Genomic DNA, 144,179 nt, shown 5'->3' with positions numbered 1-144,179 from the left:
GCTGTTGGTGACACTGGTGGCACAATTCGCCATTCATCCCTGTGTGATGGGCCTGGTGCTTCAGTAACGCCTTTTTCTATCATTTGGCGCTTTCTCGCCATCTGAAGAATTAACGCTGTCCGCCGTTTCATGATTCATGAAGAACTACAAATAACAATAAAATTAAACAACTGCATGAAGAAGTCTGGACAATAGTCAATTGGATAAAGCAAAAAAGCTTTGAAATCAGTAAAGTCTTTAAAATAATGCAGAAAACAACACACTTATTTTGAAGTATTTTGATCTGGTTTTCTCCAAAATGAGGGAAACACCAAAACATCAACCAATACTCCAGTCTTTTTTTAAAACAACTACAGTTAGCGGATTCTTACATTGAAGAAACACCGGCATATCAGCTCAAGTGACAGTTTTATTTTGAGTGAGAGATAAGTAGTTAGTCTCCCACTCGATGTAACACCGGCACATCAGCCGAAATGCCGATTTTATTTTCATAATACATAGTGAAACATAGAAGTAAAATGGTATTAAGGGTACTTATGCCGAATCAACTTACAGAGACATAGATGTTTCTCCTCCAAGCACTTCTTCAGAACTGACGCAATGGCGGCTGTGTCGTTGTTTACTAGGAGAAGCGCGCCAAAATACCAACTATGCACAACGATACTAGCGATTGCTGCGTGATATTTTGAAACTAGAGATATGCCGACATTACCACAAGAAAGAGTAAAAAAAAATGAATTTTTTGATGTAATAAAAAAAAAATCGATTTTTGCAGATATGCCACTGTTCATTTCAAGCAGCGATATGTGAAGTCATCGTCCATGTGTTGTTATATGTGTGTGTGTGCAAAATAAATAAGAAAGGACAAGAAAGCATCTTTCCTTGGCTTAAATACACACAACCAGCTCTACAACAATCCTCTTTGGGGATATCATCGCACCAACACCAGGGGTGTTGCAATAATGGATTTCCTACTGGCTAATAACCTTTTTATCAACAATTCGTCAGATGCCCCACCTACCTTCACGAGAAATACAGATGTGGGTTGGCCCGATTTGACATTCTGTTCGCAGGAAATGATCACAAAGGTAGCCTCTTGGGAAGTTCTCGAAGAACCATCGTTTAGTGATCACCAATTTATTCAGACAACAATAAGAACAATAATTACTAGCCACATCTTCAATAGGTTTAAAACCCTCCATGGAAACCATAATAAATTCCAGAAGCAGTTTCAGTTTCATGTCGAAAAACTAATTAACATAATCAAGAACTGCAATACCCGACAAGAACTAAATGAATTTACCTCCTTCTTCAAGCAACAATAATTCAAGCCTGCAATAAATCATTTAAAATAAAGAAACAGCCATTGACCGAAAACCCAACTTGGTGGACAGACAAATTAGAAATAGAAAAGAAAAGAATTAAGGCATTGAGGCGAAGGGCCCAAAGATCAAGTTCGGAGGAAAGATCAGAAAAATATTTGCAGTGGAAGACAGAAGCCAAAAAATATATGAAGAAAGTCAAGAGAGCCAAAAACGATGGTTGGAAAGATCTTTGCACTGAGGCTGCAAATCCATATGGGAAACATTTCAAAGCTGCCTTTAGGAAAACAATTCATCCATCTCAACTAACAGTCTTGAACAATATCAGTCCAGAAGGAGGACACCAAAAAATAGCTCAGGATATATTAGAACAAATTTTTCCATTCCCAAATTCAACCCCATCTTTAACACATGAAATCACCACCACCCCTAATGACTGCCCTTTCACTAAAAAAGAAATAGCACAGGTCATTGATAATCTCCCTCATGGTAAAGCACCAGGATATGACGGTATCGATAATCTAATTCTGAAAACAATAAACAAAAATTTTCCAACCCTCTTCAAAGAATATTTTAATAAATGTCTTTCACTAGAAAAATTCCCGGATCCATTTAAAATAAGCAATATCATCCTATTTCAAAAAACTGGAAGAGACTCTAAACTAGCCACGTCATACAGACCAATAGCTCTCTTACCTACTATAGGAAAAGTTCTAGAAAAATTACTCACACAACGTCTTATTTATTTTCTAGAATCAAATAAACTCATCAACAATAACCAGTTTGGATTCCGCGAAGGAAAATCTATAGATGCTGCTCTTAAAAAGCTTGTAGAAAAAATTTATGATGGAAAAAGGGAAAAAGACAATATTCTGGTACTTTCAGTGGACATCAAAGGGGCATTTGATAATATCCAACACCATTCAATAGTTAAATATCTAGATAAACTCCAATGTCCCCAAAATTTAAGAAACATCTTTGAAAACTTGCTACATGCCAGAAAAATAATCCTCAACACGCAAGAAGGTTGGGCCATAAGAGAACAGAAGCAAGGCTGCCCCCAAGGATCGTGCAGTGGTCCAGCTCTGTGGAACTTGGTGGCGAACGATCTGCTTAGTAAAATCTGGCCTGCCCATACAACTATCCAAGCATTCGCCGATGATTTTGTTCTGGTCATTAAAGCCAAAACAAAAGAAAATCTAAGACAAATACTCAAGAATACTCAATAGCACAATTCGTATCCTGGGCTGACATAAACAATCTAGAAGTGTCCACGGAGAAATCCAACTTTATTCTGTTTAGTAAATGGGTAGCAGGACCCAGAATCTATTGGCAGGGAGAAAGAATAAAGCAGACACACGCCATTAAATACCTAGGTGTCCATATTGATGATAAATTGAATTGGAATACCCACCTCAAGCATTTAGCATTGAAAGCGCAACAACAACAATTCAATTTTCTCAAAATAGCTGGCAAATCCTGGGGAATAACACTTCGACACAGAAAAATTTTATACAAGACATTGAAAGGATGCTTGCACACGGAGCAGGAGTTTGGTGCCTCCACCCAACGGTTAGATTAGCAAGAAAGCTCTCTTCCATCCAAAGAGGCTTTCTGCTAGCAATTACGGGAGCATACAAGACCACGCCTACCGCAGCACTTCAGGTTATCCTTGGCTTGCCACCACTTCATCTGCAGCTTCAGATGATGGAAAGAATGACTGAACTGTATAGACTTCGTGGAATCGTACATGATATGCCACACATCAGCTCATACGAATATGAACACAGAGCTACGGGATGGACGTCACATCCTTCTAAACATCTCCAAGCACATCAAATTTCGTTGGAGGATGGTGGATCTCAGAATTTAGTACTCGGGATCTATACCGATGGATCAAAGACCTCAGCTGGAGTTGGGGCTGCATTTTGTGTTGTGCAGGATGCAGTGGCTATACACCAGTGGTCAACCAGCCTATTGAAGGAAAACACGGTCTTCCAAGCTGAATTACTAGCACTCAATAGAGCAGTCAAATACGCAACCTCTCTTCCTACATCAGATCCCATCACAATTTACGTCGACAATAAAGCAAGTATACAAGCCTCAAGTTCACCAAAATCTAATAGCCAATTAGCAAGAGATACATTCACCCTTCTTCTTGCAAATCCTCACATTAAAATTTCATGGATTAAGGCACCTGTAGGCTATAAAGGGAATGAAGCGGCGGATAAACTAGCCAAAACAGCGGCTAATGCTAATCAAGATCGGAATGTAATGAAGCTTCCAAGATGTCATCTGAAGAACATCCTCCAAACCGATATGATGACAAGATGGCAAAAGGAATGGGAAGAAGGCGAAACAGGCCGCTCCACATTCAACATAATACCGAAAGTTTCTCTCTACGCGACCAACTGGAACAGAGCGGATGTCCTTTTCTTCACTGGACACGGCCCATTCCCGACATACCTACACAGATTCCACCTGTCCAACTCTCCTTATTGTAGCTGTGGGGAGATAGGATCCCCAATTCACTATGCCACCGAATGCCTACTGACTCTCTCATGGCACATGAGGAAGCCAGAAACAAGTCTCGAGGAAGAATGGTACAGGAGAGTTACATCGAATACCCTTTCACGCGGCAAGGTCCACTCCATAGTAAACCATATTCATAAATACCAAGACCTCTTCAAGACAACACAATAGCTGAGACCAAAATGCCACTTATCAAAATCAGCCGAAATTATAACTTCAAAAGTCCCTCAAAAGTGCAATTCTGACGAAGGAAATCAAAACCACAGGACTCAGAAGGACGTTACAGATTTCTGACTTTTCAGAGATAATTTATATGCTTATACATATCATATAGATGTTCTTAATGTAATTTATCAGTTTTTTTCAGTTAGTAATCTCGTTTCCCTGTAAATTGAACCTATAGTGACCATTTGTTTAAGTATCCTTGTCCCCTCTATTCGGTTATTACGTCACCAAAAAATTAAATACAGCCGTGTAGGATTTGACACCGTTGGGATTCTCTCTGGAGAACCCTGGATGGTCTGTCGTCTCTTTCTTTCTACCAACATTTTCTTTCTTTATTTATTTTTTATTTATTTTTTTTTCCTTTCATCTTATGCTCATCCAGCTGGTTAGATAACTTAGTGTTATAAGTACCGGGGGCACAGGATGGCGTTATGTTATGTAAATGACTTGCGATTTGTGGGAGTTATTCCTGATAAAAAAAAACTGACTTTCTTGCTACATATTTTGCATCTACGAAAAAAAATGTGAAAAACTGCTTAACATTCTTAAAGTCCTCTCAAAAATATCTAGGGGTAATACTCTCCCACCTAGATGACGGGTGTATTACATACGGATGTGCTCACCCGACTATTTTACGTAAATTGGACTTTGTATACTATTCGGTGTTCTGCGAATTTCTTTTGGAGCTTTCCGAACATCACCTGTACAAAGCCTTTATATCATCTGCCACCAACTGCCATTAAATTTGAGGCGTAAAAGGCTATTTCAGGATACAGTCTGTTACTAACCATCCATTACAACGTTCGACTACTCCCATTGGTCTTCGTAGATTATATAACGCTCACCTCAGTAACATTCTCCCCTTTTCCAAGAGAATCAAAACTATTATTTCTGTTGCAGGTCTTGATCATTTGAAAGTACAACAAAATCTTTTCCTATTTCGTCCTTGGGATATTCTTAGTTTTACGTTCATCAATCCTTTCACTACTTTTGATAAACAATCAATCACGTAAGTCGTTTTCCAAAGACTTTTTTCCTTTCATCGATATCACTTTTCGTGATATAATCCAGTGTATACTGATGGATCTAAATCCGAGGCTCATGTCTGTTGCAGTATTATATTTGGAAAAAATGTTTTCAATTATCGTGAAAACATCATACTCGATCTTGACTTCTGAACTCATTGCAATTATCTGTGTTCTAAAGTTAGGTGCAGTTTCTCAACTTCGGCAATTTTGCATACATAGATAGCATAACTGCTTTGGAAACTCTCTCTCATGCTGACAATCGGATGCATCCAGTGGCAGTGGATATTTTATCTTACCGGCATGAATTTCAAAACAATGGTTTTAAAATTATATTTTTCTGGGTTCCTAGTCATGTAGGGATTCGAGGAAATGAACAAGCTGACTGCGCAGCAAAAGCAGCTTGTACAGTTTTACCATATCATATTCCATTATGTTCATTATCTTTGGCAACAGGCATGGGATTTCGAAACCCGAACAAACTTCATTCTATCTATCCTTCCATTAATGTATAGCTTGCTGCCTCCACACGAATAGCTGAAATAAAATTAACTCGACTACATATAGACCACATTCGTTCCCCTCACAAACATCTTTTTAAGAGAATTGAAAAACCGCGAAATTGAAACTACCGATTCTGTTTCTGGAGAATATGAAATTGATCTTTTAATTGGCACAGATCTTTTAGAAAGTCTTTTGACTGGATAAATTGTAGAATTAGATTGTGGTTTAACTGCGTTTCATACCAAACTAGGTTCACTGATTTGTCTCAATACCTTACCTGTTGATGCAATTGTAAAGAAATACACCAGATCTGGAAGATGTATTAAAACACCCGAAATATTAGATCTCTTAAATTCTGTGAGTTATAGGTTTGAGTGTCTCATCGACCCTCAAAGGGGGAGAATGTTGCGCAAGCAATCAAGCAACAATCCGAAAAGGAACTGCAGTAAACTGAGTACTGAATGATGTATATAGTTCGGCAGAGTGGCTGTATCATGATGACTTGTAAATAACTGTAACGTTTGCTGTGTTGTGGTGTCTTTTGTGTTTATGTTTTGTGCTTATGTCAAATAAAGCAAGTATTTTAAATGATATGTCTACTGGAACTGATTCAAAGTGCTAGAGCTGCTAAGAATCTTTACATAACAGATGGAATAGAAATTTTTACAGATGGCTCGAAAAATGATAATAAAGTAGGAGCGGCAACAGTTGTTTATTACTATGGGAAAGAGACCAAAAAAACTTCTGAAATTATCGAACCATTCCACAAGTTTCCAAGTAGAAGTGTAAGCTCTAAAGATGGCCATTGAATATTGTGAAAGGATGGAGGACGGATAGAAATGTTCAATTTTTTCAGATTCTCTGTCAGTCCTACAAGCCATACAATCATCTCACAATTGTAATAAGAAAACGTGGACAGTAAAAGAAAAGATAAAAAGTGTAAAAACTAACAAGCGGATAGGGTTGAATTGGGTTAAGGCTCATATTGGGATATATGGTAATGAAAAGGCGGATCAATATGCAAAGTTGGCGGCACAGAAGGAGTGTTGATATGATTGCCCCCAAATCAAATGGTGTCTTGAAATGGGAATTAAGAGAAGAAATAAGGCTGCAATGATTTGAAAGATGGTATATGTCCAAAAACGGAAGAGTAACTTTCGATTTTATTCCTAATCCAGAAATAAAAATAAAAAGATACCATTCACTGATAATTCAATTGATATTAGGTCATGGGGGATTTCCTGCTTTCCAAAGATTTGGAAGAATGCAGAAAAATAAATGCATCTGTGGAGGAATCGGTACTGTTTACCATTATTTAAACCACTGTTTACCATTATTTATAGAAGTCTCAGAACTAGGAAAGAATCTAAGAGTTGAAAATAATGACTTAAGCTCAGTATTAATGGTACCAGAAAATTTTAAAATACTGAAAGGCATGATATTGAAAATTGATAGTTTTTTGCCAAAAGTTTAAAGATTAAAAGTGTTTGCCTTTCTTCTGTTGTAGGACGCACATTTAGAAGAATACAGAGAATTTTGAGAAGGTTTTCTCAAAGTGTTGACCTGCTGCTCGTAAAACAGGATGACAAAGGTAGGGTAAGATGAGGAGGAAGGTTAGAGATTGACCACCTGTGGCTTAGTGCCAACCGCCTCGAAAAAGGATGCCAGTAATACGAATGGCTTATGTAAAAGACAACAGTCAAACACAACAAATCCTGTCGATACTGTCTCGTTCAGTGGTGACGGGGTGGTCGGCTGTACACAAGAAGTACACCAGCCAAAGTCTTTATTCCGGTTAACAACTGAGATGGCCTCTGGTCGCCAAGCGCCAATTCTTGTAAGAGTGTACGAATTTTCGACGCCTCGCTCTTTTAATGTAATTCAATCAAAGGTTTTTTAAAGTAGTATATTTATCATTATCTGGGGGTTTTAAGATTATGTTCTTTGGTTTTCAAAATTCTGGATATTTTTAACGAACTGACTTCTCGAGATTTTATTCTGTTGGGTACCATCTCATGTAGGAATTCTGGGCAATGAAGAGGCAGACAAGGCTGCTAAATTGGCAAGTATTCCAGCGGTCACATCTATTCCTGTAAGCGACTTAAATAAGCACACTAAAAGGCTTCTTTATTCCAAATTGCAAGCTCAGTGGGACCTTGAAACTAACAATAAACTACATGCTATTAAACCTTATGTACAACCGTGGTCTTCATTACCTAATCGGAAAGCAGACACAGTATTAACCCATTTACGTATTAGTCATACGAGATTCACCCATCTCCACTTGTTGCTAGGTGAACAACCACCTCTATGTTCCCAGTGTCTGTTAATGTCTGTTAAACATATATTGTCAGAATGTCCAAATTTCAATGCTCAACGTTTGCTCTTCTTTCAAAATACGAATACTCCATTACATTTCTTACTTGGTAAGACACCACATGTTCAAATTTTTGCATTTTTGAAATCAATAGGTTTTTATCCACATATTTAAGTTTTCTTCATCTTTCTCAAGTTTTCATTTTTTTGTTGTTGTTGTTTTGTTTTTATAGCTGAAATTTTATAATTTAATCCTGAAAAATACAGTTTGGCGCAGCATAGCCAACATCGTGGCTCTTGTGCCAAAAAAATCAAAAAAAAAAAAAAAAAAAATCAAGATTATGTTACTAACTGAATTTAAAATATCAGGATCAATTGCAGATATAACATAATTAAAATTAGTATCATCAACAGTAACTCCGGGAAAGGCAAATAACTGACTCTTCTCTGTATTGGACACACTCACAAGCATCTAATTCTAGGCGAAAAAGCAGCAACGCATCCCACTTGTCAACTGGATTTTACAGTATATCACATTTTGGTCGAGTGCCCTGCTTTTAATTCTCATCATATTCGTTTCTTCCATTCACTGTCTTTAACTTTCGCAGACTTGGTGGGTGAGAATTACCACCCGAATATTTTTAACTTTTTAAAAGCTGTTCAGTTCTACATTCACATAGATTCATTTGATTGTTATATTTTTAATATATTTCATCATTCTTCTCGCATTCTCCTGTTTTTGAATTATTTTTTTATGAATTGAAATTTCAGAACTTTCTCTCTTTTTGGCATTATTATATTTTATGCGTTTTTATCTTGTGCTGTTTGCTTTTACTTTTTTTAAAATCATATGTTCTTATAATCCTACCATTTGCTTGGTGCAGCATGGCCATATATGGCCCTTGCGCCAATAAACATAACGCAATCAAACAAACCGGCTAAGGCAAATTGTGCCTCGAGCTGTACAAACCACAATGCAGAATTAGCCTTCCAAAAAGGCGGTAAGTTGGTGTCAACACGAGAAATTGTGACATCATTAATAACGGAATCTTGATTATCTTCAAACATGTTTGAACTAAGTGGCATCAATCAAAATTACTGTAACTCATGAACTATTTACTAAATCAGTTATATTTTAAAAATTTAAAAATCAAAATGTCGCCAAAATTTTTGCGAAATTTGAAAAATTGACAAATAATAATTCAAGTGTCAAATTTTTAGTATTGTGTCTGTGGGGAAATTTCAGTTTTGGCTTGAATCGAAAGTAAATATTGGCTCTATAGGGCGAGTTTTGAAGGTTCTATAGGACTAATGTCAAAAACTAAATAAGAAAACTCTAAAAAATGTCATAATTCTTTCTAATTTTTTTTTTAAAAGGCAACTTACATACTGTTTTTATTTGATGTAGAGACTAATGAAAAATTCTTGTTATAGTATTTTCCAGCCTTTTACTTGAATTACTTTAATGGAGAGTGTTCTTATTACAGTCTATGAGGATTTTGATGGATTTTTACTTGCTAATAACTTTTGAAACAATGGACGGATTTTCAAAATCTTTTCACCGTCGTAAGCAAGGAAAAAAAAATCTTTTAAAAAAATGTATAATTTTTGAAGATGGAGTAAAGTTTTACAGGATTTTCAAAGCTTTGGACAAGAGCGATAGAAATCATTGTTTAATGTTAAACAAGCGGGTTTGACATCTTGAAGAAATTTCTGATGACTACATTTAAATTTACATCAAAAAAAGAAACGATATCCATTCAATTCCAACCAATATGTTGGTGTCCATAATATTCAATTCAATAACTGGTGTAAAAATAGTAACATTTTTATTTAAAGAAAACATTTAGTTTTTTGCTAATTAATGGAATACATATATCAAGAAAGAAATACAGTTGGCTCGTGCATCGCATGATAAAACCTCTGGCATGAGCACGCAGCTTAAACTGCGACTCATCTTGATGAAAGCAGGATCATCACACTGGTATACACTCAAGGTGGGTTTACACTAGGTAAATAAGACAACGTATGCGCAGGAAGGAACCGATTTATGTTTGCCACAATTTCATAAGATTCAGGCATTAAATTGCCGTTTTGGTGTCTCTGATTTTTTTTTTCATTGCGTATCGTATTTGTTGTTGTTGTTTTGTGAGGTTTTTAGGCGCAAGAGCCACATTTGGCTAAGCTGCGCCATGCAGATGGTAAAATATAATATCAGGGGTAAAATACAAGTTCAGATAATAAATATTATGTACTATAAACTCATAATTTGAAACTTATGAAGTGTGACAGTGCATCAATAAAATTTCAGAATTTAAAAAGCATCCATAAAAAAAACCCCAAAGAATATGGAATCATATCAATGTTGATCACGGTGGGCACGATGACTAAATAAAACAGGTATCAGTTACACTAAATAAAAGTATAAAATTTAATAGCTTGTGGTGACGCTTTATAAGCCAGATAACAGCTACGAGACATGAGAAATTTCTTTTGTCTAGTGGTCTTGTTACTCGGCTACGAACCCAAAGGTTGCGAGTTCGATCCTCGCTTATCGCCAGTAGCAACATTGGTGACCCGATGACGTGATACGCAAAAAACCTTCATACAACTGTTGTAGCGCCCTCTACCGGAAATAAATAAAAATCAAAGCTGATAAATAATCAGCCAATAAAAAAAAATGAAGCTGATAAACAATCGGCCAATAAATAAAAATGAAGCTGATAAATAATCAGCCAATAAGAAAAAAAAATGCAGCTGATAAATAATCAGCCAATAAATAAATAAAGCTGATAAATAATCAGCTAAAAAAATGGATAAGACGCTACAGCCAATATATCACCACTAATAACAGCAGAAACAGGGCAAAAATCGTTCGTCTCACCTCCGACGAACTGAAGGGGGAGTAATGTGGTGACGCTTTATAAGCCAGATAACAGCTACGAGACATGAGAAATTTCTTTTGTCTAGTGGTCTTGTTACTCGGCTACGAACCCAAAGGTTGCGAGTTCGATCCTCGCTTATCGCCAGTAGCAACAAGCTTTTAAAAATTTAAAGATATTTGGGTGGTGTTTTTCACCCACCAAGTCCTTAAGAGTCAATGAAGTTGAAGGAAAAAAGCGAGTACGATGGGAGTTAAAATCAGGGCACTCAATTAAAAGATGTTTTACAGTAAAATCCACACGACATTTGGGGCACTTCGGTGCAGCTTCACCAAACAGAAGATGTTTGTGCGTGAAGCGCGTATGTCCTATACGGAGGCGAGTCAATTTGACGTCAACCTCACGTATAGGAAGAGCAGTCGACAGTCCAATAGTAGGCTTGATTGAATGCAGTTTATTTTCGATTCGCTGATTCCACGCTAATTGCCAAGTAGAAAATATATATTTTAGCAAGGACTTCTTAATATCACAATAAGGGATCTCCAGAGACAAAAAGTCTGTTGCTAATTTTGCCTCTGAATCTGCCATTTCATTTCCAAAGAGACCAACATGACTCGGCACCCAACAAAAAATATCTGAAACCCATCATTTTGTAGGGCACGCAAAGTTAATAAATTTTTAATTGCAATAGGATGCATCCGATTATGATAGTGTGAAAGTGTTTCCAGAGAACTCATGCTATCGGTGTAAATGGCAAATTGCCGCTGAGTTGATAGTGAAATTTTTTGGAGGGCCAACAGAATAGCCACCAATTCGGCAGTAAAAACTGAACAGAAATTGTGAATACGGTGGCTCAATGTATCAGATGGTAGTATAATTTCACAACCAACATGGTCGTCTGATTTCGAGCCATCCGTAAAGATTGGGGCAAAAGAAGAATACTGATAGCGATGGTGTAGAAACAGCTGTTGCAAGACAGTCGGTGCAGTTGAAGATTTATCGAATCCGGAGAAGGGATTCAAAAAAGAAAAATGCGGTTTATCCCAAGGTGGGAAGCAAAATAAATCGGGTGATTTAACAGCAATATTATCAAGGTCCGAGTCATGTAGCAAATTTTGATTCTTTCATTAAATGGAAGGATATGAAATGGACGAGCATCATACAACCGGCGAAAACCAACTGGCAATGTGATTTTAAGCACAGGATGCTCTGGCACAGGCAAATTTCGAAAGTAATACAAAGCGGACTATTTATTACGCCTTAAATTAAGGGGGAGTTGGTGACAAATAACATACAAACTCTCAACTGGAGAAGTACGAAATGCACCTAAACAGATTCGTAAAGCAGAGTGGTGAACAGTATCTAGTCTTTGTAAAACGGAAGCACGGGCAGATCCATACACCATACAACCATAATCCATACGTGAAAGAATGACCGCTTGATAAATACGGAGAAGGGAGGTTCGATCGGCGCCCCAAGATGTTCGGGAGAGTACCTTCAAAATATTCAAGGCCTTCTCGCACTTCTTTCGCAGGTTAAGAACATGCGGAAGGAATGTTAGTTTGCGATCAAAAACCACACCCAAAAACCGTATTTCATTTACTACTGGAATAGGCGTATTGTGTATTTGGATAATAGGATCCAAATGCATGATTCTCTTCCGGCAAAAGTGCACGCATCTACTCTTCTCAGGAGAAATGTTATGCCCGTTATTATGGCACCAATCTACCACTTTATTAACAGCATTTTGCAACTGTCGTTCAATGACACTCATGCTGCTACCCTGACAGGAGATCTGCAGGTCATCAACATAGAGGCTACCATGAACTGATGATGGCAAATGATTCAAAATTTGGCTCATATGAACGACAAAAAGAGTGACACTGAGGACACTTCCTTGAGGGACACCCTCAGCTTGTATAAAATGATTTGAGTAAAAATTACCGACACGAACACGAAAAGTACGAAGTGATAAAAAGTTTTGTACAAATATGGGTAAATTTCCTCTAATACCAAATTTAAAAAGGGTTGATAGTATACCATAGCGCCATGCACGGTCATAGGCCTTCTCGATGTCAAAGAAAATGGAGACAAAGTGGTTCCTTCTAACAAATGTGTTGCGTATCTGGGTTTCCAATAAAACGAGGTTATCAAAAGCTCATCTACCTCTTCGGAAACCACTTTGCAACGGGGGGATGCATCCTTGTTTCTCCAGTTCATACACAAGGCGAGCATTGACCATGCGCTCCAAGATCTTACAATGACAGTTTGTTAAAGCAATCGGCCTGTAATTCAGAGGGTTGGACGAATCTTTGTCGGGTTTTAATATTGGAATCACAATAGCTTCACGCCATTGTGTAGGATACGTTTGCTCAGTCCATATTCTGTTAAAAAGTAGTAACAGATTGGAAAGGGAAGTTGTACTCAAATGGCGGAGCATGTTATACGTGATTCCGTCTGGTCCAGGGCTGGTATCATGGGTTTTAGATAATGCCATTTCCAATTCATACATCTGAAACTCACAATTATAAGGGAATGTATTTCGGTCATTAAAACGTAAAGGCAACCGTTCCGCGCGCTTCTTAACTGCCAAAAAAGCAGGATTGTAGGAATCGATTACGGATACTTGTGCGAACGCTTGACCGAGAACATTGGCCATATCTAATGGGGCAGAATGCACCATATTTCCTTCTTTTAAAATAGGAATGGATGTTTCAGTGTAAATCCCATTAGCAGCCTTTACCTTCTTCCACAAAGTTTTACTAGAGGTGTTGGAGGTAACAGAAGAAACAAAGGATATCCAGGATTCTCTCTGGCTATACCGGCGAATGCGGCGTGCTAGCGCTTTGGCACTTTTAAAAGTGATAAGGTTCTCAGTTGTTGGGTACCTTCGAAAGATGTTCCATAATTTTTTCTGCTGTTTGTGACTGTCACGGCAAGCTTCATTCCACCACGGTCTGCGAAATTTTTTTAAACGTGGTGAACTTTTTGGAATAGTGGTATTTGCGGCGTTTATTATTATATCAACAACATGTTGTATTGCTTCTGATACGTCTGATGTACTGACCATAGCTTGAGTGATATCTGCCAATTGCATGAATGCAGCCCAGTCTGCTCGTTGGAAAAGGTAACGTTGGGGGCATGCAGTCGTATTACCTCCATCAGCATACGAGACGACAACTGGGAAATGGTCACTATTGTATAAATACTTTTCAACAGAAAAGTTCATCAATGGCAACAGCTCAGGAGAGCATATGGCTAGATCAAGACTATGGAATGTACGTGTGGGTCCATGGAAATAAGTATTCTCTTCACTATTGAGCAAGCAGAGACAGTTGTTAAAAATGAACTGCTCAATCTGCCGTCCACGAGAATTTGTGTTATCCGAACCCCACAACGTACCATGGCCGTTGAAATCTCCTAGTAGAATAAAAGGCGAAGGAAGCTGGTCCACTAAGTTGTCAAGATCTTGTTGTCGTATGATATCATTAGGTGGTAAATATATAGAACAGACTGTGACCAAAGATCGTACATGTACCTGTACAGCCACAGCCTGAAGAGAAGTATGCAAATTTAGAGGTGTGCTCGGATACAGATTGGATGTGAAGATACAGACACCTCCAGAACAGTTAGCTCCAGTGTCTGCATCTTTCCGAACACAATTGTTACCACGTAATTTAATGGCAATATTGGGTCTCAAGAAAGTTTCTTGGACACCAATACAAACAGGATGAAACTTGTTAATGATGGTCTTGATATCAAACAGTTTGGGCCGAATGCCGCGACAATTCCAGGAGACGAAGGTACCCATTAAGAGAAAGGTTTTGAAGGGGAAAGAAAATGCGCATTTGTTGGAGTTTCCAAATCTTCGCAACTCATCCCGAGATCATTTTCATCCTCAGAAGGATGCAACTTTATATCGGAGCTATTGGGCATGCCACCAAAGATGGACGATAAGTCCTTATGGACAATACCCTGCGTCGCCAGCCCCAGAGCGACAGAATTTTTTGACTTTGCTGCTTTTAGCTTCAATGGGAGATCTTTTTGAGAAAGACCTCGTTTCGCTAATCTTAATGTGAGCGACGATGTTTTTGATTTTCGCTTAGGTTTCTCTCTAGTTTCCTTGGGAGGATCAGGGTTACTGCTGATGGAGTTTTCAGTGTCTGAATGAGAGATTTTAATATCTTTTGTTTTTGTAGTTTGTTTAATACAATTTGCACATGAACAATTAGCACAAAACGTTTTTTTAACTACGGAAGCATAAGTAATACCAGTAGTAGGAGTCTGAGCTTGAACTCTACGCCTGGCTTCAGGATAAGTTAGGTTTTCGTTAATTTTTATTGTTGCGATTTGTTTTTCCAGCTGCCAACGCGGACAGGATCTAGAGTAAGACGCATGATTATCACCGCAGTTCACGCACTTTTCAGGTGCGACACACTGCTGGCTATCGTGGCCTTTTTTTGCGCAGCGCGCGCAAGTGTCGGTTCCACGGCAATGTAATCTTGAGTGGCCAAAGCGTTGGCACTTGAAACATCTGAGTGGATTCGGGATGTAGGGTTTAACAGGCAACTTGATATAGCCGGCATAGACATGTTCAGGCAATTTAGGTGATTTGAATGTCAGAATGTGGTGCTTTGTTTCAATTATCTCACCATCCCTCTTGATGGTAATGCGTTTTACATTTATTACTCCCTGAGGTTTCATCTCCTCTGTGATTAATTCGACAGGAAGATTGAAAATTTCACCACAGGTAATTACACCTTTGGATGTATTTAGTGACTGGTGTGGAGTGACACTAACTCGAATTGTTGCTAATGCTTTCAGTTTTTGTATGTTCTGGGCTTGTTTTCGAGTGTTGACTTCTACTAACAAGTCACCAGACCTCATCTTTTTTATTGAATTCACTTCACCAACAGTAGTTGTGATTGCCTTTTGGACTAAAAATGGAGACACTGTCTGAAAAGTTTCATTCTTATCTGATAATCGCTTTACTATGAAATATCTATCAAAAAGTTGTTCAAAATGAGAATTGATATGCACATTATGACGCCCACTGAAGGGACCACGTTCGGAGGAGCCCATACGATATTACAAAAGATTCGGGTCCGACGGCACCGCCCATCACGGAGCCCAACAAGGGAAGGCAGCCACTGGCTCTGGACATTTCCAACCTCGGTACTTACCCTAGTGCTAATCGGTACCTATACGCTGGGAGCTACCCCTGGGGACAGTGACCACCCTTAACGCCAAGCCCAAGGAGTAGCCCCTTCGCTTGATCCCTAGCAGACTAGCCACTCAGGTGACTAGGTACCAGCCGATTGATACACCGGGGACCACAGTGCACCACCCGTCTTTCAAATGGGTCGCCACGCACGGCAAACACGTGGGGTTTTGGCTGTCCATGAGAAGCAAAAAGCAAACAGAGCGGCGACTGCTTCTCATGGAGAGCTCCCTCGCTTGCCGTCGAGGGAAAGAAGAAATACAGCAAAAAGCAGAAGGCGTAGAGGAGTGCGAACAGAAAGGGAGTAAAGATCCCTGGGTACCTCGGGATTGGGACACTCGTACTCACCTATAGTAGGTGAGCCCCTGAGGGGCAAGGAGGAGCCAGAATGATGGAATTTTGATTTTTTTTTGAAGTAAGAGCCATTCTTGGCTAAACTGCACCATGTATGTAGCTAAAATCTAATAACATAAAATGTTGAATTTGGCTTTACTTTTGTGAAATGGTAAACAAAAATCTATCTACAGTCGCTACAAGCCAAACTCGGACACCACAGGAAAAAATCTTGCTCTGCCAAAATATTTTAGCTAAAATGAATTAGAAAAAAAAAAAAAAAAAAAGATTTTTTGACAGTGAATGTATTGTACAACTGAAAACAAAGTCAAATAGCGCCAATTCATAAATTATAATTAAAAATTTAGTCATAAAATTATAATTTGTGAAAAAGAGTCCGTAAGCCAAACTCGGACATCTCACAATTAAGCATAAAATAATTGCAACTTATTGGGTAAAAATTACTTCCACTTTTACGATTAGTGTTATAATTCTTCAGGGGAACTTTCCAATTGTGTTATTTTCATTTATTGTGGAATTAAATATTTATTTAATTAAAATATCAGGGCAAAGAGGCCAAACGAGCCTTCAGTTAAGAAAATTGGTTATTAAGCATGCTGAAAATGGAAAGTAAGTGCCAGAAATATCAGAGATTGCCCACATAAGTCATTCAAAGTTTAATGACATCATAAAATTCTTTAAAACCAATAATCAGGTAGAAAATATGCCTAAACCAGCCCATAATAAGATTTTCAAAGAAGCAGATGATCGATATTTAATCAGAAAAGTAAAAGCAAATCCGTTAATTAATGCACCGTACCCATCTATTATTGCTAAAAAGGAATTATGAAAAAAATTTAGCCCATGAACAATATAAAAATGTGCACCATAAGGCTAGCATTAAACATAATAAAAGTTTTGTCAACTACGGCTTGGGGAGCAGATCGACCATCCATGCTTAAAATATACAAAGCTCTCGTTCTATCCAAGCTCGATTATGGTTGTGTTATTTACGGGTCAGCCAGAAAAACAGTTTTACAGAAATTAGACCCTGTTCACCATAATGCTCTGAGACTATGTTCAGGAGCCTTTAGGACCTCTCCAGTTCAGAGCCTATATGTTGATTGCTTTGAGACTTCCCTTGCATTTAGGCGAGAAATACTATCTCTGCACTATTATTTTAGAACTGAATCAAATACACAACATCCTTTCCATAATTTTAAACTCCGGCCATTCTTAACTCGAATACAAGAAGCACGAAAATTTTTTATACCTGTATATTTTACTAGAATTCATAATATTCTCAAGGACCTAAATCTACTTAACCTGCAGGCAACACCGCAAGTGGACAACATTTTTCCTCCATGGGCAATTCCTAATATAGAATACTTAAATCCATTTGAAGGGTTTACCAAATCTGACACTACAGATTCTATTTATAGAAAATTTTTTAATGAACATAGGCATCACTATAATGATTATATTGCAATATACACAGATGGATCAAAAACATATGATAGTGTCTCAATTGCTGTGGTTTTCCAAAACGCAGTCTTCTCGTTTAAAATCAATCCTTCTTGTTCAGTTTTCACAGCGGAGATAACTGCTGTTCTATTTGCCCTAGAAAAAATATCCGACTGTCTGCAAGATAAATATATAATTTACACAGATTCATTAAGTGTTTTACAGTCTCTAAAATCCTCTCATCCTCATTCTAAAAATCATCCTTTGGTCTTAAAAATTTTAAACCTATTTAATAGACTTTCCTCTCGTGGATTTACTATTTTATTATGTTGGGTGCCTTCTCATGTAGGTATTGGGGGCAACGAGAAGGCGGACAGTGCCGCCAAATCGGCTACTTCTACAGCAAATATTAGTATCCCTGTGAGTGATTTAAAAAAACACATAACTTTGCTCTATCTCTCAAAATGGCAGACTCAATGGGATCTGTTAACAGAAAACAAACTTCATAGTGTTAAACCTCGTGTTGAACATTGGCCATGTCTTCCAAATAGAAAAGCAGACACTATCTTAACCCGTTTGCGGATAGGTCATACCAGATTCACCCATCGCCATCTACTTTTTGGAGAAGCGGCACCAATGTGCTCTCAATGCAATTGCATCATGTCTGTTTACCATATTCTCAGTGAATGTCCAAATTTTAGTACTCAACGTTTATATTATTTTAACAACTCCACACTTTCACATTTGCTTGATAGAATACCACATGCTAATCTTTTTGCTTTTTTGAAATCAGTAGGTTTTTACCCCCATATTTAAGTAATCTTCATCTTTTTCATTCTTTTACATTGCTTTTTAAAGTTGAAATTATATTTTTAATCCTAAAATAAATACAGTTTGGCGCAGCTTAGTCAATACCATGGCTCTTGTGCCAATAAAATCCAAAAAATCCAAATCCAAATCTGGTGGAGTCTGTATCTTCACTTCAAATCTTTATCCGAGCACACCTCTTACTTTACATACATCTCTACAGGCTGTGGCAGTTCAAGTTCACACACGAGCATTAGTCACGGTCTGTAGTTTATATTTACCGCCTCATGATGTCGTTAGTCAACAACAACTTGATAACCTAGTGGACCAGCTTCCTAAACCATTTATTATTCTAGGCGATTTCAACGGACATAGTACTTTATGGGGATCGGAAGATACAAATTCTCGTGGACGACAGATAGAGCAATTTATTTCAAATAACTGTCTCTGCCTCCTAAATAATGACGAGAAGACTTATTTCCATCAACCCACGCGCAGCTTCCATAGTATTGATTTGGCTATATGTTCTCCTGAGCTCATGCCACTGCTGACTTTCGCAGTAAGTGAGGATCTTTACAATAGTGATCATTTCCCTATTATAGTCTCCCACGCTGATAGCGGCGGTGCGACATTATGTCCTCCGCGTTTTCTATTCCAGCGGGCAGACTGGGATTCTTTCAAGCATTTGGCAGAAATCACAGAGAATATGGTTAATACTTACGACATCACGGAAGCAGTGCAACATGTCGTTGGCAATGTAATAAGCGCCGCAAATGCCACCATTCCAAAGAGTTCCCCACAAGTAAGAAAATTCCGCAGACCGTGGTGGAATGAAGCCTGCCGCGATAGTTATAAAAATCAGAAAAAACGCTGGAACATATTTAGAAGATACCCTACGACAGAAAATCTTGTCGCTTTTAAAAAAGCCAAAGCCTTAGCTCGACGAATTCGGCGTCATAGTCAAAGAGAATCTTGGATCAAGTTCGTATCCTCGATCACATCCTCAACTCCCACTAAACTTTTGTGGAAAAAGATAAAAGCTGCAAATGGCATTTATAGCGAATCTTCCATTCCCGTTTTAAAAACAGGAAATATGTTGTATTCTGCCCCATTAGACGTAGCTAATATTCTAGGCCAAGCATTCGCACAAGTTTCCGCAGCTGATTCTTATAGTCCTGAGTTTTTGGCAATTAAGAATCCCGCGGAACGGTTGCCTTTGCATTTTAATGATAGTCATACCTTTTCATACAATTGTGAATTTAGGATGTTCGAACTGGAAAGGGCTCTATCTCAAGCCCACGATACAAGCCCCGGACCAGATGGAGTAACTTATAGCATGCTTCGCCATTTAAATGCGACTTCTCTATCTAATTTGTTACTATTGTTTAACAGGATTTGGACTGAGCAGAAGTACCCTAAACAATGGAGCGAAGCTACTGTAATTCCAATCCTAAAGCCTGGGAAAGACCCATCAAGCCCTTTACACTACAGACCAATTGCTCTTACCAACTGTCTTTGTAAGACTTTTGAACGCATGGTTAATGCTCGTCTAATCTACGAATTGGAGAAACAAGGCTGCATCTCCCAGTTGCAGAGTGGTTTCCGCAAAGGAAGATCGACTTTTGATAATCTGATTTTGCTGGAAACCCAAATTCGCAATGCATTTGTTAGGAGAAACCACCTTGTGTCCATATTCTTTGATATTGAGGGGGCTTATGACCGTGCGTGGCGCTTTGGCATACTTTCTACACTTTTTAAAATTGGGTTTAGAGGAAACATGCCCATATTTTTACAGAACTTTTTATCATATAGAATTTTTCGAGTTCGTGTTGGTAATTTTTATTCAAATCATTTTATACAAGCTGAGGGTGTTCCTCAGGGAAGTGTCCTCAGTGTCACCCTCTTTATTGTTCATCTCAGTCTAATTTTAAATCATTTGCCCTCATTCGTACACGCCAGTCTGTATGTTGATGATTTACAGATCTCATGTCAGGGTAGTAACATGAATATAATAGAACAGCAATTGCAAAATGCAGTTAATAAGGTGGTAACTTGGTGCAATAAAAATGGTCACACTATCTCTCCTGAAAAGAGTCGATGTGTTCACTTTTGTAGGAAAAGAAATATGCACTTAGATCCGGTTATAAAGATAAGAGGCACACCAATTCCAGTCGTGACTGAAGTACGGTTTTTGGGAGTGATCTTCGATCGCAAGCTCACTTTCCTTCCATATGTCTTAGACTTGCGGAAGAGGTGTGAGAAAAATTTGAACATTTTAAAAGTGCTTTCTAAAACATCTTGGGGTGCCGATCGAACCTGCCTGCTCCGTATCTACCAAGCGATCATTCTCTCACGCATGGATTATGGCTGTATGGTGTATGGGTCTGCCCGTCCTTCTGTTTTGAGACATCTTGATACTGTTCACCACTCTGCTCTCAGGATCTGCTCTGGTGCTTTCCGCACCTCTCCAGTTGAGAGCTTATATGTAATTTGTCACCAGTTGCCACTTTGTTTGCGGCGTCAAAAATTATCTACTTTGTTTTATTTTCGGTCACTATCTGTCCCAAACCATCCCATTCATTGCATGGGTTCTCCTGAAAACCTTCAAAGAATTTATAATGCCCGACCTTATCATATTCTACCTTTTTGTCGGAGAGTCAAAAATGCCTTGCATGACTCAGATCTTAATAACATAGCCATTAAATCTCTTGATCTTTATTCTTTTCCACCTTGGGATATTCCAAATTTGTCTTTTCTGAACCCTTTTTTTGGCTTTGATAAATTTTCAACTAGTTCTGTTATTTTTCAACAGATTTTCCATGACCACCGCTGTCAGTATTCTTCTTTTACCCCAGTGTTTACAGATGGCTCAAAATCAGATGGACATGTTGGTTGTGCCATTATAACTCCATCTGATACACTCAGCTACCGTCTTAACCACGTTTGTTCTGTTTTTACTGCTGAGTTGATGGCAATTTTTTACGCACTAAAGGAAATTTCCCCTTCTACTGAGCGTAGTTTTATTATATATACTGACAGTATGAGTGCTTTGGAAACCCTTGCTCATTTCCAAAACCACATGCATCCAATCGCTTTAGAAATTTTGTTTAACCTGCGGTTACTACAAAACAGGGGTTTTAATATAATTCTCTGCTGGGTTCCGGCTCACGTGGGTATTGCGGGCAATGAAAGGGCTGATGTTGCAGCTAAATCTGCATCAACATTTCAGTCTCAGGCCCTCCCATATTGTGACTTCAAAAAGTCATTTGTTTATAAACTATTTACAACTTGGCAAGATTCATGGGATACTCGGATCCAGAACAAACTACATTCAATAAAACCAAGAATTGGTTTGTGGCCTGTTCTACCTATACGAGAGGTTGATGTTAAATTGACTCGCCTCCGTATAGGTCATACTCGTTTCACTCACCGTCATCTAATTTTTGGTGATAGAGCGCCAATTTGCCCCACGTGTCATGTGAATTTTAGTGTAAAGCACATCTTTGTTGAATGTCCTTCTTTTAATCATCAGCGTCATTGCCTTTTTAAGTCAACTTCTCTTAACTTAAAAGACTTGATTGGTGAGAAACACCATCCAAATGTTTTTAAATTTTTAAAATCAATTGGGTTTTATATGTGTATTTAACATTTTTCATTTTTCTTAATAATCATTTTTGCGTATTATGTGTCTTGTGTTTTAAAACCTTTATCGCTTTTAATTCAAATGGTCTCTAGAATTGAACTTTAATTCAACAAAAGTCTGGCGCAGTTTAGCCAAGAATGGCTCTTGTGCCAAAAAACAAAAATCAACCAACCAACCAACCATCTCCAGAAAAGAGTCGTTGCGTACATTTCTGCCGGAAGCGAAACATGCATCCAGACCCTATAATTAATATTCGGGGAATTGCTATCTCCGTTGAAAATGACGTTCGATTTTTAGGTGTAATTTTTTATAGAAAGCTTACTTTCCTTCCGCATATTCTACATCTACGGAAGAAATGTGAAAAATCTCTTAACATCTTAAAAGTGCTGTCAAATACATCTTGGGGTGCCGATCGCCCATCCCTACTTCGAATATACCAAGCCGTCATTTTATCCCGCATTGATTACGGGTGTATGGTCTATGGTTCTGCACGCCCTTCTGTTTTGCGCCGACTTGATACAGTACATCATTCTGTCCTTAGAATTTGTTCTGGTGCTTTCCGCACATCACCTGTGGAAAGCCTGTATGCTATCTGCAATCAAATGCCTTTAGATTTGCGCCGACGGAAATTAACGGCACAATATTATTTCCGAGTGCAGTCGATACCGAACACCCTGTTAGTCAGTTGTCCCTTCCAGTTGGTCTTCGGAAACTTTATGACGCACGGCCCTCTCACATCCTTCCCTTTAGTGAGAGAATTAAAATTCTACTTCAGGATGCGGGACTTCATGATGTTGCAATTCAAACCTTTAATTGCTTTTCTTTCCCGCCTTGGGATATTCCAAAGTTTTCATTTTTGAATCCATTTTCAGGATTTGATAAATCCACAACCGCACCAATTATTTTTCAGCAACTTTTTAACTATCATCGTTGTCAGTATTATTCATACACAGAGGTCTTCACTGACGGATCAAAATCAAATAGACATGTTGGCACCGGAGTTGTATTACCTACCGAGACTCATAACTACTCTCTACCCACGTCATTCTCAGTTCTGACTGCCGAATTAGTCGCAATAATATATGCCCTTCAAGTGATTTCGACTTCCTGTTCTCGCAATTTCTGTATTTATACCGACAGTATGAGTGCTCTGGAGTCTCTTTCCAATTTTAGTTATCGAATACATCCAGTTGCTTTAGATATATTGATATTTCTTCGCACCCTCGACAGACAACAATATCAAAATTTTATTCCAGTTTTTACAGACGGGTCAAAATCAGCTGCTCATGTCTCTTTTGCGGTTGTTTTCCCTCACACAGTTTCTTCGTTTAAACTTCACCCCTCCTGTTCAGTTTTTACTGCAGAAATAAGTGCTCTTTTATATGCTTTAGAAGAAATTTCTAATAGCCGGGACAAAAACTTGATCATCTATACGGATTCTCTGAGTGTTTTAAATTCTCTAAAATCATGTAATCCTCATCCTTTGGTTTTAAAAATCTTAGATACTTTTGATAAACTAACTTCTCGTAGTTACACTATTTTATTCTGTTGGGTACCATCCCATGTTGGAATTTTGGGCAACGAAGAGGCAGATAAGGCTGCCAAATTGGCGACTACTTCAATAGCTACTAATATTCCTGTGAACGACATAAAGAAACATATTAAAAAGCTTCTATATTCTAATTGGCAAAGACAGTGGGATTTGGAAACAAACAACAAACTTCATATTATCAAACCCCATGTGCAACCCTGGCCCTCATTAGCGAACAGAAAAGCGGATACTGTCTTAACACGTTTACGAATTGGACACACTCGATTCACCCATATTCATTTGTTGTTAGGTGAACAACCACCACTATGTTCGCGATGCCATTGTCAAATGTCTGTTCAACATATTTTGTCAGAATGCCCAAATTTCAATGCTCAGCGTTTACAGTTTTTTCAAAAGTCTTGCCCTTCATTATCTTTCCTGCTTGATAAGACACCTCATGTCCAAATTTTTGCTTTCTTAAAGTCCATAAAGTTTTATCCATTGATTTAAATCTTGTTTACTTTTTAGCTTCTCATATTCTCTTCGACTACTGTTTTAAATGATATAATTTTTCCCATTGTTTGGCGCAGCATGGTCAAAATCGTGGCTCTTGCGCCATAAAACCTCAAACAAACTCAAACTCGCACCCTCGAAAACAGAGACTTTTAAAATCTTGTTTTGCTGGGTTCCGAGTCATGTCGGAATACCGGGAAATGAGAAGGCTGATGCTGCAGCAAAAGCGGCAAGCTCTCTTCTTCACCGAGAACTTCCACATAGCGATGCAAAGACGTTTTTTGCACGCCATGTCTGCATGTTATGCAACGATCTTGGGATCAGCAGACTTCCAACAAGCTGCATTCGCTCGAGCCAAGGATTCGTTTCTGGCCTACCATCCCAATGCGTGGGCTCGATGTTAAATTAACTCGACTCCGCATTGGTCATACACGCTTCAGCCATAAACACCTTTTATTTGGAGAACCATGTCCAAAATGCTCGACATGCCATACAATTTTAAGTGTACATCACATTCTAATTGATTGTCCTGTTTTTAATAATCAACGATTACTGTTTTTTAATTCAGTTTTCATAGACATCCGCGAGATAGTGGGTGGCAGACTTCACCCTAATATTTTTAAATTTTTACAAACCATTGGTTTGTTTAATTTTATTTAGGTTTCATTTACAATTTTTAAAACATTTGTCGGATATTAATACAATTGTAGTTTAAATTTTTAAAGTGTCGTTTTAATATATTTGGTTCAGTTTTAAGATCATACTTTTTCCTAATTTAAATAGCTTTTTAATATCATTGAATTTAATTTTTACCATTTGCGTGGCGCAGCATGGCCAGATTTGGCTTTTGTGCCAGAAAAATCAATCAACCAACCAACCAACCAACTGGCTCCTCCTTGATGTGGCATTAATTGGCCTAAAGCAAGGAAATTCAAATTCATAATTTAGTCAGAGAAGATTAGAAATTTCGGCTAGACTTAAGATTAATGTACGATAGTTAAATCATTTGAGATGATTTCTCTACACATGTAATCATGATTTCTTATCGCAGCTCTAAAAGTCTGTTTCTGGTAGCCATCCAAGATAAAAGATGAGTTTTGGGACGATTGGCACGACTTTTACATGCTTAGCGAGAAACTGCAGATTAATTTCAAGTTTTGCTGGATTTATTTTGTTTATTTGTCGACAATATTAGATTTTTAAGAATATTTTCGTAAATATGATTAATTTTTTTACAGTGTATCAAACTTATTTTTAGCACTTTTTTATTGGCTCAAACAAAATAAAATTTAATGTCTTACATCATTTAAACCATTTTTTTAAATGAAAATACATGCCTTGCTCTAACGATTTAAAAATTAGCAGGTAGGTTATAATTGGGTTGGACATGCTGTGTAAGTTTTGTCTTTTTGCAAAGAATATAAGATTTACTCAAAGAAAACACTGATGGGAAAGAAATAAGAACAAACAAATAAATAATTTAAATTTCTGTGATAATTGATAAATATCAATAAGCATTACATAGTATGAAAATTGGGAACATTTTAATGCTCTTTTTATTAATTAATTTTCTTGTTTGTCTGTTCAGTACAAATTTTGCAATTGATTTTAAATTAACTTCTCGAAGAATTACAGACATGAAACTTTAAACAACAATTCTATATTAATTTGCTCACTTGTCTCTTCGATACAAATTTTGCCATCCGTTGTAGCTCAATAGGAAGTTAGTTTAAATTTGATTGTGAAATTTCATTTATAAAATAATTTAATTAAACCATGTTTTAAAAATGCACTAAAGAGTATAAAATATTTTTTAATATAATAATAAGTACATAATATATGGTTGTAAATTTTAAAAATTCAAATAATTTCCAAAATTTGTGGATAAAAATTTATGTCTACAAATTTTTAGGACAATCTAGGCTAGGAAAAATTATTTTATACTCTTTAGTCAATTTTACAAATGTAGCACATTAATTTTTACAAAACCTAAATCTGAACATCAAACTGATTTATGTACCTCTTTAAGATCATATTGTAAACTATATTAAATCCATAATAATTGCCAATTGCACAAACACACAAAACTTAGGCAAATATAGCTCATTAATTATTTTATATCTATTCAAGGAACATATTTTACATTAAAAAGTGCTTTATTTCATGAAAAGATCGCAATATTCTATTTACAATGTTCTATGTATCCTTCGGGCTCTAAGTTCTGCAAAGTATTCTTCTAGTTTTTCATTGCCTGTAAGCTCTGGTTTGTAGTAGTGCTTTGGAGGGGGTCCTTCAACTAAACGTACAAAGTAATGACAATATCTGTAATGAACTAAACCAAAACGCATACGAGCATGCCTCCTCAGTCCTTTAATGATGAGAGATTTCCCCACGAATGATTCAGCTAAGAAAGAAAAGTTAAGAAAATTTATTACATTTTTAATCAAATAGTTCATAAATTTTTAAAATAGTTTTATTATGTACAAGAACAATTACAATTATAGGGGCCAGCCAATAAATTAGAAGTCTATGAACCTGAGTAAGTACATATATGTTTGTATGTTACTAAACTAAGATAAGAGGAAGAAAAGCGATAGAAAGATATGTTATTACTGGCGTATTCTGTAAGAATATTCTGTTTAAGTCAAAATGTTATTTAACACCTAGAAACCGAAAATTTAATTTTTGTCCAAAAGAAGCAGATGTGGATTGATAATCATGACTTCAGCTTCTCATACAGAATTAACATATTGTCTGTCATAATGTCATAATTTTTCTACATTTTGATATTTTTCATAACACCAATTTTTATACTATCGCCATATATTTTATGACGTGTTTCTGTTTATCTATTATAAGGTGAACATAGAACAATCAAATGTGACAATAAAATCCAGCCAACTATAACAGTAATTTTTATTGCATTAAAATGTTGGGTTGGTCACCTACAATAGGCTACTCAGATAGGAAAATTATGGACATTCAATAAGCTAACAAACATTAAGATAGCTTAATGAGACAGAAAAAAATTTTAAGAATAATTTCCTAGATTTATACTACTTCAATTTTTTAGGGTGAAATTACACGAACATAGAAGAGAATATTTGGCAAAAATGTCCAATAAGTTACTACATTATCTCTCCAAAATTTCATTCAAATTTAAAAAAAAAAACAAAAAAAAAAAACAGATTTATATTTTTCTTAAATTTGCTTCTGAACTAATTCAATTACTTTGATGTTACTCAGCTCATTTTAATGCTTTTTTTTAAAGTACCTATACTTTTCTATTCAAACTCATCCAAATGTTTGGTGTAGAATGACCGAATCTGGTCCTTGTGTCATAAAACCAAGCAAAACAAATGCTAACATTTTATTAAAATGTGAAAAACCAATTAACAACTACACCCTCTCTTTTCTATCTGGTCAGATTTTCGGAAACAAATATAATGGAATGTTTTGGGCGGCCAACTCAAAAAATGAAAACAGTAAAATTTCCATTATGTATTGTCCCCCCTATTTAAAAGTACAACTCGACTGATCTACTATGATCTTCTGTGAAGGCTTTTCCCACTCGATTTCAAAATGAATAATTTGGAGAGAATTGAAGAAAATCATTATGAGCAGCTGCATATCTTGCAGGTAACCTTCTGTTTTTCCGGGAAGAATCGCTGTTTTGTATGGCAAGTTAAGAGCATGCCAAGAGTCCTATGAAGCTATAAGCACACTTTGTCAGCAAAATTACTGAAGCTGAAGGTTGTTGTGATTATGTATGGGATATGATCTATAGATTTGTCACAATTCTACTGCTGTTTTTGGAAGACGTGTCATCCAAATATTATATGAATATTTCTATAAAATGTCAGACTGCATTTTTATCTTACTGGTATGTTATGAATAGCAATTCTTCTATTCACTGCACAAGAACTATTTAATAGTGTATCTGAAAGCAAAACACAGAATTTCAATATTAGAAAGATATGTTTGACAGCAATCTCCTTTGCTACCAAATTTAAAAGTGCTTCAGTGTTTCTTGCCAAATACACATATGTTGTAATTGAAATAAGAAGGAATCCAATACAATACTTTACAGATTTTCCTAATTCGTTGGCTAGTATATGTATCATTTCCTTTCTAACAATTATGATCCAAACTGTTACAATCAATGCTCAATTATTATCATGGAAAAAATAAGCAAAAGATTAACAACTTACCAACCCATAAGTTGCTTTTAAATTCAACATTATGTTCATTTACAGCCATTTCCTGAGCCTCTTGAATGACCTGAAAGGAAAGAGCAGTTTAAATATATATTTCTAATATATCTGTTTGAAGGAATGGTTTTAATACAATTCTATGTATGTTTTCAAAAGGTACAAATTCTTTAATAAATATTCAATGAACTCTGGTATTCTTGCCAATGTATAATAGTCATTCAAAATTTATAGTTTTCTATATTATTTTTTTAATTAGCAAATAATAAATATATAACAAAAGAAAATATCAAATTTAAGAACAAAAAGAAAATTTTAACAATATTTTATGTACTGTACATAATTTTTATTTAGCTCAGATAACTTTTCACCTTTGAATGATATTTATCAAGTAATTCTTGAAGAAGTAGAAAAACTATTTAGTTCTTCTGATTAGAACTATCAGATATAAAAATCAAGAAAATGTGGGCTTTAAAAATGTAAGCTTCAAAGCCAAATTACAAACTTTAGAGTGAAAAAAAAAATCAGTTTCTGTTAAATAAAATAAATCATTGGAGACAAATTTTGAAAGGCAAGATTAACCTACTTTTGGTACCATACAAAACTTCTGCACATAGACTTTTATAGATATTTAAAGCGACACATATTTTTATATAGGCATTATTAAAAATCAACTGAACATTGTGAGTCTGTAATGCTATATTTACTAAATTTTGAAAATATTTCGTGAAATTCAGCAACAGAAATTGTTCTCAATTTCTTTTAATAAAGTACACATTTTATTACTCATACAAATTGAATATATTTCAAACACTAATATATTGTCAGATGAAAAAAAAAAATTATTATTTATATAAAGGAATGCTTGAAACCACTTATAACTGTAAAACGTAATTATTAATATTAATAATAAATAAATGAAATCCTATTTTTTTTTTTTTTTTAATTCTACAATCAAATATTTTAACTAAAAAAATTTAAGGATGAATGTTCAAATATGTATATATGTTTCACTAAATAGAATTCTAAGAAGGCTTTTATGGGTAGTAAAGAGCAGCAGCCAAACTCAGCTTTAAATGAAATTATGACAAACTGTTCTGATTCAAAACTTCTCCTTTTGTCAGATTCATCAGTATTACCATGCAAAAAAAAAAAAAAAAAAATCCTTCTGAAAACTTGAAGTTTTTATCATTTGGTTTGAATTTAAATCAACTTCAACATTTGAATAAATTATTACCATTTTAAATTGAATTAGGAATATAGTCCGTTATAATTTCCATATTTGCTAGCTGTGAATATAATGTATCCTCAATCATGGTACGGGAAGAAAATCTTATATTATAATCTTAATAACTTCATACCAACCTTATTCTTCTGTAACTAAACAGCTGTATTCATTTTAAAATTGGTTGCAACACATTATCAAAAACTAATGAGGTGCAAATGTTTTTTTTTTTTTTTTAATTTTGGTTTTTAAATGTTTTAATACATTAATGAAGTAATAATTTCCAAAACAAAATATGTAACCAACTTTTTTTAACACAAAGGAAGGGGAGTGGGGAGTGAAATATTACATTATGATTACAGCAATATTATAAGTGACTTGCATTTTTCTTTCTTGGATCATTACTACAATAACTAAAATATATATGCATTAAATGCTTAGCAAAGTAATTAATTACATAGAGTATTAAACAGGAAACATCTTTAATTTTTAAACCTGTTGAAATGTAGATAGTCATTCTTTGTTCATTCAAGCATTATTATATCTCGATTTTCGTGCTTTTTTACTTTAACTGTGTTTTTTAACTTAAATTTTTACTTGGTGCAGAATGGCCAGATATGGCTTTTGCACCATAAAATACCACAAACCAACCAACAAGCATTGTCATTTTAGGGAGACTCAAGTGCTAGTTGATGGGTTAATTTATAAATTTGTATAAATGATAATAACTTAATTTTATATGCCATAATATTATAAGTAAATTGCATAAATTTAAAATTTCTTTTCCAATTATCAAATAAAAACTAAAAATGAAATATTTTTCTAACAATTATTCTTTGATATAAATTTTAACATTCATAAGAAATTTTACACATATTTGAACAGATAAGTAATCTTCACAGATTTAAAAAACTACAAACTAAATTTCCAATAAAGGGTGATTACAAATTAAAACACCCTTGCATAAATTACTGTGAGGAAGAAATTCTGAAATTTTGAAAAGAAATTATTAATCTCTAGTAACATTTCATTTATATATTGGGGGATGAGGGGGACTGTGACAATAACAGGTTTTTCAAGAGTAATCAATAACCAGATTTTCTATGCCTGGTCTCAAAGAAATCCTGATTTAAACCTTTGAGATTTTCTTCTGAGGAAGAACAGAGAAAAACAAGAGCTGTCTTGACACCACTCATAGCTGGCATTTACTAAAGCCAATTAATTGCAGAAACTATAATATTAAATAAACAGCAAAGATGTAGAATACCAAGAATATGTAGTGATACTAGAGAGCATACATGCATTTACGGTAATAATGTTGTTTTTGAAGTGACTGATGAGCTGAAATTATTGATTTTGTTAGGTAGGTTATCCCAACTCTGAGAATAGTAAACAAAAATATAAATCACTATTAAACAGTAAATAATTCAAAGTTATACAAACTTCTTTTGCAATGACAGCTCCTTTTGACGGGACAAATGATAGTTGTTTAATTGCTTCATCCACAGATAAGCCTCTTGGCTAAAAGATAATCAAAAAATGTCTGAAATCAATTTCTAACAAAAATTTCATTAACTAGATTATTTTCAATTAGTATTTTGTATTAGATACGCTTTTCATAAATGAGCTTAAAACTTGCTTGATACAATAAAAAAAGATGCTGAAAAATCAATAAAAAATATACTAATGCACAATTTTGATACATACAATGTCCGACAGATTTTTATTCACGTTTGGGAAAAAAAAGAGAAAAATAACTAACTCTCTTAAATGATTTTTTACATAATCTATTAAAGAAATGATATGAAAAAATACATACCAAGCAAGCAATGTACCACATTTTCTTGGGAGAATACTTGATATTTTCTCGATAGTGACAAACAAACTAAAAAAGATTACATAAAAACATTCTTGAACATTTAAAAAAAATAAAATACAGGACAAATCTTAATTAAATAAATAGATAAACATTTACTATCAATTAACATCAAAAAGAAATTTTCTAATTAATATAAAAAAAACCCAACTTATTAAAGTGTTTGCTCTCGAAATAATTTTTGAAATATGTTTTTCAAAAGGAATACATACCTAGAACAAGATAATATTACATAGCCAAAAAAGATATATATATTTAAAAACTTATTATTTTTAAGACGTTAATACAAAAACATCTTAATTAAAAAAATTATATTAGGTAATTTAAAATGAAGCATATTACAAGATGTTATCTGTTTAATAATAAATATATAAACCATTTGCAAATAGGATACAGTTTCTAAGTCATGTGTGAATGATTTGAGACAAGTCATATATAAATAATAAAAATAGAATTCATTTGATTCTTCTTGAAATAATCAGTATCTCATTAGGATATATTAAATTAAATATAACTCAAAATTTATGCATCTAAATATGATTTTATATTCTTGTAAATTCCTATAACTTATATATAATTCAAAAAATAGCAGTTGAATGTTTTAATTTTACTGAAACAAAATTAAAGCAACGTAATTTTTATTTAAAAATATTTCTAGTATAGGAAGTTTAAGCAAATAAAATAGATTTCTAGAAAATGAAATTTTCAAAATATAAAAATTATGTGAAAAATGTTTTGTTTAATAACTTGTATCTTTCAAATTCTGCTTGTTTATTAAAGAAGCTAGGTTTAGATATTTGCTAAGATTCTGCATTTTATCATTTAGTAGATTAAATTATACTATGATGAATCAATAATGGTGAAAATCGTAAATATAATACTATAGTAAAATGAACAGAATATCTTTTAAAAATAACCTGATCATTTTTACAAATGAATTAGCTGCCATCAATATTTATATTTTTAACAAACCAGAGGATTAAATAAGCAATTTGGACAATTATTACTTTTTAAATATAGGAATTATTATACAGCATACATTTAATTAAACTTGAAATCATGAACAACAATGTGATAGCAAACCATTATATGGCTTGTTCAATAAAGACCTTAAATGGCTTAATAAAAAAAATAAATGATAGCAGCATATTTTAAAGCAGTTAATGGTTTAATATGTTAATCAGATACAATTTTATAAACATGAATAGATTATATGATTCAAAACAATATTCAATACTCACAGCTGGCCTTCGAGGTTCACCAGGTTTTTGAGGAGGATATACCCATTCATTTTGATCAGGCCATTTTTCTATTTTGTGATTAACATTACTAGAGTGAAAAGTCTGACTTTGGTATCCAAATTCACACGATAAGACGCGGGGCAAAAGATTTAAAGCGATGTTTCGAGATGGTGAAAGATTTGATAATAATCTCAGAGCCATAATTCTATAAAAAAAATATAGTGGAAAATCAGGAATGATTTTTAGCATAATTCATTAAAAAATAGAAATTCCACAACTTAATCAAAATTTATAAAAAAAATATTATGGTATTTTATTTAAACACTTCATATATAATCAATTTATTTGTGAATGTAATAAAAATATCAAGAAAATGTATTTAAAATTAATTCATTAGAAATTCATACCTAAATAATTAATTCAATATAGTTCCATTCTTTAAATTAAAATCTTAACATATGCATGATAAATTTTTATTTCACAATAAATCTGATAGATAAATAAAAACTACCTATACAACAATAAAGAAATTTTTACAGTTTTTAAATACAATAATGTTTGTAATAAAAATTTAATCTGTTACATTATTAATCATTTAATAAAAACTGCTAAAGCTTATAATAACAAAATCACTGAACTAATTCACAACTATTAAAATAAAGTAACCTTTCTATTCTTGAATATTCTATATAAAAATTATACAAAAGATTTTAGCCATCATGTTTTTATAGTGCTTCCCTTCTCAGCAGCACAAAGGAACTCAAAATATAACTTCTAAAATATTATTTTTATCAATTACTAATTTTACTGCATCTGAAGTATACATAAAATTTGGTTTTGTATTTCAAGAAAATTCACAGACAAAAATTGGTACATTTATTATAAAAGAACATATTAGCATGCAATCTTTAGTAATTTATTTTCACAATAAATATACACAAGTACAAAAAAAAAAAAAAAAAAAAAAAATCATGATTTTATAAATTTCCCATAATTTTAAAGTAAAAGTAGAAAAGATAACATGGTATAAAAATGAAACAAATATTTACAAATGAATGTTAAATACCAAGAACTGATGAAACTAAAATAAAATAACAAATGACTAATTCTGCCACACACACACATATATATATAACAGAATAATAACAGTATAATTTATATGGATAAAAAATTCAGTAAAACTTATTTTACATAATTTTGATATTTTATTGATTCAATACATAAAATTAATTCTGATCAAAATTAGAAGAAAAAATATTATAATATAGTACACACTATGTAAAAAAATTAAATTGCAAATAAAATCTCAATGAAATTTACTTCTCATTATCTTATAATCATTACTTACTTTATTAAAAAATTGATTATCTGATAGAAATTCATTTAAGATCTCAATGACAACAAATTATTGCTAGTAAAAATTACTTATACTGCACAAGTATGATTTTAAAAAAAATGTTAAAATAAGTGCATTGACTTTTTTTCTGAAACAGACATATGTTCTTTTTAAAGAAACTCACGAAAAAAATTATTATAATTTGTCAAGCTCCTTGATTACAGCAGCTATATTTACTATCATATCTATATTGATTTCTTTAGTAAAAAAAAATGAAATAAATTCAAATACAATTACAATTGAAGAATAGACTTGTAAGGTAATTATAAAATGGTATGTCATATTTTATGAAATCTTTATTAAACATAATGTATCTGATTACAAATATTTTTTATGTATTTTTTTATAATAAAACAAAAATTTTAAATGCAATATTCATAAAAAAAAATTATTTTACTAAACGAAATAAAATTTCGAAATGATGCTATAAATTACATCAATTAAATTAACTTCTCATGTAATTTGTTTTAAATATTCAAATTAAACTTACTACGTAAGTCAGGCTAATAATTTAGTAGAATCTTCTTAAATATTGCTGGAAAATTACTAACATTTTACATAAACATACCCATGCTGTTTATTTATTTACTTTATTTATGTATTTGTAGTGTTGCCAGAAAATTATACCAAACTTCCTCTTTGCATAGCAGAAAATGGAAAATAAATAATTAAATAATCAGCAAAGTGGTCAAGGAATAGAAATCGAATACTGTTAAAAATACTTTTTTTTATTATTTTCGGAGGTCAGACATTTTCTTGATTCTTGACTGTAGTTTAAGAATCCTCAAAACATTTTTAAACATGATAAACAAGCGTATTTAGCTGTTTTCCGTCACAACGTATTATGTATAACATTTGGATAATGTATATTAGAGATTCCATTAGCCATCTCAAAAGAATCTATTTTCTGTTTAGCAGAACTTGTATGAATAAAATCAATAAGCATGTCTGATTTATGACATATCTTCTTCAACGACGCGGCAATTCTGGATGGGCCTTGGAATTCCTTTGGATTCCATTCTTTACCGTCCGGTTAATGGCTAAGTTTTCCCAGTTTGTCATCTTAATAGTTTTCAAGTCTTTTTCCAGGCAGTCAATTTACCTACTTTTCGGTATTCCTCTTTTTTCCAGTACCGGATGGTTTAGCCAAAAGTTGTCCTAAAGGTTGACATGGTTTTGGCGATCTCTAGACTGTGCTTATTTAAATTCGCGAAGCTTCTGCTTCCTGTTATAACGCTTTGTCAAAGAAAATCTTTTCATTTTTAACATAACGCGGAAAAATAAATGAGGATGTATTTTTTAAACTGTTATTGTTTTATCCAGAAATTATAGATTTCCTTGTCTGAGAATAAGCAATGATTGGATTGTCTCAACTATATTTCATGAGCTTCTGGAATAGAAGATGAATATCATCTGCCTCATACGTAAACCAGCATGAGTGAAATATTCTCGCATATTCTCTAAAGAAAGTCTTCTCCCTCTTCTTTCGCATAAAATAGGGGATCTTGGATAAATTCTCCAATTCATTTTAAGGCAATGGTGAAATACATATTTTAGGTACTATCTGGCATTTTTAATAAATCTTTTTTTTTTTTTTTTTGCTGGCCAATTGCGTTTACATACATACGAAAGACCGACAGATTGTTAACTGTTTGATGGATTTGGTTCAAAATTTGATAAATATCTGTATTTTAGGTGCTAAATATGCGTACAAAATTTCATCTGCCATGTATTTGCCTTTATAGTTGTGCAGATTGAGGTTCGAACTCGCAACGTTAGGGTTCGTAGCCGAGTAACATAACCACTAGACAAAAGAGTACTCTCTTCTCCGGAAGTTGTTATCTGGCTTATGATGTTACCACCACATAGTTATTGAATTCCCTTATACTCGAATAGATAGATTTCATCTAAATGAATTTCATTCAAAACAGCATGGCAACTACAAATTTAGTCGTAATTCCATAAACCACTTTTCCAGAGGCGGCGGTAGAGTTTTGCCGACGGGGGGGGGGAGCAAGACATATCCGACAGGGGGGCAATCACAATTTTCCTAATTTTGTTAGAAAATAACTCATAATAATTAATTTATACATTTAATTAAAGGAAATTAAGTATTTTTTAGCTTCTTTTTTATTGAGATACTGACCTTTCTTTCATTAATAAAAATTTACAAAGATATTTGCAAAAAAAAAAAAAATGTTCTCTGTTTTTTTTATTGACCTTTAAAAATTTGTCAATATTTGAATCTATATTTTTATGAGATTCTTGAGATTTACTTGCACTAAGATCTAATTTTGGAAAAAATACAATTATATTTATTCTAGATTGTAGTATATAGATAGAAACACAGGCTGAGGTAGAATTCGGTGTCATTGTAAATTAAACAAATACATGTTCTCATCATGGAAGCTATTTAAAATGAATGTAGAAATCATATTCAAAAAGTTTTATAAAAGAAATTTTTTAGAAATCCAGCATGATAAATAAAAAGGAATATTCAGTGATTTCGCCAAAAACCGATTTTTCCCCCCTCCTTTGTATAGTCTCCTACCTAAAATAATTTTTATAAGAATTGCAACAACGAGAGGGAATTCAGATATATTTCGAAACCAAGGCGAATAAGCGAGCGCATACAACAAAAATTTAATATAATTCGGACACGAACGATATAGAATGCTGAAAAGATACAATGATGTTTCTTAAGAAAGTTGGGGAAGATATTTTGTAAAGATATGTACAAACTTAACTATTTTATGTAAGATTGAAAAATGAACGTGTGAAAAATGAGCGGCTTAAGCATTAGGTTTCCCATATATTATGTATATGCTAAAAAGCTATCAGATTTAAAAAGACAAAGCGTTTTATTAAAAAACATTTAGATCTAGAATATGAACTCCTCTATCTTCATTTTTAAGCACGTGTCTTGTGGTTAAGTACTTGTTTCCCTCGAAGCTATTGCAAGCTAATATTCCTCTAAAAAAAATTATTTTTATCCTCTCAATTGCAGTGGTTTTTCTTAACTACTTCGTATACAATGACGAGTCTGGATCGCGCATCGAATGACTAAATTTTTAATCTACAATTAAGTGAAAGTATTAAGTAATTGCAATGCAAAAATCACTTGAAAACTCATCAGTGCCTCAAATGACTTGATATTATTTTAGAAATTAAAATAATAATAATTGTCCTTAATAAGATGTACCAGTTAAGTAAATTCGTATGTCAAGGTATTAATATATCATATATGAATATTCTATGAATAAATATTTTAATCAAGACATTATCGTTTTATCAAGATATCTTTATCTAAAGTCTATTAAAAATTTAGAAGCACCAGAAATTATATAGATTTTACTGTAAAGAGTATTTATGAAAAAATGAAAAAAAAAGTTTTTTTGAAAACTACTTTTTCCGATTACATAGTTATAATACTGAATGCAGAATCTTAAGAATTTAGGTAGTAATTTATTTAACAAATTTAGTACATACTTAGATAAGCTCTTAGCGCAGCTGAAAAGCTACCATAACATATATATTTATTTTTTGTCGTCATTTTCAGTCGGTAATATTTCTTTAATAATTGTAGCCAGTAAATTAGATTGCATAAGAAAGATATTTTACTGTTAAATAATTTACTATAATACAATGTACTTAATCCAGTAATTTATAATGAATTCACATAATCTGGCTACAGCAACCTAACTCTTCTTAGCATGCATAAAACACAAGAGTATCGAGAGAAAAGAGTGTTTATTAAATTTAGTTTAATCATAAACTAGATTTTAATCAGAGAATTCTCAGTGAAGTAAAATGAAATAAATTTACCAATTCATCACCGAAGAAGTAACAATTAGATGAATAAAATTATTCATTTTATAATCTAAAATCTCATAAAATGATTCATTGAATTCCGAATTAGGGAAAACAACTCTATCACCCTGTTCTTGTAAAATATAAAAGTATTTTTCCCTAATAATTCCATTTGCAAATAATCGAAGTACTCGATAAAAATAATTTTTTCTCATAACTTATGATAACATTTTAGCCTAAAGACAAAGATAAATCGTCAAAAATGTGTCTTATTTACTCACTTGACACATTGTCGGTTATTCTGCTAAAAGTAATGCGAATTATTAGCCGAATGAACGACATTTATAAGATGTTTGAAAATCAGCGAACTTTCATCGTATTCAGTTCATAGGCGGCCATCCAGAAATTGTCGACAGAATGAGATAACTTATTCACCCTGTCGTATATATTGCCAGAAGTAATGCTAATTAGAAGCTTGATGAACGACATTTCAATCAAAAGCCTGAAAATCTGTGAATTTAACTTCTACATCTATCAAATTGCGTTCATAATCAGGCGATCAAAAATCGTCCGCAAAATGCGGCATCTTATTCATCTGCCACCCTATTGATTATTTTACCAAACATAGTCAAACCGCTTTAACAGCTACATAATTGTTTACAGCATATTAATTTTAAGAGGGTTTTTAAATTTTCATATTCGAGAATGTGTGCTTATCCACAATCATTTTGAAGTAGTGAAAAATTTTGCCGACGAAACTCTCAATCTCTCGCCGACGTGGGGGGGGGGGGGACAAGCGGTTGCCGACAGGGGAGCAATTGCCCCCCTGCTAACGCCGCCTCAGCACTTTTCATCTGTCTAGCTTAAGTCGTTTTTGAGTAATCGTGTTCACAGACGTACCGAAACCAGGAACCAATCGTGTAGTGAAATTCAACTACATCATGTCGAATTTGCCGCGGGAAGCCAATATTATTATAATACGAAATATCATTAGAAATCCCAATGCATCAGACCCATATACTGCAATTAAAACGCATCAAAGAACCGGTGAGTTTTTGCAACAAGAAATTCGAAATTGCTATCCAGAGAGGAATTAGGGGATAGAAAACCTTCATAATTACTAAGAACTATGAATCGTCGAGCCACATCGTTTCACAGGAATCACAGCAACAGTTGACATAAGCCTTTGAAGTTATTGTCAATATCGATGCGATTGCTCTCAGAATGGTTGATATGAACCTGTCGTTTCCTCGACTTATTGCTTAAGTTTATACTTTCGAGATCCATATGAAAATGAATGCCAAATTCTGTTTGCAGGAAATGTTACAACTCTGTATAATAAATAAATCCATCTGCTAACATATAAATATATTCCAATTTCTTTTAAAATATCATTCTAATCTTTCACCTGAATTCATAATGGTATATGATACTTTCTGAACAGATGTAAACAATCCGTTTGTAGATGTATAAATATGTATTTAAAAAAACTGCCGAGTGCTTTTTTATTCTAAAGTGACATATGCTTAAAGTGACATATGCTTTAATTTCTTGTTGACTGATATACTGACTTGACATTCTTTAGTCAAGATTGAATTTGAATTGAGAGCCTGAAAAAAAAAAAAAAATATCTTTCAATGCCCTACGTTCAGAAGTACTTACTACTTCTGCTAATCACTCATATTTTCTTTATTAATAATTTTTACTTTATTTTTATATTTATAATACTTTATATATTTTGACTTATACATAATACTCTATTTATTAGTCATTCTCATCATTTCTTTGTTTTAAATTACTTTTCTTTTTCAGTTTGCTTCTATTATGCTCAACCTCATTAAGTGCAATTATCCATTGGAATTGCCATGTAACTATTCTGTTTTATTGGTATACAACAACAAAAAAAATCTTGTTGATAAAGAAATAAAAATTTTTTGTATAATGACAGTTTAAATAAAGTACAAGACTGATGTTTAGCCAAAGGCACTTTTTTTTTCTTCATAAAATTGTTTTTTCTTCAGTGATATAATTAGGGCAGGGCAGTACTTAGGGGTCACAGCATTAAGGAATCAATTATTTATATTTAAAAGAAAAGTGTTCTTATTCCCAAGATTCTTAAAGTTTAAAACATTTTTCAACCAAGTGAGAGAAAATCTAAAGAATGTAATCTTTTTGCTACTCAAGATTCTATTTAAACCGATTTTCACAAAATGAAATAACAAATATCTGTTATACTTTTACTAATATTAATATTAGTTTATAGCGATTTCACAATCAAAATTTTCAAGTGGAAAGTTGAATACAAAACAAATTGAAATTTCTTTTCAAAGATTTGTGCGATGGGGTAGATGATGAGAGAGGAAGATGAAAATTTAGAATCGATTAAGGCCAAATACTTCAGTGGTATAAAATGGCCTCATTATTCATTATATTTGGATATTGATTTCTCTTGAATTATGAGACAAATAGAAAAAAGAGTATCTTTCTTATCTTCTATCAATATAGAATGAATTTTTTCCTAACATCAAAACCCAGCAGTCACTACGCCACTGATCAAATCACCCATCAAAATATAGAATTCCGGTATTTTCAAATCTCATCAACCTTTCAAATCTCACCACACACGATTTTTTCTTCAGTTGGAAAATTTTCCTCAAAGAGCACTTTAAAATGTAGCAAAGGGGATCCTTATTAGATTCTTTGTATGAAGGTTGAAAAACAAGCTTAGTTGAGTAGGGTAATTTTTTTGAAGGAAACTCTAAATAAATAGTTTGCATCTACTCATTTCGCGGTAAGGAAATAAATTCCAGAATTTTAAAAAAGAAAGTATTGTAATTACCCCTTGTAGTATCACGAATGTAACGATCAATCATTTGTACTGATAATAAATAACGAGGAATGAGTTTCCCTATCTAAAGACATAAAAAATCCACCGATTCTAGTGATGTCCAGGTGATTCGGTATTAAGGTTTCATTAGGACCAATCAAGAAATTGTCTGGTTTGGTTCGTTATATTAACGTCCCGTTTTAAAGCAGCACTAGGGCTATTTTAGGACGGACTTCGTACTTTTCAGCCGCGGCCAGATGACGGGGACAACACCTGAGCTAGCACCCCCTCTCCAAACTTCCACACCAACACCAGCGGGAGGACGTTTGGTCCGGACGGATTTAGCGCGCACCACAGCTGCTTACACGGCGGATGTTCGGTAGAATCTGGTCTAGAATCTGAAACCCTTCTGTTCCGAAGGCGACAGCTTACCACCAGGCAATCTCGGCCTCCAATCAAGAGAATGCCCCCCCCCCCCGATTCATAGATGGTCGAATCTTTCCAAAGATCTGGCTTAACCTTAATGCAAATTGGAAAAATTACAAAGGAACAATTCTACATTCACTGATGAATCGAACAACGCCATACAGCATGAAGACAATGGCGATAAAGAGGAAGCAGAAGAGAAACTATTATCAGCCCATGCAACTGTGAAAGGTCTAAGAACTTTAAGAAAATCTTTCAATAAAATACTAAATCTTTTATTCAATATTATTCATACGGAAGGCTTATCCGATGAATGTTTGATACCTGAATAAATTTCAAAGAAAATATAAAAAATTAAATAGTCAGGAATATTTTCAATTTTATGCATCGTACCGATTTTTCTGTTTCTAATTAATACGGATGATGCAGAGGCTGAGGTGGAAATTTTTAATCGGGGGATGGGGGTAAGGAGGTGGATGACCATACCAACAAATTTTCCAATTTGTTTTAAAATTACAGACACTAATTTCATATTTATATCAAGGTAATTAAGTATTTAATTATAATATCTAATTTGTGCATAAAAAATAATTATTTGCAATAGTTAACTATTTCTATGGTTTCAGGGAATAAGAATTGTACGACTGAACGATAAGGAATAATATAAAATAAATAAGTGGCATAATCTCACATTAAATATACCACCAAGATACTGGAATTTTTCTTTTTACATGAATGAAATTATGAAACAATGTTACAAATATGAACAAACAATATTACAAATGAAAATTATGTTTAAGCTGGAATACTGAACGCTAGATACGTCAAGAATTAAACTTACCTTGATTAAATTGATGATGCTGGACAATATATGAAGTGAAATCAATAAAATCAAATAAAGATTTTATCAAAATCAAACTTGGCTAATTCACAAAGTATTAATTATAGTTATTGCTTCTATTTTCAGAGAAATAAATAAATACTCACCTCTACTAATAATTAAGATCAATATTTATGTGTGTGTCAGTTTATGTGTTGGTATTTTACAAGCTGGACCATTTGATTTATAGCTACAAAATTTAGCACATATACACAGTAGAAGAAGGGAATGTACACTTTGGAGCTAGATTTACAAAATTATTTATTTTAAATTAAGCTGAATTTTGTTTTTTCGTGATAGCTACCGAAAATATTATTGCACAAAAATAAATTTTACAACACATTAAATTTTTTAAAAATGCTTTTAATGATACTGCTTTAATAATAGAACAAATTTTTCCAGAGAGATGACAATTTCAACTCTTCGAAATTCCCTCCAAATTTCAAGTTTAAAATAACCAAACCAAGTTATAAAACTAAATTTAAAGTTGAAAATTATTAATTGAAAAAAACAAAACAATAAAGGTAATTCACATAAAAACATAGATTTCATTTTTGTTTAAAGCTATGAAACCATGAAATTTCTTTATTAAACTTGAAAGTTCAAACTAAAAAAATTGTAGAATAAGAAAATGAAAAGAAATGATAAGAGTTTTTGTCTCTAAGCAGAAACTTTTTGATTGATTGACTAAATTAAACAAATTCAGTTTGATTTTCTCAGTTTTAAAACAATATATGAATTTAAATTTGTGATGAAAAAATTATACACTAATAAGATTCAAATCCTGGACGAGCTATTTTTCTATTCATGATATAATTATTTCTTTAGGTCTCCATATAATCTTAACAAATTCTGCAATTCCTTACCTATACAAATGTTTTCGAAATATAATTTCATAATAAGCTTACAAGCTCTAGTTCCTTTAAAACAATATGAGTACACAAGTACAGGCTTTGAATAATTAATTTATTAAAGAAGTTCAATCACAAGTTTTGCACAGTTTCTGTTTGCTTCTCTGTATTAGATATTAATATATTTTAAGCATATCTCTTCTTAAGCAAATCATCTTTACAAACAACATATTTTATATTAATTCTTTTTAAAATATTCTTCAATGTGAAAAAATAATTTTAAATATAAATATAAAGGCTGGGATTCACATGAAAAAACAACAGATGTTGCACATTTCTTTATTGGTAAATTGCCATAATTTAGATCTATACTCTTTCAAAAAAAAAAAAAAATATTATGCATATTAGTTTTTACCCTTTTAGAATTATTCAATTCAACTCAATTGCGAAATTTTAAAATAAGCAAAATAAAATCGATTCAATCACATTTAGAAATACTTAAGTTATTCTCTTTTATGTGAAAAATTTTGATGACTAAATAAAACGTGTCATAAAAACTTGCAGATCTAATCTTTGCTGCTAATAAAGGAGGACGTTTGTATCTAAGTATCTAACTGGCACTGTTTGAACTTAGAGTAACCAAATTTGATACATATATACTTAATAAGGTGGAAATGTGCATCTAGGAGCAATTTTTTTGATATTTTAATTAAAAATTAAACTAAATGTTTTGGAGTTTTTTCACAATAACACACACAATTGATAGCACAAAATTGCTGTTTCATAGCATTTGAAAATTTAAAAAATTATCTTGAATGTTTTCACTGTTTCGTCAAATATCGAATCAATCGATTTTCTCTTATTCTTGGCAAGATGACAGATTTTGTTTAATATCTGTGCTATTTATAGAATAAATGAAGAAATAATGTTACAGTAAGTGAAGTTAGAAAATAGATGAACCAGGTAATTAAATTTTTAGTAGCTCTATAATGTCATGAGATTAATCTCTATTATAAAAGTTCATGTAACAATGAAAAAACAAATTAAATAATAAGGCTTTAATATCTGTCATTCTAATGTATAAAAAACGTTTGTTGATTGAAATATGTATATGAATTTTTCTTGAATAGATATAATTTCAATTAGAGGCAACCAATAATCATAGTGTACTAGCTGGTTGCTACAGGCAGTTAGTTTATAATAATATAAGTAGATCAATACATTTTAAAAATAAAGCATGATTTTTTCCATATTTCTACATGCTTTTAAAAATTACTTCTTTCATGTTTGCAAGGAAGACATTTTGTAACTGATTTTTCATTCACAATCTTGATGAGTTTTGAAATTTTGCACACTCGTGTATTCTTAATTTGAATTCATTATTTTAATAGTTTAAATAACAAATTAATCAGATTAAATTTTGACTTCATAAGTATGGCATTACCTATAGTTAATTTGAGGGAAAAAAACAGAATTTATTATTTCCATGATATTAAAACACTGAATTATGAATTAAATATGAAAAGTAGAAAATAATTAAAATAAAAATCTTTCTTCTACCAAAAGTATTGTTTTAGGAACTTCCTATTTACTTGCAGATCTAAATAATGATAAATTTCATGATGAAGTAGCTTAAAGCTATTTCCAACATTAAATTCTATTCTGTATTTTTTTTAACACTCAATCACCACTGGAAGAAAAATCTAAAAATTAAATTCAGTAAATAAAAAAATTGCAATTCTTTTTTTTATATAATAAAAAAAGTATACAATACAATTTATATCACAAAGTAACATTTTATTCATACAGATATGGTACAGAATAGATTTTTATGTACATTTCTCTCACAAGGATGCATACCAAAAATAATAATAAATGATTGTTCCTGAGATTGAATCAATGCTCACCAGAAAAGAAATATATATATTTTAAATTTCATACTTTTTTCCAGTTCTGTTAAGCAGATATATTGATTGCTGACAAACACTTCAAAACAAACAAACAAAAAAAAATAATGTAATGCTTTTTTATAGGAATATTTCTTTATACAAAAAAAAAAAAAAAAAAAAAGGCTGAACGGTATTTATGTTTCAATTTTCAACGGCAACAGGTTTGGAAGCGCAAGCTTGACGAACACTCATTTCCTGTAACACAGAATAATCAATGTAACAACAAAAATCATAGCTTAATATGCAAAAAAGTGAGAATACAACAAATTAATTTTATAGTTTAAAATTATGCTAAATTTAGCATGACTTTGTTCATAATAAAAAGTTTCAAATTCAGTCATATTATTATGCCAAGATATTACGTAGCAGCAGATTCCACAGCTAAATATCACACTTACCCATGTATCCAAAAGTGAAGTGATGGAATATTTCTGAGGCATGGTGCTTAAACGTGTAGAAAGTACTTGTTGTATATTTTGAAGAATTGATGTAGATTCTGAAAAAAGTTTATTTATTATGTTTTAGATAAAAGTGGAAAGGATTCAGAATAAGGGTAAAGAAAATAATTTTCTTTTACTATAAAATAAAACATTAATAATAGACTAGTTAATATAAAGTAAAATTACTGGCGAGAATATATACCATATTCATCTTTAGTTGTGTAGCACTGCGGTGGTTTTTCTGGATAATTTTCAGGAACTGTTATGTTAATAGATGGTACACATGGAAGGTTTTTATCATCTAAATAAAATAAGAGTAAAAAAAATATTTATAAAAACAATAATATTAGGAATCGCACAAAAAAAAAACAACAACAACAAAAAAAAAACCTATTTTTTTTCTTATTATTGAAGCTATTATTTCAAATAACTGCACACAAACTGGGGGAAAAATCAAGTCAAGACTGGTCAAGAAAGGTATTAATTTTTACACCCATGTCATATTTAAAAAGCGAATCCTAAGGTATCAATATCTTATTTTCAAGGTATTCCTCAAAACGCATATTAAAGTATTAAACCGTCTTCTTATTCTCCAAATTTAACAAAAAGGAATAATAAAATCAAGAACTTTTTAAACATATTATTTGCAGTATAATCTGTTTTATGCTAAATTAATTTTTAATTACACCTAATATAAGTTGTCTCAAAAAGTTAGCTATAAATAATGTAAAATAATAATAATAATATTGTAGATTTACATAAATATAACACATTTCTCAGATAATCTAAATTTTTCTACACTGAAAACTTTTCAATTTTTGGCTTTTTCTTAGTATGCAATAGAAGTGGAACAAAATGAACATACAAATAAATTATTTCAACTTAAAAATTTAACTTACCTAGCTGACAAATGAGATTGACAGTCTTAGATCCAAGGTGTTGAACAGGATCCAATTGAACTTTGAATTTTTGATCAAGTCGAGCTATTTCACCTTGAAGAGTATCTGATATTTCATTAGAATCTTCTTCAAACTTCCTTTTCTTAGGTGTAGGAGTTGTATGTCTAAAATAATTAGAAATAAAAAGAATTTTCATTAATCAAAAATTAGTAAAAACTTAATAATCAGCCAAAAACATCTTATTTACATTTTGAAAATATTCCTAGTTAATAAAATATGGTATAAATAAAATTCAGAATTCTAAATTTTATATAAAATGATTCAAAGATAGATTGCTTTCAGGAATTATTGTAAATAGCTCAATACTGATTATGAAGTCAACTTCCAGAAATATGAAATCGAATTAAGACGCAGCTACAATATCTAGCAAATTTATAAGAATATGGAAAAAGAAAAATAAAAAAAAAAGTATTGCCAATTAGATAGGCATTAAAATTTTTTACATATTATTACAACGACTTTGATTTGGTACCATTTTTTGCACGAAATGATTGTTTGAGAAATGCAAGGTCTTAAGGTTTGGTTTTCGAGAAAAGACAAAATTCTCAGAAAGTTTAATTCTTTACCATCCTAGGCAATAAAAGGTAAATAACTGCCTAGGAAGACTCGCATTAGAGTTACCCATGCAACAGAATAAATAGGAATCTTGGGACTTAATTTATTTGTACTATTATATAGCTTAAGTACATATTATTGCAATTGAGGTATATATGCATATTTCTTGGCACATTTGAACTTATAACTTTTTACAGTAAATTATTTTAATTCAAAAAATATGCACCATCATTTGCATTAAATTTCCAAGTGAAAGGCATACATGGTGGAAAATATTATTCAAAGAATATGCTAAATAATTCTACAATTAAAAAAAAAATAGCATCAAAAGTGCTTTACAGAAGACACCTTTTGCTATAACTGTAAAAAGAAATCACGTTTACTCTTTATGCAAAGAAAAAAACCCCTTCTCAATCAATATAAGCAACAAGGTACAATCAATGTCAATTTTTTTTTTAAATTAGTGATAAAGCAATTGTAGACTTAGCAGATCTAAAAGAACGCATCACACTTATAAAAAAACATATGTGTTATCACAGCTATCATCTTCACACACGTCAAATGGTACAAATTTGTAACAGGGTACATATTGATAAATATAATGATTCATTTTTACCTATTTTTATGAAATACACAAACTTTTTTTTAACATTTTGTTAATGTTTTCTGCAACACTACTCTAAAAGTACCCTCCGCAAAAAGATTTTAATTGCCTTAGTTCAGAATTGTTAAATACACACTTTGAATAGTTTGTGCTTAAATTTTGTAATTGATTTAGTCACAGCTGATCTGCATAGGCAACTAATCTTGTTTAGAGAGTAAATAATAATACAACATAAAATTATTCAAAGATAAAAATCAAGAATTCTAGTATAAAATGAATGTTATGAAGCAGCATAAATAAAGATAAACAAAAATGAAAATAGGACTGTGTGAGTACGATGACAAAATATAGACAACAGAAGTTCAACTGAGAGAAGACTGGAAAAACATGGAGCAGATCTGAATATAAACAAATCGAATAAAAGTCTATCTGGAAAAAAATAATGATTTATATATATTATTAAAGATCAAAAGAAAAATGGTTTAAAAAAATATCATTGAAAAATAAAAGATATTTTCATAACAGAATTGGTGATGCAATACAATTAATTCATAATTTTTCATTTAAAATCATAATACTGTAAGATGATATATACAGCACATTAAAAAAATGTTGATTACATTAAAAAATATGCAAAATGCTTTTTCACGGGTGTTAAAAGCATGTTACACAAATGCTTTCAAAATTTTTATTTTGCAGTAGTTATCCTCAAGATCTAACAAATGATATTCTTGAGTGTTGCATGTGAAATTCATGTTATACTATCACCTCAAAAGCAAATGATATATTTGTAGTAGAACTCAAGTATTCAAAAAGATGCTAACCTTAGAATATGATAGTAAACTTTCACCACCAAATCAATGAAGATTCCGATAAAATCCAGGATATCTATATATAAAAAGTAAGAGAACTGTCTATTCCAAAACTGACAGTTCATGATATATCTTTAATGAGCTTTATAAAATCTTAATAATGCAAAGATTATATTTTGCATTAAAATTTCACTCCAAGCATTCTGAATTAAATAGAAAAAAAATTATCGGCAGTTATTAGCTGCGATGAATCTACTTTTCATCTATTAGATAGTAGTATTTCACAATACTTGTATAAAGCATGGGACAGTGAATTCTTTTACGTCAGTACTTAAATGTAATGCAATTGCACTAAAGTTAATGTGTGATTCATCTTTTCAAAAATAGAACAAACACACAGACACACCAAAATAAAAGTGATCACTACAAAACATTGTGATAATTACTTGGAAATGGTAGAAATTTTCATTATATATCCCAAATTAGAAAATAAAATGCTTTTAAAGAACAGTATCTTTTTGCTGATCTGGTTGTGCATATAAGTGTATAACTGAACATTAGATGAATAGTTCATAACAGTTCTATTCCAGGGTTACCTTATTTATAAAAATACTGTTATATTTATATTAAATCATTGCATTCAGAATTACATGGGTATATTCAATGAATATAAGGATAATTTAGTCTATCTATACTTATAAACTCAATATGTGTGTGTGTTGGTGCTCTACAGGCCAGATCGTTCGACCTACAGCTACCAAATTTGGCACATGCGTACCTTAGAGGTCAGGAATGTGCACCTGGGGTCCCTTTTTTAAATTTTTAATTAGAATTTTAATTATTAATTAAAAACTAACTTTCCTGCCAAAAAATCTTTTCATTTCTGCATCGCCAAATGAGCTAGGCTTCAGTTTTTTTTTCCACACTAAAGAGGATAGGCTTAAGATATTTTCGACCGATTATTTAAAACGATTCTCTTTATTTACTTAGTGTTTGATGCATTTAAAATTAAACATTGTTAATTAATCGATCTTTCAGATTCATTCTGAAGTACTTTAGAATTAAAATAAAACAAAATAAAGGAAATTAAAAATTTCTAATCTGCGTAGCGTTACCCCAAATGGTGTAAAAAAATTCACACATGCGCATTGTGTTCTGATTGTTGACAACTCTATTTTCAATGGATACAGACTTGGTTTTGAAGGCTTAACATGTTTTCAATCGATTATTTCAAATGACTCTGTTTATTTTCTTAGAGTTTGATGCATTTAAAACTAAACATTGTTAATTAATTGATCTGTTTATGATGAATCTGAGAAAATTTTGTAGAAAACTTCTTGAGATATTACATAAATTAAGAAAGATATTCTTTAGTGCCCATAACGTTTAAATACTCAGCGACTCTGTTTTCAGTACTCATAATAAAAAAATGCTTCGTTTCAGTAAAAAATGTTCTTGTATTAATTGCAATTTCCACTTTAATTTAAATCATAAATTCTACGGGAGCTAATAGGAAATTTTAGAGAGATACATATTACGTTATGGCTGAAGGCCTTTATAATATTATGAATGAATTACATGACTATCAAAATTTGAAGCTTTAAAATATTTTGATGAAGAAGCTATTAAAATAGGATATTCCATAAAATATTTAATTATTAAAATTTTAACGAGCATTAAGATTGGCAAACCAGCAGGTCGCCAAAGGCGGTTAGTATCTAATAAAAATTATTGTAAAAATTGATATAATAAATAGTTTCCAAAAAATTAATCTTCAATATTTACACCTCAATAAGCAATTTTTTAACTATCAAAAGCAAACAACTTTTAAAATGATGTATCATTTCAAATCCTGTCAGAGAGAAGACTTTCAATAACAAAGAGGAAAATCTTTGCATCCACTTGGAAGAACTGTAGCAGAATATTACCATTAAAATTAAATTTATAATTTCTCAATTGTTTGTCAACTATATGATAAATAATTCATTTTGATGAATACTGCTTGGATGTGTTTTGAGAAACTGAGGGATCTTATGCTGAAATTTATTAATTTAAGGATAGATTGTTAATAGATCAAACCATTTTAAATCAAACTTTCTTTCTTTTTACTTATTTTATATCACAATACTTCCTAGATACTTTTATTTGTTAGCAAAAATAGGATGCTCGTTTCTTTCCATCCAAATGCATGCTGATGATTCGAACCTCGTTCGAATCATTATTATCAAATGAAGTGAAATGATGCTTCCAATTATTTATGAAAATGTTTTTCTTTATATATATAAGAGCGGAAGCACTCGTACTTATATACTAGGATACTTAGATGCATGGATCATGCTTAGACGAAGATTCAGATTTTCTTTTTGTGTTCGTAGTCTGTGTCGATGTGATATTTTATAATGCAATAAATGTTTGTTTGTTTGTCTCCAGAAATATCGGCTGTCATTATTATATTGAAGTCAATTGTTTATCATTAATATTATACAGCAGCAATAAATTTTTTATTCTTAGCAATTTCTTGAATAAAAATATATAACGTGAGAAAAAAAAAAAAACTTTACTCGTAACTTTTGCAGAATTCTGCAAAACTGCCAATTGTTTTTTCTCTTTATTTCTAGAATTAACAGTGAAGATTTCAGTTCAAACCTTTATAAGGCAATAATATATGTAATGAAAGCACACATCAACAAGCTGATTTATACTATATCATAAGGTTGAATGAACACTATATTTTTTTAAAAAAATTATAAATATTAGATACATGGAAATGCATATGGGGAAGAAAGTACAGTAAAAATACCAAAACATGTCCATTCTACATTATTAAAAGTATCATAAATCATCATTTCAGAAATTGAAAACACTTTAAGCAAAAGACTCCTATAAATAATATTCATTAAGAAATGTTTAGTTTATATTTTAGAAAATGGTAAATCGATGCATTAGATGTTAAGAGGTTGAAGCCCCCCCCCCCCAATATATTGTTTTAAAAATCTGGGCAAAAATGAAGAAAACCTACATTCAAAACAAAAGTACATTATTCAAAATTCATAGAAATACCCAAAATGAATAAAATTCTTATATTAAAAAAAATAATAATAACTGAACAAAATCTGTTGAACAGAAGAGAAGTAATTGGTTTAATGTACAAAGTCAAATCTCTAAATATAAGCTATTACATTTGTGTGTGTATATAAATAAATATTAATTATACATGTAAATATGCTAATGCCTAACTAATTAAATAATTTTTTGAATACATTACCTGACACTAGGTCCAAATAAAGCAGTTATAGGAGGACCAAAAGTTTTAGAAAGAATATGGTTAAACATAGGAGATTTGCTGATATTTGTAAGAGCATCAATTAATGGCTGACATATATTTTGTTCTTGAGTTTTTGGAGGAAATGCAGTTGGTTGTGCAGCTGGTAAAGTTCCTTCCATCTGCAAGAAAGACTGATAGAAAAGAAAATTTAAATTAGATTGCTTGCAAAAAGCCAAAAAGAAATGTTAGAGGAAAATATATTGGTAATCATACTTACAGGGTTCATCTTTTCCAAAACATGTTCACATTTCAGCAACACATCCATTGGACATCTAATGAAGATAAAAATAATATTAAATATTATTACTGAATAAGCAAAAATATTTCAACAGTAAATATTAATAACAGTAAAATTAAATAACAGTAAATTATTATCTCAATTTAGTAATGGTAAAATTTATATATATGAATACTTAATGTCACACATTAAAATGTTGAACTTTAGAAAACAAATAATCAACTGAGCCAAAAGACAATGAAAACAATAGAATTCCACACATGGTCTTTCTGATCAACATTACATGGTCAATTAGAATCATAGTTATCCATTAATAAATAAATCACTTTTATAAAATTAATTATTAGGCAAGATTTCCTCAAATATAAAAGAATTGTCTAATCAGAGAAATGATTAATAACAATATAGAGTAACAAAGGCCACATAGTATAATAATCTTACATATGAGTTAAATGAATATAAAAAAAACCCCATAGAATATGCTATAAATAAAAATAACACAGTCATACAAAAAATATATATATATATATATATATATGCATACCTTCGATTAGGATCAGTTAACAAATCAAGCAGATTTTTCATCCTTTGCAAATCTTTCTTCTTATCTAGAAAAGTTTATTATTTTTATTATTTAAATTATTCAGATTTTTTATCCATTATACATAATATGCTTATCTATCTACTTAAAACCTAAGAGAACTTGTATTTCATTTGTACAACATAATATCTTAATTTAGTTACATTATGGTATTAAAGAATTCTAAGCATGCTGTAAAAGAACAAATGATAATGTTAATATATAAAATAATTTATATTCATATATTTTGAACACAAAATGATTATGGTATTTTATGTAGATTGTTTTAAAATTTAGTAACATACTTTCATCCTTATCTATCCTAGAAATCATTTTTTTCAAAGGCTCAATGTATTTAGAAAGTTGCTTTCGTTTTTCAAGGTAACAATCTTCTTGTGGTGTTCGGTTGATAGGACTTGGTGCAGCACCAGCTGGAACTTAAAAAAGAAAGGAGATTTAGTAAAATACTTCACAAAAGGAAGAAACAGAAAATAAAAATGTTTAAACAACTTGATGCATAATGGTTTGTTCTTGTAAATATATGATTAAAATAACAAAAACTACAAATAAAAGCAGCTTTATATAAAGTATTTCCAAGTGAAAAGAAGAAGAGCATATTTTAATTACTGTAACATGACTAGTAGCAGTATATTGGACAGAGGCTAAATGCATCACTTTGTGCATTGGGACCCAAGATAAAAAGGGGCTCAAAATTAACTTGACGTATATTGCAGTGCAAGGCCAAATGAACAGTCTTGGATAGTGAGACAGAACCTCAAAGCATTTGCATTTGTGACCTCATAGCTGTAGAATAGAAAAGATAAGTGATACCTGAGAAAAATTATGATTTTTTACCATCACCCCAAACACCATCATGACTTAACCAAAGTAAATTCTGTCTGGAGTACGATTTTAATTTTAATTTTTGGCTTTTCATGATTTTTTTTCTGTTTTAGTCTCGCAATACCCTACGAATCTTGTCACCCATACACCTTTGTCCCTTTCCCAGGTCTTTTTACACCATTGTTTCATAGTGTCAAAATCCAGCATTGAACACAACACTGGCAATGATGCTCTAATCTTGAACATTTCCTATCTACACTTACAAGCAGAGTGGATTGCTTCAGTGTAAGGCGTTGAGAGTGAAAGCAGCCTCCTGAGATGCTAAAGAATTTAGTTTCCGACATTGTTCAACACCTACTTTTTATAGATGAATGACTGACCTCTCTCTAAAATGTTCTTAGATTCAAAGATATGGATGTCGCATGAAGAAATATAGGATCTGTATGTATGGAGGACTTTCCATCCATTTAATTTTTCAAGATCTTCTTGGTCATAAACGACTTGCCATTATGTAAGAGCAATATTATCCTTTTTCAAGGTTTATCACTATTCTTGTTTTTAATGGACCGTTTAAGACTTAAAAAATGTTATTGGTCATTATTAAGTATCAATTATTAAGCTATGTTCTGGTTAGATGATGAATAAAAGTTCTACTTTAGTGAAAAAAAATCAACATTACTTTTCTGGCTTTCATAATAGATTAAACTTTCCATTTGGACAAGGGGAGCTAGAGTGCCATCACTTTATGTTCAATCAGCAAACATATAATATTACAATTAAACAAAGTGGCTATAACAAATGTCTTCTTTTCATTTAGGATATAAAATTCCTATCCAGAAAAAAAGGGGAAATTGGATATCTTATTTATCATTTAGAACCAAATTATTTATCAATGAATATGTTGTTTATCATTTAAGAATGAGATTCTTAATTCATTCATGATGTGGACTCGTCCTTTGTCAGTGCTAACATGAACAGGAACTCAAACCTAAAGGGAATACAATTATGGGAAAAACCTTCTAATGATGTAGATTATATAGCAAGGCTTAACAATTCTCTTGAATTTGTTTTAGTCCAAAGTAGTTCTTGTCTGTAGCAGATGCTGGGTAGAGAGGAAAAATTCTGGGGCAACTAGTTTACATTATTATTATTGCAAAAGTTATTGGCTAATGTAATGCTTTTAGTGGATGGAAGATACAGAAATATAGTGGTGATAAGCAACATCCAAGGTATTATATAAACTTTTTGCCCCAGTCATAATCAGTGTTTGCAAGTGTAAATGTTAATTGTGGAATAGTATTTTTTTTTCTAAACTTCAAAAAGGGATTTAAATGCATTTAACATTTTCTCGCCATGGTAATCCTTAAGACTAGAATCTTGGGCATTAATACTTTTATTGTTCCTCTAATCACTATACCACAAGATGGTATCAAAATTTTTATATTAACTGTTTTCAGTTGCAAATATAATTAAGTAGTAAACTGTTACAATAAATTTCTTTATTAAAATAATATTAAGACAAGTTAGTTTGCCAAATATGAAATAAAGTTTGGTGTTTGAAATTGATATTTTATAGTGCAAACCATAAAATCATATTTAACTACGAATATCTTTGATATATCCAATTTTCATCGATACATAGAAGTTGAAAATTTGAGAAATCAAATCTGTCATCTTTCATACAATATCACCCTTCTAAATATTCTTAAAAGCTTTAAAAATAAAATTGAAATTAACATCTAATTTAGCACTAATAGATGGCAGAAAGAAAATTACTAGGTGTGTTCAAAGCACTGCCAGGGGATGGTGCACCAGGAGTTCTGACAGAATAACTTCCTGCAGGTGAAGGTGTAATTTGAGGATTAGGGCTTTGACTATAAACAGCAGGGGATGGAGCCATCTGTGAACTAAAAAAGAAAAAAAGTTTATAATTTAATAAATAGTGACATGACTGAATTTAATTGTTTGATTTATTTATTATAAATTATTAGCAAATAAATAATTAATGGTTACCCCATATTTTGAGTAGGAAGACTAGCAGGAGATGGTACAGCAGGTTGATTGCTACTTGGTCCTTGATTTGGAATCTAAGAATGAAATGCACAATAAGTTTCATGTATAAAATTTATAAATGTTTTCAATAGAAAATTAAAACATGTATTTTAAATTTAAAAATTATGGTATGTAATAAAAGGATGGGGCTTTAAAGATCAATAAGAGAAAGAATAACCAGAAGAAAATAAGAATTTGGATCAGATCAGCACAAATGCAGAATTTTCAATAAAAAGCATATACCACTTACAGTTGAAGGTGCTGGACTATGTCCTTGAAACTGTGTAGAGAGTGGACTTTGTTGCTGCTGCAGAAACATATTTTCATTGTAATTTCCTTGCATTGGCTGAAAATGCATAAATCAAAAAGTTAAAACTGAGGACAAGCAGAAAGAACATAAAAATAATAACATGCTTAGTGAAGCAAGATCACTGCATGCTTACAATTTGAGTGCTAGTGACATTAGGAGGTGGCCCTTGCACTTGCTGTCTAAATTTTTGCAAGATCTGTACATTTGGTGCCAGCATTTGCGGTCTTTGTTGAACTTGCTGGGAAGCTAAAACACCCCCAGGTCCTAGAACTAATTAAAGAAACATTTATTTATGCAATTTACAATTTCAGAGAGAAGGAGATTTCAGAGTATAAAATAACAAAACTCACATCGTGTTTGTTGCATGACCATCGGACTCATGCCTTGAGGATTAATAGACGAAGTCACTACATTAGGACCAGATCCTGGTGCAATTCCTGGGCCCAAAGACTGAACTTGTATTTGTGGCTGAGATTGTGGGGGAGTGGCCATCTGACTTATGGTGCCTCCAGATCCCAAAAGCGAAGCCGTCATTTGTGTCTGGCCTGGTTGAGACTGAATTGTAACAGTTCCACCACTGCCTTGACCAGCCATACTTTTGAGGGCACTCATTGGATCAGACACTTGACCTCCAACATTCACACCACCAGTTTGACCCATGTTAGCCGATGGAACTGCTCCAGTCATTGCTTTCTTAGAATCTAAAGAGAAAGGAGGAAAAATAAACAAACAAAGCTTTTTGGTTATTACTGACTAATTTCTTTATGTGAAATAATTATGTTTTGCAAAGAAATGCATTTTTAAATAGTATCTATATTGGTATCGTAGTATTGAATTTCCTGCAAACTTTTTCTAAGCAGAAATGATTAGGCTAACAGCTCGCTTAAAATTCACTCAATATCTAGAAGATCGCAATTTTTAACGGTGGTTTGACAGCGAGGACAATATTCGATTAGCCATTATAGTCAAACTCTTTACATATCGAATATTTTGCCAGGAACATTAAACTTTTGACTAGTAAAACAATTTTACATAAATATTAAGCATACCTACAGTAAGAAATTTTTATAACTAAAGTCTAAATTTAAAAGCAAAGAACTTTTACAACTTAAATATTCCGACGCCTGTGGACCTATACGATTATCTCTTGCAGGTTCATACTATTTTGTCACTTTCAACGATGACAAATCAAGATAAGTCGGAATAAATTCATTGAAAAACCAAAGATCAAGTAAAGAAAGCCTTCATAAACTATAAAGCCGTAGTTGAAAATAAACCTGGAATGGAAATAAAAACACTCCGAATTGATAACGGATTAGACTTTTCTTTTAGAACAAGGAATAAAAAGAGAAGAATCTGCTTTCTAACATGAAACAAAACGCCACAGCTGAACGATTGAAACGTACAATTTTGTAAACTGCAAGTTGTCTTTTCATTCAATCTAAATTACTTTTTTACCTTTGGGCAGGAGCAATAAATTGAGCTATTCACACCCGCAACTGTTCTCTTTCTAAAAGCATAGTAGAAAATAAAACTCAGTATGGAATCTTTCTTTTTGGAATCAAGCCAAGTGTGTCATACTTTAAAATCTTCGGACAAAAAGCATACTTTTTGAATAAGCATAAAAAAGAAAAATTCGACTAAGGTCAAATAAGCACATTTTCAGAGGATATTCTACTGAATCCAAAGCCTATCGCACATACGAAAGTAATAGTAAGATATGATGTTAGTTTTATTTAATGAGTTCGAAATCCAAATGCCATCGAATAACGTAGCATTTATGATTCATACTAAAAATCAAAAATTTTCAATTAAGTTCCGAAAGCATAGAAGATAGTACGTCATTCGACCAACTAGGAATAAGATCTTCATCTGAATTCTAAAATGAAATCAGAAACGCTGGGAAAAGACCTGGTGATCCAAAGGATATTCGATGCCATGCCCCTGTAAGACTAAAGCTTTTGAGATCCGGAAATATAGATCGACCGAAAAAGCAATAAAAGATGCAATCAGAAATTGAAGAAACTTCATTAATTTCGGACTGTTCTGAATTAAATCCTAAGGTTGAGGAGGCTTTAACAGACCTTGATAATAAAGTTTGGAAATAAGCGAAGAACGACGAATATGATTCTTTACTTCAAAACTAGCATGATTCTTTACTAGCAAAAACCAGTGTTACGAATCTGTAATGTTGCTTCCCAGCGCGGTTAGTTCCATCGTAGGAAAGAACGTTTTGCGATCAACGCACATGGATGTTGGTCGGATGCCGGATCAGTAACCCTCGGATTTGACGACAAAATGGATGATACTGGAATCTCCAAGAATTTTGGCAATAGGACCAATAGAAACCGAGATATGCTTGATTGTTCGAGAACTTTCTTTGCTCTTCTCCGGAAATAAAAGGCCGGCAGTCCAAGCCGAAATGAGTCGTGTATTTGGTATAGAGTCGTATAGCATATCAACAGCGAATTAGTTGGATCAGTCTAGTGAAGCACAAGCGTTGAGTAGAGCTCAAGCGATAGGTCAATAGAACTGTGTGCCGAATCTTGAGAGTTTATTGTAGAAGCAACATCGATCCAAGTGTGGAGTAATCAGGCGTATAGCAATGAGTCGACAGTTAGTTACAGCTAACTGTGGAGAAATAGCAAGCATTTTTTGAGACCGTAGATAATAGCGTAGATTCCCTCCTCTTCGTGAGTTCTGCACGGCCGCTTTGTGTGCTGTGGTTGTAGTTTACTACCGATCACTACTTGTGGGCTGCTGTTTGTTCTGAGTATGCTTGTATACGTCTCGGTTGTGTTTTTTCGTCTGCGTCTTCGTGTTAATAAACGTCGTTGTTTGTTACTGATGCCTGTTGACTGTGTTACACCATATGTCTACTATATAGCGAACTCATAGTCCGAATTTTAGAGGAATTTTATATGACCGTAACAACAGACTTTAGAGCCAAGACCAAATAAGAAAGTAACTGGCACAAATTGGGTTTTAAAAATGAAGTTGAAAAAAGATGAGACTGTTGAAAAATTAAAAGCAAAAATTATCGTAATTTTTTTTTTTTTTTTCCAAAAACTTTGTGCTATTTTAATGAGAATTTTTCTCCGGTAGCAAGTTTAAATTCCCTACGAACTGTAACTGCTTACGAAACAGTTGAAAACACACTTACTGGATATCAATTGGATTTTGTTATGGTATACGTAAAGTGAGATTTGAATGAAGAAATCATCATGAAACGGCCAGAAGAGTTTCGTGTTTCCTCTAAAGAAGATCAAGTTTGTTTACTAAAAGATGCATTTTATTGTCTCAAACAATCAAGAGGACAGCGGTATAACAAATTGGGTTTCACACTAAAATCTCTTGGACTTACATCACTAAATTCTGATAAATGTATTTAACGCATGAAAATATTATCAGCTGAAGCTATCTATGTTGATGATTTATTGACATTAGCAAACAGAAAGACTGTTTATAAAATAACCGTGATGAGTTAGCAAGAGTTTTCAAAATGAAAGATTTTGGATTTCTGTTTAGGGATTGAATTTTATCAAGATGAAAACAGTTTAACCAAACAAGCAACAAATTAACCAAATTTTTTTTTCTCCTAAGAATAAAAAAGGAAAATCGGAAATACAAAATATTTCATTCTGAAATTTAGTAAGATGTTTGATGTATTTGTCGGTCACCACAAAACCGGACATTACTCATGGTGTTAATTTTTTAAGCAGATTTAATAATAAATAACCAAAGAAAAATTCATTGGTATGCAGCTAAAAGAATCCTGAGACATCAAAGGAACTAAAAACCAAGGATTGTTATTCAAAAACAGCAAAAATACTGACAGGGCATGTTGATTCTGATTGGAGTTCAGATGTCAATGGTAGAAAAATCAGTCACAGGAAATGCCTTCAAATATGCTAAAGAGACTATTATTTAGGAATCAAGAAAACAACGGTAGCGTTGTCAACTACCGAAACTGCGTATATAGCTCTGTCTGAAGCTGCAAAAGAGATTATTCACCTGCAAAGATTTCTGTAAAAACTTTGTCATCAAGAGATTACTTCACTAAAAAATGTTGCGTTTACTAACAATCAATACTCGTTAAAACGTGTGAAAAATCCTGTTTGCCATTCGCGTTCAAAACACGTAAATATTCGTCATTATTTGATTTAAAATATTTATTTTCTAATGAAATGCCTGCTGATGTTTTCATTGAAAGTTAAATGTTGATAAGAATGGGATAGTTGTACTTTAATTGAATAAACCAATATCTGTAAGTGGTAATTTCATTACAAATTAATAGATTCATGTTTGCTTTTATTATTTACTGTTATAATTAACTATATAAAATATATTGTTCATTAAAGTATAATTTTTTTTAATATGTATTTGTGAAATAATCATTGAGGGGGGAATGTTATCATTACCCCACTGTTATGTAAGCTGAGCATGCGTCAGATTTTAAACATTTTATGTCACATGTCTTCTTCAAGGCAGAATCCTTCCGATGCTCTCCTAACTTTCCTTTAAGTTCTAAGTTAACCATTTACTCTACTACTTATGTGTGTATTGCTGTATAAACAAGTGCTTTTGATTTTTTGCAATATTCGCTGCGTAAATTTCCAACAAAGTATTTACTTATTTGAATACTTTTAGCAGACAAGATTTGCGCTAAAAAGAGACAGACATGAAAATCTGGGATTGATTCTCAAAGTAATGTTTCCCTCCTGATTGTTGAACATTTTTGGTATGGAAACCAGTAATTGGGATGATATGAATCTTTAATTGGTGAACAAACACAATTTAACCTTCAAACAGTGCAATGGTGGGGGAAACTGCACAGAAAATGGTAAGAAAAAAATTAAATTATAATTCAATGGTGGTTAATTCAAAAATAATGATATTCTAAAACCTCGATCCCTAATAGGTCAGTGAAACGACGGTCAGTTAATTGACGAGAGCTTTCAGACCACCAAATGGTACACAACTTATCTATAAAAATAGTCAGGAAAAATCCAAGGAACATAATTATATGCTAAATGCGAATAATTATTTGCGTACTTAGATCCTTCTAAATAAAATGTTTAAAACAATTAGCAGTACTATTTTTGATTCAAAGCACACAGTTAAAGAATCACAAACCCAGTTACGTTACGAAATTCCGTTAAAGTTTAGTTAAAGTCTCATTAGGGCTATTGTGAAGTGGACCTCGTAATTTTGAACCTTGGGTAGATGACGAGGATTACACCTGAACCGGCATCCCCTCTCCAAATTTACGCATCACATTAACATGAGGATGTTTAGCCCGACGGATTTAACACGCACCAAACCCGCGTACAGGACGATTCTTCGGTGAAATGGGATTCCGAAGCCGAAACCTACACGCCAGGCAACCGCGATTGCTTTCCATTTAAAAAGCATTGTAGTAGAGATTAAAATCGATAGTAATAAAATTTCACTAACTAACTTGAAATTCAATTCTTAATTTAGCTTTTAAAAAGATGAAGCGAGATTTTTAGACAAGATAAACGAGGATAAAATAAAGGCTTTTTAACTGTATCTAGATCACAAATCCCAGGTTCATTCAAGTCACCAAAATTTAACAAGAATCATATATTTCCAGTCAAATAAATTAATAATTAGAAATCTTAATGTAATGATCACTGATTCTGTCAAGAACTACAGACAGAGATTCATACTGTTCAGATTCAGATATTATACTATTTGTTAAACAGTATGATATAGAAACATACAAAAATATTTTTTTTTATCCAAAGACTGAATCTGGATTCATTTTTATACATTCATTATTTTTAGCATAATGATACATAATACTGATATGCTTTTATACTATTTAGCTTAATATAGATACAATTTTGACGTCTTTATTACATTTCGTTAAAACTGAAGCTAACAGAAAATAGTCCAACGTTTCGTGAACATGGATTGGCATTGCATTAGAATAATCTGAAGATTTTTCTCGGTGATTTTAGAGCATTAAATAGCAACAAAAGAGAATATTCAATCAGAAGAAAAATTAATCCCCTGAGACGCACATTTCACTCACTCCAGCTGGCAAGCTTTCAAATACAAACGAAAATGCGATAGCAGTGATAAAAAGCTAATTTGGGTTATTATTAAAAGAAATTATTCCAAATCTTATTAGCTTTTATTTAGAAATTATTATTTTATTAAATTCTAATAAAAATAATAAAAAGAAAACAAATTTTTAAAATAAAAACTATTAAAAATGTAACATTTTCGCTATTTTCTTTAAGCACTTCTTTTTTTCTGAAGCAGCTAACAGTATATTAGAAAAATTCAGCCTAACTAATTAACAAAAAAAGAGCTGTATAAAAATTCAATACTCTAATTTCATCGATCATCAATATTTCTACATGCATATTTTAATTCTATGTTAAATTATTAAACACTATGGCTGTTCTACTGTTCATTCTTGAATTCCACCCCCCCCTCCCCCGCTGTTTTGCGCATGCATTGGGATGCGTTTATTTATTGAAAATGAAGATCCTCCTTGCAAGGAAAGGACATGTTTATATTTAACAATAAAATTAACTCGTATTGTACGCGGACTTAGGAGGCGTAAAACCTGCGGATAACTCGCAATATTGTTGGAAAAAGATATTAATCCACAATAAAAAATACTTTAGAACAATTATTGAAAGTATCCTGAACATTTAAATTATGGTGAACACATTGAAGATTTCTGTTTTTAAAATTTGGTAACTTACATTTTCACAAAATAATAAATTTTTAAATTAAACTTTTTTTTTAAATATTTGTTGTTATTGAAATTTTTAAATAATATTTTGAGATGAATAAAAGCAGATAATTTCGGTTACATTTAATGACATTATATGAAAAATATTCTTCTTAACAAATATGAAAGCTTTTTTTGGCAATTAAACTAGCCATGTAAGTAATCAATACGAAAATTTGAGAAAATAAAACAGTACATTTAGAAACGACAAGGCTACATACACATGGGAGAAAAAAAAAAAAAAAAAGTATCTAATGCGACGGAAATCAAGGTCAAACAATGACGAAGAATTTCAGAATTCAGGTCATATTTTCACGTCTCACCCCTTGGCGACGTAGAATCGTCGAAAAGTGGTAATCTCGGGATACTGAAGCAAACGCTACATTCAGAATATATTTTTTGAGCCCTTTAATGTTATTTTTAATTGAATAATTATTTAATCGAAATTACTCATTATCTTTTTGACACGATACAAGTAAATTTTAAATAAAGCAATCAATAATTTCAAATTAAAAAGTTAATTTCAAAGTAAATTTTCTTAATTACTTTCCTTGCATTTTTCACTCTCGTTAAAAAAAATAGAATTATAGTTAAATAATTATTTTTAAAAATCTTGAGATGTAAATGTTAAATACGCAGATATTAAGGGGAATTATCTGCACAAGAAATATTTTATACTACAAAATTTTTACATAATATTTTTTTATTTCTAATTTTATATATATGTAAGAGAGATAGTCCTCATACACACACCTAGTTACTACACATGCGCAGTAAAAGGAAATCAGAAGTAAGTAAAAAGTCAGCGCTTTCAGAATTTCCCCTTTTTTAGTGACAGGCATATATCCCTCCTCCCCCGATATTTGCCTTGCATACAAAAAGCATTAGAAAAAAAATTCACTAGATGACAGAGAGATTTAAATATTACGATCAAAATTAAGTGATTAAATTTATACGTAGAAAATATTTGAAGTATCGCAGTTTCGTAGTAATTATACATATGGCAAATATTTTTAAATATTTTCACTAGCATTTCTGTTATTCACTATTTATATTAGAATGTAAATTCTGGAATTCCAAAATTGAAATCAGTCTATTCGACCCACCATAAATCTTTTTCGTTAACAAAATATAAAATTATAACACTTTTTTTTTTATTAATACTCACTGCAACGAAATGCTTTGTCACTGTAACCAAAAGTTTAACCATTTTCCACGAACAAAAAATCTTGAGAGTTACTGACATTGCAACTCGTGTCTTCGAATACATTTCAGACATTTAATCGTGAATGATGTATTACATATTGATTTTTTTATATCTAAAAACCAATTTTCAATTATTACGATATTATTTACTTTCAAGTCATCGTGATCTTTTTCAAAGAAATTTCGACTTATCATTCATCTCCAGTTCAATAACTAATGTCACAGACAAAATGATACGCCATTTGTTATTTACTTGCATTATTTTAGAAATCTCTGTTGATGTTAAGCCTCTTTCCGAAATTATATTCGCTTTCAAAAATCAGTATCGATAATCAAGTGAATAATTCTTAAAAAATGAAAAATTCTTAAATAGTTTGAATTTTAGAAAAACACCAACTAAATTAGAAATTTGATTTTCTTAAAGTTGTGTTTACAAATATCATAAAGTATAAGAAGAGTTTAATACAGTAAAAATAGTTAACTCCTTATTAACAAAAAAAAAAAAAAGTTCCCATATACAGAAGAGATTATTTTTTTTTTGTTTTGCCATTTTCATAAGGGGGAAAAATATATTTTTAGTTATATTAAATTATTTTATTTATTTGAACCTCGTTGCTACGTGTAATATTTAATACACATTGTATTATTTTCAAAAAAAGAAAGTTATAATTAACTTATGAAAAAATCGGCATTTAATAGTTTTCAAAATTCGTTTGGTAAAGTTTGTACTTTTTCCGAGAAGCTTTGAGATTTAAATATTGCTTAATGCAATTTTTAATGTTCTCATTTGAATTAAAAATATATGTTTTTAAAAACGAATTTATTAATGTATTCGTCAGCATTCCATCCATAAATATTAAATATATATAAATATCGATAATATTAAATGTATTTTTATATTTCCTCACATAGAACTTTTATATCACATACTTATCAATTACCGATTTGATATAGGATTGCAATAACCTTCGTCACGGTATTAGTATTTGTTATACTTCAAGTTTTGTTGAAATTCTGGAGCGCAAGGAATTCTTTGATGAAAGTTTCATGACGAATATTTATAATTTTTTTTAATGATAAAAGACATGGAAATACTTTTATGTTTTAATCACACATTTTAAACATTTATTGCTTTTCCCCTTTTGATTATAACTGAAATTCATACTTCATATAATATTTGTTAAGTTTTCTAAAAAAAATATTTATCTACGTTACTTTGATTCAAAAATAATATATTTAAATTGCTAAATAAAGCGCAAACCGGTCCGGAATAAACAGGATATTTATCAAATTCCATTTGTTATAATTAGGGTTCATTAAAATAAAGCAGTTTAAATTATAATAAAAAAAATACTTTCGTGTATACTGACAAATCGGAATCTTGTAGAAATTATATAATCTTAGATATTGGCAAATAAGTCTCAAGTTTTTATATGAACCGGAATAAATCCCCCTTCAGATACAAGAAAATTGTGTTATTTAAGTAGCAGAAAAAAGAAGCTAGCATATCAAGAGTTAAAAATTCGCAAAATATTTTGGAAATGTATATAAATAATACATTTCCAAAAACAGTTTTTATTGCCAAACAACTTTATTTTTAAGAAAATTCTTTACTGAACAGTTTTTATTGCCAAACAACTTTATTTTTAAGAAAAATCTTTACTGAACAGTTTTTCCAGAAGCGCTACTAAATATAAAAGTGATATAAATAATTTTGTTTAAATATAGAAAACGTAAAAGATTGAAGTTCAAATAAAAATTAAAAAAAAAAAAAAAAGCGAATGAAACTTTCAATGGATTTATTTTTAGCATACCAATCCGAGCGAAATTGCATTTTGAATTTTACGAGTTACCCGATTTAATATAATGCTTGTTTATTTGAATTGAAACACGAAACCTTATCGGATTACGTGCGATTAGTTTCCTCAAAATTAATGAAGGCATTAAAGCTCAATATCCAACGCGGTGCTGCTGAGATCGATCTCGCAGGACCCTTCCTCTGCGCAGAAGGCACACAGCGCACCCACGTAAAAGGATCTCCTAAAAGTTAACCCCTATTCATTTTTCCACCATTAAATAAAATACGAAATTTCGAGCATTAAATATAAATAACGCATACGAAAAAAGTGAGAAACAGCAGCCACTCTAACGGGGAAAAAAAAAGAGAAACAGCATCAGCACAAAAGAAATATAAAACTCAAAAGCTAAGCTCCTGTTGGAAGTTTTATCTCGCACACAGGCACGAAAATCCAATCAATACATTTGGGTCAGACCATTCCCTCAAAGCGGGGGGAAGATATTAAAGGGGTGAGAGCAAACATTTTTGTTTGGTTAGATTACACACAGCGCTAATTGCTTTCATCGGATTAATAAGCGGTAGCTAGCAGTAACTGACGTGTTATTACGTTAAGGGAAAGGGCAAATAAGGTTATCTTACGTAAAACAGGATCGGTGGGAAGGTGGAAGTGGACTTATTGGACCCGTCCGAAGCACAGCTGTGTTATGCTACTCTGTAAAAGTAGCAATGATTTTTTGTGGGGCAAGGGAGTACAAAAAAAAAAAAGTCTTCAACTTTCACCTTTCAAAACCTCTTAACTTCTTTATATTTTGGGGAGAAACATGGTTTAAGAATTGGACCAGAATATATAATTTAATTCGCAACGCTTTCCTGAGACAGAGTAAACAGTCATTTAATTAACGCTCCAATTCGAAATGACTTGATAACATTTACAATTTCGGTTAAGTTAAATCTCGACAAAGGTTGATTTTCTCATCCAATAAATTTATATAATTTATCATGATTAACTCGTTCGTTCCCATGAATCTAGCCACTGATTCGGACCACTAATAAGCTGTTTACTTCTTTGCTAATCTATAAATTTAGTAGTGAAGACAATACCTAATTACGTAGTAAGTGTGAATTACAGGCGATTCGCAAGGTGAACAACGTATTAAAGCATGGAGGTATAGACTAAATATAGACGTGTTCTACTCGCATCAAATTCTACATTGAATGAGAACTTCTGTCACCTGAATATGGGTGGGACAGCAGTCAACATATGGTCAAAAGGTTAAATATTTAAATAATCACATCGATTTTGAATCCTTGATGCTTAAGATTAACGACCCATTTTGAAATTACACAAGAGTTAAACGCAAGAAATATAATCAGATGATGAGGACGATATCTGAGCTGACATCTTATTCGCTGAATTATAACAATACTTGGCAATGTTACGCGATAATGTCAAATTTAACAAGTACTCAGGGGGAGGAGAGACAGATCATCAATATATTTGAATTTATAAACGGTAATCCTCGGATTCCAATGTCGAGAGATTCTTCCGAAATTCGTAGCTCCACCAAGCTACCGCATGACTCAAACTATGGGTAGATGAAAGTGGGGGAAAAAAAAAAAAAAAAAACCCGCGACCTTTTTTTTTTTTTTTTAAGTGGCATATTAGTTTAAAGCGTAATATGATTTTTTTTTTTTTTTTTTACTCTTAATCAGATTTTGTTTTGAAAAGTGAAATATGCGATTAGTGTATCATTTGGTCATTATCATTAGTGTATATGATGGTTTCTAAAACTGGCGTCAGGAATGTCTATACCCTCCCCTCCCTCCCTCCGTCACTACGGCAATGTCCCTTTCCTTTATAATCATACCAAAGCGTAAATATTTAGTGTATGCCAGGGTTTTACATATATAATACAGTAAAACGTCGATTATCCGAACCTTTATCAACCGAGATTTTTTTTTTTAAAATAGAATCAATTTTTTTTTTTTTTTTAGAAAAGTATTTCAAAACTGAGTTTTGCGATACGAGGGCTTGTTAAATGTCATTATGCGAGGGTGACTTTTTATAATTTAAGTTATACAGATGAAGGAGGAAATAAATAAAAACTCAGTTCCATTTTCAACCACTTTAATAGGAAATTCCAAATATTTTTATGAAAGAAATTGGAAATGTGTCGGAAAGTTTCGCGTTATTGTGCGGGGGAAATTATTCTTAAGAAGAAACACCCCGAAAAATCAATGGAAAAATGTAAAGGAAACAGCGAAAATCGAGCACCATCCGTGCATCTTCCTATCAATGATTGATCACATGACTTCTCTTATCAAGGATTGATTTTTTAGCAACTTTTCTGATGTGCCACGAGAAGTGTATTTCTTTTTTTCTCTTAATTCCTCAAAAAGAATGGTCCGGACAGCGGCGGACAAATTCCCATCTCAGTAATAAGTTATATGAAGCGGCATTTTTCAGTTCTAAGAAATGATATCCCCTCCGCGTTTCCCCTGTAACTTTTTTTTTGAAACTAATTACTGTTACAAATCAATGGGAGTGATTTTCCCACAACTTTCTTGTACTCTATCTGATAAAGGTGTTATCCTCAGCATTAAATTGAGGACCTTGAAAGAGGGCGTCAAGCTTCATACTAAATTTGATTTATTTACGTCGTTTCGTTTTTGACTTACAGCGTCTCTATGCATTCAACAGATCAGCAGACAGTCACTTATAGACAGATTTTGTTCAAAATTTGATAAAAATAAGCACTTTAAATGCAAAACCTGTATACAAAATTTCGTGCAACTATGTTGACACGCTTACTTGTTTGCGAAAGTACAGACGGTCAACCTTTTGATGGATTTGTTTCAAAATTAGATCTAAACTTGGGATGTTAAATCTGTGTAACAAATTTAATTCATCTATTTTTACGTTTTATAGTTATTGAATTACCTGTATTTGTACCGTCAGCCAAACTTTTCTGTGAATGGACTACACACCAAATTTCATCTATCATGCGCAAAGAGTTTACCTAAACAAATATAGTAAAAGTGTTTTTCGGATTTAGGAAGATCTGAAACGTGGTGATTCATCAAAATCTCACATTCAAACTTTTTGATGATTACATTACTTTTTTTTTTTTTTGTATACTTCATTTACATGATGCATTACTTTTTTTTTGTATACTTCATTTACATGATGCATTACTTTTTTTTTGTATACTTCATTTACATGAAAGTAAAAATGAATTTACGGTGGACTCTAATAAGTACTTTTTCGAATTATTCATTTAGGGTTATGAAATTTTTTATGCATATGTATTAAAATGAAAATACATTAAATTTCTTTAAAAAAAACTTTTTAAAACGAAATATATTATTTTTTAAAAATTTAAAAGCTATGTAATTTTTTTAAAATATCAAAATAGTCCAGGCGATTTAATTTTTTATTTTTTTTAAATTTTTTTTTTCTTATTACCCAATATAAATTTATATGGAACAAAACTGTGCATGATTTTATAATTCCAAATAAATGATAATTTTTTAGAAATATTTTTATGCACATTACTGAATTTTCATACGAATTTTATGCTTTTCTGAACGAAAATTGACTTTTTTTTTAAGTAATTAAAAAAAACTCGAAATTTAAAGTACATACCCTATTTTCTTTTGATAATTTAATCGAAAAATTTACTATCAATTCTATTTAATTTCTTCAAAAATTAAGACACCTGGAACAATTCAAATATATTTAAATTTAATCACAATATCATTTTGAGAAAAGTCATTGAGATGTACTTTTTTTCCCTTTAGGCCTTTCAGATATTTATGTTATTGAACGATACATTTTATAACACTATTTTAGCTGAATATAAACATATATTTTGATAATGGAACGGTAAAAATAAAATTTCATGTTTCCGTCCATTTTTGCTTATTTCAAATGCAATTTAATAAGTAATAGCGTTTACACAAGTATATTTGTGGACTAATTTTTATAATTTAAAAAAATCAATAATGGAAACCTTGTCGGAAGAAAAGAATGATTTAAAATTTTATCTCTATTAACTGAGGCAATCACAGTCTCAACCAGATTGAATAGTCCAAGTTCCACCACAGTTTTTCGGTAAAAACGAAACTTGAGCCTGCAACTTTTTTCCCTCCATAGAGCAGGACCATAAAAATTTAAAAGGAGTATTAATGACTTCAAACATTCTATTGACCATTTTCATCTTTTTCGAGGAATTTGAGCCCCAAAATAGAGCAAAATGCTTCAATTCTATCCAAATTGTGGTGAACATATTGTGAAAAAAGTGATTGCGATAAATGAAAGATATCGTTTGTTAGAGAAAAATTTGTTGTGTGACGGCGGAATTTTTCGATAAATCTTAATTCTGGACTGGAATATAAAGAAAATGTGGAAGATAGGACGACAAATAATAATATTCAAAATTTAAGTTTTTGCAAAAGAAATAAATTTATTTTGAAATTAAATTTTAAAAACATTCTGAAAGATAACGCTTAGTAAAGAATTCAATGGATTTACTTTTTTTGTCTGATTGATGATGGATTCAATCAAAATTTGATACAGCTCTATAAGCTTGATGCTAAAATCATATATCACATTCCGTTCATGTAGAATCATTGTGTTTTTGAATCATCGTTCTCGGATGGGCACAATTCTAAAGAAATTTTTTCGGATTGAAATTAAGAAGCGAAGATACAACAAAATGTCGAGACTGAATTATGTCACGATTACAATACTTTCTCTAAGTATAATTTAGACAACGAATAAATTATGTTATTCTAGTAATTTCTAGTAATATTTTACATCAAAGAAGAACCTCATTTGCTCTTTACAAAAATTTTGGAAATAATTGTTCCATTATTTACATGAGACGTGTTCAATGTTTGAAACATCGTTTCCAAAATGGAGGCCTCGGACAAAGACTTCAAATCGTAATTGAGATATCATTTTTACGAAACCCGATTTCTCCGAAAAATTTTGTATTTGAAAATATGTCATTGTAAAAGATGCATTCAGACTGTAAGTTCGAAACTGAGATTGGTGTGGGAGGATGAAATTTGTTTTAACTGTTGTGCAAATTCGGAAAGAGGTGCTGATTCATCACAATATATGAACGCTAATATTTGTCTGAATCGAACAGGTTAACAGAATTATACTAGACTGTGTGAATGAGTGTGCATTAGTCGAAATAACAATGTTGCACCAACTTTTCAAATAATACAGCTGTATTCTTCCCAATGTAGTGTATGACCATGGTCCTTTTCAAGAGAAATGCAACGTTAACAACCAACGTAATAGAGTGCAATTAGATATAACAGTGCCCTGTTGAATTTTTGATATAATATGGATTTCCCGTCTTTGGTTTAGTTTAGTTTAATTATATTAACGTCCCGTTGTAAAGCAACACTAGGGCTATTTTGGGACGGACCTCGTCATTTTTAACCGCGGTCAGATGATGAGGACGACACTTGAGCTGGCACTCCCCCCTCCACGCAACACCACACCAGCGGGAGGACGTTTGGCATGACGGATTTAACGTGCAACAGACCCCTTTACACGACGGTTCTTCGGTGGAATCGGGTCTCGAACTTGAAACCCTACGACTCACAAGCCGAGGCCTTACCACCAGGCCACCGTGGCTCTTTCCCGTCTTTGGTGACCAGTTGCTTGTCAACATATATTATTAATCCAATCATGCCCAACAACTTATCAAAACAAAAGGAAGTAGGATTTTAAATTAAACTTGGACGATAAAAATAAAGCATTCTAATTGTTTAACAATGTTTTAACAATGGCGAATAAAATTTGTGGAATTGTTCTAGTCCGGTCTCTGCTTCAGTTTTATTTTCCGACATTTCTCGAAACTTAGGGACGGTGGGAAGAGGTAAGCGGAAGCTACTATTAATGACATATATTTAGACCTTTCATATGAAATAAAAATCTTAAAAATGACAGTGGTTGAGGTATTCTGACAAGACTTCTCACCACAGGAACTGAAAAACAACAAAAACTGTTTTTAAAAATTTTCTCAAAAATCAGTGATGGTGATTAGTGACCAATGATGACAAATTTAGGAGTTATAAGCAAAATTATGAAACAAAATTTTTTGAAATTGCTACAATGATTATGGTTGGTAAGGGGAAGAGGATTAGTTCTCTGGCCTTTTTGAATATTTTAATTATACAAATTACTAGACGCCTAGGGCTACCAGTTGGTTCGATGGGAATAATGGTTACATACGATTCCAGATAAATCGCTCAGAAATACTTTATGTCGTGTTATTTTAATTGTCTTACTTACGTTCTATTTACTCTGCATATGAATCTTTCTAATGGGGACAGTCCAATAACATAGCATATAACATCATAGCGTTATTGAAAACGTAAATATCCTATTCATCAATCTTCTAAACTGTGATATTTTAACTTCACTTTTTTACTTGTCTTGTAAACTACACAGATTTTAAACAGTACTCTTCTCCCTTAAGGTGTATGTACACACTTGGAACTTCGAAAAGCGTTCAAAATATCGAATATTTTTTTTATTGCTTAATAATGTTCTCTGATTCTTTAGCATTTCAAACGATACCAAGATGTTGCCAATATTCCAAATATTTCTCGAGTTATAATTATTTTTCTTGAGGTGCTTTCATTGAAAACTCTAGTTACGGTGTTTTTAACTCATTTTATAAAGAATGATATTTTTCCACTATGTTGCTTCATTCAAGCAATCATAACAAGAAATTAACTAAATACAGTTATTTATATATCAAAATAATCTGTATGAAATAGCGGATGTTTTGTGCCTTAATCAAAGTTATATTTATAGAAATAAATTTTTAATAGCTGTTTAAAAGTTAAAATGACAGAGCAAATCTCGCCTTTTCTATTCATCATCGATGAAAAAATTCTTTATAAAAACTATACATTTTTATAACTTGTTTGAGGCAGACAACATCAAGACTAATATTAGACATAATTTTCAACTAGAATTGTGTATCTGTACAAATTAGAATTTAAGATATTATGTTTCAAAAAATAGGCTAATTAGCTCATTAAATATTATTTAATTAATTAATAATTAGTGTAATATGGTTTTTTCTCATTGGAATGAGTTTAAACATATATTAATAACCTACTGTAAAAAACTGGATTTTTAAAGTTAAAATTAAAAAAAAAAATCTTCAAGTGTGTACGTACACCTTAATCATCAATAACGGAAGAAAATCCCATGATTAAATATTTGATGAAACAATGAAATTGGTTTAATTTCAGAGTAAAAATACAATCAACAATTGAAAAACTAAGCAATAAATAAATAAATAAAAGTATGTGACAATAATTTGTAATTTTATGTCTTAACTGTAGAAAAATAGTAAAAATACTGAATTTATTAAAAAAATTGATTTTAAAGAGACGACTTAAAGAATAAAATAAACACATCAAAAGATCTTCTCATTCCACGACGAAATGGAATTTTTCAAAAGTAGCAAATCGAAAATAAATCAATAACAAATGGGATTTCGGAAATGATGCATAGACATGATTCACTCGGGAAATGGAAAACCATCATTTAGACAGCTCGCGACAATAGCATTCAGTGCGAAATAGATTCATTTATAAATTTCACTTTCAGTTCTTCGCAAGATTTCGAACGATTGTGTTTTCATGCATTTGATGACAGCATACACAGAAGGCGCCAAATGAAAAATGTGCAAACGATTTTCTAAATTTTATTTAACTTGGGGAAAATCAGCCTCTTATATTTAAGTAACGGCTTATTTCAAAATTATTTGTTAAATTTAACTGTGACATTAAATTTAATTTACCTTACATTTAGTAGAAAGCTAAAAGTTGGGGAAAAAAAAAAAAAAAAAAAACGCCGTCCCTAGTTATTTTAAGAACAAACTATATGTTTTAGTACAATATAGAGAGGGGAAGAAAAAAAAAGATTTCTTGCATCATAATTATTTAATACAATGTAAGAAAATTACAATTCAACTGCTGCTAAAAGCAGCCATTACTAAAATGAACTTTCGAATGACTGAGTTTTTCCGAATTCGATGATTGCAAAAAGAGAGACTGACAAATGAAAATTGCGAAACAATGTAAAATGAAATGCATTTCATATTAAACTGAAAAAAATCAGCATGTTTCTATTAATTACTAACTGCTTATTTTAGAATAATTTCTTAAAGGGAAATTTAAAAGTGACTTTAATTTCCTTTACATTAGGTAGGAGGAGGGAAGAAATAATAAAGTTTTCTTTTTAAAGCATTTTGATATTTTAAAAACAAATATGCCTTAACGCAATAAAACAGCAAGAAAGTTTCTGTTTGACGACGACTATTTAATAAATTATAAGAAAATTAGAATTCAGTTGCAGTTAAAAGCGGTATTATAAAAGCTACACGGTAAACATACATGGAGCACCGATTTGATTTATGACTATTTAGCAAAGAAAAATATGTAAGAAAAAATAATGGACAAAAAGAATTATCATTAATGTGTTTGATTAAATGAATAGTATAGTAGTTTAAAGCCAGTCATTCACGATTACTTCATATCACGTTAATGACACCCCAAAATCTATCGCCAATAAGTTAAAAATAAGTCAGAAAAAATATGATGTGGATAGGATATTCCGTTTCAATTTTCTCTCAGTACATTTTCATTATACCTTTTAGAATTGACTTTCACTAGATGCACATGTAAGTGAGAGAGGAGGAACTTGCAGCGTTCTATATCACCAAAGCAGTAAACGTGAGCTTCCAAGGGTAGAGTAATCGTTACAGTAGTCTGGAGTAATCGTGAATGACCGGGTTCATTCAAATTATAATAATAATAATAAATAAGAATAAGCCATGACAAAAAGTTGTTAAATAAAGTTTTTATTTAATTATTTTTCAATTTTTTAAAATGGATTATTCTATTTTGCACAATATTAATTGATATTAATAAAATTATTTTTATATGGGGGTGCACTGAAAGATGATTTTAACGACTTTTTGTAGAACAACCAAAATTATTCGATGAAAACAGTGCGGAACACATTCATAACAAAATTATGTATAGAAAAGCGAAAATCGCAAATTATAAAATTGAAGTAACAGTTGATAAAATATTAAAATTTTTCAGCCCGATTTTCTCTGAAAGTTCCGTAAATAGTATAAGTTTATTCATCTATTTTTCGTCAAAGAAATAGAACATCTGTTTTATTACAGTTTGTTACAAAGTTTCGCACAGTGATAACCCACTTCTCACAAACAGATTTTTCTGATTATAAATCTACGTAATATTCATTTAGCGACTTTCTTTTCGATGAAAAAATAAATTGAAAATCACATTCATATGTACATGCGTCTAACAATATATGAGGGGGCGGGATACACAGATTAAAAGTCCACAAAATTTCTTCATATCTCCTACCACCCATGTAACTTCTCCCGTAATGAAACACAATAGTTTAATATATTTTTAACAGTAAATTCGGATTCTTCTATCAAAAATTAATGACAAGAAGGATGCATTTTATTGAATATTGCTTCAAATCTTAGTAAAAGAATGAAAAAATTACTCAATATTTCCGAGTATGTGCAAAAGTTACTTTTATTGAATTATTTTTAATCCCTTTTTTAACTTTAAAAGTTGTTTAACTTTACAATAGATCATCAGTATGCAGATACTCTAAAAAGAATTTTAATTTAATGCATTTGAAAAATTAAAATTTATGAAAAGAAAATCGTATAGCAATAAAAATGATATTAAAATTAACGGCAATAAATAATTAATTTCTTTATATAATTAAAAACTACATTGCGAAAAAAAAACTTTACTTATAACGCAGATAAATGTTTGACCAAGAGCTGCCAAACTTCACACACACACGCATGCTTGCACGCACGCACGCACACGTACGTACACTCGCTGGAGGATGAGAATGTGCAAATCGAAACGATATATATATTTTTAAGCAACATTTTGAAGTTTACCCGCGATAATTCCCGAAAATATTACAATAATAATTAATACAGTAAAAAATATATTTTAAAATACAAGAAATCATCTTGTCAACACTATCAATTTTTTGGCCAAATAAATAATTTTTCTATATACATTAATTAAAAAAAGACATTTTGAGTATATTTTCCAACAAGAATCAGAAGAATTTAGAACGAATATTAAACATATTATGAGCTTTAATACAAAAGATAAGAATTCTGGAAGAATGCCAACTTTATCCATAAAAATCATTATTTTAATTCCAGATATTTTTTTCGTTTTTGTCTTACAATGGAACTGCTAACTTGCCAGTAACGCAAATCGCTATTGGCAAAGCAGATTTCAAGAAGGCCAGCGATATATTTACTTTATTCTAGCAAGTAAATTCAGTAAATTATACTTAATCTCTAGAGGATTTAAATTTATAGCTAAAACACTATTAACATAAAGAAAAGGCCGAATTGTACATTGTTTTAATTGGATTACATTATGAAAAGCTTAAAAATAACAAAATCTCTATACATATTTTACACATTTTAGTGGAGCAGACAGAAAAGAAGCAAATGGATTATAAAATGAACAGAATGGTATAAGATTTCTAAAGTAGTATGATGTATCTAAAATTTAAAGCTTAAAATATTTTCTGAAGAAGTCATTAAGTTACTATGTTACTTCAGTTGCATAAAGTACTGAATTAAAAATTGTTAGCAAATTATTAATCACTGTGAACCATCTGTTCGTCAAAGGGGATCAGTAGAGAATGTAAACTTATTTATAATGCTGTCGTTCGTATTGTATGAAAATACAGATATTTCAAATTATTTTATTCTCCGAATTGCAATTCGCAATATTTAAATTTCAATCTTTCTTTAAAACCATTGATTGAGAAAATGTAGCTTTCTCCACCTTTTATAAATAATTTTTCTAAAAAAAATTGAAAAATGTTTGATGCAAGGATATTTTCATTTTAACTAAAAATAAAGCAGTACACGATAAAAATATTTAGTATATTATAGTATTTATATAAAGGTATTTTCTTTCAAAGCAATATTTTAAAATTCTAAGAAGCCACATTCATTTGCAAGCAAATAAGCATTCCATCAAGTATTAGTATTGAATTTCTCTCCCCTCCCCACCGATATAAAGTCGGAAATAGTTCATTCAAATGTTGCTGTAAATACTTTAAAAATCGCTCACAAATACCAAAGCAAAATGAAAATTTTATAGCAATCAATTAAATAATTTTTATTTAAAAAAAGGCCTATATATACTTCTAAGCAACGTCAAACTACAGCAAAAAAGAATAATTATTAGATAATAAGCATATATAAACATATTTTTTGAAGCAGAGTCGTGGCCGAAGATAGAGAAGGCACTTTGAATTTTTAATTTCGTTTTATTCCATTCCGAGAGGCATGATTTATATACAGGAAGCGCTGACGAACTAGCGGCCGTTCATCAGCGATACAAAGGACCATAAAAAGAGAGAGAGAATATTTTTTCCAGTGTTTATATACTATGAAATTCTGATAGGGATTTCTTTACACGTGTAACGTTAGGTAAAGGAATATAGGTATCTTTTAGAAGAATTTGTTTAGGTTAGCAATTTTTTATCCCTTCACTCAGCGTAGGAACCGCTGACTTAACGCACTTTTACACAATTAAATTATTAATTAATTAAAAAAAAAAGGTAGAATTGGATCAGGAAATAAGAGAACATTTTATAATGAAGTTAATATGGGCTAAATTAAGCTGGGAGATGCAAAAAGATGGGAGAAACATCAATTCATTATAAGTAAATTAGCCGAACTTAGGAAACACAACGGGACACAATGATATCATTCTTCCTGCTGTGTCACTTACCCACTTTTTCAAAACAATTACTTTTCACCACCAATGACAGCAAATGAATAACAAGATGGTTTTCAGTCGCAAATAATAGATTTATTACTAAAAATTACGATGCAAAATATCTGCAACAAATTAAAATTAATTGAAATAATAATAAAAAAAGACCGCCTCAAACAAGAAGGGTATACTACAATGAAAGCAATAAAGAAAGATAGTGGATGTTAGCCAGGTGTTCAAATACCGGCTTGTATTTTCAGAGAGAAAGCTCCGCGAAATACACAATTTTTAAAAAATTAGTGAGTATAAAAGTTGAATTTTAACGTTAAAAAGAAGCTCAATGAGTCAGAAACACAAGACAGGCCGAAGCAGATTTTTAGTTATTGTTTCGCCGAGATTTTTTTCCGAGGGCATGTTTTTTATTAAGAGAAACCTTAAATTTATAGTAACAAGAATCTTGGTGAACAGAGAATACATTCTTTTTGATCTTCACAATGCTTAGTAAACTGACACTTGTCAAGAATTTAAAAAGTAAAATAATCATAAAGCAAAGAAAAAAAAAAGGTATTATTTATTTAGTTCGCTGATATAAACATGTAAATCATCGCCTTTTTAAAATGCTTTTCTGGTAATTTCTCCTTACTTTAAATGCATACTAGCTATTTCAATTTTAATTTAAAATACTTTCAATGAACGCGGTAATAAAATCAAATTAAACCATTTTATTTATGAAAATAAATTTTGAAAAATGTTCAGTCAAATAAAAAGTTTTTCAATTTTTGCTTTGAATGAAAAGTTTCTTTTTCTAGTAATAATAAAAGCAACAGTAAAAATGTTTAAGAGAAACATTAGAAGAATAATTTGAAAATCTCTATAATGAATTCATTTGGAAACATGCAGATAAAAAATATCTTGTTTTGTCATTTATAATGGAGAATTGATCAGATAAAATTTTAACTTCTAGTGGTTAATTTGAAGAGGGGGGAAGAAATAAATGATTAATTGGCAATAAAAAGCACATGTAATAAATTATACTCATATCCATCATTGTATTAAGTATTATAATAACTATTTAAAAGTAAGTATTATAGTAATTTTTTTAATGAAAAGCAAAAAGATTACATGGGATGACTTTTCTTCGAGTTCCTTTATGAATACAGAACACAAATAGTATTATTTTTAATAGTATTATTTATATTATTTTTTAAAGTATAAGAATTCAGTAATTTATATAAAAACAGATTAAATACATTCATAGCGATAAAGAAAAGTTCCCATTTTACGATAAGTACAAATTATCATTAAAATACTATACTTCATGTGAAATTAAAGAAAAACTAATTGTCCAATAACGAGTTAATAATACACTGTTTATGAAAAACAGTTATATCGAATATCATCTATTATTGATATACTGAATCTATGCCATAGTTACAGATAGAAAATTCAAAGGAATACATAAATCAGCACTTACTTTATTGCAAAAATATTTCTATTCCTATCAAAACAGACAAAACTTTCAAGAACCACAAAAAGCAAGTTTTGCAAAACGCACAAATTTTAAGCAGCGAACCGGCATCACCACAAATGAATTCTGCAGTTCCAGACGGGAGCTAAACTAAAGAATGGGAGAGCAAACAATGGGGGTGGAAAAAGTAAACACCAGCTTTCACTTTTCCAGATAATTTTTTTCCTTTTTTCTCCTTTCCTGTCCATTCTGAGGTGTGCAAATTGATTAAATAAGTACATATCACGGTTTATCTCCGGTTTTTACCCTTCTGTCTTTGGTTTTGCTATCAGAGTATTTTCCAAACCTATGAGCTTTGAACATGACACATCAGCGATATCGTAGGCGTGAGGGTGTTAAAATAAACAGAAAAGAAATAGATATAAACACTTTATAAGCATAGTTTGAGAAACTCAGATAAACTCAGCATCTTGATTTACATAAAGAAAAAGATAGTGCTTCCCTACGTATACAATACTATCTACGCTATTAAAACAACAGTGGTAACCATGGGAACAGATATTTATATATTTTAAAATAAAGAATGAAATATTTTCTTATCGGCAGATGGGAAACTATTTAATTAAGTTGAAAATAATCTTATATAAAATTTTAACTGTATTCCACAAATAAAATGAATTATGAGGCAGATTTTTGGCTGTGCAGATTAGATAACTGCCTAGAGCTGCAGGCTTGAAGGCACGCCCACTTTAAATGCCTTTAGCCTGTTACATAAATTTGTTTGCCACCAATTATATAAATTTGTAAAAAAAAAAAAAAAAAAAAAAAAAAAGGAATTATAAAAGATTTGAACTACAATGTTTGTCTACATCAGATATTAAAAATCTTTATTAAATAAAATTAATGCATAATTAATTATTTATTTATAATATATTGGAATATTAACTATCCATTTTATCGGTTATATTACTTTGCACTTAAAAAGGTCCTTAAAATTATATTTTTTAATGTTTTGCTTGATTTTTATTATTTTTTTATAATTCAGCATACTATTAAAATATTATAAATTAGAATAATCATAATTATATAGAGAAGAAATATACTTTGTTTTGAAATATGCAGATTTTTTTTAAAAAAACAACATAATTCTGCAAAATTAAGCTTTCCTAATTTTCTCGCTCATCAATAAAAGAAATTGCTCTTTAAGGATGTAATAGGATAAATATAACTTTAAAACAATTCAATATTCTGTAAAAAATGAAAGGTGCTTTTTTGAAATGCAGCATTGAGTTTAAAGGGAAAGGAACAGTCCAAATCTTAACTAAAGATAAGGATGAACATGTTTATTTGTGTTAACTCTTTCAAATTAAAAGTTATAAAACTTAAAAAAATTGTAAAAAACAAACAAAAACAAATAAATAGAGTTTTTAAAATAACAGAAAATAAATTCCATCGAATCTTTCGTTATTTTTAAAGTTTCGTTTTTAATTTCGAATTTAAAACAACACACAAATTGTTTTTAGTCAGTTATTTCGTAAAACGCACCTATTTTTTGAGAAATAATATCACGCCAGAGTTTACATTTTTGTACATAAAAATTAAATTTATTCATTAACCACGTTAAACAGTAAAAGAAAATCTTGAAAAATTTCCAACTTGTAATGTTTAAAATCTGGATCCTTGAAGTATCCATTATAAATATTTCAACAATGAATTTTAATTAAATGAATATAATGCTTTTAAAACCAAAATTGTTTTTCAAAATATCAGAAATAATCCCTTACCATTTAGAATGAAAGCAATCAGTAATAAGGACGATGCATTATCAGAAAAAGGTGATTAGATGAATTTTCTAAAGAATTCAAAATAAACAGATCTTCTTTAAGAATAATTAATAAACACCACCAAAAAAGCACTCAAAGTTAATCTTTCAATTAAATAATATTTATTCAAGAACAGGTACTTCTTAACAGAACTAAAAAAGGAAGGAACGAAATAAAATGATTCCTAGAAATATTGCATCTTTGTAAATAATAATAATAAAAGGAACGCTAACAGAAATCCTAACCAAATTTGCTTCAAGTACATATACTTGATTACGAAGGATTCTAAATGATATAATTTCTTGTTACTACCTCTCGCAGTGGTACAAATTTCAATAGAACCGCTCAGATGGTGTTAATATCCTTGAGACATAATATCTATATTTAGCAGCCAGCAGACGGAGCGCGAAATTCGAGAGCCGCAGGCGAATAAGAAAACTAATTAATGTGATCACACATGAATGGAGTGCTTGATTCCCGTGGAGCATCATGATAAATATATCTTTCGCAGAGAAAAAGAGCCTAACTAATTCAGGGAAAGTATTTTAAGGTCAATAGATTAGGATGTCAAGATGTACTAGGAAAGAAGGAAACAACTCAAAATTCAATTAAGCGTCTAAAAAGAGTAAAACTTTAATTCTGAAATCTACCTAAAACTTAGATGGGAAACTGCATTAAATTGTTTTCCTTCGTTGTAACCAAAGACCCTAACTTTATTACTTCTTGCATGTTATTTAGAAATTAAAAGTCACCGATTTTATTAAACCAACGGGAGTGATCTTCTAGAAACTTTCTCGCATACGCTCTAATAAAGGTAGTATCATCTGCTCTTAAAACTGTGGGCCTTGGAAAAGACCAAGAACGTCAAGAGTGCTCAGAATTTTATTTTCAAAGTCGCGACATATGAACTTTGTGCTTCGTAGTAAAATAAAGAGAACCAAATATGCATTTTGGATGCGTTTTTTTTTTTTTTTTTCCTCCCATCTTTGGATCGATTGAAGTTAAAATTTCACACAGAATTATAATATTAGTAAAAACATTATGTAAAATTTCATTTATTTAAATCGTTCCAATGCTGAGTTATTGTATCTACATGCATGCGAAAGCACAGACGAACAACTCTTTGAGAGATTTGGTTTCAAAGTTTGATAAGAATCTACATTTTTGAAGTAAAAACCTCTGCACCAAATTTCATCTATCTAGCTACATATGTTTTGTAGTTATCGAATTTACTTATACAAGAACAGTTAGACAGACATACTTCTAGAATGGATTTCGTTCAAAATTTGATAGAAATCTAAAAATTTATTCTACAATCCATAAGCAACATTTTATTCACCTAGTTTAAAAGATTTTTGAGTTATAGTGTGCATAGATTGACAGACAAAATGCTAAAAATGAGCATTTCGAACTCATCGGAGATCTGAAATGTGGAGATTCGTAAAAATCTAGAGTTCAATTTTTTTGACGGTTACTATACCAGCTCCACACCAACTCCGTATAGCAGATTTTTTTTTTTTTTTTTTAAATCATGCTTTTGTAGTAAATATACAGTATAAATATTTTAAGTACATTGGAACATAATTTTAATCAATTCATATTATACTTATAATGAATGTTTAAAATTCTACCTTTCTTATGAAATACATTGTAAATCAGTTTCTTAACAGCTTTTCTTTGGACGCCTCACGATTTTATGATTTGGTTACAAAGATTTTTAATGAATTTTTCTTATTCTTTAATTCATTAATTCAAAAGTAATAAGAAAGTGTTTTAAATTTCCTCTTTTTAGTCTTAAATATATTACATAATTCGTTAATAGAAAAATGCGGTATATATACTGAATAATTCTTTTAAAATTACTCAATCAAATGGCGCCTCTAATATGGAATTGATCACTCAAACTTATTATTAAGTTCAGGAAATATTAAATTGTTATCGAAAACGCACAGCTATAAAAATATCAGAATTTCAGCATATTAGGAGATAAGCGAAAATTCTATCACCAGCTTAACAAATATATAATAATAAATAAATTGAGTAGTATAAGTCATTATACAATTTTTAGCATTCAGCATGTTATACCGTATTCGTAAAGTAACTGCTATCATGATAAAATTATCGCTTACATTCACAACGGCAAACTGAAGCGACAATTTGAAGAAAGGCAGCTGAATCCAAAAACTGTTTTCTAAGAAAAATAAATAATTTTTTAAAAAAATATGTTTATTAGTTATTGATTCTTTCAATTTTTTTAAACAAATTCTTCTCGGTGTAAAGGCATTGGTTTACAAAGCGATTTTCGTTCCTTTTTTAAAAAGCTAACAATGAGTGATTAAATGATAATCCACGTTTTGCTATGTTCATTTCGACTTATTGATGTAGATTCACTTCATCAAATTGCTAATTCATTCAATCATACCGCTGACGCAGCTTACAGAATTGTGATTAAAGAAAACAAGAATCTGCTGTCAATTGAGTAGTAAAAATAGACTTGACTTCCCAATTGGATAAACAATGAAAGCAATTAATTTTTTTTTTCAGCTAGTCTAATTTTACAAAACAAAATAGTTCATATTTTAGGAATTACATACTTTTCAAACGCAGGTGTATAACATAATTCTGTCTTTGTCATTGATTGTAAGAACGTTTTACACGCATGGGAAAATCCTACAGCAGATTGCCAGAAGCCACAGTAAAAATACCGTTAATTCGCAAAACGTGCCCGTCATATTAGAAACATAGTGTAGAATTTCCAAGCATTAATCATTCTTTTATTGCATGAAAACAAAGGAAACATTTCTGGTTCGCTTGATTTTTGTTTTTACATACCTATCTTTTCTGTAATCGATTGTAGAATTTCGTATAAACAAAAATAAATTTTAGCAGTTAGTTATGAAGCAAATTCTATATGTTAGCAAAAATAAAAATGCCTTTTAAATAATTAAATAGGAAAAAAAAAAAAAAAATAAATAGAAAAATAGAAATGTGACACATTCTTTATTATGCATATGTATCAAAATATTTTTAGAAAGTTTTAGAATTTTAAGAGTCACAACTGTTTAAATAACATTATTAGTGAAAAAACTGAATTGCATTTAAAAGACATATTACAGTTAAAAAAATAAGGATTAATTTTTTTTAATTCATAATATAATTATTTTTTAAAAAAATCAGTGTAAAATTGCGGCTACTATCAATTTAAAACAGAAACGGGAATATTGGAAGTAATTATCGTCCAATAAAATGCAGCAAAGGAAGTAAGAAGTAAATACGAGGATGTTAATGATTAAACATTCTTACGCTCTAGAAAAAACGATATTTACATTAATTATCCGTCCGTAAAAAGAACGAGAATTCTCTAACTCCGCAGTCAATCTATTGCATTAGTCCTTCAAAATTATTTCTGTTTCAGCCTTGGAAAGATACGATGGGTGGTTACACGCGTGAAATTTTCTGGATTTTTTTCGAAAATAACCAATGAAAATAGTGAATAAATTCAGTCTCTGTAGTAAAAGGTACGTTCTACGTAATTCCATGCCCAGTCCTATAATCCCAATCTAAATCGCCATAAAAAAATTGAAATATTTTTCCATTAATAATTAAATCATATCAATTAATTTAATGTCTACCAAATTTCATAACGTTAGAGCTTTATACACACGTCTAAACTAGTTTTAATTAATTTTAATCTTTCCCTAAACTTACAAATTATCGTTGCCATTCCAAATTATGACGTGGAGGGGCTCGTGACCATTTTGTCACACAGCGGATTTCCAAAACATCACTTCGTTACCGTTGCTCGGAAAAGCAATAGCAAATTGTTATTTTGCTGGCTTTTACGAAAATGACGTCATTGAAGAAGAGATGACAAGCATGCTCAATTCAGTCAGATGCCTTTTTAATGAGACCAAATACAAATTTATAAGTAAAAAATACACACACAAGTAAGATGACCCCTCCTGTTTTCACTTTCTCACACATGAGGTATATTATATTATATTATATATATATATATATATATATATATATATATATATATATATATATATATATATTTGTGAAGGGAATGTAACCCATAATCCTTCTTTTATTTTGTAACCATCAACACTAAACACATTCCAAATAGTTTGAATCTTTTATTAATTTTACTTAACTGATTTATAATAAAGATAATTTTGAAATGAATACTTAACTGGAGGGGTAAGAACGACGTTTAAAGTAAACGAAGAATGTCTAATAAATGCAACGTAAAGATTGACACAAGTGTTCATTATTATAAACTTCAATATGTAAATATCAATCAAGTTGCCGCCAAGTAACAACATATAAATATTTGCAAAGTATACAAGAACATATATATTCCGCTAGTCTAGACGGAAAACGAAAACAGAATAATTTATTAATGCTGAATTATTATACTTCAGCGCATAATATTGTTACAAGCACAATGCAGATTTCAAAATTGTGGAAATTTAATTTAGCAGCCGGAATGACTCGGTAAAAATAATGTACGAATCATTTTAATCTTATTACTCAAAACAATTCTTAGGAATCGTCAATCGCATACTCACAAGCACCACGTGTAAACAAAATGAAGCTGTTGAATACATTTTAATAATTTATCATTCAATTACGTTTTGTACACCCGCTATTTCAGGAAAAAACAAATTACCAATACACAGAAAATGAATTGGATACTAGGAAGATAGAAGTTTCAATTTAGAACTCGGCAGTTACTGTCTGCATTGCAACTTCATAGCGAATCAAGGTCAGAGCTCATTAAATTTTGTTTTCACGAGATCCTTACAGCAAACACAGTAGGAAAATCGCTGATCTGCAGGAGTGCAAATTTCATAAAACAGGTGCAATAAAGATAAAGATTTTTTTTTTTTTTTTTTTTTTTTTTACTAGTACACTTGCATGGAGAAAATTATCACCAAAAAATTCGATCTCGAGATTTTGACGAATGATCACGTTTTAGACCTCTCTGAGTTCAAAAAGCATACTTTTGGTAAACGCCCATTTGTCTATGACAAAGATAACTCAAAGAATGATTTGAGCTAGACTATTGAAATTTGGTATATCGTCTTCAACCAAATTTGCAGATTTCCACCCTATTTTGAGCAATATCTGTTCGGAGGAAGTCCGGTTATTCGAAGATGCGTTGGCACGATAGCTATAAAACTGAGCCAAAAGCAACAATGGGTTGGTCTGTACTTTCAGAAACATGTAAACGCAATAATTCAAAAATGCAATTAGATATGGGATTTTGTAACTACAAGTGCAGTATTGTGTCAAATCTTTGTTTCAATCGAATGAGAATAATGTGTCTGAAACAAAAATTCGATTTTCGGATACGATTAACCGCATACCAGGGATTAATCGCCAAATAACTCGCCAAAGATGACATGACACAATTAGTAAAAATGCTAAATTCATTCCAAAAGTTAATAATTTCGTAACTATACGCCAGTGCCATGCAAGGTGTTCGCTGGTATGAGAAGCTTATTAGAGAGTATACGTAAAAATTTTGGAAAGATCATTTTGACCAAGACATAAAAGCGTTTAACAGTGTTTATATAAATTTGAAAAATCATGTTTCACTCTTTAAATCAGAAAACCACAAATAATGATTTATAACTTTTTTTTTCTTCTTTTATTTACATTTTTAAGATGATTGCAATTTTCACTTTCTTTTTCAAGCAAGATATTTTATCAGTTGAGTGTTTCGAAAAACCCATCGAGTCTGATTATGCATGCTATTTTTGATAAGCAATAAAAGTTTGTGAGATCAGCAAAAGTGAAGGAATTTAGAAAATATAGTATGTTCGGCATAAGAGAGAAGGGAAAGAAAGGGAGACATTCAACGGTTGCGAAGGAAGCAATAAAATCCTAGTTAATCATAAAGGCGTGACAAGGCACCATTCATACCGGCAATATTTATGACAAACCACTGAGATTTCACCATGATTGCAAATCTTACAGCAATCTACATATTTGAACCAAACGACACACAAAAATTTTAAATTAGAAAAAATATAAATAAATAAAAGAACTTTAAGAATTAATGAAATTAGAAACAGAATGACAATATAATATTCACTTAAATTTTGTTAGGAAGAAATTATGCTTCCGAAATGGATAAAGGAAAAAATTCTGCAAGAATTATATTACACAAGAATAACCAATTCGTATAGTTTCATGTATTAAAATTTATTCCTTTCTCGACCCTTTTCTTTTATCGATTCTTTTTTTGCCATCATATATATATATATAATGATATCTCTAAATCTAAATTAAATGTTAATTAATTTCCTAATTTTTTTCATCTTAATTTAACCTATATTAATTCTAAAATGTTCTCTTATTTCCTATTCCGATTTCACCTTTTTTTATTTAATAAACGCTACATGAGCTCTGTAAAAAGGCTTAAATCTGCACTTTTACACGCTCCAAGTGAAGGGATAAAAATATGTCAACCCAGATAAATTCTTTTAAAATATACCTATAATTCCCTTGCTTAAATAGACACGTGTTAAGAAATCCCTATCAGAATCTCATGGTATATAATCACCGGGAAAAATATTTCTGTCTCTGAAAATTTTAATAAATGATTCGTATGCAACCATTTTTCTTTATTATTTTACATCTGTTATTGTACCATCTATGAATTCAAAAAGTGTCCACATGAAACCATTTTAGCAAGAGCTATCTACAGTTTAACCTGACACTATACGTCATCAAATATTTATATCACAAGAACTTTTTTTAGTCTTTTATATTTAATATTGATTTAAACAAAATTAACAGCTAACATTTTTGAAAAGGGAGTTTTTTTTTTTTTTTTTTTTAAAAAGAAATAACTTTTGACTAAATAATTAAACATACATATTTTAGCAGTTCCGTGGCTAAACAGATGAAAATTTTGAAATTTTAAACTTCGATTTATTTCACCACGGGAGGCATAATAAAGCTACGCTACGTATAAATACGTCAGTCTAGATCACGACACAAGAGTAGAAGAGCCCACATTTTTTTCCCTTCAGTGGTTTTACTACGCGATTTTGAGAGGGATTTCTTTGACATGTATACATTTAGGATAAGGAATCTTAAGTATCTTTCAAAGAATGTTGTAAACATTAGGGATTTTTATCCCGTGAGGAAATGCTGAGAGCATTATTTTTTTACAGCGCGTATAGAATCAGTTAAATAAAAAGTGAAAACTGGATCAGGAAATAAGAGGACATATTAGAATGAAGTTAACATGGGCTAATTAAGCTAAAAATGTGGAAATTAATTAGCGTTTAAATTATATTTAAAAATTCATTACATGTATATTAATTAAATCAGCATGATTTTCCACTAAATGCATATAAATTATTTTTACTACGAATTACTACCGACAAAAGGAAAGGCCGTGATACATATCGTTGAAATAAAAATTATCATTCCTAGGCAAATTAACTAAAGCAGCGCATTAAAGAACTGTGAGAAACTCCTGTTCTCGAGAACCCAGAATAATATATCAAAACGCAATGTCAAAAGCACACCCAGTAACGATTCATGACTTAAATTCGCGTTAATTCTGAGTGCTTACTTCAAGTAAATAAACATTAAAAGATATTAGTGCCCGAGGTTAAGTAATTAAGCGAAATTCCACAGAGGTTTCTACTGCGAATGAAATAAAGTTCAGAAAGGTGTGCAATGCATTACATTAGAATTTGGAATTACTTTAAAAGATCATGAAATTTACGAAGTATGGCAAATCACATAAGACGCTTTTTCACAAAAATTTGCATGTTAAGATTCTAGTATGCTATCTATCTATATCTATACTTATAATAAAGCTCAATGTGTGTGTGTGTGTGTTGGCGCTCTACAGGCCAGACCGTTTGACATACAGCTACCAAATTTGGTACATGTATACCTTGGAGGTTGGGAATGTGCACCTGGGGTTTCTTTTTTCGAATTTTTAATTAGAATTTTAATTATTAATTAAAAACTAACTTTCCCGCCAAAAAAATCTTCCATTTTCCCCACCGCCAACTTTTCCGCCAAAAAAATCTTCCAATCTTCCAAGCGCCAAACGAGAAAGGCTTCAGTTTTTTTTTCTCCCAACAGTAATGAGGCTAGGGTTAAAATTTTTCGGCGGATTATTTCAATCGGTTCTGTTTATTTTCTTAATGTTTGATGCATTTAAAATTAAACATTGTTAATGAATCAATCTTTCAGATTCATTCTGAAGTACTTTTGAATTAAAATAAAACAGAATAAAGGAAATTAAAAATTTCTAATCCGCATAGCGTTACCCCAACTGGCGTAGAAAAAATCACGTATTTGCGTTACGTAACCGGCGAAGAAAATTCACGCATGCGCATTCTGTTCTGATTGTTGCCATGACAACGTTATCAATGGATGATTTAAATTATTTTTGGGTTAGTTGCATGCTTTTGTAAGTAAATTGTATTTATGTAAGTTATATATTTTTTGTATATGCTTATAGTTTTAAGTACATCGTTTTTTAAGTAGTTTTTTAAAACCTGTTTTCAACCGTTTATTTTAAACGATTCGTTTCATTTTCTTAGTGCTTGATGCATTTAAAAGTAAACATTGTTAATGAATCGATCTGCTCATGATGAATTTAAGAAAATTTTGTTGACAAATTCTTGAGATAATACGTAAATTGAAAAAGATATTCTTTAGTGCCCATAAAGTTTAAACGCTCAGTGACTCTATTATCAGTAATCATATTATTAAAAAAAATGCTTTGTTTCAGTAAAAAATATTGTTATATTAATTGCAGTTTAGTCATTTCCATTTTAATTTTAAGCATAAATTCTACCGGAACTAACATAAAATTAGATCGATACATATTATGTTATGGCTGAAGGGCTTTATATTATTATGAGTGAATTACATGACTATCAAAATTTGAAGCTTTAAAATATTTGACGAAGAAGCTATTAAAGTAAGAACTACATAAAATATTTAATTATTAAAATTTTAATGAGCATTAAGATTGGCGAACCGGCTGGTCGCCAAAGGCGGCTAGTATTAAATGAAACTGTGCGTATATAAGTGAATGATAAAATTATTATGGCAAGTAAAAATATACAAATATAGAAAAGACTAAAATTCTTCCTTTTGATTTTATAATAGTTTATATTTCGTGTATAAGATACTTCAATTTTCTGTAACTCAGAAATTCCATTTCAAACAACAGCAGTGACAAAACGCAGAACACGTTGCTGTAATAGAACATAATTCCATAATAACAAAAATTGATATTATTACGGAAAATCTGTTTGGTGGGTGTAAAAAGTCCAAAAGTGTAACAGGCCAATAAGAGATAAGATTGATTCAATAAGAAAATACGAATACACACAACACATTCAAAATGTATACAAGTACAGCACTTGCAGAAAGCTAATCGTAAATAAGCAACCGCAACAACAAAATGTGCTCAGAGGGAACTCGCTGGGGATCAACATTTTCGAAGGATTTATTAATTATTTATTATTACATTTGACTATTCTTACTCACGATTGATTCTGAGAACTGTTCCTCTAGTTTTTATACCCTCTACGACAAGGCATCAAATATTCTAGAACAAACACAGGTACTCAAATCCTAGTGGAGAATCGCCAAAATCCGAGTAGCTCGGAAACCTTCGTTTTTGTCGCCAAAGCTAGGGGGTCATTGGTCCGCCATTTCTACAGATCCGTTAGAGCTATTTGTAAAAATCTTTTCCTTACCATGAAAGTAACTGTGAAAGGAAGCAATATTACAAATTCGTAACAATAAATTTTCGTACTGTTATTAATATTAAAAAAACGACAGAATAGGTTCTAACAATTTAATATCATGCCCTGGAAGCGACAATAATAGGAAATAATAATTAAGTTCCTTTCCTTTACTAATTATTTATACGACGTCTGGAAAATAAATTACAATTAAATATTCAACATTAGTAACAGTGTTATACTGCAATTTTAACCGAGTTAAAATTTTAAAAGTCGTTATGTATTTATAAAAAGAAAAAAAATAATGTGCCGATTAATTAAACAGCAAATAATTACTTTCCTAATATTAGTTAATGTTATAATTACAGCATAAACAATAAAATTTTAGGCCTAAAAACATAAAAATCAAATTTGAATATGAAATTCACTGCATAGTTCAAAACGTTTCTAGAATGAAAAAAAAAAAATTACAGCAGAATTATTAATTAAATTTTGATTAAAAAACAATTCAATTATTTTACAAAATGTGATTAATGCCTGCAGCTCCTTTATTTATCCATGATTACCTATTTTAATTAATTTTTGAAAACGGCTGAAAAAAGTCAGAAAATTTCTAATATTTATTGAGAAATAACACCAAAATACAAAGTGGGCTTTAAAAACAAAAAACAATTAACCCGCCTTCGTGTCGCAGCAGGAAAAAGAATGCGATATTCAAACAACCTGTGAATAAAAGATCTTTCTCTTTTTTTTTGAGTTTTCTTTGAAAAGATGCACTATAAATAACCCCTTCCTCGAAAGAACTAGACCAAGATAAAGGAAAACTGCTTTTATTTGTAGCAGTTTTAACTTTAAAAGAGCACTATGTCTTAGAACATCAAATATTTGCTGAAGTTCCAAAGAGAGAATGAAATTCACCAGGCTATGTAACTTGACTGAGTTAAGATTATATTAAGAGAAATAAAAACATTTTAGGAAGTGACAAAAGCGCGAAGATGCAGAGAAAGATTGTGTGATGAAAGAAGCGATAAGACATAATCTTTAAAAATAAAAATAATACGCAATTTTAATAAGCAACATTTATGCTAATTATATTAATAAATAATATAGAATAAAACATAACCGTATTATTTCTACCAAATGATTATGTACCCTACAAATCAGTTTTAGTTCTGCAAAATGTTACCATGGATTCCCTGTCACCTTGCGAAAGGATTAAAGAAATAGAAATGAGAACAAATTTGAAATATTTATAACACCTTTCATATTATTTATATATTAGAACATGCACTCATCTGGATGATGTGTTATTTTGTTAACATTATCTGAGATCTGATTGTCACAGCTAACTACACAAAAGTTGTAGTAGAAAAAAATGGCAGCATGTTAGAGAAATAAATAAATAAAATTATTATTTGTAGTACACTTTAGATGTAAACATATAGTTACGAGATATAAATCTTTGGCGAAAATATTTAAATTTTTACTAAAATTATCATGCAAATATGTATTCTGAAAGTTTTTATGCCAATCGAATGAAACCAAAATTTGCCAAGGGACTACAGTTGAAGTCAGAAGATAACATAACGAAATTTATTGATTCAAATCATACCACTTATAAATTATTGCGTTTACATCCACGCAGAATCCTTTTGACAGATTTGGTTTAAAACTTGTTACGCAGCTATATCTTAGATGCTAAATTTGCGTACCAAATTTTATCGGTTTAGCTCTTTGAGTTTTGAAGCTATTGAATTCACTTATAATCTATAAACTTGGACTTCAGTACGTATACGAAAATTCATTCGTCTAGTTTCAGACATTTTTAATTTATCGTCTTAACAAACAGACATACTGCTAAAAAAAGAGTACTAAAAGATAATATTAGCAAAACACACACACGCACGCACACACACACCAGAATGTATCTCAGTAACTAGATGCCAAAACGAAAGATGGGATTTCGCATCCGACAGTGACGCAAACCAAAAGGGCGGAGATGTTTGTAACTTCTTATTGCTTGCTTGCGTTGCAGATAGTAGTGGATTATTATATATACTGATACTATCAACACTATTATTCCTTTAAAATTTCATTCACATACCTATAAAATAATGAAAATAATTTTTCTTAAATATAGTATTTAATGTATAAGACTTTCTTTAAAAAACTTTTCAGAAATAATAAATCCTTAAGCTCGTGCATTTAATAATATATTGTATATAATTAAATGCATCAACATAATATAAGGCATACGACTTGTAAAATATCATGATAAAAAGAACTTTGTAACTTTTCACTACAACCCAGCCCAACTGACCTCGAACTATCAATTTTGGCATTCTGTGAGCAATATATTGATGCTCATAAAGAAAAGATTTTTAAAAATTTTAATGTTTTTCATCAATAATTTCAAAGTACATTGTTGCACAACATCAATTTTTACACTATTTTAAATTTCAAAAAATAAAAGTTTCAATAATACTAGTTAAATTTTTTTATATATCTTATACTAATAGTTTCATTTACTAACGAATATAACGAAAATATTAAATAGATTTTTTCAATGCATGTTAACGCTACTTTATAAAATATTTGCAAGTTACGATTTCGGATTTCTTAATTTTTTACTGCATTCAACAAACCGGTCAGTTGATTCAATTACTCAATGCTGCGGGTATAATTTTTGTATAATGCTTTAAAATTGCTAAAATATCAACAAATATTAATAAAATTTATTCCATCATATTTTCAATTCTTACCAAAAATTCAATTTCCTAAAAAAAAAAAAATGAAAGTTCTACATTTTTCATAATAATATTATGATTTGTTTTTTCACCAAAATATAAGACAAAAATGCAAAATTCAAATAATATTTTTAAAAAATTCCAATCCACCGTCATTACTATAGTTATAACCTAACGGTGATTCGCTTTGACTATTAAATCAATTAGTGATTAGAAATGAACACTGAAAATCGCTTGCTACATTTAAAAATATTTAAAACGCAAAAAATAAACTTAATAAGTAACTAATGTATTCTGCATCGTGCAAAGATTTTGTTCTACACATATATCCAACTCGAATTTATTTCAGATGAACTACTTATCTACTGGCAACACAATAAGATGAGTCATCGCTTTAACTACAATAATAATATAAATAACAATTACGGATGAGACAAACAATATTCCCACGCAACAAAACTGTCGATCCGCTTTAGGACAAACGCAAAATTCGATATGCACAAGCTCGTCAGGTCAAGTTTTGCCTCAAACTATTATTAAGTGAAATTACCATTCGTCGTATATATTAAACCTGTCATACATCACGTCCTAGAAATAAAAAACCTGCTTTTCTAATACAGAACGAGATCAACTTCTTGAGCAAAAAAACTCTGAATTGAGATTCGACGTAATATAGGTCAGGGAAAGCATGGATTATATATGAAGAAAAAAGTAAAACACGTAGGCGTCGCACAAAATGCGCATTTTAATATCTTCCAGGCGTTTAAGTTTTATTTTAAGAACTGAAAAGTAAAAAACATGGAAGTAATTTTTAAATGAGACGCTATTGATTAAATTCTCAAAAACAGAGTCGTAACTTATTTGAAGTTCCTTTAATGGAGTATTTCACGCGACAGCATAGATAATTAAATACGTGAAATGTCCGAAGTAATATAAATCTCATTTCAATTCTATTTGAATGTTATACTTTTTCTATCTAATAAACCAGAAATGTTTCAAGAGATACTATTTTTACTGCAGATTTTCTCTCTCTTCCTTTTCTTGGAAGAATAATCTTTTTAAGGAGCTTATTTTTTATCACAAACTAATAAAAAGACCAACCAGGAAAAATTTAATTATCTGTCTTTTATTAGAGGCACAGTTCAATATTTATAAAATTTTAATAAAAATGAAACTAAAAATTTCATTTGTTATTCAGTCAAATAATTGCTGCACATTTAACAAAAGAAGATATTTTACTTTATGTAAAAGTATTCTTAGAAATAAGATTTTTAAAAAAATCTTTTAAAATATTTCGTATAAAATATTTTCTGATAATGGAAAATAATTCGTAGAAATTCTAAATATATTAAAAATTAAAGATGCAAAATTTGCTAAAGAATGTCAAAAAAATTATTTAAAATATTTCTATTAAAGTTTAATGTAGTAAGTTATCTTAATGAAGAAACTATTTCTTCCATTGGCGATAGCAAACTTCTTAAGGGCTTAATTTTAAAAGTTTCAAATTTTATCATTTTGGTTCATTTTTTTTCTAATCCAGAAAATAAAAAAATATCTGTTCACTAGAAGCAAATCCACGCCTACAGACTGACAGAAACTGCATATTTTGAATGAAGAATGGCGGCATTGAAATATATATTACAGTGAGTTGAGCGTGAATACGAACTATCGCAGCAAATCAGTCAGCACATTCTTCTAGAATGTTAAAAAATGAATAAAATATCCGTGAATCATCATTTTACTCTCCCTTTCCTTCTCTCTCGAACAAAATGTTTCAATATAACGATAGATGATATTGCTGTCATGACCATAATACTGATAGTACAAATATGAAATTTATTAAAAGGGGTACATTGTTCAATTTCTTTAAATTCCAACCTATAGACTGACTCAAATTTCAATTTGAAAAAACATGAGGCACATTTATGATTCACGTTTAATCTAGCAAAACAAATACAGCTCTTTCATCCATTAATAAAGAAGTTTAAGCTTTATAATTACTATGCAATTAATTTGTACAGATAAATTTGCCTGTTTTTGTGACTGTACTATGGAATTTAGGAAAAAGATTTCGCAATTTCATATCGCAGTCAAATAATTAGGACACCAATGTTGCTGTCCATTTCACAGACTTTCACACCATAGTATACCGATATTAACCCTTTGCACTAGGATGGTGCCATTCACTCACTATTCAAGACGGTCCATTATTTTGACATTTATTTAATTTTAATTGTTAAAAATACCTACAGATTAGTAAAAAGACGTAGATTCATTTTTTTCAGGGAAATTCAACTTAAAACATGTTGTATGTTTTAAGTTAAATTTCCTGTATGTATTTAAGTTGTATGTTTTTATTTTATGGTGTAATAAACAAGTTCATGTATTAAGTGAATAATTATGCATCGAATTACTTTTTCGAGTGCAAAAGGTTAAAATATTCGAATCATACTAACCCCATATGCATCAGGCCTGCGAGTATAATTTATATTTTGGTGGAAGTCAAGATTTTCAAATAAGAAACTAAAATTCTACACGACCAATAAATTTCTTAACTGTAACCATGTAAATAAATAATAAACAAAAATATAAATCACGAATTAAAAAAAAAAGTTTGTTTCAGATAATCACATCATTCTTTCAAATTTTAAACCTAAGCGACATGAATATTAGGAGAGACCAGCATTAAGAGCGAGCCAAAGTCGGTGTGTAAGAAAGAAAGCCCAAAGGCATTTCAGGAAAAGCGGACAAATCTTTCGGAGTTCGCAAAATGATCCCTGTCCCCGATTCCAACACGGAAATGGGAGATTCTGACTGCCCACAGACACAGCCGATAACCTAAACTTTCCTAAATACTTTATTTCCTTGTTTTAAAAATCGACCCGAACTCTGCCTTACCGACCTACACGAGATAATAATCACAATTCAAACCTGCAACACACCTGTTTACGCACTACGTTTCGTACGGAAGTATATTCTACTCATCCCTTTCAAGAGGAATAGCAATGCTATCGCTATAAAAAGAAACACAAAACATTTTTTTTAATAAAAGGTAATTAATATGGAAGCATTAAGAATGAAAATACATCAAGTTTTAATAAATAATAAAAAAAAAAAACTATTAACTAAAAAGAACGAGGAAAGATAAAAATCTATGTACTCAAAATATACAAGAAAAATAAATGAATAATTGCTGCCAGAATAAATGCTTATCAGTTTTAAAATGAGTAAATCATATGTTATTAATTTCATAGCTCACGAGTGAAACAATGTATGAAATATTGAAAATGAACTTTATTGTTCCAAGTGCTCACCCCGCGATTTCCACGGAATAATGTGCATATCTTTTACTGCTACAGCTTTCAATAATATATTATAGATTAGCATATAATTTGTGATTTAAAAATCGACAGTTAAAGGATTAACCCTTTAGATATTAAACTTTTTATTATCTAATTAAATGTGTGTTTTTTTTAAATTTTAGAGATGCGTTAGCTTGCTTTAATGAAGAATCCAACGAATACTTGAGGTGTTTATAGAATAAGCGAATTAAATTTGAATTAATAAAATTTGTATCGAATTGTAGCATCTTAAAACAATTGAATGTCAACTTATAAATTTGAGAAGCTAATTCGATGCTCGCATGACGTTTTAAAATGACGACGCATAGACAAGAAGATGAAAGTTATAATAAACAATGATAAAACATTAAATTTAAAAATATATAGTGTGAAAAGAATAAATAAATTTATATTACGTGGAGACCACCAAGCTCCAAAGTCGTTCAAAAATATCTATAATGCAAGTAAAAATGTTGAAATTCACAGGTAGTCTGCTATATATTAAAAAAAAGAGAGAAAAAAAAATACACCTAACTAATAAATATTTACTTGGTGCATTCTTCTTTTTTTTTTCATTAGCAAACATACGCATAAGATTTAGATGATATTAAAAAAAGAAAAATGTATTAACTTTGTAATTTGCAAATATAAAGACAAACCATTCCGACAGTCACTTAACCATGCTATTATATAGTCAATAAAATAGAAGGAAAAAGAAAATATAAGAAGAAAAAAAAGAAGAAAAAAACAATAAATAAAAAATATGAATTTAATCACGATAACAATGACAGAAAAGCCAGTTTTAAAAAGTCCCCTAGAAATCATTTTTTAAATAATCTTTTTGGGCTAAAAATAAACAACTGAATACAAAACTACCAAGAAATACGATTATAGTTCAATAAACCTCGTGCTGCCACCTACCATCATACTGCACAGACAGCAGTAGAAATTATAACAAACTTAATATGAATATTTTACATTTTAAACAAATGTAGAAATGATGGATTCAAAGCAATTAAGAATGCATTCGCTACCGATATTAAAATAGTATCTAATCAGACCAAATGTAACGAAAACGATGACTGAAACGGTATTTTTCGTATTATATACTGTCATACAACAGAAATGTGCTACATGTAAATATACCTACAACTCTAATCAATGAATATATTATAATAAGTATAATTCTGCATACAGTTGAAAATCACTGGTAACATTTTCGTATCATTCTAAAAGTAGTATAGCGCAGGAAAACTTCATGCATTCCCCCTTTCTTTTAAGTTCTAAAATTTAACTAAGCTTTTGATAGAAGGAAAACAACGCGAAGGAAAAAAACTTGAAAATATTTTAAAAATACTTATAACAAACGTTAATTAAAACAAAATTTTATTTATCACTAAAACAAGCAGTAAAAAAAAAATACTACTAGATTTAAAATTTTAAAGCTTATCCGTAAATAATTAAAATGAAAGAACGGCATTTCAATAAAAGGAACATAAGAAGGAAGATTTCATAAGCAATTATAACAAACTTTAAAGTAAGATGCAAAATAAAATTCTAAATATATATTTTGACTACTTAAATGTAAAAAAATTAATATCGCAATTTTGAAGAGTCATCAGAGATTCGACAAAAATTTACCGCACATATTTTAATGTTTTAATTAAAAATTTTCCACAAATAAGAATAAAAATCACACTTACAAGAAAAATAGAACATTACGCAGCATCCGCCGGTATGAGCACAGCCGCTCAGTCAGTCGAAAACTTAGTTTTCGTTTCTCAATGCAAAAGTTTCACTCAACTGTTCCTCCGAATATGCTAAAATAGTTTCACGGATTGAAAGCAAAAAAAGAAAACAAATCGAACTAACACACGAGCACAAAAAAAAATATATATATTCCTCTTTTAGTTATTTATTTTTTCTTCTCTTCACCGGACGCCTTCTTCCGAGGCAGCCGAAATCCGTAAACTTTCCCGCCGCCAGATGAGGAGTAGAGAGAGGGAGGAAAAAAAAGTTTTTGGATTCGCGAAGAATACGAAGCTAGGAGTAAAAGGAGCTGATGCTTCGGAATGAACAGGGTTGCTGGCACAAAGAGGATGCCCAGGTGGGATCTTGGCGATGGTTTGGCGACATCCAGTATTACGAGCGATATGAATTTCGAAACGCAGATTTGTACTAAGTATGCAGTGAAATAAAATAAAAAACAGCGTGCTCCCACCATCGACTTTTTGGTACACATACGCATAAGGATGCTATTTATAAGGTATGGTCAAAAATAATTTGTTAAGGCGATGTGTAACCAAACGTAAATGTAAAACTAAAAGAAGATTTTTATTTCGTACATTTCAGTTAAATTCCAAATAATACAGCACAACGAATATTCCTATTCTAAATTATTTTTAATTAAAAATTGAAAAAACAAACAAACACTGCCAATATAAATTTTTTCGTTTCTTTAGACCCTCAAATGTTTAAAATTTTCCAATATCATAGAAAACTAATTTATGATGTTAATCCGATTTATGCATCGCTTTCAAAATAATTTATAAGTCGCATAACTGAAAATGTGCTTTATAAATTATTTTTAATTATTTCCTAGCATTACTGAAAATGAAAAACTTGATCTTGGTTCTAAACCAAACGTTTCGTAAAAAAAAAAAAAAAAAAAAAAAAAAAAAATCACTAAATTCTTGATTATTAGAAATTTTAGATGGTTTTAAAATTACTCGGTATAATAGCAGAAATTTTTACGTCAGCCTATTTTCTTACTTAGGTCACACACTCTTTTATTCTTGGAATTTATAGCAGCAAATCATAAAATCATTTTTCACGTTGATAATTTAAGTGTTTCGAGAATTTCCATTTGACAAAAACCATTTGTTAAATTAATTTTCAATAGCATGCATACGATTTTCTTAACACAGTAGCTTAATGTGTAAGATAATAGAGCAAATCAATAAACATGTGTGTTTATATGAAAACGATGGATTCTATATCGAATCAATGGAAGTTTGGGTTTTAAAAATTGGAAAAAGTAGAAAAAGTAGAGTCAATAATGAAAATAAGCATTTCAATTATTTGACTCCACTCATAAATCATTATTTTTACTTAATACAATGAGTAAATAAATAAAAACATTACTTGATAATTATGTAACCGACAAATCTATCATCCGCCTTTTCCAAAACTATGTATTCTATAATAAATTTTAATTTCTATCAAATTCATTTAATTTCTATCAAATAATTAACAGAGAAGAAAAACTTATTTTAACAAAACCTTGAAAAATTGTCAACTTGTTTTAAATAAATTATTTCTAAAATGTTACATCTTTTGTGATACATCCTTATTTTAATGAGTTGATAATAAATTTATTTTTGCATATAAACCAATAATAAACTAAAACGATGACTGTCTTTATATCCAATGCAAAAATTTTCCATTTCGTAATCTTTCTTCCATTTAAATGCTTTTTAAAGTATACAAATTCTTCAAGTTAAACAGAACATTTTAATTCACAATTTTATACTACAAAAATAATTCTTTAAATATTTAATTCGAAAACGCGTACAAATTTTGCCTGATTTTTTAATGAAAAAAACTATTAAGAAATTTAATAAAAAATAAATATTATTCGTTGAAAATTTTTAAAAACGCCAAATATGTCCACAAAATTTTTTGCTCAGAAATGCTTAGACAAATCAAGATATTACATATAATTTTAAGAATAAACGTAGAATTTAGTCTAAAAATCGGGCAGAAATATTTCTTCTAAATAAAAATACTGGGAAATGAAAAATAATTTCAAAGAAATGTCCAAATAATTTTGCATTTACGCAAATTACATAACGCATTACGTTACATAATTTTGCAGATCAGAGATAAAAATGAAACGCTATAAATACAAACTTCATTGTGAACTAAGCTGAAAATACTTGAAAAACTTCAGAAATTTAAACAGTCACTTTCCAACAGCATTGCCATTTTGTCAAACAATACGTAAAAAAAAAAAAAAAAAAAAACCAGAAAACCCAACCGCAAAATAATGGTTGAAAAGGAACTTCCTATCCTCATTCCTTCCTCTTTTCTAAGAATTCAAAATTACTTGTAATTTTCACTTTTACTTTCAAGGCCTTAGGTACGAACAGGAAAACGCAATAAGGAACGGTTGAATTTTATTTTACTTAAGAAATGAAATTATTTGCAAATATTTTTAAGTGAAATACAGAAATAAAACAGTAAAAGCTGTGAAAAGAGCCAAACGATAAATATTCAACAGATACGATTTTTATATCTTTAATTATCATCAAATTCGGAAGATGAATGGAGAAGTTACGCATAGTATAGTTACAAATTTATTGCAATGTATATAAAGTCTGATATTTTAATAAACTAATAATTACAGTACGCTGATCAAGTGACAGAAAAATATGAATCAAATAAAACAAAGATTCAAATAAAATAATTGCACTGTTTAGAACTGCATTTCAGATTAAAGGTTCAATAACATTAGTCACGAAAACAGCTTTACTAGCACTACCATCAACGTTATATTTAAACATTCATAATGATTTTTCGCCTGTAAATAAAACACCACATTCATAATAATAAGGTTTCTTATAAGTTCCAAGCGTAATCAAATACATACAGCAAATGTTTTTTTTTTTTTTTTTTGCATAAATAGAAAATTCTATTAAAAATATTTACGTATTTTAGTTCTTTAAATTTATGACTGTTTTATACATTAGACTTAGAGATCACTCATACTTAAACAGTGACAGTCATACAGAATAATTGGAAAGTTTTGTGTCTCGGAACGTTTGCATTCAAAGGTTTATCAATTGTCGTCACGCATTGATTTAACACGTTCGCAAATAGTAAAAAAGACGAAACAAAATGAGCAATAAACAGATTGGCCATTATTTAAAGAATATAATGATTTTTTTTTGAAAACTGATTATATGGAACTGAATATATGAGATTTGAATATTTTATCATTCATGTCCGCGAACGGTCAACTAAAGCGTTCTCGAAGAACTATCGCAAAAATGAACCAAGTAGGTTTTTGGCACCGGAAATCTATATTTTGTCTTGGCAATTCAACATTCGAAAATGAGTGACACCATTAGTTTATCTCAGCACTTGCGATATCCTATTTAAAAACATGTTTTAAAAAAACTTGGTATCTATGCGACACTGTTCATTGAAAAGCACAAAAGTTTAAAAAAAATAAATGAATAAAAATAAATAAAAGGCTTAAAATAATTATATCTACACTAATGTTTTAGTTCATTTATGTTCCTAAAAATATATATTTTTTAAATAAGAATGTGCTCAGTTTCTTAAAGTTTAAAGGGAGATAAATAGCAATACAAATGGTGCGGCAAGTTGCGCTTGCAAAAGCCTTGCATTTAGCATGAATAAATTTGAAAAAGAAAGGAAAGGCAAAGAGGATAATAATTATCATAAATTTTAAACTATCCCAGCAAGAAACCTGTCAGAAATGACATGAAATGTTAGAATATACTATTCATCAATAATATATAAGTCATTATTATCTAAAATCGAATAAAGTATTGATAAGCTTTTTTTTTGTAGTTGGACTTTCAAATGTAGCAATAAAATGTGAGATAAGCGAAAGAAATATATCGACAAATAAAAATTCTCTAATCAATATCCTTGAAGTATTAAAAACCTATTGCATTAATTGAAAGTAATATAAATACGTACGTCATGACATGCAGTTAATCATGAAAGTACATAGGTATATAAGTGATGCAGAATTTATTACATTTATTCAATTTTTAATTCTTAAAATGTACTTTTTTTTCATGTATTTATATAATTCAGAAAGAACACTTAGAATGAAAGCAATGAACTCTATAAAAATATCACGAAAATGTATAAAAAAATTATCCTGAATTTTCAGAGCGACTCCCGACAATGAAAAAATTGTAGATTGATACAATGAATAAACATGCATTTTAACCATTTATTAAAATTTGTAACATTCCATTAATCCTGCGAATAACGAATTTTGCTTTCACCTAGACTTATTTTCAAACACAATAAACGAAAATCTGCAGAAATTTAACTATGATTAAAGGAAAAAATCTTTTTCTACGGCTCTCATCCAATCAGCTAAAATTAACTCTTCTCAGCCTACTGCGACAAACTATCAAAAGATAATGTTATCCTTTGATTAGTTAGGTTAAGGTTGATTATTTAGATGTTAAGGATTAAATTATCCATGCGCTGGAAAGTGACAAGAAAGATGGAAAGAGTGATCTAAGTAACATTTTCTTAAAGGAATATAACATTTTTTTATCCTGTATACATTACTAAAAGAGGCCTTTAGGTTTTCAGTAATTGTCAGAATCTATTATATTTCTATACAACTTATAATTGTAATTAATATGTATCAGAATCGTGATCAAATTACTATATGAAAATGATAATAATGAGAATGCGCCCTTTTCCTTCTATCGTTCATTTTTTTTGAAACTTTACAATTTTTTTTTCATGCTTTGCAACGTAAAACAGTAAAATAATGACGTTTCTTTCACTAACAGTTTCTTTTTCTGTGAATTTCTGAATTTGACTTAATATATATATATATATATATATATATATATATATATTAAGTGGCCAAGAAGAAAAAACTTTTGAAAATTTTAAACTTCGGCTTTATTCCAACCCGGGAGGTAAAATATGTACAAGAAGAGAGGTTGAAACTAATATTCGTTTACATCGCGATACAAACGTAAGAGCATAAAAGACAAATTTTTCCCTTCAGTGGTTTTTACAGTGAGATTTTGATAGAATTTCTTTGACACGTGTCTATATAAGCAAGGGAATTTTAGGTATCTTTAAAAGAAAGTGGTAAGCAATAGGGATTTTTATACATATATTACTTCGCACAGAGTGTGAAAACCTGTTGAAATTACAGTTTTCTAGAGCGGGTGTTAAATATAATTAAATGAAAACTGGAATTGGATCAGGGAATAAGAGAACATTTTAGAATGAAATTAATATGGGTAAAAATAAAATAAAAATTAGGAAGTTAATTAAGAATTATATATATATATATATATATACGAATTCCACAATATTGTAGTAATACGTTTTTAAAAGAGCACAATGAAAAAAATTAAATTAAATAAAAACTGTTTCATCTGCAAACAACATGTGATGTACCTGAATTTTGTTAAGATAAATAACAAATCATATTTTTATTTATACAGGCTAAATATACGTCAAAAACAGAAAAAACAATCTTATGTCTATTTAAAAGACATTCGAAAATGGAAAGTACGGAATGCAATAAAATCCATACGTTTAGAATTATTTCATAATCACATTTCTCAAATAACATCTAAATCTCTTTATGATAATTTTACAATTCCGTGCAAATTAATCTATTCGCAATTCATATAATGTTCATATATTCTTCAATAACATAATGTTCAAAACAAGAAAATTAATTGCTTAATATTTCACACTCATATACATTTTGCTAAACTTATTTTATCTATTTAACCGGATCTCCGAACTTGTTTAAGATAAAAATGATGAATATTTCGCACATAAATCAAATGAAAATCCTGATTAAATTTTAATGGGAATAATTCCCAGAAACTTCAGAACACTTTGTGAAATTTTTACGGAATAAATTCATCCGCAGTGATCCGTCATCTTTGACAAAAATTATTTTTCTTCTTTACGGCTTCCGAAATCTTCTACCCCATTTTTCCAGGGAAAAGAGCAAAAATGATCGAACCCCTTTATCGATTTTATCCCTACATTTTCTCCCATGATTTACCTTCTTTCGATCGCATTTCGACCTTCCTTTTCCCTTGAATATTTAAGGAAAGGAATTTCCGATAAAATTCTATACGTCCAACAGAGTAACAAAAGAGGAGTCTAAGTTTGTTAAACAGAAATCCCTAAAGTATAACAATGAGGGCAAATTCTACCATTGAATCAAGCCTGTGGATGTATTAAAGGAGCTTTGTCATCTCATATTAATAAAATTTGAATACCGCAATTTGTTGAGTAAAAATACTGCAATGAAATCGAAATATTTCAATCCATAAAGGTCACATTTAAGAAAGAGGAAAATGTTATTATTTATTAATACGCGAAATAAAGTTCTGTTAGAAACTTTATTTTCAAATAATAAAAATTCCTATCGACAAGTCTGAACAAAGATTCTGTCCATCAGATGATATTCTTTGAATAAAAGACGGCATCATCCTTTTCGACATTTCCTCCACTAATTTAGCTATAGAATGAAAGGCTATTCAATTAATGATGTTTTCCCCAACAAATATTTTATACAAAAGTAAAAAGACAGTCGAATTAGGAATTGCAAATCAGTATCTAGTTCATAACTTCTATGCAATTGTAGTTATCGAAAAGCTATTCGATAAAATGAGGTAATATTTTGATCAAGTTATTTTTCTATGTACAATTATAAGAGTTATTTAGAAATTAAAATTTCATCCTTCCTCCAAATAATTATTTTTACCCTTTTCCTTGACTTGGATGGAATAGAAAGTAGAAATCTTAAACGAGCATGGTTCTGAGTTCTAGTGACCATGGTTGGTGAAGCTCCTACAGAAAGTTCCATAAAGTCTCATCATGAAAGCAGTTGCAAAAAGTAGAATGAGTAACCGGAATATTTTCATAAAAAAAGTTTAACCAGCAAACATAAAAGGAAGGTCAAATGTCTTTAATATTAATATCTTAACCGTTTAAAGGACCATTTTTTTCTAGTCATATAATGTTAAAATATTTTTAGGCTTGAAATTAAAATAAGAAAAGGGATTCATTTAGCTTATTAGATAAATTTAATTTGATTAATTAATTAATTTGGTTAATTAATAATTAAGTGACAAACCAAGACGCATCATTTTGTGAGAGATAAAGAACTGAAGCATCTAAGTTCCTATCTTTCTAAAAAAATGTGTCAGAACTGATGCCAACCTACATAATTTCATACAAAGATTGATAAATTTGGTGGGAAGCATACTTCCCATGGCCTTAGAAAGGATTAAAGAAATTCGTCAACAAATTCTAATATTTCTATGTAATTTAAAACATTTTTGTATACGTAAAAAGTCTTATTTTCATTTGCAGTTAGAAAATTGCATACCTTATCTGATATATAACAACCAACACACTTCAGATATTTTCATAATATTGAACGAAAAAAAAAAAAATATTTTCCTCAAAGAATCATAAGATGAAAATTGAACATTAAAATGTATTGTTAGCATTCACAATTGAGCATCATATTATGACACCAATTAATTCTTACAAAATTATTAAATTAACTTTCACATAACACAAACATTTTTAAAAAGTTATATATTTAGATTATCAATTAATCACTGACAAAGTTTCAGATCAGAGGCTTGGCGCTTCAGATCAGAGGCTTGAAAAGTTTCAGATAGAGGCTTTAACTATGAAGTATCTCAGTTCAGGCTGTGGCGCTGTCCTTATAAATGGTATAGGGGTATCTGTCTTTTGTAACAAAAAGAATAATGACAGGAACTTTTTTTTAACAGTATCGAAGATCAGTGGCACTTATCGAGTAACTTTTTTGAGAATTATTGAATAAAAATGACCAACATCGAATATAATTGAAAAAAAAAAAAAATCTGGAAATTTGGTTTTTCATATACGAGTATAAAACAAAAAATCTGAATAATTCAAAATGCAGAGATGTAAATATTATTTTCAGCAAACAGATTCGATTTAGCATTCGAATGACATTATTTTCATACTGAGTATTCAAAGTACGATGGGAATATATTGAGGTTGAAGAAGATTTTAGGAAATCACTAACTTAAAATAAAAATACAAAATTTGATGTTTTGTAGAATTCATTCAATATAGAATGAATGATTAAAAGTATGAATAAATAAAATCAAATAATAAACTGTTAACGGATTAAATGCTAATTATAGATTGTGCAACAGTGCTATTTAAAAAAAAACAATAAAAATTTTAAGACATCTGAATTTTTTTTATAGTTATAAACCAACTTCATAATTAGAAGATAAACCCACGTTTTAAATTTTCATTAGTTCAAAAAACCCATTTTAGTAATTTCACCTATATGTACAAGTTCTTTATAGAATAACTGTAGAAATTTCTATGAAATTTTAGAACAAATCAATCACAGATACTTTTCCAAAATGCAAATTAGATTCCCTTTCGTTATAGGAAAAGAAAAATGCAAAACATATAATCCAGAAATGTTAGAATAAAAAAGTCACATTAATAAAATTTGAAAATGTTTTTAATTATCGTTTGGTGAAAACTTAATCAAAATATTATCTGACTAAAAAAGATGCTCAAAAATACTATTATTTTTTTAAACGCTTCAAAAAACAATATTAGTGAATCGTTTTTATTATTGAATGCAAAACATTTGCTATTATTTTTTAAATCAAAATACAAAATAATACATAAATGACGATGTAAGATAGCAAAAAAAAAAAAAAAAAAAGAACGTTGCATATCGTCTTTTGGAGGAAGAGAAGGAGGAAAGCTGGGAGGAGAAGGGAAGGGGGGAGGAGGAATACGACGTCATCACGGTAACGAATCCTTCTTAAAGTGACAGACAAATTCAATTGTGTTGTAATATCCGAATGGTTAGGCCTTAGGAGATCCGTACCCCACAGAGAGCGAACATGGATAAGAGATATTATTAAAGTATCTTTTTAACGAAATCTACTTCTACAACATTAAAAGTTGATTAGCATGGATGAATCTTTTTTCTTCTATGCATATGAATTAAAACCATGTCGCATGAAGTAGGTTATAGACATTGGCTGTAACTCGGTGTTGAACAGAAAATATTAATTTATTTGTACAGGGTATGTAGTGAGAAACTGCTGTAAAAATTAAGTACTTTTGAGCATAGCAAAGTGAAAAGAAAAATTACTTTTGTACATGTATGCATATGTAAAATGCGTATTTTCTATTTTATAATAATGCAACTTTTTATGGATTTTTTTAAAATAATAATTTTAGATGTCTATTCTTTAAATTTTAATGTTTATTTCTGTACTTTCACAACGTCTTCAACTGTAAAACAACTGTCTTTTCGGTTTTGACAAAAACATAAAACTGCTCAAACTATCAATACCAAAAAAAAATAAAAATAAATCAACTTTTATAAGATTAGCAATAAAGATCTGTGATCTTTTTTCAACATTTCTCAAAATTAGTAATAAAGTAGCAAATTAGTTAATTTAGATGGGCACATCATTCCTGAAAATCTTGATAAAGATGTAGAATTACAGCATGGCCATGCATTTTATTTTTATATAAGCTGCAATAAATAAGATTTGACAAGGCTGGGATGGAAAGTGTTCATTTCCTCCGGCACTCACTCGCTATATTTAGTAATTTTATTTGCAGTCGTATGAAACTAAGAACTTAAGCATTCCGAAAATAAGCTACAATCATAAAGTTGACAATAGAACAATGCCATGTTCTAACATTTTTAATAATAATAAATAAAGAATAGCGGCGTTTAGGAACGGTCAGATTTTATAAAAATTGTCTTATTGCTTCTAACTTCTGAGGTTCAGAAAATGTCTTTTTCAAGAGTTTAATGCTTCAAAAATTTAATAAAAACTTAATTTGTTAATAATAAACAAATATTCTTATTTTAAAAAAATTACAGAAAAACATGATTATATATTTATGAAGAAATGAAAATGCTTTAAAAAAGTCCAACTTTCACAAATAAGGAAACGCATTAAGTTACAAAAGAAGAGGTGGGGGAAGCCAGCTTTGTAGTTAGATTTTTTTTTAAAAATGCCAGTTGAAACATTTTCTTTGATCACGAGTTTACCAGCAGTAAAATAACGTGACAACGATACAGTTTTGAATTTCATTAAAATAAAAATCATTGTTATAAATTCAGTCCAAAACTAATTTTTAAAAATTACTAAAAAAAAAAAATGCATTCATTTAAACAAAATTTGTTTCATTGAAAAGATATTTTTTAAACCTTTAAAACGGCGTTAAAATAATTTTTGTGCGATAATATGTTTTGATAAAAACATTAAAATTCTGTTTTTTATTTTTTAAAATTTAATTTAGAATTAAAATTTTTAAAAATCCGTTCTTAATGGATTTCTTTCTAATATCCCAAAAATAACTTCCCAAACTGCATATACCTATACTTAACTTGGTTGCTCTACCCCCATCAGGATAACCCTTTACAGAGAGATATTTCATTGAGAAAAATTAAAAGGCAAAAATTAGTATAAAATGACAAAATCTGAAGCCTAAAAAATAGAAGTTTTGAAATTTTGTTTTAATTTTACCAGATTAAGTACCAGATTTGGCGTTACTGATCCAAAAAATAATTTTCAGATGGGTGAGTACATTTTAAAAACACCGAGAACGAAAACGCTTTCACTAAAATTTATGGTTTCAAGTTAAAATCTAGATCGCATAAAATCTAGAATGATTTTATGCGACTGATTAACGTAATTACATACTGCAGAGAATTACAATTCGATATAGTACAGTAAAATACCTTTGATAGGACGTACAAGGGGTTGCTTCCAAATTAATGAACGTTACTATAGGCTTCACTATAAGTGTTTTTAGAGCAGCCTCTCCCATGCTTGATATATCTCTTTGATGCATCATATTCTTCTTGCTGCATTCTTATTTTCCGTTGATCGGACCAATTTGCGTATTTTTCTTTAGCAACACATAAAAGTTTAAACCTACACTAACTAAGCATAACTTAAAATAAATTCTTGAACAACTAAAACACTAAAAATCGGAAGTTCAAACGTTTTAAGGAACCACAATACGTATTTCGTACTTCCTCATCCGGATAATTATTCTAGTATTTCAATAAACGGCAATGTACATTCTCCAAGAAAGATAGTAGAAAGGGGATCATTAAGCGTTAGCTTAAGGAACCACTGGATTCCTTTTCCGAATTCTTCCCTTTGTTGGTCCCTTTTCTTGATAGACCCGGTAAACAAATCTTTATGACCATGCTTTCGAACTATTATATTCAATATGCAGGGAAACCAAACAAAAAAGCCTTCTTTGCACTTCTCTCGAGAAAATTAAGTACTTTTAAGGTACTTGATTTTCAAATTTAAGTGCTTTTTAAGCACTTTTAATGACGTTACGCACCCTGTTGTATGTCATAAACCTAAATATGTTTTCCTGAGATTTTCTTTCCATGAATAAACATGAAAAAAAAAAAAAAAAGTGAACTTGGATTCCTTGGTTTGACACATGCTCCGGATTTATATCGTTTTACATACATACTTTAACAACAATTAAAAGACCCTGCGCAAATTTACCAAACAAATTTGTGATATGTAACAGGTAAAGGAAAACATTATTAAAAAAATATTTTTCACTTATGTTCATGCATAGATTCGATTCCTGCAAATTTACCAAACAAATTTGTGACATGTAACAGGTAAAGGAAAACATTATTAAAAAAATATTTTTCACTTATGTTCATGCATAGATTCGATTCCTGCAAATTTACCAAACAAATTTGTGACATGTAACAGGTAAAGGAAAACATTATTAAAAAAATATTTTTCACTTATGTTCATGCATAGATTCGATTCCTGCAAATTTACCAAACAAATTTGTGACATGTAACAGGTAAAGGAAAACATTATTAAAAAAATATTTTTCACTTATGTTCATGCATAGATTCGATTCCTGCAAATTTACCAAACAAATTTGTGACATGTAACAGGTAAAGGAAAACATTATTAAAAAAATATTTTTCACTTATGTTCATGCATAGATTCGATTCCTGCAAATTTACCAAACAAATTTGTGACATGTAACAGGTAAAGGAAAACATTATTAAAAAAATATTTTTCACTTATGTTCATGCATAGATTCGATTCCTGCAAATTTACCAAACAAATTTGTGACATGTAACAGGTAAAGGAAAACATTATTAAAAAAATATTTTTCACTTATGTTCATGCATAGATTCGATTCCTACATCTTTTTTTCTTGTATATCATGGGTTGTTCCGCGTCGAATTATCAAAAAATTCAATAATATAGAATCGTTTATAAAAAGAAAATATGGATTACTTTTATAAGATATGTAATATTGTCACGAAGATTGGAAATAACAAGGCTGTTAGGTTGAACAAGTAATCAGATTTATTCAAGCAAAGTAACTCTCAAGCGTACAGGACCGATAACTCGATCACAACTGGTGACACTTGACTTTATATACACTCTCAGAATGTTCGAGAAACATCCAGATAGAACATTTAAAGAAAGATCTAGAATCAACTAGAAACTAGAGAAATAATAAATAACATTTTAAATTAAAATTCCAGTCTTTGGATAAAACTGACTTGGCTGGTATTCGAACCTGGGTCGTGAAGGTCTACAGTCTCGTGTCTTGCCAACCAAGCCACAGGAATTGATATCAGTAGTTCATTATGCGGCATTACTCCCCTCCAAAGAAAGACAGCGCCCCGCTGTCAATCAGGTTAAGGGCTTTTACTCTGGAACGTGTCATGGGACCCTTGTAAATTTCTTGATTTTCGGCAGGTACGACATTTTCATTTTGACTGTCCTCAATTTCAATTTGCTTGTCGGGATCATGGTACGGTTTCATTCGCAGTACATGGACAACGTCTCTTGGTCGTCTTCTTCGGGATTCAGGGTCAAAATCTTGCACCTCGTATGTTACGTCTGATAAACGGCGTAAAACCTGGTAAGGCCCAAAGTACCTCCTTAAGAGCTTCTCGGAGAGTCCAACTTTTCGGACTGGAGTATAAATCCATACGAGATCTCCAGGAGCATAAGATACCATTCGGTGTTTGGCGTTGTAACGTCGACGGTCTTTATCTTGGGCACTCAGGGTTCGCACTCGGGCTAACTGTCTTGATTCTTCAGCCCTGGCAACCATCTTAGCGACGTAATCATCATCTACATCATTGGGAGAGAATGGCAACATTGTATCTAACGTCGTTTCGGCGTCGCGTCCATGAAGTAAAAAGAAAGGCGTAAAACCTGTCGTCTCCTGTTTAGCGGTATTATAAGCAAAGGACACAAACGGTAAAATTTCGTCCCAATTTTTCTGCTCTGTATCCACATACATGGACAGCATGTCGGTCAAAGTTTTATTAAAGCGTTCTGTCAGTCCATTTGTTTGAGGGTGATACGCCGTCGTGAAACGATGATCGATATTGCACAGGTCAACAAGGGTGGAAACAAGTCTTGCTCGGAAAACGGCTCCCCGATCCGAAATAATTACTCGTGGAGCTCCATGCTTTAGAATAATTTCTTCGAGCAAGAACTTTGCTACTTCTTCGACTTCGGCGGTCGGCAAGGCTTTTGTTATGGCATATCGTGTCAAATAATCTGTGCAGACTATGATCCATTTGTTTCCCCGACCAGATTTTGGAAATCTTCCGAGGAGATCAACCCCAATGCGATGGAAAGGTGCTATAGCTGGAGGGATGGAAACTAATCGTCCAGGTGGTCGTTGAGGAATAGGTTTTCGTCTTTGGCAATCCCGACAATGCATGACATATCGGACAACATTTCGGTACATCCCTGGCCACCAAAATCTTTTGCGGATTCGGTCGTAAGTTTTTGCAAAACCAAGGTGGCCTGCCGTAGGAGCGTCATGGAAGTGTCGAAGTATGTCGACTCGTAGATGTTTCGGAATGACTGGTAGCCATTTTTGTCCAGCTGGATCAAAATTCTTTCTGTATAGAACCCCGTCAATTAATTCAAATCCTTTCTTTTCTATGGATCGGCTGTTGTTGTCAATGTTAATTTTTACAAGGTCTGGATCTTTTTTCTGTTCTATTGCAAGGTTCATACTCGTGGTAACGGCTAGGGATTTGTCTGTTGTATGAGTCTCATCTTCCACTGGATTTCTCGAGAGAGTGTCGGCATCCCTATGCTTCTTACCGGTTTTATATTGAATGGAAAAATCATGTTCTTGAAGTCGAAGGGCCCATCTTGCAAGCCTTCCTGAAGGATCCTTTAAACTCATAAGCCAGCACAACGAATGATGGTCGGTTTTAACTGTAAAATGTTTTCCGAATATATATGGCCTAAATTTGTTGATTGCCCACACAATGGCGAGGCATTCCCGTTCGGTAGTGGAATAATTTCTTTCGGCTTTTGTCAAAGTTCTGGAGGCGTATGCGATTACTTTTTCAGCTTTATTTTGGATTTGCACCAAGACAGCTCCAATACCATAACCACTGGCATCCGTATGAATTTCTGTAGGGGCATTTTCGTCGTACATTCCTAATACAGGATCAGACGTAAGCGCTTTCTTCAGACTGCTAAAAGCTTTCATTTCTTCATGACCCCAATGAAACTCCGCACCACCTTTTAGCAGCATCTGCAAGGGTTCAGCGAGATAACAAAAGTTCTTGATAAATCGCCGGAAGTATGAGCAAAGGCCAAGAAAACTCCGTATATCATGTGCGTTTTTGGGGGTAGGAAAATTGCTAACGGCTTTCACTTTGTCAGGATCAGGACGAACGCCACTACTAGATACAAGATGGCCCAGTATTTTTACTTCTCTGGCCGCGAAAAGACACTTCTTCGGGTTGAGTTTAAGACCAGCATCTTGAAGGCTTTTTAAAACAAGTCTTAATCGAGTGAGATGGTCATCAAAAGTTTCCGAGAACACTATTATATCGTCTAGATAACAGAGACACATAATCCATTTGAAATGGCGCAACAAATTGTCCATCATTCTCTCGAATGTCGCGGGGGCATTACAAAGTCCGAACGGCATGACTTTAAACTCGTATAATCCTTCGGGTGTTATAAATGCCGTCTTTTCACGATCAGCCTCGTCTACTTCTATCTGCCAGTATCCGGAGCGAAGGTCCATGGAAGAAAAGAACTTGGCTCCCTTCAGACAGTCTAATGTATCATCGATACGAGGAAGAGGATACACATCTTTCTTCGTGATCGCATTGAGCTTGCGATAATCAACGCAAAAACGCCAGCTTCCATCTTTTTTCCTCACGAGTACAACGGGTGAAGACCAGGGACTTTCAGACGGCTGGACGATATCGTTATCGAGCATCTTTTGAACTTCTTCACGAATGATGCGTCTTTCGGTCGATGAGACTCGGTAGGCTCGTTGGCTGATTGGAGTATGATCACCCGTGTGAATCCGGTGTCTCACATTCGTCCGTGCAGCTGTCTGCTTGTCAGTCTTCGTGAAGATTGCCGTAAAACGTCGTAGCAGTTTAGCTAGTTTGTTTTTCTGTTCATTGTTCAACTCTGGTGACAACATCGGTGAACAATCCATTTCGACGTTTGGCGTCTCTTGCTGTGCATCGATGTCATCTGACTTGCTAGAAATTACACATAAATGTCCCCCATCCAGTGGTTCGGCTTGGCCTATGCACATTCCTCTAGGGATTACTCTGTTCGTGGACTGCAAGTTGGCAACCCAAATTTCACTTTTCCTGTTATGGTATAAGGACACCATGGATGGCACGGCGATGTTTCTCTCAAAGAGCAGCTGCTTATTACCATCAATGACTACGTTTAGGTCTCCTTGAACATGGTATCCTGATACTGCTACCTTTGTCACAGAATGGGGTTTAAGTGTGTAGTCTTTTGTGGCATACAATTTCCATGTGTCTGGTGTGGCAACGTCTTGGCAAATGTCTTCTACGTATAGTTCACTTTGACCACAGTCGATCACGGCTTGCGAGGCTTTTAAAAAGTCCCATCCAAGGATTATTTCGTGACTACAATGCGGCACAACAATAAATTCAAACGGCAGTTCTCGGCTGTTTATCCGAACACGCAGGATACATTTTCCGATCGGTCGGATGAAACTTCCATCAGCGACTTTCAGTACAAGGTTTTTGGTGTCAGAAAACAAAACCTTCTTTAACGACCGTCGATACTTATCAGAAATGATCGAAAATGAGGCTCCAGAATCGACTAGAGCACGTATAGGTTTCTTATCTATAATGACGTCCAGTTGATTTCCCGTCATCTTGGCGGCCGATGGAGGATTTCCGTTGCATGCGGCCTCACCTCCTAGGAAGGTCGCTCCGTTCAGTTTTCCTCATTTCTGCGGCTTGGCGACTGACTGGATCGACGATACGGTGACGGTGATCTGAAACGGCGTGTAGGGGATCGGCCTCTAGATGGACTGGGTGTGGAACGGCGGATGGTATTTGGTCGGCGGTATTCTTCTTCTTCAGCGTCAGTTTCGAAGTTCTGTTGGCGGCGTCGATAATTGTCAAATACAGCTTTCCGTTCTCTGCAATAGCGCACAACATGTCCTGGACGGCCACAGTGGAAACAAACTGGTCTATTGTCGGCAGTTCTCCAAATATCAGTTTTTCTTGACTGTACGGGCAACCTCTGAGCAGGGGCTCTGGTTCGTCTGGCCACAGCTGCATAAGATGGTCTTGGTCGAGGTTCGATTGGTTTTGCTGAAACCGGTGCCAAAGCTTTTACGACTTCGTCTTGCACCAGGTCCTCTAACGACTGGGAATATGGTTCCGAAGGTGCTTTAAGTTCGGTAACCAACCGCTGAACTTCCTCCTGCACTATTCTGCGAATGAGGGACGTCAAATCTGGCTCGTCCTCCATGGATGCTACAGGTACGACGTTTGGTAGCCTCTCAAATCTCTGTCGTTTTACTCTCTTTTGCTTCATATCCTCTATATAGTTGCACCATTTTGTGAAATCAGCTATAGTGGTGATTTCTTTCATTAAAAGGGCCTGATAAATGTCTTCGGCAATACCTTTCATTAGGTGTGACACTTTTTCGCAGTCAGACATCGATGGATTAACCTCTAGGCAGAGACCTAATACGCTCTGAATATAGGACTGCGTACTCTCCCCTGGGCGCTGGGCTCTGTATTTAAGTTGTTCTTCGGCTTTCTTGGTGTGTTTTTGACGGTCACCAAAAAGTCCTAGTAATCCATTTTTAAACGCTTCCCAGGAATTCAAGTTGTCTTCGTTGTTTTCAAACCACTGCTTAGCAGTGCCATCTAGGAAGAAATATACATTGGCGAGACACACCATGTCATCCCACTTGTTGAAATGGGCAACTCGATCATACTCCTTTAGCCATTTAAGAGGGTCCTCTCCAGGCGTTCCGGAGAATGTCGATGGGCTCCTCAGTTGTTGGGGCGTAGGAACAGTCACTACTACGGGCTTGGCTTCTACCGACATTTTTGTCCTTTTTCTGCTTTCTGGAGAGTAAAATCCAAATTCGGGAGATAATCCTCTCAATCGAAGGCTCCTCCGTAGGTTTTCGATATCGTCCACGGTTGCAGGAATAAGTACCCGGCGCCTCCACCAAACTTGTCACGAAGATTGGAAATAACAAGGCTGTTAGGTTGAACAAGTAATCAGATTTATTCAAGCAAAGTAACTCTCAAGCGTACAGGACCGATAACTCGATCACAACTGGTGACACTTGACTTTATATACACTCTCAGAATGTTCGAGAAACATCCAGATAGAACATTTAAAGAAAGATCTAGAATCAACTAGAAACTAGAGAAATAATAAATAACATTTTAAATTAAAATTCCAGTCTTTGGATAAAACTGACTTGGCTGGTATTCGAACCTGGGTCGTGAAGGTCTACAGTCTCGTGTCTTGCCAACCAAGCCACAGGAATTGATATCAGTAGTTCATTATGCGGCAATATGAAAATGATCATTTATTCAGAGACAATTAATTCAAAGAGAAACAAACGGTGCAGTCTGTCTGATTTTAAAATTTACAAGTCATGAGAAATAAGCGATGTCTGGTAGCGGATTCTGAATGAAAAATTGCAACAAGTTTTCCTTATCAGCTGAATTTTAACAGTCCTATAACATAGCAACTCGATTGAATGAATATATAAATAAATTAATTCGTTAGAACTGCTACAATGTTTGGACAACTCGGATATGGAACTAATTTAAATATAAGAACTAGATGTCATGAATCAGTGTTACTTGAAAAAAATATTCAAAACTAAATAATAATAATAATAAATTCGCATCATTTTAGTTAAAAAAAAAAAAAAAAAAAAAAGACTACAAGTCATGCAAGCAGAAATCAACCAAAGTCATGGGTAACTAGCATTTTTATTATCAGAAGAATTTTATAGTTTTGATTTAAGGGTGAAATGAAGTTTAGAAGAATAAAGATATTTATAACTATTAAAATAATTGTTTTATCAAGAATGATGTGATTTAATCCTGATTAGCATGTTAAACATCAGGCCTATTTTGGCGATTTTTCTACCTAGTCAGCGATATACTGATTTTTTTACTATGTTGACCATTAGAGATCTATGTAAAGTTTCAACAACACTACATGCATTTAGATTCATTATTTTGGGATCTTCGTGCTAAAATTTATCAAGAGAACATAATTTTTTATATGTATATCCTTAATCAACAGTGATTCAGGCCTGAACGGAAAATATAAAGTCAGTTACCCGTAACTGACGAGGTACGAAATGAAAGTATACTGTAAATCGCAAATGATAGACCCGATAAAATTCAGCATTCGTCGCTGGTGAATGGCATGGCGTTTAACGTGATCAGCTACCAGTGTTATAACATGCTCTCATTGTATATGAAAAACTTAAACGCTTTGTATTATAAATAAACGTGTTAAAATTAATTTCAGAATTACCCCAATATACAATAAAACTTACAAAAGTAATTTTACTTTTATTCATTTAAGTACAAGCATCCATTGTTGGTAAAAATGCATGCTCTTTAAAATATACATTCAGTTTTGAATAATCTTGTGGATAAATCTCTACTAATAATAGGGATGAAAGTATGTGAGTTGACGCTCGACAGGTCCGGTTATTTGGCACATATATACTTTGAGAGTAGGAATACGCACTTCGAAGCCAGATTTTTTTTAGTAAATTTAAATAGAGTTTTAATTAATTAAATGTAAGCTAAATTTTGGCGCTTTTTCACCATAACTTACATATTATCGTATAAAAATGGATTTTACACCGTTAAAAATTTTTAAAAATTTTCTTTTTAATGATACATATTCAATAGTCATGCAATTTCTCCCAAATTATAGCAATTTTTAAAAATATTTTTTCCCTTAATTTCCAAACACAAGTTACATTAATGTTTTGAAGTTCAAAGAGCGCTTTCATTGTTTCATCAATTATATGATCGCATGATAATTTTCCCCATTATTGAAAGTTAAAGATGGAAAATTGTTTGATGCCTATGTAGTTTAAACGAATAAAAACATGATGTTACAGTACACTTAATGCAAAAGATAGATGAACCGGATATTTACACTTTTAATACAGTTATCATGTTACACGACTGTCTCCTTTAAAAAGGTTTATGTACATAATAAATAGAATTTAAATAAGATAATTAAAATAAAATGGCCTTAAACTTAGAAAATCTGGCGGAATCTTGAACATTATATATAAATTATTTATCTGAAATTAAATATTAATGATATTCCCACCGAATTACCAAGTCGCCCGAGTATATAAATAAAGTTGAAATAAAAGATGAAAATCAAGGGTATAACCCTAGCTTTCAACCTACACAAAAAATTTTTACTTAAAAAAAATTTTTTTTTTTAAAGCCTCTCAATTTACTCATTTAAAGAAACTACTTTTTAAGGTTCGCAATTAAATAGAATAAACCATTTAAGTTTTCTTCTTCTTCTTTCTTTTTTTTTTTTTTTTTTTTTTTTTTTTTTACTGTAATGATGGATCAGATATATACATTGAATGACATAGAATGTTTGGTATTTAAATTTAAAAACTGAAATAGTAACTAATTTAAAAGACTCGAGGACTAAAATATCTCTTGATTCTTATAATGGTAGAAATAAAAATACATGTCAAAAAATTAAACTAATAATCTAATTAATTTACGTAAATTCGCAATTCAAGGATATTCAGTGATTAACTATTCACCAAAATGTTACAAAATAGCAAAGATAAAAAATAAATGTATATCTTCCTAATGCTACAGAATGTTCAAGTGAGCGGAATAAAACCGATTCCAGAAATATATTTTACTCTAGAAAACAACCTGATGTGAATATACAAAGGCAAATTAAAAAAGAAAATAATACAAAGAAACCAAATGCACGTGTACTTAAAAAAATAAATAAATAAAAAAAATTACTGCGAAAATCGATATATATTTGTTATTTCTAAACGCAAAAGAGATGCATTCAATAACGCGAACTAACAAGCTAAACTAATCTTCTATTTTTAGACACATTTGGAAGTGACAGAACCGAGGAGGAGTAATAAAAATAACCCCAGAAAACGATCAATATATTCGAAACAGAACGAAGGCAATTGCTGTCGCTTATGGGGGTAATTTAATATTTTAGCATCGGTCAAAAGATTTCCGTTCAACAACAAATCGATGGCTAATACAAATAAAAGAAAGTATTTTTTTAAAGCGAAAAAAAAAAAGCATGAAAAAAGACAAACAAAATTCTCTTTCATTTTTCTTTCCCATCCATTGATTGAAACATGATCCTTACAGACATAATTCAATTAGGCTTAACTGAAGACTAAAAATAGTAACAGGCCTCAAAAAGTTCAAGTTTAGCAAAGAACTTTTGAAATTGAACAGTTTTTACCAATCACATTAACGTATCCTATAAAGATACATTTTAAGATGGGAAATTTTGGAGGGCTCTCAAAAAGAAAAAAATAAATAACTAATAACTACTATTAAGGTATTTGCACTTCCCATTTTTTAGTGAGATTTTTTTCCTTCTGATCACATTTTTATTAGAAGAATTTTGCTGCGTCGTCGAAGTTGTAATGAAAATAAGAAAATGAAACATTAATTCGCGATAATTAAAAGAAAATATTAAATTGGATCTTAATAAAATTTTTTAAATCCATTTTTTTTATTATTTTTTTATAAATATCAAACATCTTAAAATAAAAAGTAATATGTTAAATTCCATGCTCTATTTTGCTCGCGATCGTACTTAGGGTCTCGGCTGGCAATTTAACAAACATAGATGTAACAGACGTCTTGAATATTCCTATTAAAATCTAACCTAATTACGATAATATTTGTTTATTATAAGCCTCTCAAACGCGCTTGGAACACCATCTGCTGTATAGAGATTAAACATATGCCCAGATAAAAATATAAAATGAGTGCTCATTAAGAAAATTACATATATTAACTATACTGCATGTGAAAATGCATAAGCATTTATTAATTCAATTAATTTTTCTTTTGGGGAGTTGAGTAATAATTTATAAGTGCTTTTCAAATTTGTCTAAAATTTTTAAATTCATTAAAAAAATTTTAATAGTCTCTAAAAATTCCTATCCTATATCTTTTTCAGTTCTCTTGTTGCATTGCTTGCCATGACAACTTCATCGGACTGATTTCGCCGAACTTCTATTATATAACTTTTCTTTCCATCCCTTTTTTTCTTTATTCTCTCCGCATCCCACAAATCTTTTATTTTATTAGGTAACTTGTTTTTTCTCTGCAACCTACATTTTTTTTATGTAACTGCAACTGTTCTGTATTATCTTTCAACGTTGTTAAGTCCGGAGATTAAGAGCTTCGAGTTCAAGCACTCCAAGACCAATCTCCCAAATCGGCAATTTAAGAATGTAAAATCAATGGCGTGTAGTACTTTGAGCTTTGCACTTTCTCCAGAGATAACCATTAGTATTAGGAGTAACTTCGGCAGTGAAGTAAAACAAAATGCAAAAGTTAATGATGTCGAATTTTAAAAAAATTAAAATGCACCAGTTTGTAGAGCATTAAATTCTCACTCAAATAAAATTTTTGCCAATGCGTTTAATTCTGGCACATTTTAAAATTAAATTTAGAGGGGGAAAAAAACCCACTCACAAATTGTTACACTATTTATTCCCTTATAACAATTTCTTGAATTAAACGACAAACACTATCCAATGCTTGTAGTTCATCGACGAGATAAAAATGAGTTTTACGTTTCCCATTAACTTTATAAAATATAATATATTTTGTACCATATCATTTCAACACAACAAATATCCGAAATTTAAATGACAAGAATTTGGTTTATAATATAACGGAAATCTATATTATGATCAGTTTAGTGCAGCTACTTAATCAATGAGGGGAAATATCAGAAAAAATTATTTGGCGTTTATCCAAAAGAAAGAGGACATCCCCCACCCCATTATAAGGAATTTCAAGCAAAATTTTTAAATCTTGTGACATAATTTTGCATATAAATCAAAAACATTTCAATTCAGTACTATTTAAATATTTCACGTATATCTTTATATACAAAGTTCCCACATTTATCCGTTACATTCCTTTTATGATCATAATTTTAAATCTAATTTAAATCTTAATTAATTTCCAAATTTTTATCTTAATTTGGCCCGTATTAACTTCATTCTAAAATGGTCTCTTATTTCCTAATCCAATTCCACCTTTTCTCATTTAATTAATCGTTCACGCGCTCTGTAAAACAGCTGAATTCAAAAGATCCTCACGCTCTGAGCGAAGGGATAAAAGTCCTTAATTCTTATAATTTTCTTTTAAAGACATGTAAAAGTACCCTTTCCTATGACTGCACGTGTAAAAGAAATCCTTCTCAAAACCTCACAGTAAAACCACTGAAGGGAAAAAATGTTAGTATTTTCTGCTCGATGTAGACTGACGTATTTCTTACCGCTTATACTTTGTAAGTAAATTATGCGTCCCGTGTTGAAATAAATCGAAGCTTTATATATAAGCTTATTTTGTTTGAAGCAGACTGCAGGTTCGAAGACATATAAGAGACATTTTACATTTTTAAATTCAATTTATTTATAAGCAGGCGCGGACAGAACACGTTCACAACAGCGCGGAACAAAAGCAAAAATAAGGAAGGGACGAAAAAAATGATCATTAGTCTAATATAACATGGGATTTCTGGCCACGTGTCGATTGAATACTCGTGTTGACTTTGGATAAGGGCACCGAAGGGATCATTTTCACTTGACACGTGTAACTGTTGGCGCATCATTTTTACAAAGCTTCAACAGTGAAATGGGATCAAGAAACAAGAGAACACTTTAGAAAGACCCCGACATGGGCCGAATTAGGCAAAAAATTAGGAAATAAATTTGGATTAAATTAGATATTGAAATATCATATATATATATATATTGCGTGAGAGCCTGCTGCATTCAACAGCTTTACAGAGCGCATGTACAATTAATTAAATAAAAAGGTGAAATTGGATAAGGAAATAAGACAACATTTCAGAATGAAGTTAATATGGGCAAACTTAATTAAGATTTAAAATCATTACACATTATATATATAATCTTGAAAATATATAATACAACTCTATTATTTTGGGTCTGTATAAAATTTCTATTAAGATTTAAATTTTCATTACATCATATGTTACAAATTACAATTTACTCGGAAAGTAATTATTTCAATTTGTTCGTAATCAACATATAGAAGGGGAAGAAGATTCATATATAACATTTGAAAACTTATGAGAAAATCAAACAATGTAGGTTTGCTATATTAGTTTTAACACACAAAAACTAAGAGAGTAACAAATTTTTTTTAAATAATCTTTTCTGATTTACAGTAAAAACATTTTACTGCGCAGAAAACATTCAAATCTAGAAATTGACCCTAAGTATATCATTTTGGTTAGATTAGATCGTGAATTTTAATAATGCGAAAGATAGAATGAGAATTTTAGTAATCTGTAGATCTTTTTTTCTTTTTTGACGGGAGTGTGGGGAGGGGAGAGAATTGATCTGATTGTTGTTTTTATGATTGATGTTTTATTGCGTTTCTTCCGCCTTCCTTAATACAGAAACGAGTCAAAATCATTCAAGAAAATAATATACAACAGTAATAAAAAAAGATGAGCACCAAACATTTTTTGCCTTGCATTCATAATAATATAATTACAATTAATAATTTGTTCATAATGATGTAAAACCGATACTTAGATTAAAGCCAGACAATACAGACTAGAAAATAAATAAAATAAAACACAATTAAAAATTTTCAATATATTGCCATTCAAGAAGGGGGGAAAAACAATATGATATTCATTCCATTTCGCAATACATAAATTTTGTTACAAGATTTAAATATGTGTTTCCGAACATATCTAACGACTCCTTTAAAGAAAATTTTCATTAAATTCGTATAGCTCTTCGAATAAAAAAAATAAGTTTATTCAAAAATTAGATTTTCATCGATTTTTCGAAAACTATTTACATCGAGTAACAACTGCACACTTCGGATATGCGAACTACTTTCCATTATATATTCGATTTCCTTGTCCAATAGTCTGATCAAGTTCCGAATTTAAAACATCATTTGCAAAGAGAAATCGAAACCGCTATCGAAGGGTAAGGGGGAGAAAAAAAGAAGAAGCGGATCGCAGCCAAGTTAAAGAGCGATGAGTCGCCAAATAAAAAGAAACGAAAGTATCCTCACGGAGGAAACGATGGAGTAAGGACGAACAGAGCATGCGTACACCATCCAAGGATGGGATTGGCTGCATCGGCATCCAATAGCAAGAAAGAATTTCTAAAAAAAAAAAAAAAAAATGAAAGCAAGAGAGGAATGGAAGGGGGGAAGGGAATGTAAGCAATCGTTGAGATAGATATACATAGTATAAGAATAGGTTCTGGAATGCAAACAATGCAACAATTGGCTACTCGCATTGGTTGGACAGTACAAAGTAAATTAATTTCTGATTGGTTCCAACCATCTAACACTTATCTAAGCAAAAATGGAAAAATACACGAAATCTGAAAACGCATTTAAACAAAAGCTTCAACAGAGCTTTTTTATACGAAGATGCGGAGAATAAATGCCTTTGCAATTATGGAATATCTGCTCCCGAAAGGAACAAAAATGAGTTCCAATTTAATGGATTTTTATAAGCACCAAAACAATACCACTGAAACAAGACAATTATTAAACATCCGGTTAATATTATATCTTAATATTCAGAATTTTAATAAAAATTGAAGATTGTTTCAAATGTTACAAAATATACGCACAAAAAGGTCGAAGAGTAGGGAGAACTCAGACACTGGATTGAAAGATGTTATTTCGATTCTGCTGAGCATTTTATATTATAAGGAATTATCCTTTATAAAATGCTTTTGCAGCAGGAAAATTATTTCAACATCGCAATGAAATATAAGCATTCAGTAGTTATGTCTCTTAAGATTTGCTGTTAAATATTAAAAGAATGAATAAGCAATTGGCAGCGATTGATACAAAACTTGTAATGTCGCAAAATCAAGCACAGAGTTTAAAGTTTTTATTTTCTTGGATTATAAGAGTGCATTTCAACAAAGTCGATAACATGTGGGGCATCTTAAGTCAAATGACTTAACCCCATTGGTCACTATATGAAAAATGAATAACTGAGGATGTAAGAATAATAGATACATAATGTTCTTTCTTTTTTCCACTTTTATTCCTTTAATATTATTTTGCAACCCCGACAAATACAAATTCCAAAATTAATACTTTTACTAAAGCCAAAGCATGTAAGGATGTTTTAAATGGTTTTTTAAGAAAATAAATTGGAGTGAGAGATTAAAGAACGGTAAGCTTTGCTGCCTTAAAATACTTTATAAATAAATCCTTTCAAGTGATCAATCAATTTGATTTCCGAAATCATTATTATGCGCTCAAATTACGATGATTTGTGGAATTACCATCATAGTGATATATGTTCTGCTTCGAATGCAACGGACTGAAGTTGTTTGGCATCTGTTTGTAGTGACTAGTATATTTAAGAAATAGCCGTTTTTAGCGACTAGCTTGTTAATCTCGATTCTAGAGTATTGACTTTTTAGGGGTTATTGGCCCAATTCCACTAGTCATGCTATGAAATGAATATCTTAGGATGTAAGAATAATAGATACATATATACTGATTCATTTTAACATGAAATGCATTTAAAAAATCATCTTATTACTTGATAAGCCTGAAAAACATGAATTGAATTAGTCTGTTATAGATTACTGTGCATACAAATAAAAAAAAATGTCTATAATACAAAACTGAACGTTCTACCTAGGAGTTAAGCACTTTTTCCATCATAATTTTAATATTGGAGTGCTATTAAACGCTTTGGTAGATGAGTTTGAATTTCGTCAAGAAAATAAAAACATTGTTAAATTTGTTTAAATTATATTAAATTAAAAAATTTATTAAAAATAAAGAAAAAATTAAATTGATATCATTAAAAAGGTAACTTTTTTAAGTTTCAAAATAATGCCAAATCAGTTTTTGAGAGATAATAACTTAGAAAAATTTGGGCATAAATTTCCATAGACAAAACATAATGATTACCTATTTGACAGCGGTTAGTTCTACTTTCGCGTTTGAATAAACTTTCTGATTGGCTGCTATATCTATTAACTTGATTTATTTTATATCCTCTTTTTTCCAATTAAATGGAAGTTTTGGTGATACGACGAACCCTCCACCAGGCATTTTTAATTCCCCTTATCAACTACTTTAATTAGCGAAAAATTGAATTAAGTACAGTTGTAAAAACATTCAATAAAAGAATGGGAAATGGTCGCACAACCCCCCCCCCCGATTTATATTTGAATACTGCTGCTCGATAATAAATATTACGAACGATTTCTGCGCCGTGTACGTTAACGTTTTATGAACATAGATTGAAAAGCAACAGTCTTTATTGCTATAATCAGGCGACTTTATTTCAGAAATTTCATTTTAAAAAATAGAAAAGAAAACTTCTCTAACAATATTTAGACATTAATTTCCTAGCCGATAAATTGTTTATCTTTGAAAATAATTTAGAAATAATCTCTATTTCTAATTATATATAAAAAAAAAATATATGCCACTACACGCATCGATGATTAGCCAAATTATGTCAACTCTATTACCAAACTGTACCATTATAATAGCGACCTTGTGTAAAATACTTCTGATTGAAGTAGGGGGTTACCAGAAAGCACGATGGAAAAAAGCGGTATTTATGAGTCTTCTATTTCGAGGATTACTGTGTTCTCGTAACTTAGTCTCTTGGTTTTTTTGGTGCATTTTTTCATGAAAAGGATTAATAGAATTCTCTTGAACTTTCCGAGTTCTTTAGCCTCAACATAATAAGCCAAGAAACGTCATTAACATTTCTTCCTAGTTCTCTTTAATTAAGACACCATTTAAAGAGGAACTTGAAAACCTTAATAGAGTCAAAGAATCGACAAAATTGCTCATAATAAATCACAATTCATTTTCATCTAATTTTCTCTGATGTATGCAAAAATTTCATTCGATTAAAATGCATAAAGCTACTTTAATTATTAAGAAAGTATGAATCATTATTAAAAAAAAATTGAAGATGTAAAAAAAATTGGACACACATTATTTTCTGTAACCCTAGAACTTGAGTTTTTAGTTACGTCTCTGTATAAATCCAACATTCGTTGTTTCAAGTTATTTAAGACAGATTTTTATAAAAAGTAATAATTACTTTAAACTTTGCGAAGCTACATTAGATCACTGGCAATTAAAAAATAAATAAATCTCAAAATCTATCGTTAAATATTTGTTTAATTATTGCGGCATATTAACTATTAAAAGAACTTTATTTTTTCCCACAAGAAGATGAAGAAAAAACAATGAATTGAAAATATTATTGAATGAAATGTCTCAAAATATGAGGTAAAATCGCAATTCATATATATATATACTGATTATTAAGCTTAATAAAAAAAAATTTAATTTTAAAAAATTTCAAAGCATTTTAATTTACAGTAAATTAAGCATTAAAGTGCGATTTCATAAATAGCTTCAAATATCTGTTTGGGTTTAAACAGAATTTTACGTCCAGAATTTTAATTTTTTTAAAAAAAATATTGCATAATTCATTAGTTTTATATTGCCAATTCCCATTCATACTTGCATTTATAAGCAAATGCAAATGATGCCTATTGCTAATTAATGAAAATTTCGTGCAAAGTGAAATATGAAGTAAGGAAGTGACTATTGTTTGGCTCCAATATCGGCAATCTTTCATTAAATAATAAAATAAAATAAAAATTCGATTCAAAATTTTATTGGTTCTGGCAATAATTGGAGCATATAAAAATTACATTTTTATACGAAAATATGATTGCTGATAATAAAGGCACAAAGCAACCGGCTTAAAATAGATTCAGTTATTGGAGTGAAGTTCCAATTCTATTTTTATTATTAATTTTGAATATAGAAACTGTTCCATATAGGAAGCTGTAATTTCTATTTTTAATATTTATATTAAACAAATACTTATGAAAGTCAACACATAAAAAAAGCATTGCTTTTAACTTAGTATCCAAAAAAGCAAAAAGCATATGGTGAAAACACCAGTTTAAGCTCAAATGGTTGAATGTAAGAAAAACCAATGATATGATTGGTTCAATTAACATTTCGCTTTAAAATACAATCATGTCCGAGATTTTTTTTCTTCCAAAAATCTTAGATATGAAAACTGCGAAAAAAAAAAAAAAAAGAATATTCTTTTGAAAAATTTTAATAATACAAAAAAAAAAAAAAAAACCCTATAGATAACCAAAAGTAAGAAAAGAAACTATTTGAGCTGGATCGTTATTTGAAAAAATCATGTATCAGTAAATATAAGAGTACTGTCGCCGTATCTTCATTAAATTAATTTGCCAAATAGAGCTCTTTTTTCATCAATATACAAGACATATGTAGGGATATTAGCACTATTCTGTCCCTCATTCATAAAGAGAAAATGCTCAGTAGTTCACCTATGCAAAAGGAAGATTCAATTAATAATTTTTAAAAGCTGGAATAGATTACTGATTATTATCGAATCCTGTTTTTAATTCAGCAACAGAAAAATGTGTGAATAAAATGATGTTGATGTAGAATGAATGTACTTCTAGCTAGCTGTTAGCATGAAAAAAAACCCACTGAACATTGCCGCTGTCACCGTTTAATCTTATTAAGTTAAAAAATACAAGAAATTTATTTTCCCCTGTTCTATTTAAACCACTTGTCAAATTAAAGATACGTGGGAAAAAAATAAGACAAGTTAGCTTTTTTTAAAATTAAATCATCAAAAGAATAGTCCAATAAGCTTACATTTTCATACACTTCCCTAATGAAAAGATGTAGCTCATTCTTTACATGGAATACTAGAAACTCCGATTAAATTTAAAAAGGTCTCATTTTTCGCAAAAGGAGATCATTTCTCTATCGTTAATACTTCTAATAAATAATAGCTACTTCACAATAAGTAGCACTGTTCATTTTATAATTCCTGAGATATACTTTGGGACGATTTTTACTCCGTAGGGGGGATAATACACAGTGAGTATGATGAGAGCATTCCCAGAATTCCTTGATCTTCATTCAATTAAATGTTTTTTCCTTCAGTTTTTTCCATTGGTCATTATAAATCATGCATTTTTATATTTATTCGGAATTTTATAAACATGACTAGTTTATGTACAACTTCTAGTTTTAATTTGAAATTTATTGCTCACATGGTCAGTTTAATTTTGAGAAATATCGGCGGTTGTTAAGCCTCCTAATCCCAATAGAAATCTGGATTTATTATCTGCTAAATAAAATGAAAATATCTCTGACTCCAACTTTTGGTAAAATCAAACACTTCTTGGCGCACCAACAAAATCACGAAGGATTTCTGTGTCTGAGAACAGACAGTAACTAACATGTATAGCAATAGTTATAACAGAAAGATGGCAATAAGACGTAGAAAATTTAAATCTCCAAATAACTTCATGAATTTTAGAGGCTATAGCATTCTTTTGAATTACGAAGTGAAATACTTTATCTTGATGTTAAAAGGGAATATAGTAAAAGCTCTTATTATGGTCAAAAAACCAATGAAAGAAATCGAAGCATTAGGAAAAATATTGCTTAGTAGATATTTTTAGTAACCAGACAATTCAATAATGGAAAGGACGAAAGTGCTTGGTAGGGAGGAAAAAAGTGCATTACCCGCAAATAATTTACACATTACAACATCGATAAGTTAATAAAAATGATTTTGTTTCACGTTTTCTGTCTCTAGTCAGAAGTCGAAAACATCATAGCAAATTAAAACTCCCTAGGAAAAAAATACGAATTATTTAACAATATGACAAATTAAAGTTATAAATTTGCATATTTAATTGAATACAAACAAAGAAAGGATGACTAAACGAAACCGACCAGTTCGGAAAAATGTGGAACGGTTTGAGCACCTTTTCAAAATTCCAGATTTTTTTATGGAATGAAGGTACTTCATTACCAATTACTATGTTGCTGTAGAAAAAAAAAGAAAAAATAATTACCATTCCCACTTTTGCACTCTTAAACAGAGTTCAGAATATTCAATTCATTTTACGAAGAAAGCGGATATGCAATATATTTCAAATAATATCTATTGCTTTCCTCTGTCGGGTATGGCAACTATTAGATCCTATCAATAGTTTGTATAGACAACAATATAGCTATTAATAGTTTCGAATTAAATTATCACTGAATAGGAAAGAATAATAAATTCGTTCTGAAAGTTCACAGTTATCGGTTTCTTCACTAATTAGTTTTCAAAGCTATGTACGCTAGTTCCATTCATTCACAGAGCCTTGGGTGCAAGTTTTACAAAAGATATTCAGATAAAAGAATCAGGTCTTTTCGAAAACACATCGATAAAATTAATTTGACTCTCGTACTCAATTTCTTCTTATGCTGGTTCATCACGCAAGTGACCATGCTAAGTGAAACGGCACAAGAGTTTAATATGTCGACCTATATCATGTGGTATCTTAATTCTCAATTTTGTCTCCCCTTTATCTGCTTTGATTTTTATCGAGGTCATAATTTATTCATCGCATTAACACGGATCTGTAATTTGTCACCAATAGATACAATCATTAACAATGTTTTTTAAACAATACGTTAATCCTCTGAAGACCGGTTTTTTAAATATCTATACAAGCATTTTTAAATAATAAATTTTTACAAACTGAAACAAAGCGATCAATGAAGTGGTAATTTTAAGTAAGCGGGCGATAAAAAAAAAAAAATTATAAGCTCATTTCATAAGTAATTTTAAATTATGTAAAATTTATAGCAAAAATATTGTGGTAAATCGACAATCTAGGAATAAATGAGCCCAAAGAAACGAGCGTTCTTTCTCAATATAATTTAGTCGCATGTTTTTAGACCAATGCAACATAATGTACATTGCATACTGAATTATCTGTAGCATATCTCCATAACTTTGCAACAAATAAATAAGTCGTTGCAATACAATTTTAAAACAAAACTTTAGAATTACTATCTAGGATTTCCATAAAGTTTGGCGCAGGTGTACTTTTCCTATAGATTTATAAAAAATATCAAATTTTTTACAGGTATGTCAATCTTAAATTTTTGACAGGTATGTATTTTTTTTTTTGAAAATTTTATTTATAACTTTATTTAATTAAAACCATAGATGAATTTCGGCGTTTTTCCGCAATGATTTCCGAAAATATTCCGAACAAAAATAATTTTTATACCATGTTAAAGTCCAAAATATCATCCTTTCAATGATACCAATTTAGTTGCAGTAAAAATATTTAGTCTAGATTTAATTAACTTTTAAACATATTTTTTAAGTATATTTCTCAAATACATATTCATTGTTGTGAATGAAATCGGAACCACTTCCATTGCATCATCAAATATTTGATCGCGAGATTTTCAGTCACTGATGAAAGCTAAAAATGGATCCTATTTAATATCTATGTAACTTATAGGACAAATTAAAAAAAAAAAAAAATAGAAATTACGATCAACTGAATCAATTTAGAGATGAACGGACATAATAATCCATGCGATGTCATGGAACTGGTGCATCCATTAGAAAAGTTCATAGTACAATGAAAGTACAAATACAAGACTTAAAATAACACAGCTTTAATGTCTGGCTTGGTTTGGTTTGATTACATTAACGTCCCGTTTGAAGCAATACTAGGGCTATTTTGGGACGGACCTCGTAATTTTGAACCGCGGTCAGATGACGAGGACGACACCTGAGCTGGCCCCCCCTTTCCACACCACACCAGCGGGATGACGTTTGGTCATGACGGATTTAACGTGCAACTGACCCCCTTATACGACGGTTCTTCGGTGGAATCGGGTCACGAACTTCAAACCCTCCGGTTCCGAAGCTGAGACCTTACCACCAGGCCACCGCGGCCCTTTAATGTCTGGCAATTTGATGGAATCTCGGACATGAAATTTTATCTAAACAGTTTAGCTGAAATTAAATATAACTAATATCTCTGACAAACCAACTGGTAGCAAAAGGCTATAAAAGGTTATTAGATAAAACATTTATAAAAGTTTTTGTTTAATGATATTCGATATAAATATAACTATAATAATAATAAACAAAACATTTTGCCAAAATCTAAATAAAAATTTTAGTTTTCTCAAAAAGAATATATATTAAAATTAATTCCATAAATATCAGCATTATTATAAATCACCTGGTAAAATATCAATTTGGGATGATAGGTTGATTATAAAAATAAAACAAGAATGAATTAACTGAGTTTTGTATTTCATTAATTCTCTATTTTCAGCTGAAAAATATAAAAAGGTTAATTTTTACACTTCTGTGAAAATAAATATGAATACTAATTTAAAAGGAAGAATGCTGCAATGAGTCTAAAACAATTTAAATCATAAAAAATTTTTCTGGCAATACTTAGCTTAAAAACTTTTATTATCTTAAATTTCAACAATTATTTTAACAATTATTATTAAATTACAATGATCACTTTTTAACTTTACTTTTATGAAAGTTAATAAAACTTTAGAAATTAAAATGTTACAACAAATAAATGCAGTATTCAAAAGGTATACATAGAGCACTGGCACAAGAGTACTTCTGCATTCAAAATTTTAAAAACTTCCAAACAAAAATGTTTATTTTTCAAATGAGTCTGTCATCCAATATAAAAAATAGGAAAAGCTATTTAAATCTCTGCTTTCACAAAGAAGGTTTTAATGTGAAAAGAGAGTAGCACTTTTCGGTCACAACACATAGAAAAAATTTGTGAGTTTTATAAAGAAACTGGCAACTTAACTCTAATTTACAAAGGCCAAATGAAAATTAAATTTAAGATCCAAAAACAGCTTTTTGAATTTGTAATTGAAAATATTACGAAAATAAACTTTGTCTACTCAACCAAAGAGAAATATGCTGAATGAGAATTGTTTTTGATAGGTCACCTTGATCAAGTATTGACTAGCCAAAGAATATAGCAATAGAATGCATTTAATACCAAAACTACATCAAAATCATTGGCGAAAAAAACTATAAGATGGTCTGCAGAATTGGAAAAATGAAGTGTCTTAAATCTCCATATAAACTTAAAATAGAAGACATATCAGGTTGCCTATGAAATTAACTGATGGTTTGGTCATATTTTACAGAAAAATGAAGCACCTGATGAAATGATTAAAAATGAAAAATTAATTTATTTCTTCATCCATCTGGGCCATCTATATTATTTTTCATATTCAAGAAATGCAGATATGCAATGAGTATTAGTATTGACATTCTGACAAAAGTTAATCCTATGGCTCTCATAAAAAGAAGAGATATTCCATTTGAAAGAAGTATATCAAACAGATGTGACCTTTTTAAATGAATCCTACTATTTAATAAAATACTTCACATAGGAATCATTATTTTTTTTGTTACGTTTGTGTTCATATTTGCAATTATGAATAATTGCAGTTACGCAAATATTAACCCTTTTGTATTATTAGGCTGAAAACAAAGAATTAATGAATTATATGACTCAGTTTATATTGCTTTTTTTAATAATTAACTATCATTATTCCAAATTTATATTTTTCCAAATACTAATTATTCATGGAAAATTTTAAAACCTGTATACTTTTAGAAAAAAATAAAACTTTTATTGAAAGTTTTGACAAGCATTTTTGCAAACTAATCCATAGTTTGTAGTATATTACAAGAAAATGCATAAAAAACTGCTGTAAAACAATACCTCATCTAGTTTTTATTTTATTTTATTTTAATCCGAAAAATTGCTAGAACAACTAAAAAACTTTTTGTTGATGGATTTTGAAATTTTTTTAATTTTTTTTTTATTGTTGTTATTTAAAACAAAGTTTACACACTTGGAAGAAATCCTATATTTTCCCAACTCTACACGAATAGTACACCTATGCCAAATTTTATGAAAATGTGAGATGAGTTCAAAGAGTGTGTTGAGTTGACTTGGAACAAACCTGTAGCCTGTTTATGGTATCTTAAAAATTGAGTATTAATAATAAAGCTACCCACTTTCAGTGATTATCTGTTGACCCATCAGATAAACAGTATCAAATTAGTTATGTCAATCCACTTCAAGGAAATATATATTATCACAACAAAAGAAATTCATATTTTGAATTATATTACAATATTACTATAATTGATTAGTTCGCTGTATTTGTGAAGTGGCAAAATTGTTGGGACTTAAGGATTTGCCAAAATTTTATTCAGCAATATCTCTTGAAAATGGGGGAGGGTGGTGGTGAATGATAGGTTATCATTGGTGATATATCAATCTAGAGTTTTCATATGCAATAAAAAGTAGTGAAATTGGCACAGTTGTAGGACTTGAGGGAATCTGAAGAGGACCCCCACCCCAATAATCTTGAGTTTCATATGGGGATAAATAATATTGAAGCTGGATCAGTGGCTTGAGCTGGTGAACTTTTCTTTGCTATTAATCTTAAATATATAAATATACTGTGTTCTATGAAAATTTTCCACAGTTATTTTTATAAATACAACAAACATCATGGATGCACAGTTCTCTTACACCTATTTTTCAAATTTATTAAGCTAAATACATAAATTTATTAAGCTAAATAGTAAATACATAAATACATTTTGTAGCCTTCTTAAGAGTTCTTTAAATCAATTAAAATTTCTGTATCAGTTATCTGAACAAACAAAAAATTCAAGACTACTGTATGCATTTTGACATTAAATATTATGCACAAGGAAATGCTGTAAATATATTCAAATTAATTAGTAGTCATGGTCTTCTTATCTATACATTTTACTGAACAATTAAAAAAACGATTGGGAGAGGGAAATAAATGTGCAAAAATTTCACATTGATTTACTAATATAATATATATTAATTTTAATTCATACACAAGCATATAATGAGAATAAATCCATTGAAAAACATAGTAATTCATTAGATTTTAAAAATAAACTTTTTATATCGTTTCAATTTAGTTTTAAATAATATGGAGTTTTCCTATTATTTCATACAAATGAGTAGGAATACAACTTCTTTCAATTAAAACATACATTCCATAGTTAAAACTTGTATTAGAATCATTTTATATAATTAAAAATTGCAGAATTATCTTTTAGTAAAATATTATTAGAATGAAATTTGAAAAATTAATTCTTAAGCTTCAGATATCATCTGAACATTGGTAGCTTCCTGACACTGTTCAGAAGCAAATATAACAATAATGTTAGTGTTTACCAGTAATTTTAAAATGAACATCCGACTAGGAGCTGCATGAAAATCAGTGTAATTTATGTTAAAAAAGCTGAAATAAGAAAATAAGATCAAATTGATTAAATAATTATAACTGATAGAAAAATAAGATTTCACTAATCCAATATATGATCAGGTTTTTAGAAATCGATTGAATATAATTACTACTACTTAAAGAATAAATTCTTATTTTGCATCAAATATGATTTTCAAAAAAAAAAAAAAAAAACAAGCAAAAAATTAAGAATAGTAATAAAATATTAAGTATTATAATGATAGGAAAATAAAGAGTAAAAGCAAGAAATAATAAGCAGTGATGAAAATCAATAATGTTTTATTTGAGGTTTAGAATACAATTTTGTAAAAATATTAAAATCTATAAGCATCAAAAGAAATTTCCAAAAACAAGAAGGAAAATAAAATAGTGCTTTAAAGCTTTGTTGTCAGCTCAATATTATTTTAAGAATTTCATTTTCAGTAATAATGGTAATTCAGTATTTCAAACTTTATACCATTTGAATGTTTTTTTAAGAATCTGATTTTCAATAATAACGGTAATGCATCCAGCGATCTATTCCTAGAATTGCAGATAAAATCATTAAATTATAAGGCATATATTTTTTTAAATGATAAGTTTAACTTTTTTTGAATCATTCTTTTATATAAATCTTATTTAAGAGTAATATAATTCCATATCCATAAGATTAGCATTAATTAAGCAAAAATAAATAAATAAATAAAAATAAAATAATGATGAATATTTTAAACAATATTTAATGAAATTAATATTTTAAACACTAATAATTTGCATTTTCTTTAACATTAAGTAGTTAACTACTTAGTTAAGAAACTTATAACATTTTATTCATACAATTAAGTATTTTAAATAAATAATTTTAATAAAAACGTTAGTTTGAAATTTGCTTTAATATCCCCTTTTTTGTATTCCTTACTAATTTTTAATAAAAATTCATGCAGCTGTGGCTGTACAATAAAATGAAATATGAAGGAATAAATTTTATCAAGGAGAAATTTTATGGTATAGTTAAAAATAGCTTATACTATTGAATACTATATTGTTTTACTTATGTATTGATGCTCTATCTATTCAATACACTATTGAATGCTATTTATTAGAATTATGTGAAATTACCAAAAAATGTAATCCTTTATTTGTGTTCAGCTTTCAATTGAAAGATAATTTTATAAAAAGTCTTGATTCTTACATGACTATTGTATTAAATTTGTATTATATATTGAAATTAAAGTAGCTAAATATAGCTTATTACAATTCATATATTGTCCTAGAATTTTTTCAAATGTTAAAATACATAGTTCATGCTCTGAATATAATAAAATAAATAAAATATAAATAAATACAAATATAAATAATGTATCATATATGAATATAAATGAAACTTCCTACTTCCCCATTCTAAAAATAAAATAATAAACTTTCAGCACATAATTTCCAAATTTTTACAACTTTTTATATAAAAATACATTTATTAATATTTTTTACGAAATTGTTTTGTTTGAAATCTAGTTTTCCATCCTCAGCCCCTCCAAAGACTATGTGAAATAATATTAGAGCCATGGCAGTTTTTTAAAATTCTTTCTGGTTCTTCAACATTTATGGAAAAAAATGCCTTAGATCACAAAAACGATATTTAAATTTAAGTACTATAAAAAATTATTTTCAATTCATTTCTATTAATTATTACTTGTCCTTCATTTTCAAATATATACTCGTTTTAGATTCCCAAAATGTTTTTTGTGATTCAGTGTTTCTAACATTGCCAATACAGTCTGTTTCAACAATCATTCTTTCAGCTTAAAACTGTATGTTCTGCAACTGTTCATGAGAAATTCAGTATAATATAGAAGCACATTTTATTGAAGTAGGATTTTCTCCAATGCAGAGATAGGCACATAATCATTGATTCTAAATTTCAAAGAATCAATGATTATATGCCTCTTTCAATTTTCAATACACTTCATTATGTCATATAATGCAAATCAATTTTCTTCTTCTTTTTTTTAATCTGAAAAAAAAATTGTCAACTCCCAAGGAAAATGAAAGGAAGGTGCTAGTAACAAACAGGTTACAAGCTTTCTAAATTGGAGCTCAGAAGGTATGGAAAATAAAATACAGATCTCTGAAGCATTTTCAAATGACTTTTCTAATATTTTAAAATATCTCCTCTTTTTTTTTAGACAGTTTTATATCAGCATCAATTTTTAGAGTTTTATCAAATTTGACAGCCAGTTAAGCAATAAATCCATATCCGCTAATATATCACCATCCTAAACAATTAAAAATCAAATAAGATTGATAACCTGCAATAATGGAATCAATTCATATACAATGTCGATCTGTGACAATTACAATTGCACAAGTCATCTAACATTAAAATGTATACTATCCATTATCTTTTAACAAGATGCAGAATAGATTCTGAAACTGAACTGTTGCGCTGAACTTGACGTGGATAACATGATCATGAATAGACTTTGCAAACGAGAAAAAGATAATTTACAGATATGACAGCACAATTTAATATTATATATATATATATATAGTTTACAATGTGCTGGATTATTCCATTTATGTCTCCACTTTTAAATCTCTTTTTCAAAATAATGAAAAAAATTTCAGTCACATATTTAAATGAGAAAGAAACACAGCTAACAATTATACAAATATCTCTGATTGACTATATAGTAACAAATCAGAGAGAGAGAGTTTTTATTTCTTTTCAAAATTGCTTGAGCAATTTTATAAAAATTCAACTAAGCATATTATTTTTATCAAGAAAATATAACATAAGCTAAAATTCTTTCACATGTTCAGCGGATTGATAGTTTCAATTACAGCATAGAAACAAACAAAAAAGTCAAACAATATATGTTTATTTAAAAATGCATGTTCTTAATCATTCCAGAGGCAATATCAAAAATGTTTAGATTATTCATGTCATCATGTCATATTTGTTTACTCATTGCAGTAACATGTAATCAAATTAAAATAAAAAAATAGATATTTTTAAATTGATTTTGCAAAAACCTTTTTAAGTCTCTGCCTTTTCACTGTAAAATTGCCTTTTGCATAAATTTTATTTAATTCAATGTAAGGAATTTGATTTATACAAATAATTCAATTCAAAATGGACTTTATTCATTTACTTTAAGAAATACTGTTCAAAATAAAAACATTTCCAATTTTTTTTTTTTAAATGATAGATTCCTCATTTATTGATGTCTAGAAACAAGTTAATAACTTAATTTTTTCCCCTCCTTTGACTAATATCTTTTGAGTTATACTGATATTCTAATTCTATATTAAAAACTGCTAAACAAGATAAAAACGAGACACCTATACACATAAAAAAACATCTCAGAAACCCCTTTTAAAAGCCTATTCATCATAAGAAATTGGAGGCAGAATAATGCCAATGCATTAGCATTAGGAATAAATGAACAGTTTGGAACGCAAACAAGGCAAAACCTATGAAATTAAAACAATACATGAATAAAAATTCTGTTAGAAAAGACAAACAATGTTGCACTGCTTGAGACAAATTTAAATTATACAGTTAAATAAAGATTAAATTTTCAAATATCTGTACCTTCTAATACTAATTAGTCCACTTCTTAATAATAAGTTTTAAATTATGAAAAAAAAAAATTTCATTATTTTTATGGTTAAATAAATAAAACCTAATATTTGGATATGCTCCATGCTATTTTGATTTTAATTAAAACAATAAAAAAGAAATGCATGAAGACTGCTTGATTTTTTTTATCACATATTAAATTCTGAGATTAAAAGCTTTTAAATCATACTGTAAAAAATATCGAATGAAAGCTGACTTTAAACTGTTTTAAATCATCCTATCTGTTCATAATTTTAAATTAGAAACTTTCAATATTTTCTTTTTTAAAGAATGTGATCATAAAACATTACTTTTTTAAATCTTTAGATAAAATTACATGAACATGATAATTTTGAAGAAAGTATCAGAATTATTGAAATTTAATTTTATTAACTTGAAGAAGAAAATAATAAAATTTCTGAACTTTAATAAAAATGTTGTTTCCAATGGCACTTTCCACTTGATAAGACCACTGACTTTAAAAGTCAGTGATTTTATGTGTCTCTTCTTTTTTCAGTAGCGCCATCTAGGGCCAAGAGTATGACTTAGCTACACAAACGTCACAACCCTTTTTACTGGGCGGACTTCATTCATGCATTTCATTCATTCATCCACACCTGAAACAGAGAACGATCACCCCTGATCCAGTAACCCCAGTGCTATTACTCTTGACATGGAGGACTTTTGACCGCGACAGTGTGCCAGCCACCACACGGAGAGTCTTCGGTCAACGAGGTTCGAACTTGCAACCCAAGGGACACGACTCCAACGCCCAACCAACCAGGCTATCCCAGTCCTCTTTAATAAAAATTAAGTGCCTAATCTCAATCACAAAAATTGATTAATTATATATCAAACAGCATACTATTTTTATAATATAAAAGATCTGATAAAAAAAATTAAAATAAATTGCACATTCACATACATAAACAAACAAGGAGGATAAAGATTCCAATCAAAAATACTCTTTAAATCAAGTAATCTAAATAATTGTCTATATAAGACAAATACTGAAATGCACATCTTTGAATACACTGCTTAGCAACACATCATTACAACATTTTTCCTGCATAAACACCCAAAAGAACAGAAATTTGGACAAAGTAAAAGGTAGTTGATAATAAGCAGGAAATAATTATGCAATTCTAAAGAGATTCACAAAGATATTTGACACAGAGAAGCATGTCAATAAACGGAAAAGATGAAGCTAACCGAATTAGAATCTGAAAATGTACAAGAGTAGATTTCCCCCTCACAAATAGTAAAAAAGATTCATTATCTATTAATGTAAAAAGATACTTCGAAGAATCTTCAAAATATAAAGAAATAAAACACTAGAATTTCCTTTATTAGATGGAATATTTAATTAATATATTTTTAATCCTCATTTAACTTCACAAAACATAAAGGAGGAGAGGAGAATAAAAAAGAAATGTGTATAAATACTATGCTAAAAGTACTCTACTAATAATAAAAAAAGATTGAAAAGTTTTTATTTGATGTTAACCTTCTGACTTGTCCATAGTTTCTGCAACTAATAACCACATTTTTCAGCTAGTAAGCAAAATTTAAATCATTCACAAATCACAATTCAATTCAGAAATCTTCAATCCATAAACATCCTGTTCCAAGTTAGTTAAATCACTACAACATCTTTCTAAAACTGTCATCTAATTAAATAGCAGAAGAAACTTCCTAGCTAAAGTATTAATAATGGCAATTATTTAGACAAGACACACATACATTCAAACTAAAATCCATACATTACAACTTAACCTATGTCCTGAAATCAGGACAAAAATAAAAGTCATTATTCATAACAAAGAAATTTTACTCACTCATTTCTCGCACATGAATTATTAAACGGGCCACATATCCCAAATATTCTTCCTATATAAGAAAGGAAAATAAACATTAGTAAATGCCAAATGAACTATAATTATTGATTAAACAGCAAATCAAATTGAGCTTAAATGTTTTTTTCTTTAATTAAATTCTATGCACAGCTTCAAATAATATTTCAATGGAAGACAATTATAAAGTGCATACTAATTTTAAATTAAATGATAAGTAATTAACATGAATGCAGCATTTGCTATCAGCACATTTTTGATGATATAAAAATTTGCAGTGCATTAAGATTAAAGCATAATTCCATATTAATTTAAATAGCTTATGATTGCTCTACTTTGTTATGCAAGAAAGTTATGTTATATGACCTAATAGTAAAAAAAACCCTAATTAGATATTCAAATGTTATCTGGGCAGTAAGCCAATTTTCCAATATTCCATTAAACTATATCTCATTCTTTATATCAAACTATTAAAGAAATAATAATTTTCAGTATCACAATAGTCTTAAATTTCTTACTTTTATCATAATAGATTCTATTATTTGTTCAATGAATTCAAAAAACAATAAAAACTTCAATATTAGAAAATTAACATTATTATAAATAATTTTATTTTCATGACATTTTTAATACATTGTATTAAATACGTATAATGCATATACCTTAAAACATCTGTTTTAACAAATGCATAAGTATAGGTATGTCTAACATAAAAAATGTTTGATAAAATATTAATACTTTTTCTATACAATTTCTTTCACAATCTATTCTTACAAACAATAAAAAAATTATTAATGACCAAAGTTAGAATTTTCAACAAAACAGTTAAATTAACATTCATTATCTACTATTAACTTACAATAAGAAAAGCTTGCATAAAGGGAAGCAATGAAAAATATATTTTTATATCAATCTTATCAAAACTTAAGCTAAGAAAAATTACTTAACTTATAAGAATATGCACATTGAGATTTGAAATATTATATGAAAATGAGATATTATAGATTAGACCTCAGAAAGATTATTTGATTCAGCATTTTCCATTACAGAAATTTAATCATTTGAAGACAATAAAAAAAATTGAGAGTGAATGAAACTACTGATAAGAACTTTGAAGTGAGGATACAGATTTAAGGAAAAACAAAAGTAACAATATCTCTAAAAATATTTAAAAATTTTTTTTAATTGAAATGATAAGCAATATACATCTAAAGATTAAATTGAAAGCTCATATTTTACCTTCTGAAATTCATGTTTTCTTTTTAAAAAAGTAAAATCCCATAGTTAAACAAATCAGATGCAGATTTCTTTCATAACAATTTTTCAACATAAATTAAAGAAATTTATGTTAAAATTTCTTTAATTTACATCTTAATTTAATTTTAATTTGTGAAATTTTTACTATTACGTGTTCTTAAAATAATATCCACTTTAACACACTATATGGTCGAAGACTATCTATGCCAGATTCATTAATATAATATACATTCATTATTCATTAATATTTGTTCAATACAGATTTAAGTTGTGATTGTGAAATTCCACTGCAAAATTTTTCTTTAAATTTTAATGAATTAAAATACTAGGAACATGACTTAAAAATTTTAAAGTTAAAACTGCTACCAGAATGTGTAATCAGTTCATAAATAATCTTTACTTTTATTTCTACTATAAAGTAATGCCTCTTCCCTTTATTCAGCAACATTTTTATCATTCAGAATCTTAAATTCTACTAAACAAGCAATAATAATAAAAACAAGCTCAATAGTATATATATATATATATATATATATATATATATATATATATATATATATATATATATATATGGCATGATTTAGATTTCAGTTAATTAAATAAATTTGGTAGGAAGAAGCAAAAATACAATTTGAACTATTAATATCTTTCTTCTATTCAAAATTATTTTTGTTTATCATACTGGGAGCAATTATGAATGTTGAGAAATCTTTGATATACAGTTAATTATTATTTGATTAATTATTCATCACTTTTTTAAATAAGGAACTAATTCTTATTATGCTAAATATGCCTTAAATATAGATAATTCAAAAATTATTTATTTTTATAGCCTCTGAGTTAGAACAAGAGACAACAAGACAAAAAAAAGAGATATCCCCAAAATGGCTGCATTATGTATAAAGGAGCCTGACATAATATGGAAATTGCCAAGTAAACCTATGGACAATAAAAATAAACAACTACTATTTCTGACACAAAATAATGTAAAATAGTCACACAGCTTCAATATTTGATTGCAACAATTTTCTGTTAAGAATAAATATTTATCAAAAGGAATTATTAATCTTGGTCCAAAATAATTATTAACAATTAATAATGCATCTATTATAATAAAGTTTAATGTAATATCAAGTCAAAGAATTAAAGATAATGGCCAAACATGAAAGACAGACATTAAAAACATTGAACTTGTAAAAAATTCCTTAGAAAAATGGGAAAGAAAGAATTATACAAACTCTTGTTTTAGCTTTCTGAAATACATGATTTTCCATTTCTCCAACACTTTTTGTTGTAGGATTACCGGACTGTCTAATAGCTTCTTCACTAAAATATAATGAATTTATATCAGTATAACATTCTACATAAATTTTCCATGATAAGTTATTGCTCAAGTATTTTATGCAAAATGTCTGTAAAAATTAATTTTCAGAATAACATTTATATTTAAATTTCAGGAATTTGAATTTAATCTTTAAAATAGGTAACTATTTAGCTGAAGAGAGCAATATCAATACACAGATTTAGATTTTAAAATATAAGAAATCAAACTGAAAAAAATTATAATATTATAAAACTTTTTTTATAAAATTGATTTTACTATGTATTTTTTGCTAAATCTTTTTGAAAGAAAATCCAATTTTCAGTGATCAGATTTCATATGTTATATAAATATTCTTACTTATAAACTACAATCAAAATTTATTAGAAACAATGAAAGGTTAATAAGTTTAAATTTCCATGTTTTTGTACATATTATTTATAAAGCAAAAATATTATTGCTGGCTAATATCAAATTAGCATATTTTTTTCAAATCAACATTTGAAGTTTTTAGATATTGAGGTTTCACAAAATAAAAATAATTCATGTAACTTTCAAGTATAGATTGCTTTAGTACAATAGTTAAAAGTACATTAACAGTTATTACATTTTCCGTTTATAAATAATATTATACTTTATTATTCTTATATGACAAGCACAGGAGAGAAAAGCAATATGATATCACAATTTTGATCTCTTTAAAACAACAGCAATTAAAATTAAAAAATATTAACGAATAAGATCCTAAAGTGCAACAAATGATACCATCTCTCTTGAACTAACAACAAAATTAATTTTAAAAAAATATAAAATAATTTACTTTAATAATTGACAGCGCACTGACTGCATATGGGGAAAAAGAAAGAACGAAAATATAATTTATCTGTTTCAAATCTACAATTTCAAATGTGAAAAATAGATGAATTTTATATTTTATTAAACGATTGAATATCCGAAATATGATAGATTAGAAATGAGGACTGAATTATAATATTTGGATTAAAAATAATTCATCGCACAAACATTTTGCAACTCAATTTATTTTATATTGTGTTGTTTATTTTAAGAAAAAAAATAACACATACAAAAAAATAGATGTCAGTATTAAAATTTGTAAAAATTAACCTAAAACATCCTTTATTTCATTAAGTTGCCTTAATGTTCACGAAACTTTAAAAGAATCTATGCTTTTTGAATAAAATGGGATTTGATAGTTCTCAAAGTATATCATTAATAAATAACTCTGAAATGCAAGTTAAAAATATGCAATAAATAACCTAAAATATTTTTAAGACTTAAAATATTTTTTATTTTTGAATTGATAGGTAAAAATAATTAAATTGTAAATGCAAGCAAATGAAAACGGTCACATAAAAATGAAAAATCATAAAACTATTTATTAAATTTACAATAGAAAAGCTTACATTTTAGCTCTAACATTTTGACGGAAACTGTGAGTTCGCCATGCATTATCTTGCGAATCAGCCATGTTTTCCATTTTTTAACAAAAAATTACTATTCTATTCTTAAATTTAACTTCAATGGAACAGAATATCAACACCAAACATAAATAAAACTATTGCCACAGCCGACAAACAACATAAAAAAGTTTTACAAACGGTTTCAGTTAACCAAAATTAAAGAATAACGAGTCGGAAATTTCCTATTCTCTTTATTTCCTTTGCCCACTGAATATATATCTGTATAAAATCAAAGAAAATATTTTAATGTTAAAGCTAAGATTATTTCTATCAATAAAGTTTAACATATGCCAGTTAGTTTTCTGAACTTCTCACTGGGCCTTGCAGACGGTATGTTTGTTTGCTTCGATAGCTTTCTTCTAGCTACCAAGAATAGAATATAACCAGAACCAGACAGCACTTCCAAACCAGACAATTAGTACCGAAAATATAGAAAATTAGCTTTATTTAATTATTTTATTTGGAGGAGGAATTCAAAA

General features: G+C 30.5%; 3 protein-coding genes across 5 annotated transcripts; all 3 read right to left on the bottom strand.

The window, feature by feature from the left end:
* Positions 1–14,616: 14,616 nt before the first annotated feature.
* Positions 14,617–15,693, bottom strand: LOC129962837 (uncharacterized). Its single transcript, XM_056076837.1, has one exon. The coding sequence runs from the start codon at positions 15,691–15,693 to the stop codon at positions 14,617–14,619; it is 1,077 nt and encodes a 358-aa protein (XP_055932812.1).
* Positions 15,694–26,417: 10,724 nt separating this feature from the next.
* On the bottom strand, positions 26,418–34,882 carry LOC129963424 (39S ribosomal protein L22, mitochondrial-like). The gene is made up of 6 exons (XM_056077782.1): positions 34,758–34,882; positions 32,872–33,076; positions 31,574–31,639; positions 31,198–31,275; positions 28,530–28,599; positions 26,418–26,722 (listed from the first exon to the last, which is right to left on the bottom strand). Exons 2-6 carry the CDS (start codon positions 33,070–33,072, stop codon positions 26,505–26,507), a joined length of 633 nt encoding a protein of 210 aa, XP_055933757.1. The 5' UTR covers positions 33,073–33,076; positions 34,758–34,882; the 3' UTR covers positions 26,418–26,504.
* A 9,982-nt stretch (positions 34,883–44,864) lies between these two features.
* On the bottom strand, positions 44,865–143,799 carry LOC129963100 (mediator of RNA polymerase II transcription subunit 15-like). Of its 3 annotated transcripts, XM_056077160.1 has the most exons (16): positions 143,644–143,799; positions 142,137–142,224; positions 139,627–139,678; positions 56,079–56,429; positions 55,862–55,998; positions 55,669–55,764; positions 55,380–55,453; positions 55,143–55,273; positions 52,829–52,960; positions 52,488–52,551; positions 51,923–51,977; positions 51,646–51,836; positions 46,350–46,513; positions 45,653–45,751; positions 45,409–45,506; positions 44,865–45,205 (listed from the first exon to the last, which is right to left on the bottom strand). In XM_056077160.1, the coding sequence occupies exons 1-16, from the start codon at positions 143,715–143,717 to the stop codon at positions 45,152–45,154; spliced, it is 1,860 nt and encodes a 619-aa protein (XP_055933135.1). In that variant the 5' UTR covers positions 143,718–143,799; the 3' UTR covers positions 44,865–45,151. The 3 variants fall into 3 exon arrangements, with proteins under 3 accessions (XP_055933135.1, XP_055933137.1, XP_055933138.1); XM_056077162.1 differs by lacking the exons at positions 139,627–139,678; positions 142,137–142,224; positions 143,644–143,799 and adding an exon at positions 98,201–98,539; XM_056077163.1 differs by lacking the exons at positions 139,627–139,678; positions 142,137–142,224; positions 143,644–143,799 and adding an exon at positions 78,847–79,046.
* Between the last annotated feature and the right edge of the window lie 380 nt (positions 143,800–144,179).

This window comes from Argiope bruennichi, chromosome 3 (genome assembly GCF_947563725.1).
Source record: "Argiope bruennichi chromosome 3, qqArgBrue1.1, whole genome shotgun sequence".
Lineage (NCBI taxonomy): Eukaryota > Metazoa > Arthropoda > Arachnida > Araneae > Araneidae > Argiope > Argiope bruennichi.
Note: the sequence above shows the minus strand (reverse complement) of the source record. Positions and strands in the feature narration are given on the sequence as shown.

Coding starts and splice junctions, on each gene's coding strand:
- LOC129962837 (XM_056076837.1), bottom strand. CDS start 15,693: ATGAGGTCTGGTGACTTGTTAGTAGAAGTCAACACTCGAAAACAAGCC.
- LOC129963424 (XM_056077782.1), bottom strand. CDS start 33,072: ATGGCTCTGAGATTATTATCAAATCTTTCACCATCTCGAAACATCGCT. Junction 31,640..32,871: donor GTGAACCTCGAAGGCCAGCT/GTGAGTATTGAA, acceptor AATCTTTTTTAG/TTTGTTTGTCACTATCGAGA. Junction 31,276..31,573: donor TGTGGTACATTGCTTGCTTG/GTATGTATTTTT, acceptor ATTATCTTTTAG/CCAAGAGGCTTATCTGTGGA.
- LOC129963100 (XM_056077160.1), bottom strand. CDS start 143,717: ATGGAAAACATGGCTGATTCGCAAGATAATGCATGGCGAACTCACAGT. Junction 55,274..55,379: donor CTTCCTACTCAAAATATGGG/GTAACCATTAAT, acceptor TTTCTTTTTTAG/TTCACAGATGGCTCCATCCC. Junction 45,206..45,408: donor CTTCACTTTTGGATACATGG/GTAAGTGTGATA, acceptor TCTGTGTTACAG/GAAATGAGTGTTCGTCAAGC.